The sequence below is a fragment of the Choloepus didactylus genome, chromosome 5, assembly GCF_015220235.1.
Source record: "Choloepus didactylus isolate mChoDid1 chromosome 5, mChoDid1.pri, whole genome shotgun sequence".
Classification (NCBI taxonomy): Eukaryota; Metazoa; Chordata; class Mammalia; order Pilosa; family Megalonychidae; genus Choloepus; species Choloepus didactylus.
Window position 1 is genome coordinate 61745122 of NC_051311.1, and position 144179 is coordinate 61889300.

At 41.9% G+C, this 144179-nt stretch overlaps 3 protein-coding genes and 1 pseudogene across 4 annotated transcripts; 1 reads left to right on the top strand and 3 right to left on the bottom strand.

Moving 5' to 3' along the window:
• Window positions 1-2273: 2273 nt before the first annotated feature.
• LOC119535314 lies at window positions 2274-16783 on the bottom strand (annotated as a pseudogene).
• A 149-nt stretch (window positions 16784-16932) lies between these two features.
• Window positions 16933-77015, top strand: CEP41 (centrosomal protein 41). Its single transcript, XM_037836149.1, has 11 exons — window positions 16933-17008; window positions 39436-39499; window positions 60484-60531; window positions 64612-64673; window positions 65670-65739; window positions 69510-69654; window positions 71316-71467; window positions 71847-71914; window positions 72974-73088; window positions 73540-73755; window positions 74470-77015. The coding sequence occupies exons 1-11, from the start codon at window positions 16976-16978 to the stop codon at window positions 74634-74636; spliced, it is 1140 nt and encodes a 379-aa protein (XP_037692077.1). The 5' UTR covers window positions 16933-16975; the 3' UTR covers window positions 74637-77015.
• A 6950-nt stretch (window positions 77016-83965) lies between these two features.
• On the bottom strand, window positions 83966-89837 carry CPA1 (carboxypeptidase A1). Its single transcript, XM_037837434.1, has 10 exons — window positions 89773-89837; window positions 89104-89185; window positions 88471-88704; window positions 88156-88257; window positions 87481-87582; window positions 87175-87285; window positions 86343-86433; window positions 85639-85838; window positions 85048-85132; window positions 83966-84223 (listed from the first exon to the last, which is right to left on the bottom strand). Exons 1-10 carry the CDS (start codon window positions 89835-89837, stop codon window positions 84036-84038), a joined length of 1260 nt encoding a protein of 419 aa, XP_037693362.1. The 3' UTR covers window positions 83966-84035.
• A 22115-nt stretch (window positions 89838-111952) lies between these two features.
• CPA5 (carboxypeptidase A5) lies at window positions 111953-132984 on the bottom strand. Of its 2 annotated transcripts, XM_037836150.1 has the most exons (11): window positions 132825-132984; window positions 132028-132109; window positions 130840-130974; window positions 121909-122007; window positions 120612-120713; window positions 118453-118554; window positions 117980-118090; window positions 117420-117510; window positions 113950-114149; window positions 113538-113622; window positions 111953-113128 (listed from the first exon to the last, which is right to left on the bottom strand). In XM_037836150.1, exons 1-11 carry the CDS (start codon window positions 132914-132916, stop codon window positions 112731-112733), a joined length of 1497 nt encoding a protein of 498 aa, XP_037692078.1. In that variant the 5' UTR covers window positions 132917-132984; the 3' UTR covers window positions 111953-112730. The 2 variants fall into 2 exon arrangements, with proteins under 2 accessions (XP_037692078.1, XP_037692080.1); XM_037836152.1 differs by lacking the exon at window positions 113538-113622.
• Between the last annotated feature and the right edge of the window lie 11195 nt (window positions 132985-144179).

Genomic DNA, 144179 nt, shown 5'->3' on the forward strand with positions numbered 1-144179 from the left:
AATTATCTAATACAAGTTTTAAGCAGGACAATTAACCCTTTACAAACATTTACAATTTAGGTTGTCATTGACTAATGTGGAAAAAGAAAGTATAATGACAGAAAGCCTACACACTCAATTCAAAATTTAATTTTTTCCTTCCTCAAATAACATATACTTAATTGTCATGAGGCGGCTATTCTGTTTTCAGTAACCACATTTAGGGAATACATTCATAGGACTGATTAGATAGTCCAGGCAAAATGGCTACAGAAACAGAACTAGCATCTTCTCAGAAAACTCATTTACATATGAAAATCTATTTAGAAATCTGGAAGCTTACAAAAAGAGTGAATTCTTCAAACGAATGCCTTCTATAACTCAAGCACTCTTCTCTCAGCAAGAGCAAGCTGAAGCTTATCCATTAAAGGTACTTAATGTGAAACCTTTCTTCTAAGCTTACATTTGGACTGCTTAAGAAATTGATGCTTAAGAAACAGTATGGTCTTTCTAGATTTTTACTATCTTAAAATTGGAACTCTATATATTCATTCATCAACTGCCTTCCTTTTCTGTATTATTCTTGGCACTCAATAAGACTGTTTAAGTGAATTATATTTTCATATTCTCAGATTAGAATTTAAGATTATAAAATGTGCATAAACATTTTGTAGGTAGCACATGTGGAGAGATGAGGCTTTCATACCAGAATTTTACATAAGAGGACAAATATTATGAGTCAACCTTCCTTTTAAAGTCAAACGACAAAAAACTCAAGTCCTGGGCACTATTTTAAAATCTAATGAGACATGTAATGGCCATCAGTATTGGCAATCCAAAAATTTTAAATATTGGAGATTTTAGGTGTTTTCTCTATGGGACTATAGGAGGAAAACATGAAAATTTCAGATGTTTCCCATATTACAAAAGTCGATCTACCAATCAAAGTCACTTGCCTACATGCCAGAAAATATTCTGGCATAAATTAGTTCTTTCAGTAGAGGAGGTCACAATAACGTGCATTATTAACACTCTAGACTTCTACTTTTCTAATCATAGAAGAAATATGTTTAACAATTCCACTCTTCCCTAAATCCTTAAACTCAACATTGTCAGCAAAGAGTGTAATCAAATCTGAGATGTTCACCAACAGATAAGCAATAGCACAGCTATGTTGTCAATAATATTGCCTAGATATTCATTCCTATATAATCAAATAGTCAGTGGTCACAGATTTAGCAGCCTGCATCAACTGACATTAAATGCATTCTGTGTACAACAAGTCCGCCTAAACTTCCTGTTAAGTATTTTTTAATATATCCAAGAGAAAACACCTGCTTCAGGTTTCATTAGGGGCCTTGACCTAAAAGGACATAAATTCCATTTTTAACAATGTTGACTAAAACTACTGCTGGGTTTATTGGGGGAAAAGGACAGGAGAAAAAATGTAAATCACAACAAACCTCCTTAGGTCAGTTAAAGGCCATATCTCTAGCTGGGATATTAAAATAACTTAATCACACCAGCCCACACTCTAAAAATTAAGGCCACTAGTAACCAATCAACAATAGGAAAAATAAAACTGCTAACAACCAGCCCACTCATTAGCAAAAAAACAGCTTAACTCAAATACTGAGACTGAAGTATAAACACTACCTAACCAAACTGCCCCATCCATCCTCAACCACCAGCAAGGAAAAGAGGAAAAGATTGCTTTTAAAAACAACATAAGCTTAAGTATTTCTTACAAGGGTAATAATGGTCCAATTCCTGAGACAGTGCTCAAAAAGACTAAAGGTGGAGTGGAGGCAATGTTTAGGGATTAGTATCCCACAAATAGTCTTTAAAAACCCAAAGTACCACAAACATACTAATTTTATGAATTAAAGAATGAGATACTGCTGCTGCTTTTTTTTTTTTTTTTTTAAGGGTCTGCCCTTGAATGCAAAAGCAGGACATTTACAAAAATTATCTACAAAATTTGAAATTATTTGACACCCCAGTTTTTGGGCCATTTGTCATAATCGTGAAACTAAACATACCTATACTTTCTCATTATTTCAATGAAACCACCTCAGGAAAGTCAGAAAACTAAAACAACCCAAACATGATTAATGTTTAATGTCCTTGAAAGTGTTAAAACTTTTACAGGAAAAGGAAGGAAGGATAGAAAAAAAAAAAGAGAAACAAGAATAAGGAGGTGGGGGAGCTTTAAAAGAAATAATGGGGAAAATCAATGGGCCTCTCTTTTATTTGGCAACAAGCAAGTGCAAGAAAGTTCATTTGTAATTTGTTCAGTTGTCTGTTTGTTGCACATCTGCATGCTGGCCAAAAGGGACTTTGAGGTTTTTCTAGAGCACATAAGTATCTGCAGGCTCTATCTTCTTATAATAGTTTTCTTTGTCTCAATAATCTCAAAGCCAAACACTGTAGAAGTCAATTGCCTACTCATTGCTGATCTGCACATGCAGATAGCTGTTGTCAAAAGTGCCATCTTTTCCACAGATGTTTAACACATTTTACTTCCTATTCCTAGCCTTTCATAATGTGCCAGACATCCTAGTGTCATGATTTCAAGTCTCTTCTTATTCTGTGAATGATTTATCCACAGCATACACACCTACTGCAATATCATTGAAAAAGGTAAGTTTTGCTAGCTCACTGATCTCCAGTACACCCTTGTAGAGCTTGTCATTGTAGCTGACTGGAAAGATGACTCGGTTTGATTTCTTCAACTGTGGTGGTGTCACATCTCCCAGCTCTATCCAGCCTTTCACCTCCCCCACCTGCTGAGGCCATCCTTACCACCAATATCAATGTCTTGGTCACAGCTGATGCCCTGAGCTCTCCTCAGCTATGGCCACTCAACCCACAAACCAGTCTCCTCACCTGGGACAGGTAGCTGAGTGGGTAACAGAGGATTCGAGAGTGAATCGAGGCTCTGTGTCTCCCACTACTGCGTTGGTGCCCCAGCTTCTGCACACATGCACGAGGGACGCTGGGCTCCAGCACGCCGCACCACTGCCAGCTAGACCCTCCCGGTCACAGTGACCTCTCACCCCATGCCCTCTACCCACCTGAAGGACCTCCTCTTGTTGTGCCTGTACCAGTGTGCTTTGATTACTGTGGTTTTGTATTAAGTTTTAAGATCTAGAAGTGTGACTTCTCCAACTTAATCTTTCTTTTTCAAGATGACTTTAGCTATCCTGGGGCCCTTGCTCTTCCATGTAAATTTGATGATTGGTTTTTCCATTTCTGGATTAAATCCATAAATTGCTTTGGGTAGGATTGACAGCTTAACAATTTTTAGTCTTCCAATCTGTGAACATGGAATGTCTTTCCATTTATTTAGGTCTTCTTTGATTTCTTTAAACAATGTTTTATAGTTTTCTTTAAGTCCTTTGCATCCTTGGTTAGATTTTTTCCTAGATATTTTTTTCTTGATTTCTTCTTCTGATTCCTAATTGCCTGTATATGGAAACACTACTGATTTTGTGGTGTTGATCTTGTACCCTGACACTTTGCTGAATTCATTTATTAGTTCTCAGGGCTTTGTTGTGGATTTTTCAGGATATTCTGTATAAAGGATCATATCATCTGCAATTTGGGAATTACAACAGCAGATTTCAAGAGGCATACAACAGCAGATTTCAAGAAGCAGAAGAAAATATTCATGAACTTGAGGACAGGACATCTGAAATCCTACACACAAAAGAACAGATAGGGAAAAGAAAGGGAAAATATGAGCAGTGTCTTAGGGAATTGAATGACAACATGAAGTGCAAGAATGGACATGTCATAGGTATCCTAGAAGGAGAAGAGAAGGAAAAGGGGGCAGAAAGAATAATGGAGGAAATAATCACTGAAAATTTCCCATCTTTTATGAAAGATATAAAATTACAGATCCAAGAAGTACAGTATACCCCAAACAGAATAGATCTGAATAGACCTATGCCAGGACACTTATAATCAGATTATCAAATGTCAAAGACAAAGAATTCTGAAAGCAGTAAGAGAAAAGCAATCCATCCCATACAGGGGAAGCTCAATAAGACTATGTGTGGATTTGTCAGTAGAAATCATGGAAGCAAGAAGGCAGTGGTATGATATATTAAGATACTGAAAGAGAAAAACTGCCAACCAAGAATTCTATATCTGGCAAAACTGTCCTTCAAAAATGAGGGAGAGTTTAAAATATTCTTAGACAAACAGACACTGGGAGAGTTTGTGAACAAAATACCTGCTCTACAGAAAATACTAAAGGGAGCACTACCAACAGAGAGGAGAAGACCAAAGAGAGGGGTGTAAATTTCCCTGGCAATGTGGGACATGCCTCATGGAGATGAGCTTGGCCCTGGCATTATGGAATTGAAAAGCCTTGTTGGACCAAAAGGGGGAAGAGAAATGAAACAAATAAAGTTTCAGTGGCTGAAAGATCTTAAATACAGTTGAGAGGTCATTCTGGAGGTTATTCTTATGCATTATATAGATATCCTTTTTTAGTTTTTAGTGTATTGGAATAGCTAGAAGAAAATACCTGAAAATGCTGAACTGCAACCCAATGGCCTTTATTCTTGAAGACAATTGTATAACTATATAATTTACACTGTGTGACCATGTGATTGTGAATACTTTATGGCCCCCACTCCTTTTATACAGTGTATGGACAGATGAATAGAAAAATGAGGACAAAAAGCAAATGAATAATAGGAAGGGATGGGGGATGTTCCAGTTTGCTAATGCTGCTATTATGCAAAATACCAGAAATGGTTTGGTTTTTATAAAGGGAGTTTATTTACAAAGTTACAGTCTTAAGGCCATAAGTGTCCAAGCTAAGGCAGCAACAATAGGGTTCTTTCACAGAAGAATGGCCAATGGTGTCTGGAACACCTCTGGTATCTGGGAAGGCATGTGGCTGGCATCTTCTTCCTTTGCTCCCAGGTTGTGTTTCAAAATGGCTTTCTCCCAGGATGTTTCTCTCTAGGCATCTGGGGGTATTCTCTTAGTTTCTCCCAGGCAAACTCTGGAGTAGCAAAAGTCTACTTTCAATGGCCGTCTTCAAAATGTCTCTCTTGGCTGCAGCAGTGAACTCCTTCTGTCTGTGAACCCTTTTATAGGACACTAGTTGATTTAATTAAGACCCACACTGAATGGGCAGGGCCACACCTCCATAGAAATAATCCAATCAGAGTTATAAGCTACAGTTGTGTGGGTCACATATCCATGGAAACAACTTAATCCAAATATTCCAACCTAATCAACACTAATATGTCTGCCCCTACAAGATTGTATCAAAGAACATGGCATTTTGGGGGACATGATACACCCAAACCGGCACAGAGGGTATGGGATGTTTTTGGTATTCTTTTTTATTTAACTTTTATTCTTATTCTTTTGTGTGTGTGGTAATGAAAATGTTCAAAAACTGATTGTGGTGATGGAAGCACAACTATATAAACGATACTGTGAACAATTGATTGTACACCATGGATGATTGTATGGTATGTGAATATATCTCAATAAAATTGAATTAAAAAAACCTCTTAGAGAATGAGAATTGAAAAACATTTCCATAATTTTATTTTTAAGAAGTATTTATTATAAACTAATAGTAAAAATAATTTGCATTCTTGTAGTTTTCTTTCCTTTTATTGTCTTTGTCTAGTTTTCACACAAGGTTATATTACCCATTAAAATAAAATTAAAACTCTTTCAATCCATTTTTTTACAACATAGTTTTTTCTTCACAATTCCTATGCTGTATCTTTTAATTTTCATTCTAGTAACATATATACAACTAAAATTACTCTTTTAAACACATTCACATATATAATTCAGTGTTGATAATTACCCTCATGATAATGTGCTACCATCACCACCATCCATATCCAAGACTTTACAACTGATATAAACAGAAATTCTGTATCTAATGTTTCTTTTGAGCATTCAGTAATGGCCCATGGAGAAGACCTTGCAAGTAAATTCCCCTTGTGTCTGGGGCTCCCACTTATTCTAAACTGATTCACTAGCCCACACTAAGGCTCTAGTAATTAGCGAAAATTTTAGCTTATTTCTTCTTAAGCATTTCTATGGCAGGTACCTTTCTTTCAGTGCTCTGCCACATGTGAAGCAGTTTGTGTGTCCTTTCTCTCCTCAGTGGGGCTTGTCACTTTTTGAAATTCAGGTTGCTTGCCTTGTGACCTAAGTTCTCTGAAGGATTCAAGAAAACTTACGATTTTGTAAATATTTTCACTTTTTTCTTATCGTTGGGATAAGAGTGATGTTCCCTTTAGTGGAAGCATAACTCCCACCAATTTTTTTTCCCAGCATGGGTATGATCTTAGTTATTAAAAACCATGAAGAACAGGAATTATTTTCACAGAGTGCAGTGGTTGAAAGTTAATGGCCCATAGGTTTCAGATGAGTATCTAGGCTTCTAGATTATAGACAATTGTGAACATCTGACACACTTGCTCCACATTACTGGTCTTTTCTGGGGCATGGGCTTTCTTTTCCATTGCCCATTATGCCCAGAATGATGCAGGCACCTTCCAACACTGATTCCTCCATCACCTTGAGGCAGACCATCCTGAGACCCAAGTCAGCCCCTGAGAGTTTTCTTGGAACTGGAACTGTGCCAGAACATTGTTCTTCTATGCAAATCCCAAGCAACAAGCCAGAAGGTGACACACGAAAAGTCAACTGCTCTGGGCTCCATCATAGGTGGTAAAGGAGGCTTGGATTTCCCTATGAGGACACATCATACATTCCCTGGACCAGAGCTAGGAGTCCCATATGGTTCTCAGAAGTGGCTGCAGAATTGCATGTGAGGAATGGCTTCCCCATCAGATAAACAAGGATGCCAATTTCTTAGGCTTTCCAGAAAACCATATAGCCTATGGAGGTACCCCACCACCACCACCAAATCCTGGAAGTTAGATGTTACTCCCCTGGGAGGAGATGCAGGGATTGTCAAACAGTAAGGGTTGGGCCTTGGGCCATGGGCAAGTGCTTCAACTTTGGCCGAAATCAAGGCACACAGGGTTCAGCCGTCCACTCAGAGAATGGTGTGTTCCTCCCCTGGGCCCATTCCACCATCTTTAGAATGACACCAAATTGTTACCAGAATTGCAAGGACTGTATCATAGGGTGGGGCCTGCAGATCTGTGGGTTCACTGCCTCAGGGTGTAGTTCCATTTCTGGGGGCAAGGGAAAGGACCTCAGTACTAAACTGGATTGGACAGAATTTTTTCCTTAAGGATCTGGAAGTGCATGCAATTCAAAGAATGAGGGCCAGTGAAAGCAAGGAAAGGAGCCAAGGCCCACATGGGAGAAGCAACTCCATGAGACATCTAAGGGGAGGATGCATGACTCTGATTAGGAAACATGACTTGAGGCTTAAGGGTGAGGGAATTGAGAGCTGACTGGGGGCTGTGAGGCAGAACTAGAAAAAGGATTCAGAATGAAAAGGGTTCAGAAAGTTTTAGGCTCAAGAGAAGGTCTGCCTGCCTGCCATGGAAATACCCTTTAGTTCCCAAGGGGAAATTGCCCAAGCACGTGAGCACCTAAAATTCAAAACAACCCTAAGCCAGTCACATTAACTACCTGGGGCTCCCACCAACTCTGCAGACAACTAAAAGATATTTTGAACATGTTCCAGGTTAAAAAGAAGACATCAAACAAATGAAGTTCATAAGAGCACTTCTAAGTTCATGAAAAATAAGATTAATCAGTCGAAGTAGGAACTTTTTAAAGAAAAGAATCAGAACTTCTTCTCTTACAAACAAAGCTTGAACCTCTTAGCAATCATGACTCTGATTGCAAAGATCTTGCTCAAGTGTCTAGAGAGTCTTTTGCTGCCAAGGAATGGGAGAGTAGCAGCACTTCAGAGAGAGAAATTGCACAGAATTTAGCTCCAGTCTAAACCAGCCCAGACAAAGGCCATAGACAGTTTTCAGGCTGAAGTCAACATCAGGGTCCCCCCACCCCCACCCTTAGGAAAAAAATGTTATTTTTAAAGTGTAAAATTAATTCATAGTCATTGAGAAAAGTCTGCAAAATACACAAAAGTATAAAGAATAAAACAAATCCATATCCCACAATCCAGAGATGGTTTACACTCTAATGTTTTTTTCAGTTTTTTTTTTCTATGAATAGATACCTATATTTTTCTCCCTACAAATAAGTATTACATTGTATAAAAAGTTGTTTCCTTTTCTTTTCATTTACTATATCATGAGCAGTTTTTCACTGACTTAATTATTCCTTGAAACATACTTTATAATAGTTCGATAATATTCCCTTTTATGGCTATGCCATAATTTATTTCAATCATTTTTAATTGATGATCAATTATGTTGTTTCAATTTCTCATTATTATAACTCAGATTCCAATAAACATCTGTGGACATAATCTTTAGACATCTCTCTGATCATTTCTTTATGAGGCCATCTTAGAGTAGTAAGATTTGAGGGCTTCTCGGTACTCTTAAGGTATTCCCCAAAATGGCCATGTTTGTTTATATTTATATCAACAATGTATGACCATGCCTGGTTCATGAATCATTAGCCAAAACTGAGCATTACCATTAAAAAAAAGGAATCTAGCTGTTTTGTTTGATAAACAAAGACCAGTAATGTGGAGCAAGTGTGTCAGATGTTCACAATTGTCTATAATCTAGAAGCCTAGATACTCATCTGAAACCTATGGGCCATTAACTTTCAACCACTGCACTCTGTGAAAATAATTCCTGTTCTTCATGGTTTTTAATAACTAAGATCATACCCATGCTGGGAAAAAAAATTGGTGGGAGTTATGCTTCCACTAAAGGGAACATCACTCTTATCCCAACGATAAGATTATTACATTTCTTGCAAGTTTTTTTTCTGTGAATTATCATTTTGTGCTATTTACATATTTTTCATACTGGGGGTAAGCGTTTTGCTTTAATTTTTTTTTTGTTGCTGTTACCATTTTACCTTTTTATTAAAAAAGCATGAAGTTTTATGAGATATCATTTATAAAGTTCAAAGCTTCTTAGTATTTCAATTTGGGCCTAAGTAGAATGATCTGGGAAAAACATCTTAGGTTAATACCATTTGAAAATACAAAGCAAAGATTCAGGGCGAAAAAAAGATCTTCTGTGTTTAACTTCTGAGAGGGTGCGGTCGCAGCTAGGAGCGGGCACCCACAGAACCCTCTGCGCTCAGCGTTGCTAGAGGGGTGCCCGCGGCAGCTCTTCCCGGAGGCGAGGGTGAGGCGGGTGACTTGGCCGAGTCCCCGGCGGAGGCGTGCAAGGTGTGGAGGGCGGCGAGAGAGAGACGCGAGACACTCTCTTTTCAGGGGGGTAGAACAGAAGGCCTTTATTCAGGGGTGAGCACAAGTTATATAGGGTGGCATAGAGGGCGGGGTAGGCGTTAGGGGTGTGGGGCCCTTACATGGCAATGCTGAGGGGATGAAGGCTAGGATTGGTTCTGAGAGGGCGCGGAGGTCGTTTGAAAAGGGCGGGAGTTGCTCTGGCAACGGGGAGTGTGCGGGTAAGATAAGGGGGGGCGGTTTTCTCTGGCAAGCTTCCTCTAACGGTTGTATTTTGGGTGGGGGAGATGGGGCCTGTAGCCGGCTCCACTTTCTCAGGCCCGGGGGGCTGTGGAGGATATTACTGCCCATGCCCACTACCCTCTCCAGGGGCTGGCCAGATTCCCTGGGGGGGGGGCTGTGGAGGGCGCTACTGCCCATGCCCATCGCCTCCCCCAGGGGCTGACCAGGTTCCCTGGCCCCGGCCCGCCAAGTTGGAACTCAGCACCAGCAACCCACAAGAGGGGAGTCAAGAAAATAACATCTTCTAAAAATTATATTGAAAGCTAAGCCATTATGTGTTTCACATCATTCTGTTATTCTGAACCTTCTGCAAAGTAACTTCTACTGACTCTATTCCACTGATGTGGGTCTCTTGGAATTTACCAATTACTTCTTCACAGGAACCAAACATACCCACCTGGTGCTTTCTTGTCTCTGTACCTTTTCTTTGGGTGTTTTCCCTTCCCAACCCCTCCTCTTAGCAAAATCCTACTCATCATTCAAGGTTCAGCTCAAATATTACTTTTACTGTGGAAAATTTCCAGGGCCCCAAGTCAGAAATCAGTCATTCTGCACTGGATTCTTCCTGTCCTTATACTGTGCTATGGTGCATGTCCTTGCATAATCCAAACAAGAGGCATCAGTGGTAAAATAGCAGGTCTGGGGGAGGAGTGTTTAGTAGCCATACCTCAAAGAGCTTGATTCTGTGCAAATGGGTAGATCAGATTTCAGATCCATTTCTAAGGAGAGAGTCACAGATCTTGCTAAGGATGTTTTTATTTTTTATTACTTTTTTAAAATTCATTTTTATTGAGATATATTCACATACCATGCAGTCATACAAAACAAAGCATACATTCAATTGTTTACAGTACCATTATATAGTTGTGGATTCATCACCAAAATTAATTGTTGACATTTTCATTACCACACACACAAAAACAATAAGAACAAAAACCAAAGTGAAAAAGAACCACCAAAGTAAAAAAGAACACTGGGTGCCTTCCTTCCCCCCCCTCCCATTTTTCTACTCCTCCATCCATAAACTGGACAAAGGGGAGTGTGGTCCATATGGCTTTACCAAACACATTGTCACCCCTCATATACTACATTTTTATACAATCATCTACAAGATTCATTGGGTCTGGGTTGTCATTCGATAGTTTCAGGTATTTACTGCTAGCTATTCCAATTCATTAGAACCTAAAAAGGGTTGTCTATATTGTGCGTAAAAGTGCCCACCAGAGTGACCTTGGCTCCTTTTGGAATCTCTCTGCCACTGAAGCTTATTTCATTTCCTTTCACATCCCCCTTTTGGCCAAGAAGATGTTCTCCATCCCACGATGCCGGGTCTATGCTCCTCCCTGAGGGTCATATTCCACGTTGCCAGGGAGATTCACTCCCCTGAGTGTCAGATCCCACATAGAAGGGGTGGGGGGGGCAGTGATTTCACCTGCCAAGTTGGCTTAGCTAGAGAGAGAGGGTCACATCTGAGCAACAAAGAGCATTCAGGAGGAAGCTCTTAGGCACAATTATAGGCAGGCCTAGCCTCTCCTTTGTAGCAACAGTCTTCCCAAGGGCAAGTCCCGTGGTAGAGGGCTCAGCCCATCAAACCATCAGTCCCCTATGTCTGTGAGCACATCTGTAACCATCGAGGTGGGGAAGCCCAATACCCCTGCATTCTCCACCAGCTCCTCAAGGGAGCTCTGTGTATTTTTTTCTTTTTTTTTTTAATTAACTCTTTTTTTAAAAAAATTAACTATATCAAAAAAAATTTTTTTAAAAGATATACAATAAAAAACATTTCAAACAAACCATAACAAAGGAGTAAGAAAAAGACAACTAACCTAAAATAACTGCTTTACTTCCAACATGTTCCTACTCTACCCTAAGAAAATAACCTAATATAGCAACATTTCTGTGAACTTGTTCCTACCATACCCATCAGAAATTAACAAACCATACTCATTCCTGGGCATTCCCAGAACGTTAAATTTGCCCACGATAGCTTATCTGTTCTTATTGGGTTATCATTCCCCCTCATTAATTGCTCTCTATAGCTAGTTCCCCTACATTCTACATTATAAACCACTTATTTTAGGAGTGTGTTGTTTAACCTCCAGGTGTTTGTGAATTTTCTAAGTCTCTGATGGTTATTGACTTCTAATTGCATTCCATTGTGGTCAGAGAATGTGCTCTGAATAATTTCAATTTTCTTAAATTTATTGAGGCTTGTTTTATGTCCCAGCATATGGTCTATTCTGGAGAAAGTTCCATGATCACTAGGGAAGAATGTGTACCCTGGTGATTTGGGATGTAATGTTCTACATATGTCTGTTAAATCAAATTCATTTATCAGATTGTTTAGGTTTTCAGTTTCCTTATTGGTCTTCTGTCTGGTTAATCTATCTACAGGAGAGAGTGATGTGTTGAAGTCTCCCACAGTTATTGTGGAAACATCCATTGCTTCCTTTAGTTTTGCCAGTGTTTGTCTCATATATTTTGTGGCACCATGATTGGGTGCATAAACATTTATGGTTGTTATTTCTTCTTGTTCAATTGCCCCTTTTATTAGTATGTAGTGGCCTTCTTTGTCTCCCATAACATCCTTGCATTTAAAGTCTATTTTATTTGAGATTAATATTGCTACTCCCGCTTTCTTTTGGCTGTAGCTTGCGTGAAATATTTTTTCCCATTCTTTCACTTTCAATTTCTTTGTGTCCCTGTGTCTAAGATGAGTCTCTTGCATGCAACATATTGATGGTTTATAGTTTTTGATCCATTCTGCCAATCTATATCTTTTAATCGGGGAGTTTAATCCATTTACATACAACGTTATTACTGTGAAGGCATTTCTTGAATCAGCCATCCTATCCTTTGGTTTATGTTTCTCAGATATATTTTTTCCATCTCTCTCTTATTGTCCTTTAATGAACCAATATGTAATCTTTTTAGTACTGAACCTTTCTCTCTCTCTCTCCTTTCTTTGTTTCTCTGTTGGTAGGGCTCCCTTTAGTATCTGAAGTAGGGCAGGTCTTTTATTAGCAAAATCTCTCAGCATTTGTCTGTGAAAAATTTAATCGCTCCCCAAATTTAAAGGAGAGCTTTGCTGGATAAAGTATTCTTGGTTGGAAATTTTTCTCTCTCAGAATTTTAAATATGTCATGCTACTGCCTTCTCACCTCCATGGTGGCCGCTGAGTAGTCACTACCTAGTCTTATGTTGTTTCCTTTGTATGTGGTGAATTGCTTTTCTCTTGCTGCTTTCAGAACTTGCTCCTTCTCTTCAGTATTTGACAGTCTGATCAGAATATGTCTTGGAGTGGGTTTATATGGATTTATTCTATTTGGAGTTCACTGGGCATTTATGCTTTGTGTATTTATATTGTGTAGAAGGTTGGGGAAGTTTTCCCCAACAATTTCTTTGAATACTCTTTCTAGACCTTTACCTTTCTCTTCCCCTCTGGGACACCAATGAGTCTTACATTTGGATGTTTTATTTTATCTATCATATCCCTGAGATCCATTTTGATTTTTTCAATTTTTTCCCCATTCTTTCTTTTGTTCTTTCATTTTCTGTTCTGTGGTCCTTGAGGTCACTGATTCATTGCTCAGCTTCCTCTAGTCTTGTACTATGAGTATCCAGAATCTTTTTAATTTGGTCAACAGTTTCTTTTATTTCCATAAGATCATCCATTTTTTTATTTACTCTTGCAATTTCTTCTTTATGCTCTTCTAGGGCCTTCTTCATGTCCTTTATATCCTGTGCCATGCTCTCATTGCTTGTCTTTAGTTCTTTGATTAATTGCTCCAAGCACTGTGTCTCCTCTGATCTTTTGATTTGGGTGTTTGGGTTTGGATTATCCATATCGTCTGTTTTTTTCATATGCTTTAAAATTTTCTATTGTTTTTGGCCTCTTGGCATTTGCTTTACTTGATACGGTGCTTTTAGGATATGCAGTTTTATTCAAAGACTAATCTCTGATTTGTCAGATCTACAGCTTGGTGGTGTATACTTTCTCTAACTAACCCGCAGATGGCATCGGTGAGTCACCTATTCCCCTCAAATCAGTTCTCCCCAGCTTTGTCTATGTGGTGTGTGGGGATCTGATTCTTGTGTGGTTCAATTGGTGCATCAAGTTTGGGTGTGGTATTGGTGCTGTCCACCCTGAATGTGGGGCATGTGTCTGAGCGGTTAGGGAGGGAGGGCAGCTTTAATAATCAAACCTCCCAGGTGTTCCTGGAGATTTAAGGCTACTGCAAGAGTCTAAACCTTCATTTCAGTCTCGCCACAGATTGTCTCTGTCACTGACCTACAAGTCCTTGGTATTGGTTTATGGTTCCTGGGATTTCCTAGTGGGTCCCTCTTCCAAGCCGTGCCCTTCTAGGGCCTCTGCTGAGGGAAGGTTGTGCTATGTCACAAGTGCGTGCCATCCCTCAAGGGAAGTTCTGGGCCGCCAGGCCGGGTAGGTGCGTTCCCAGCCTGCTGTAAGGATGGCTGTATGGGGCATGTTAATTTCCCTCTTTCTGCACAGCTCTGCCTTCCCAGCTCTGGGACAATTAGCTGTGGGTGCGCAAAAGGCTATTGTCCACACCCGATATTGTGGCATGTGCACATGTTGCTGGAAACACTTCCTGTCACACTGGGTTTTTTGGTGTGGCTCTGGGCTGTGGCACCGGCGCCAGGCAGAAGCGTTCCCAGCCTGCCGGGAAGATGGCTGCAAGGGGCGTGGTTATTTTCCCCTTTTGGCTAGCCTCTTCCTTCCTCCTTCTGAGACAATTAGCAGCAGGTGTGCGAAATGCTATCTTCCATGCCAGATATCAAGGCGTTCGCACAGCCCATTCCTGCCGCGCGTCACTGTGCGGTTCTCACTCCCATATCTGCAGCTGCTTTTGGGTTTTTTAAAAAAGAACTAGTCCGCCTCCAAATGCTAACCCATGGTTTCCCCACACCGCAGTGTGGCTGCCAGATATTCAGCAGGCTTACTCACTCGTTTCAGAACACAGACTCCCGGTTTCACCAAGTGCACAGTCCCTGTGGATTTAGCAGAGCTTGTCCAGCTGGTGCATCGCTGGAACTGGTGTTCTGGGTCACTTTCTGGCTTTTATCTGGTATTTTTCATGGAGGTGTTTTTTTGCCCTGTCTCTCCTAGCTGCCATCTTAGGTTCTCCTCTGCTTTAATTTTGATGCAGTATTGGTATAATAGGACCCAAAAGAATCCTAAAGAGGAACTTATAATGTTAAAAGCCTTTTGGTTTATAGCTTTAAGCTTTCCAAGCTACCCAAGGATTCATTTGAAGGAAAATGTGAAGGGAAGGGCTAGTTCTCTAGAGTAGAGTGTTTCAAAGTGTGGACTCCCTGCATTAGAATCGAGGGGAAGGGCATGTATTTAAACAACAAATTCCTAAACCCCTTCCTCAGAAACAAGGAATTGGCATTTCTGACAGCTGGATCCAAGAATCCACATTTCTAATAATCTCTCTAGAGGCTTCATATGCAGCTCGAATTTGACAACCACAATGACTACTGAGGAAAACAAGCCTGATATTCCCTATGCTCTAGAACACAAGGGAGACATCCAGACAAAGAAATGAGCCAAGATATTGAAGAACAGAAACTGAATGAGACCTTAGGTACTTACTGTTCTCTTGTCTTCTTGACTCCCGTTGTTCTTTAACTTGATTAATGCATTATTGCCCATATTCCTTTTAATGGATATGCTTAATCTCCCAAGTTAGAAAAATTATAGCCATCCTCCTATAACTTGCTTCTGTATGCAAAATATGTATTAACTGCTTCTTTATACAAAATATGTATTAGCTGCTACACATAATATAATGTATATAACTGTTAATTTTATCTATAAAATTTCCTTAAATCTCTCCTTTCCTCTCTATTCCCACCACCTCATAGTTCATCCCCTTATCTCCCTCTCTTCTTTCATTTCTCCCATTTATTCTCCTGCTACTCTCTATCTTCACCCCCTCCCCAAGCTACACCAAGATGGCATACTTTCCAAATAATAATGTCTCTGGAAGCTTCTGCTTGCTCTGCAAATGTTTCTAGATAAATATCCTCTTCACTACTCCTATTCCAATTTTTTGCAGCCCCTAAATTCTTTCTAGCAGAAGGGTGAGAAACTGGCAGTTTTAGAGGGATTAAAGGACTGGAGACCACTAAAGAAGTTGACAAAGATCTGTAGGCATAACAGAATGAATGAAGTGCAAGAAACAGCTGTACCCAGAATTCAAGATCCTGGAGGTCAAACAGCTCTGGATGACATTATTCAAAGTGTGGCCCTGGGTGGGATGCTGAAGTGTCTGAGAGGTCAAGGACATGTAAGACTAGGTTGTGGAATGGGTCTCCTGCACAGACCCCGAGGTAACTCAGATGTATGCTATTATTCACAAGTAGAAAGCCAGCCAGTATGAACGGCTCAGTGTAACCTTTCTTCATTCCAGGTAAAACAATGTAGAGCAAAGGACAAAGGTTACTGTTTTGTTCCTCCCAAGAAGAAGGAAATGATTTTGATGGATTTGGTGGGACATTTAGGAGCCAAGTCAAACTGTGTGTGTAATTGTTTTGTAAAGGTGCTAGGACATAATTTTCAGATCTGGAATAAGAACAGGTGGTGGCTGGTGGCACAAGTCACAGTGGTTTCCATGACAACGGGATTGGGTCTTAGTCATCCTTCCATCCTCCACAAAACCTACTGCAGCTTTTCTTATAAGGTGCTTATTAAGTATTTGTTAAATGAATGATGACACAAAGAATGGTATGTGTGCGTTACAATTAAAGTTGCTGTTTTTTAGCTAGCCTAAAAGCTTTTCAAGCAACAATTACTTTATTTACACATATTTTGTATAATTTGCATATTAACTTAGCCTGAAAATAATAAGCTACATACTCCCATTTCTGCTGAATAAACCTGTCGGGTATCCTATTCTCTATGGTAGAAGAAGTAGCCCACATGTTTGGTTAAAACGGCCTTAATGGGAGGGGGTGGAAGTACTGGGATGCATGTGAGCCTCTGTTAGCTAGAAACCTTGTTGTCTGCTCTCGAGCCTCTCCCCGCCCCCTTCTTGAGCTCTGCGCAGTCTCTCACGCGCAGGCGCCAGCCTCCCCTCCTCCCGGCGCCTCTCTTCCCGCGCAGAGGCTGGAGCCGCGGCGGGGCGGGGGCCACAGAGGGCTGGGTAGCTGGCGTTCCCCGTTGCCCTTGGTAACCATTGAGTTGAGTCTCGCTATCCCTCGACCCTGGAATCACATAGTAAACAGGGTCTCCATTGGCCTGCCGGAGAAGCCAGACCAATCGGAGAAGAGGTTATAGGGAGGCGGGTGAGAGAGGTTGTAGGGGTAGGCAGATAGGGTTAGAGACAGCCGGTGAGGGTAGAACCCCGAGCGTGGTCGGTTGGAGAAAATATGTCTGTCCGGAGGCACATTGGGAATCCTGAGGTGAGGGTCAGGTCCGGACCGGAGAGCCGGAGGGGGCGGACGGACCGGAAAAGGCTCCACGTGGGCAGGGAAGAGCAGCCAGCGACTTCCGCCTCCGGGAAGGCGGGAAGTGGCCGGAGTGAGGAGCGGTCTAGAGGGGAGGGATGGAGGCCGGGCGGACCTGTGAGAGGGGCTGCCAAGTTAATTCTTCTGCTGTGAGAATCGTTTATTCGCGAATGTTTATTGTTCGCCAGTATTTGGGGCTGCGAGGAGCGAAGTACATAAAGACATTGTCCCTTCCCTCAAAGAGCTTACAGTCCATGAATGGCTGTAAAGACAAAGGAAGTTCAGAACACTAATGGAAATGAAGGGAAGCCATCAGTTCTGATTGTGGGATGTAGGAAAAAAACAGACCAAGACTTTTAAAAATTGGGCAACATGTGATATTAGTTTTACCCTTTTTTTTCTTCATTTATTTCACCCCTCTGCCCTGCTGCATTTGTGGAAATTTGATTTCAACAAATATTTATTGAATTCCCATCATGCCTTAGGGGCTGGAAATACAAAGAGAATAAGACAAGGCCTCTCCCCGTTAATTAGTTCAGTCTAATGACAGAGACTTGTAAACAGAATTTGAGTATCATGTGGTTAGGGAGCAAGATAATAGAGTACAGAGGAAAGATGGAGCTCAAATGAGGGGGTAAGAGAAGGCTCCTAGGGATCACCTGAAATGGCATGGCTATTAGTCGGATGAAGAAGCATCCCGGGTAGAGAGAACAGTGGGAGGAAGTGTGAAACATTGAGGGAGTGCTGAAATCTAAACAGTGCCTTTCAGTGCCTACAGAGGCAGGAGTAAAGATTTGAAGGGCGTTCTGTGCTGTGCTAATGTTCTATAGTTCTTGTACTGAACAGGAGTTGCAAATTGTTACATCCATGGTGGATTCCTGGAGTGCTCTGTTGAGAACGCGTGTAAGGCTGAGTCTAAGCTCTGCAGGAGAGTGTCGTGATGAATCAGTAATGTCTGCCTTGGGGCGTGGGGAAGCGTGCACGGTAACAGTTTGACTGCCGCATAACTATCTTGCCTGCTGGTCAGAATTGGAGATTCTTTTGAAGAGTTTTTAGTAAGGGAGACTCATGGTCAGATTTGCATTTTAGGTGGAAGGCTCTAGCCATACGGTGAAGGATGCTTTTAAGGAAGCCAGAACAGGAGACAGGAAGATTGGTGCTTATTATGATACGGACCTAAACTAAGGTCGTGGAAGTAGGCACAACATTGAGGAAAAATAAATATTTGGGGAGTAAAATCATCAAGACTTGATGATTAGATTTTGAGAGACGAGAACATGATGGATGATTTAGGTTTCCGGCTTGGCCTAGTCACTGTTTCTGGAGCCATTCATGAAATCAAGAATATGGGAGAAAGAGAAGGAAGAATAGTTTTAGGGGGGAAAGGAGCAGGGAAGCCCTGTGTGATTATACATTTGTGCTCTAGAAAGAGATGCTTAGCTTACTCTGGATGGAGTACAACTTTCTAACTTCTTGAGAAAAGAGTGCAGAGGAAATAAATGTTTTTTATTTATGTCTAAAATGTTAGACATGTCTAAAAATGTTTTATTCTACCTTCATTTATTTGCTTGACAGTTTAGCTGAGTATAGAATTCTTGGTTGGAAATCATCCACGTATTGAAAACACTACTTCATGGTCTGCTAGCATCCAGTGTTGCTGTGGAAAACTTCAAAACCATTCTGTTCCTTTGCACATGACTTGAGTTTTCCTCTCTGGAAGCTTGTAGAATCTTCTCTGTGTTCTTGGTGTTATGACATTTCACAAAGATATGCCTCACTATGGGTCTGTTTTCATTCCTTTTGCTGGGCACTTGGTGGGCACCAGAAACTCATGTCTTTGCATTCTGGAAAATTTTCTTGAATTATTTTGTTGTTATTTTCTCCCTTTCATTTTCTCCATCCTCTGTTGCTTGAACTTGTTATTTTGATGTTGTGCCTATATGATCAACCCTCTAATTTTCTTTTATCTCCAATTTTCAACATCTTTGTCTTTTTTTTCTACCTTCTGGGAGATTTCTTCAACTTTATCTTCCATTCCTTCTATTGAATTTTTAATTTCTGCCATCATGTTTTAATTTTTAGGTGATTTATTATGTATTTTGATGTCCTTTTCAAAAACTTAATATTTTGAGATGATAATAGATTCACAGAAAGTTGCAAAAATAGTACAGAGATTCCATGTGCTCTTTACCCAGTTTCTACCAATGATTATATCTTATATAACTATAGTACAATATCAAAGCCAGAACACTATCATTTATATGATGTGTGTGTATAGTTGTAGGCCATTTTATCACACGTGTAGATTTGTATAACCACCATGGCAACCAAGATGCAGAACTAATACATCACCACAAACGTCTTTGTCACACTACCCATTTCTAGTTACATCACTTCCCTCCCCCTCATCAACCCTAACCTTGGAAACCACTAATATTTTCTTCATCACTATAATTTTATCATTTTAAGAATGAGTAAATGGAATCATACAGTATGTGACCCTTTGAGATTGGCCTTTCTCATTCAACATTAGACCCTTGAGATGCATCCAAGTTGTTACGTGTATCAGTAATTCATTCCTTTTTATTGCTGATTTGTATTCTTTGGAATGGATGTAGGGCAGTTTGTTTAACCATTCAACTATTAAAGGACATTTTAGTTGTTTCCGGTTTGGACAGTTATAAAGGTATGAACATTTGTGTACAAGTCTTTGGGTGTACATAAATTTTCATTTCTCTTGGAAACATGCCCAAAAGTGCAAGTACTGGGTTGTATGGTGAGTGTATGTTTAGTGTTTTTAGTTAGACACTGTCAAACTATTTCCATAGTGGCTGTAACGTTTTACATTCCTACCAGCAGTGTATGAGAGATCCAGTTTTCCCACATGCTTGGCAGCATTTGGTATTGTCAATAATTTTTATTTTAGCTATTCTAATAGGTGTGTAGTGACATCTCATTGTGGTCTTCATTTGCAGTTCCCTAATGGATAGAAAGCTTGCACGTCTTTTATTGTACTTTTTTGCCATCCCTTAGCCTCTTCGGTAAAATTTCTCCTCATGTCTTTTACCTGTTTTCTACTTGAATTATTTGGTTTTTATTATAGTTGAGTTTTGATAGCTTGTTATATATTTCAGATATGAGTCTTCTCTGTCACAAAAGTAGTTTGCAAACATTTTCTCCAGTCTGTAACTTGTCTTTTCATCTTCTTAATAAAATCTTTTGTAGAGCAAAAGTGTTTTAATTAAAACAAAAATTTTTTGACAGTTTTGTTGAGATATAATTCACATACCATAAATGCACCCATTTAAAGTATACATACCATTCTGTGGATTTTAGTATATTCAGAGTTGTACAACCATTACTACAGTCAATTTTAGAATATTTTAAAGCACTGTACCCTTTAGCTATCTGCCCCTCACTCTGCCTGTCTACCCCCTGGCAGCCAATACTCTACTTTCTGTCTTTATAGATTTGCCCATTCTGTACATTTCATATAAATGGAATCATGCAATATATGGACTTTTGCCACTTTCTTCTTTTACTTAGCATAATGTTTTCAAGGTTTTTCCCTAGTCAAATCTCAGCACTAGTATGCATCATTCACTTAATAACTCCTATTATCGGTAATGATATCCTGGCCCTCTACTATGACTGGTGACCTTTCATTCCAGAAACCCCTTCCAGGAAATAAATATCTGCCCAGGTTGGGGAGCGGCAATCACTCAGTGGCACAGAGAGGAGAATGGGTTTGGAGACGCAACTACAGAAGTCACACAGTCTTCAACCAGTTCTGATTTCAGCTACTTCCTTCACCACCTCCCCCTCCCCTCTGCTTCCACCCCTCCTCCCCCACTCTGTACCCCCCACTTCTGGTGGCACCTGGGGCTGTCAATTCTAAGCCTTTTTAGATGTCCTCTGTAATTATTCTATTAACTTGTTTGTTTTCTGGCATTCATACAATAACATAAAGTTGGACCTTGACTGCATTGTCCCACTGCCTGATAGTCGTTCCATAAACACTTGTTGAATGAGTAAATGAGGATGTCAGAAGCTCAGAGGAGAAGTCAAGGCTAGAGTTCACTATTTGGAAGACAGAAGCATGTAAGTAGAGATAAACCTAAGTGCCTGGCCCACAGAGAATTTATGGACTGAGAAGACAGAATCCTGGGGAACACAGCATTTAAGTATATGATGTACAAATGATCTATATGTCATTGGAGAATCAGGGGAGAGAGAAGCCAAGGGAATCTATTCCCTGAAGCCAAGGGAATAGAAATTGAAAAAGATGGGGATATAAAACAGTGTCAAATGGTACAAAGTATGATCAACTAAGCTAAGGACTGAAAAGTTTCCGTTTTATTTGGCAGTTAGGGATCTCTGGTATTATTAGCTGCCACAGGAACTGCAGTAGAATGGTGGAGACAGTAGCCATATTGCAATAGAATGAGGAGTAAGGTGCAGATACCCAGTGTAGATTTTTTTCCCCAGGGAGATTAGTTAGAGAAGAAAAAGAATGTGGTGGAATTCCGATTACATATTGGTTTGTAATAAATCATCCCCTAATTTAGTGGCTAAAAACAATAGTCATTTTTATTATCTCTCGTGGTTCTGGAGGATAACTGGGCTCAGGTAGGGGTTCTCACTTGGGGGTCTCATATTTTGCAGACAGCTAGTAGCTGGGCTAGAGTTATATTGAAAGTTCCTTCATTCACATATGTGGCCATTAATGTGGCTGGAACCTCAGCTGGGGCTGCCAGCCATACCACCTGCACATGGCTTTTTCCACATGGATTTCCTCATTGTATGGTGGCTTGGTTGCAAGTGTCCCAAAAAATCAGGCAGAAGCTGTATTGGCTTTTATGATCTAGCCTCATAAGTCATATAGCATCACTTCTGTCATAGACTCAGTCTCACCCTGATGCAAGGGGAGGGAACATAGGACCCATCCTTCAATAGGAGAAGTATGAAAATTAGTGTAGATGGGATGGGAAATCTTGTAGCTATCTTGAAAAATACTGTCTGCCACAGATGGTAGCTGCTGGGGGCTGCTACACATGCAAACATGGATCGAGGTTGGTGTTTGAGATCAGTATAACTGAACCGGATAAAAATTCCCATTTTTAGAGAATGTTCACCGTTAAAAGACCTATTTGTTTATTAGAGAAATTGTAGGTTTATAGAAAATTCATGCAGAAAATAGAGTTCCACACTCGCGACCCCCCCCAACACACACTGTTTTACCTATTATTAACACTTTGCATTAGTGTGGTACCTTTGTTACAATTGATGAAACAATGTTACTATATTTATACTATTACCAATAATCTGTAGTTTACATTAGGGTTCACTGTTTTTGTTTTTCAGTCCTATGGTTTTTGTAAAAAAAATTTAATTCTTGTAGTATATCTACAACCTGAAATTTCCCCTTTAAACCACATTCAAATATACAATTCGGTCATGTTAGTCATGTTAATTTACATTCACAAGGTTTTGCTACCTTTACCACCAATCATTACTCAGACTTTTCCGTCATCCCAAATGGAAACTCTGTACCAATTAAACATTAATTCCCCATTCCCTACACTCCACCCTACCCCGACCTCTGATAACCTGTATTCTGGTTTCTGACTCTATGAATTTGTTTATTCTGATTATTTCATATCAGGGATATCATACCATATATGTCTTGTATCTCATTTTACTCAACATGATGTCTTCAAGTTTCATCCATGTTGTTGTTTTTATCAGAACTTTATTCCTTTTTATGACTGAGTAATATTCCATTGAATGTATGTTACCACATTTTATGTTGATGGACACTTGAGTTGCTTTCATCACATGGCAATTGTGAATAATGCTATTATGAACATCGGTGTGCAAATTTCTGTTCGAGTACCTGCTTTCATTTCTTTGGGGTATATACCTAGAAGTCGGATTGCCGTGCCATATGGTAATTCTATGCCTAACTTTCTGAGGAACCACCAAACTGTTTTCCATAGCAGCTGCACCATTTCACATTTCTACCAACCACAAGCAAGTGTTCCTATTTCTCCACAGTCTCTCCAACACATTCTGTTTTTTGAATAGTAGCCATTCTAGTAGGTGTGAATGGTATCTCATTGCGGTTTGATCTGCATTTCCCTAATGGTTAATATTGTTGAGCATCTTCTCATCTGCTTTTGGCCATTTGTATATTTTGTTTGGAGAAATGTCTATTCTAGTCTTTTACCCATTTTGGGGGGAAGGGGGGGTTGTCATTTTGTTGTTGAGTAATAGGATTTCTTCGTGTATTCTGTATATTAAACCCCTATAAGATACGAAGTTTCAAATATTTTTTCATTCTATAGTCTTTTTACTTTCCTGATGCAGTTAATTGATGAACAAAAATTTTTGATTTTGATGAGGTCCCATTTATTTTTTCTTTTGTTGCTCATGCTTTTAGTGTAGAGTCTAAGGAGCTATTGCCTAAAACAAGGTCCTAAGATAATGTTTTCTTCAAGGAGTTTTATAGTTTTGGTTCTTATACTTAGGACTCTGATCTACTTTGAGGTAAGTTTTTTACATAATACGAGGTAGGGGTCCATCTTCATTCTTTTGCATATGGATATCCTGTTTTCCCAGCACCACTTGTTCAAGAAAATATTCTTTACTTGTTACATGGACTTGACACTTAATTGACACATCAATTGGCCTTAGATGTGAGAGCTTATTTTTGAACTCTCAATTTGATTTCTTTGGTCTATATGTCTGTCTTTGTGCCAGTACCATGATGTTTTGATTACTGTAGCTTTGTAATAATCTTTAAAACTGGAAAGTGTGAGTCTTCCAACATTGTTCTTTTTCAAGATAGTTTTGGCTATTTGGGGCCAGTTACTCTTCCATATAAATTTGAGGGCTAGCTTTTCTATTTCTGCAAAGAAGGCTGTTGGAATTTTTATTGACATTGCATTGAATCTGTAAATTACTTTGGGTAGAATTGAAACCTTAACAATATGTAGTCTTCCATGATCACAGAATGTTCTTCCATTTTTTAGGACTTTGATTTTTTTAGCCATGTTTTATAGTTTTCTGCATGCAAGTCTTTTACATGTGTTTTAGTTTCTTTGGCTGCTCAAGCAAATACCTTGCAATGGGTTGGCTTAAATAATGGGAATTTATTAGCTCATGGTTTTAAGGTTAGGAAAAAGTCCAAATCAAGATGTCATCAAAGTGATGCTTTTTTCCCAGAGACTTGCATTCCAGGTCTGGCTGCTAGTAATCCTTGGTTCTGGGCACCTCTGTCACATGGCAATACACATGGTGTCCTCTCCTGGCCTCTCCCTTTTCTTGTGGGTTCCACTGACCTTCATCTCCTTGTTTCTCAGGGCTTTGTCTCCCTCGGTGTCTGAATTTCATTCTGCTTATATGGGACTACATTAATAGGATTAAAATCCATCCTGATTGAATTGGGCCTCACCTTAACTGAAGTAATCTCATCAAGAGGTCCTACTTATAATGGAATGGATTAGTTTAAGAACATGTTTTTCTAGGGTACATGCTCCAAACCACTGCAACATCCCTGGTTACATTTATTCTATATTTACTTGTAATTGTAAATGGAATTTTTTCCTTGATTTCTTCCTTGTTCATTACTAATATATAGAAACACTACTGATTTTTTGCATGTTGTTCTTGTCTCCTGCCACTTTGCTTAATTTATTTGCTCTAGTATCTTTGTTATGAACTTTTCAGGATTTTCTATGTATAGGATCATGTCATTTGTGAACAGGGAAAGTTTTATTTCTTCCTTTCCAGTTTATTTCTTTTTCTTGTCTAATTGCTCTGGCTAGAACTTCCAGAACAATGTTGAAGAACAATGATTACAGTAAGCATCCTTGTCTTGTTCCTGATCCTAGAGGGAAAGCATTTAGTCTTTCACCACTGGGTATGATGTTAGTGGAGTGTTTTTCATATATGCCCTTTATCATGTTGAGAAATTTTCCTTTTATTCCTAGTTTTTAGGGTATTTTTATCAAGAAAGGGTGCTGGAGTTTGTCAAATGTCTTTTCTGCATCAATTGAGCTGATCATATGTTTTTTTTCCCCTTTGTTCTATTCATGTAGTGTATTATATTAATCAATTTTCTTATGTTGATCCACCCTTTCACACCTGGGGTAAATCCCACTTAATCGTGATATATAATTCTTTTAATGTGGTGTTGGATTTGGTTTGCTTGTATTTTGTTGAGGACTTTTCTATAGATATATATTCATGAGGGATATTGGTCTCTAATACTCTTTTTTTATGATATCTTTATATGGCTTTGGTATTAGGGTAATTTTGGCCTCATAGAATGAGTTAGGAAGTTTTCCTTCCTCTTCAATTTTTAGGAAGACTTAGAGCAGAATTGGCATTAATTCTTTTTGGAACATTTGGTAGAATTCTTCGGTGACGCCATCTGGTCCTAGACTTTTCTATGTTGGAAAGTTTTTATTATTGATTCAATCTCTTCACTTGGTTCTGCTGAGATTTTCTATTTCCCCTTGAGTCAGTTTAGGTAGTTTGTGTGTTTCTAGGAATTTGTCTATTTCTTCTAGTTTATCTAATTTGTTGCCTTACAGTTGTTCATAGTATCTTCTCATAATCCTTTTTATTTCTGTGGGGTCAGTAGTAATTTCCCCCTTTCCTGTCTCATTTGAGTTCTTTTCATCCTTTCTTGTTTCTTTGTCAGTCTAGCTAAAGGTTTGTTGATTTTATTGATTTTTTCCAATAACCAGCTTTTGGTTATTGATTCTATTGTTTGTTTATTCTGCCTTTCATGTGTCTTCACTCTGATCTTAGCTATTTCCTTTTTTCTGCACACTTTTGATTTCGCTTGCTCTCCTTTTTCTTAGATCTATAGTTGTAAAGTTAGGTGTCTGATTTGAGATTTTTCTTCTTTTTTTAAGCATTTAGATCTGTAACTTTCCCTCTTAGCACTGTGTTGGCTGCATTCCGTAAGTTTTTGTTAGTTGTGTTTTTGTTTCCATTTGCCTCAAGACATTTCCCTTGTGATTTCCTCTTTGATCCATTAGTTGTGTAAGAATGCATTGTTTAATTTCTACATATTTGTGAATTTTTCATTTCTCCCTCTGTTATTGATTTCTAGCTTGCATCCCACTGTAGTTGGGAAGATACATTGTATGATTTCAATATTTTTTAATTTATTCAGACTTTGTGCCTTACCATATGACCTATCCTGGAGAGTGACCCATGGGCACTAGAGAAAAATGTGTACTCTGCTGCTGGTTGGGTAAAGTGTTCCAAATCTGTCTGTTATGTCTAGTTAGTTTATAGTATCATTCAAGTCTTCTATTTCCTTATTGATATTCTGTTTAAAATGTTCTGTTATTGGAAGTGGTATATTGAAGTCTCCTACCATTGATGTAGATTAATCTATTTCTCCCTTCAAATCTGTCAATATTTCCTTGGTACATTTTTGGGCTCTGCCATTAGTTACATATATAGTTATCATTGTTATGTCTTCTTATTGAATTGACCCCTTTATCAGTATATAATAACTGTCTTTGTCCCTCATAACAGTTTTTTACTTAAAGTCTATTTTATTTGATATTAGTATAACCCCAGCTCTCTTTTGGTTACTATTTTCATGGCATATTTTTTCCTGTCCTTTCACTTTCAACCTACTTGTGTCTCTGAATTTAAGGTGAATCTCTTGTAAACAGTATGTAGTGGGGTCTTGCTTTTTTATCCATTCTGCCCATCTCTGCCTTTTGACTGGAAGTTTAATCCATTTATATTTAAATAACTACTGATAATATAGGACTTTCGTCTGCCATTTTGTTGTTTGGTCTTTGTAAGTCTTACACCAAGACTAATAAGTCTGATTAGTAAGTCTAATGCCTACTTTCATATTCATTTCATATTTTGTAGTGTACCATTTTGAGTCCTTTCTCACTTCCTTTAGTGTATATTTTTCAGGTATTTTCAGATGTTTTCCTTGGGACTTAAATTTAACACCCTAAATCTTTAACAATCATGTTTGAATTGATACAAACTTTAGCTTCAAGAGTATACACCAATACTGTTCCTATACCCCTCCATCCCCCACCATTTGTTGTATTTGTTACATATTATATCTTTATACATTTTATGGATTTACTGTTACTCTTTATGCATTTGCATTTTTGGACCTGTAAGATATAAAAAGTGCAGTTACTATCCCCTCTCTTACACTGAACCTGCTGTTTTGCTTCTGCCCTAATCAGTCCACTATAACCACTTTTACCAGGGTTGCCAACAACGTACTGGTTTGCTAAATCCAAATTCACATTTCTGAATTTGCTGACCTGTTGGCAGCATTGGCCATTGTTGACCATTCCCTTCTTCTTGAAACTCTCATTTTTCATTTGAATGACCCACTTTCTTATGGCTTCTTATGAGTCTCATCTGTGGCTTCTCTTCTGCACCTGACTTTACTGGGTTGTGTTTTCTTTCTTTCTTTCTTTCTTTTTTTTTCTCTCATTCTCTATACTCTCCTAGGATGATTTTGTCAATTCCCATGGTTTCACCTACTGCCTATATGCTGACAACTCCCAAATCTAATTTTTTCTAGCTCAGATCCCTTTTTTGGCCTCCAGACTCAAATAGCCAACTGGGCACTTCCATTTTGGATAACTGACAGATACCCATACTTAATGTGTCCACAACTGAACACAGCATGTTTCTGATTTATGCTTTCTCTTGAAGTCCCTTTTTAGAGGGGGATGGTGTCACTGTCCTCCCCTTGTTACACCAGTTTTAAATCATATTGATTTTATATCTCAAAGATTTCTTGAAATTGTCTCTTCCTCTTTATTTCCACTGCCCCTTCCTTTGGGCTGTAGATCCTCTTGCCACAACAGCCTCCTAACTGATTTTCCAGCCTCGGTTCTTGACTGCAATCCTATTAGTTCTCCAGATTGCTGCTAGAGTGGTCTTTCTAAAGCAGAAATATAATCCCATCATTTTTCCTTAAACCTTCTTCCAGGACTCTTATCATCTACACCAAAGTTTCTCAACTTCAACACAATTGACATTTTGGGCCAGCTAATTCTTTGTTGTGGAGGAGCTGTCCTACATTGTGGGATGTTAAGCAGCCATCCCTGGCCTCTACCAACTAGATGCTTTAGTTGCACCCTCCCAACCCCCTGCCCCCAGCCCAGTTGTGACAACCAAAAATGTCTCCACGCAGTCTTTGCCAAATGTCCTCTGAAGGAGATGGGGCAAAATGGACTCTGGTTGAAAACCACTGATGTACAGCATAATAAGTTTTTTAGCATGGACACAAAGCCCTTTATACTCTGCCCTTGCCTGCCTCTCCAGCCTTATTTTCACCCCTTTTGGCCTCATACCCCTATCTTCCAAGCTTACTGGTTACTTTTAGGTTTCTTGAAACTATCCATACTCTCTAGTCTCCATGCTTTGCCCATATTTTTCCCTCTGCTAGGAACCCTACAGCTCCCACCCACCATTCCTTTAGCTTGACTGACTCCCTCATCCCTCAGAATTCAGTTTAGAGCTCACCCCTCAGGAAACAATTTTTACTCTTTGAGTGTGGATTAGGTGCCAATTTTACATGCTTCTGTTCACCCCCAGCTTCCCTCTCCTTGTTCACCATGCAGTATGGCATCTGTTTCTTCACTCATCTTTCTTCCCAGCATTCAGGGCTGGATGGCAAGGACTATGTTTTGTTTTGGTTTGGTTTTCTTTTACATCTGTCTCCGCAGCACAGTGGCTTACTCCTAGTAGGCACTCAGTAAATGTCGACAGAATGAGCAGTTGGTGCTCAATAAGTCTTTGTTGAATGAATGAATAGTCCTCCTTGAAACAGCTTCTTTTCTCAGCTCTTTCACTTTCCACCATTCCATCCTGTTTATGTAATTGAAAGAAAGCCAGTTGGTTAGTAGGTCAAGGAACAGTCACCCCAAAAGCAAGGATTTTAAAGAAAAAAAAAGATGGCATTTCCATAAAATCTATAGTGCATGGATTACAGTGGAGCAAAATGGTTTTATGTTGTGGTTGTGCTAGAAAACCAGGAACAAGAAATTGGACTGAAATAGGAACATGGAAAAGAAAGAGTACATTTTTCTACTGCAGCATATGGATTTCTCATCAGTCTTGTGTAAGGGAAAAACGGGGGTGGGGTGGGGCTCAGCGGCTGCAGCTGTCCACACTCTCTCCCCTCATCATTCTGCTGCCACCACACCTGGTCTCCAGAGACACCCTCACTTCTCAGCTATTTTGGCTTATGGACAAATCCCCTTGGTTCAGCAGAGACTAGCCTGGAATTTCTCAAAAGAAGCTTTGCTAGGAAACTAGTGGGAAAAACAAAACAAAAGTAAAAACAGGAAATAGAGTATAGAACTGATACAAATTCAGAGTGCAAAAGAAAAAAAAAATTCCTTGGCCTAAGATAAATGTAGCCTCATAGTAGCTTTACTTAATTCAATTTACCAGGCACATGGTTTTCCTGGTTTTGTTTGCTTTTCTAATTTGTTTTGTTTCACCATTATGTTTCAGTAGGAATATTTTCCATCTTGCACTTCAGGATCTTTTCCATCTTCTTCCAGGGAAAGAGTTGGAATTGGAGTCATAGTCACTTTCTCTTATAGATAGCAGGTTACTGATAGATGGAGAACGGAGCTTTCCAATCTTCCTCTAAGGATGAAATAGCTCAGCGATCCCAAACACACATCTGAGAACCAATGCTAAGCATTCATGATGAAGTTTTCACTTACCTGGGTGAAGTAAAAAGTACTAACAATATCAGGAGTTGTTTATTTTTTTGTTTAAATAACACTAAATTTATTCAATAAAAAGGATTGTCCTTCTGTGCTGTTTTTATTCTTTTTTACTTTTTTGGTATTAGAATAATAGGTGGCAGTTGTGAGATTTTGTTTTTGTTTTTTATGTCCTTACTTGGCAAAATCAACAGTTAATAACTCTTTGTAAGTGCCCCCAGTTTTAAAAAATTCTTCATGGTCTCTGAAATCCAAAACTCTGGCCAAAAGATATTTTATAAGGCACTGAAGTACCCTATATAATTTTCATACTTTGAGGGTCATTTGCAAAGGTTTTTTATATATAAACGATGTTTTAATCCTTCCAAAGCCATACTGTAGTTGTGTTTTCAAGGGCAAGTGATATAGCTGAAGTTCAATGTTCTTCTCTAAGGAACTAGGTAGTTACAATAATAAGATAATCAGTCTATATATTCATATATGGATTGTATACTTAAAAGTACATACCCTGTGCTAGGTCCTGGGATAATACAAATCTGAGTGAGTTATTGTCCTGCCTTCAAAGAGATCCTAGACTCGAGAGTAAGACAGAGGTGTAAACAATTGTAGAGGGTGTCAGTACTCTGGGAGTCGAGGGAACAAAGTGCCTAATTCGACCTAGGACAGCTTTCCAGAGGAAGTAAAGTTTTGCCCAAGGACAACTTGGGGAAAGGCATTCAAGGCAGACATTTGCCAGGACTGGAGACCTGAATGAGTGTGGCACATCAGGGGACAATCCTGGGGGCTTTCACAAGGAAGCGTGTGGGAGAGTAGTAGAAGATGATGCTGGAAGATTTTACCCAGTTATAATTTCTTTTTTTTTTTTTTTTTTTTTTTTTTTTTTTTTTTTTTTTTTAATCATCATTTTATTGAGATATATTCACATACCACACAGTCATACAAAACAAATTGTACTTTCGATTGTTTACAGTACCATTACATAGTTGTACATTCATCACCTAAATCAATCCCTGACACCTTCATTAGCACACACACAAAAATAACAAGAATAATAATTAGAGTGAAAAAGAGCAATTGAAGCAAAAAAGAACACTAGGTACCTTTGTCTGTTTGTTTGCTTCCCCTACTTTTCTACACATTGATCCATAAACTAGACAAAGTGGAGTTTGGTCCTTATGGCATTCCCAATCCCACTGTCACCCCCCATAAGCTATATTTTTATACAACTGTCTTCGAGATTCATGGGTTCTGGGTTGTAGTTTAATAGTTTCAGGTATCCACCACCAGCTACCCCAATTCTTTAGAACCTAAAAAAGGTTGTCTAAAGTGTGCGTAAGAGTGCCCACCAGAGTGATCTCTCGGCTCGTTTTGGAATCTCTCTGCCACTGAAGCTTATTTCATTTCCTTTCACATCCCCCTTTTGGTCAAGAAGATGTTCTCCATCCCACGATGCCGGGTCTACATTCCTCCCCGGGAGTCATATTCCACGTTGCCAGGGAGATTCACTTCCCTGGGTGTCTGATCCCACGTAGGGGGGAGGGCAGTGATTTCACCTTTCAAGTTGGCTTAGCCAGAGAGAGAGGGCCACATCTGAGCAACAAAGAGGCATTCAGGAGGAGACTCTTAGGCACAAATACAGGGAGGCCTAGCCTCTCCTTTGCAGCAACCGTCTTCCCAAGGGTAAAACTTATGGTAGAGGGCTCAACCCATCAAACCACCAGTCCCCTATGTCTGTGGTCATGTTAGCAACCATGGAGGTGGGGTAGGCGAATACCCCTGCATTCTCCACAGGCTCCTCAAGGGGGCACTACATCTTTTTTTTTTTTTTTTTTCCTTGTTTGTCTTTTTTCTTTCTTTCTTTTTTTTTTTTTAACTTTCCCTTCTTTTTTCAAATCAACTGTATGAAAAAAAAAGTTAAAAAGAAAACAAACATACAATAAAAGAACATTTCAAAGAGACCATAGCAAGGGAGTAAGAAAAAGACAACTAACCTAAGATAACTGCTTAACTTCCAACATGTTCCTACTTTACCCCAAGAAAGTTATATAATATAGCAACATTTCAGTGAACTTGTTCCTACTACATCCATCAGAAATTAACAGACCATAGTCATTTCTGGGCATCCCCAGAACGTTAAATAGCTTATCTGTTCTTCTTGGATTATTGTTCCCCCTTCCTTAATTGCTCTCTACTGCTAGTTCCCCTACATTCTACATTATAAACCATTTGTTTTACATTTTTCAAAGTTCACATTAGTGGTAGCATATAATATTTCTCTTTTTGTGCCTGGCTTATTTCGCTCAGCATTATGTCTTCAAGGTTCATCCATGTTGTCATATGTTTCACCAGATTGTTCCTTCTTACTGCCGCGTAGTATTCCATCGTGTGTATATACCACATTTTATTTATCCACTCGTCTGTTGAAGGACATTTGGGTTGTTTCCATCTCTTGGCAATTGTGAATAATGCTGCTATGAACATTGGCGTGCAGATATCTGTTCGTGTCACTGCTTTCCGATCTTCCGGGTATATCCCGAGAAGTGCAATCGCTGGATCGAATGGTAGCTCTATCTCTAGTTTTCTAAGGAACTGCCAGACTGACTTCCAGAGTGGCTGAACCATTATACAGTCCCACCAACAATGAATAAGAGTTCCAATTTCTCCACATCCCCTCCAGCATTTGTAGTTTCCTGTTTGTTTAATGGCAGCCATTCTAACCGGTGTTAGATGGTATCTCATTGTGGTCTTAATTTGCATCTCTCTAATAGCTAGTGAAGCTGAACATTTTTTCATGTGTTTCTTGGCCATTTGTATTTCCTCTTCAGAGAACTGTCTTTTCATATCTTTTGCCCATTTTATAATTGGGCTGTCTGTACTATTGTCATTGAGTTGTAGGATTTCTTTGTATATGCAAGATATCAGTCTTTTGTCAGATACATGGTTTCCAAAAATTTTTTCCCATTGAGTTGGCTGCCTCTTTACCTTTTTGAGAAATTCCTTTGAGGTGCAGAAACTTCTAAGCTTGAGGAGTTCCCATTTATCTATTTTCTCTTTTGTTGCTTGTGCTTTGGGTGTAAAGTCTAGGAAGTGGCCTCCTAATACAAGGTCTTGAAGATGTTTTCCTACATTATCTTCTAGGAGTTTTATGGTACTTTCTTTTATATTGAGATCTTTGGTCCATTTTGAGTTAATTTTTGTGTAGGGGGTGAGGTAGGGGTCCTCTTTCATTCTTTTGGATATGGATATCCAACTCTCCCAGCCCCATTTGTTGAAAAGACCATTATGGCTCAGTTCGGTGACTTTGGGGGCCTTATCAAAGATCAGTCGGCCATAGATCTGAGGGTCTATCTCTGAATTCTCAATTCGATTCCATTGATCTATATGTCTATCTTTGTGCCAGTACCATGCTGTTTTGGCAACTGTGGCTTTATAATAAGCTTCAAAGTCAGGGAGTGTAAGTCCTCCCACTTCGTTTTTCTTTTTTAGAGTGTCTTTAGCAATTCGAGGCATCTTCCCTTTCCAAATAAATTTGATAACTAGCTTTTCCAAGTCTGCAAAGTAGGTTGTTGGAATTTTGATTGGGATTGCATTGAATCTGTAGATGAGTTTGGGTAGAATTGACATCTTAATGACATTTAGCCTTCCTATCCATGAACATGGAATATTTTTCCATCTTTTAAGGTCCCCTTCTATTTCTTTTAGTAGAGTTATGTAGTTTTCTTTGTATAGGTCTTTTACATCTTTGGTTAAGTTGATTCCTAGGTACTTGATTTTTTTAGTTGCTATTGAAAATGGTATCTTTTTCTTGAGTGTCTCTTCAGTTTGTTCATTTCTAGCATATAGAAACATTACTGACTTATGTGCATTAATCTTGTATCCCGCTACTTTGCTAAATTTGTTTATTAGCTCTAGTAGGTGTATCGTTGATTTCTCAGGGTTTTCTAGATATAAGATCATATCATCTGCAAACAATGACAGTTTTACTTCTTCTTTTCCAATTTGGATGCCTTTTATTTCTTTGTCTTGCCGGATTGCCCTGGCTAGCACTTCCAGCACAATGTTGAATAACAGTGGTGACAGCGGGCATCCTTGTCTTGTTCCTGATCTTAGAGGGAAGGCTTTCAGTCTCTCACCATTGAGTACTATGCTGGCTGTGGGTTTTTCATATATGCTCTTTATCATGTTGAGGAAGTTTCCTTCAATTCCTACCTTTTGAAGTGTTTTTATCAAAAACGGATGTTGGATTTTGTCAAATGCTTTTTCAGCATCTATTGAGATGATCAATTGATTTTTCCCTTTCGAGTTTTTAATGTGTTGTAATACATTGATTGTTTTTCTTATGTTGAACCATCCTTGCATGCCTGGAATGAACCCCACTTGGTCATGGTGTATGATTTTTTTAATGTGTCTTTGGATTCGAATTGCAAGTATTTTGTTGAGGATTTTTGCATCTATATTCATTAGGGAGATTGGCCGGTAGTTTTCCTTTTTTGTAGCATCTTTGCCTGGTTTTGGTATTAGATTGATGTTAGGTTCATAAAATGAGTTAGGTAGTGTTCCATTTTTTTCAATGTTTTGAAAGAGTTTGAGTAAGATTGGTGTCAGTTCTTTCTGGAAAGTTTGGTAGAATTCCCCTGTGAAGCCATCTGGCCCTGGGCATTTATTTGTGGGAAGATTTTTGATGACTGATTGGATCTCTTTGCTTGTGATGGGTTGGTTGAGGTCTTCTATTTCTTCTCTGGTCAGTCTAGGTTGTTCATATGTTTCCAGGAAATTGTCCATTTCTTCTACATTATCCAGTTTGTTGCCATACAGTTGTTCATAATATCCTCTTATAATTTTTTTAATTTCTTCAGGATCTGCAGTTATGTCACCTTTTTCATTCATTATTTTGTTTATATGGGTCTTCTCTCTTTTTGATTTTGTCAGTCTAGCTAGGGGCTTGTCAATCTTGTTGATCTTCTCAAAGAACCAACTTTTGGTGATATTTATCCTTTCTATTGTTTTTTTGTTCTCTATGTCATTTATTTCTGCTTTAATCCTTGTTATTTCTTTTCTTCTACTTGGTTTAGGATTGGTTTGCTGTTCATTTTCTAGCTTCTTCAGTTGATCCATTAGTTCTTTGATTTTGGCTCTTTCTTCCTTTTTAATATATGCGTTTAGTGCTATAAATTTCCCCCTTAGCACTGCTTTTGCTGCATCCCATAGGTTTTGGTATGTTGTGTTCTCATTTTCATTCGTCTCTATATATTTAGCAATTTCTCTTGCTATTTCTTCTTTAACCCACTGATTGTTTAGGAGTGTGTTGTTTAACCTCCAGGTATTTGTGAATTTTCTAAGTCTCTGATGGTTATTGACTTCTAATTGTATTCCATTGTGGTCAGAGAATGTGCTTTGAATAATTTCAATCTTTTTAAATTTATTGAGGTTTGTTTTATGTCCCAGCATATGATCTATTCTGGAGAAAGTTCCGTGAGCACTAGAAAAGTATGTGTATCCTGGTGATTTGGGATGTAATGTCCTGTAGATGTCTGTTAAATCTAATTCATTTATCAGATTGTTTAGGTTTTCAATTTCCTTATTGGTCTTCTGTCTGGTTGATCTATCTATAGGAGAGAGTGATGTGTTGAAGTCTCCCACAATTATTGTGGAAACATCAATTGCTTCCTTTAGTTTTGCCAATGTTTCTCTCATGTATTTTGTGGCACCTTGATTGGGTGCATAGACATTTACGATTGTTATTTCTTCTTGCTGAATTGCCCCTTTTATTAGTATGTAGTGGCCTTCTTTGTCTCTCAAAACATCCCTGCATTTGAAGTCTATTTTATCTGAGATTAATATTGCTACACCTGCTTTCTTTTGGCTGTAGCTTGCATGAAATATTTTTTTCCATCCTTTCACTTTCAGTTTCTTTGTGTCCCTGTGTCTAAGATGAGTCTCTTGTATGCAACATATTGATGGTTCATTTTTTTTGATCCATTCTGCGAATCTATATCTTTTAATTGGGGAGTTTAATCCATTTACATTCAACGTTAAAACCGTGAAGGCATTTCTTGAATCGGCCATCTTATCCTTTGGATTATGTTTGCCATATTTTTCCCTCTCTCTATTAATATCCTTTATTGTACCCGTACCGAATCTCTTTAGTACTGAACCTTTCTCCAAGTCTCTCTGTCCTGTCTTTGTTTCTCTGTCTGTAGGGCTCCCTTTAGTATCTCTAGTAGGGCAGGTCTCTTGTTAGCAAATTCTCTCAGCATTTCTTTGTCTGTGAAAAATTTAAGCTCTCCCTCAAATTTGAAGGAGAGCTTTGCTGGATAAAGTATTCTTGGCTGGAAATTCCTCTCACTCAGAATTTTAAATATATCGTGCCACTGCCTTCTCGCCTCCATGGTGGCTGCTGAGTAGTCACTACTTAGTCTTATGCTGTTTCCTTTGTATGTGGTGAATTGCTTTTCTCTTGCTGCTTTCAGAACTTGCTCCTTCTCTTCTATGTTTGACAGTGTGATCAGTATATGTCTCGGAGTGGGTTTTTTTGGATTTATTCTATTTGGAGTTCGCTGAGCATTTATGATTTGTGTATTTATGTTGTTTAGAAGATTTGGGAAGTTTTCCCCAACAATTTCTTTGAATACTCTTCCTAGACCTTTACCCTTTTCTTCCCCTTCTGGGACACCAATGAGTCTTATATTCGGACGTTTCATATTATCTATCATATCCCTGAGGTCCATTTCGAGTTTTTCAATTTTTTTCCCCATTCTTTCTTTTATGCTTTCATTTTCCATTCTGTCATCTTCCAGGTCACTGATTCGTTGTTCAACTTCCTCTAGTCTTGTGCTATGAGTGTCCAGAATCTTTTTAATTTGGTCAACAGTTTCTTTAATTTCCATAAGATCATCCATTTTTTTATTTAGTCTTGCAATGTCTTCTTTATGCTCTTCTAGGGTCTTCTTGATTTCCTTCATATCCCGTACTAGGGTCTCATTGTTCATCTTTAGTTCTTTGAGTAGCTGCTCTAGGTGTGTCTCTTCTGGTCTTTTGATTTGGGTGCTTGGGCTTGGGTTATCCATATTGTCTGGTTTTTTCATATGCTTTATAATTTTCTGTTGTTTTTGGCCTCGTGGCATTTGCTGACCTTGATAGGGTTCTTTTAGGGTTTGTAGACCAGTTGAAGTCCTTATCTCTAATTTATCAGATCTACAGCTTCGTGGAGTACACTTTCTCTAACTAACCAGCAGGTGGCGTCCACGAGCCACCTGTTCTCCACAAGCCAGATCTCCCCTGCTTAGCCTTTTTGGTGAGTGGGGGAGTGAGTCTTGTGGGGCCCAATTGGTGTCCCAAGCTTGCGTGTGTAGTTGGTGTTGCCTGCCCTGTATGTGGGGCGTGTTTCTGGGCAGTCGGGGAGGGGGGGTGGCCCTAGCAATCAAATCTCCCTGATGATCCTAGAGTTTTAAAGCTACTGCAATAGTCTAATCCTTCAGTTCAGTCCTGCCACAGTTTGTCTCTGCCACTGACCCACAAGTCTTTGGTATTGGCGTATGGCTCCTGAGACTTGCAAGTGGGCCCCTCTTCCAGGCTGTGCACCCCGGGTCCTCTGTTGAGGGATGACTGTGCTATGTCACAGGTGAGTGCCGTCCCCCCAGGGCAGTTCTGGGCTGCTGGGCTGTGTTGGGAGGCTCCCAGTCTGCTCAAATGATGGCTGAATGGGGCTCTGTTAATTCACACTGCTCCCCCTTCCCAGCTCTGGGACATTCAGCTGAGGTTGCAGGGAAGGCTAATGTCCACGCCCAGTTTTGTGGTGTGTGCCTGTTATTTGAAGCACTTCCGTCACACTGGGTTGTCTGGGGCAGCTCTGGGCTATGGGGCTGGCGATGGGCAGGAGTGTTTCCTGTCCACCAGGATGGTGGCTGTGAGCGGACACCCCCCTTTTCTTGGGAAGTTGTGTTGTTTAGTGAATTTTCTCAGCCACTGGATTATTGCCTTTTGTCTCAGAGCTCTCTTAGTTCTGCTCTTGACTTGACGTGCCCAAATTTCAATTCTTTGAAGCTTTCTGTATTGAGCTTCTTAGAGTAATTGTTTTAGAAAAAGCAAAAAGGATTTAAAAAAAAAAAAAAAAAAACGGCCCTCCTCAGAGATCTAATGGGTTATTGAAATGCTAATAGACAAAGCAACCAGGGCCATTAAGGAAAGGTGCCCAGGGCAGAGAGATCAGCCTTGCTTCGGGATTTGCATATGCGCCTCAAGGCCTGATCTCCGCCCTTCCCCTTTCTGTGTTCACCAGAACTCCAAAAATCCTCTGCTTTTATTTTGGAGTTTTTCGTGTTGTTTTTTTTCTATGCCTGTCTCCTCTCTGCTGGGCTGGCTGCTCTCAGAGTCCCTGGTGTCTGGCCTCAGTCTATCTATGGTTGGAGTTTGAATCAGTAGAATGAGTTTCTGATATGAGCAGCCACTGCAATTCTCCCTTCTCCTTCCTGGAGCTGACAGCCCCTCCTCCCCCGGGACTGAGCCTGGCAGGGAGGGGCGCGGGTCCCCTGGCCGCAAAAACTTACAGATTTCGCTGATCTCAGCAGTTCCACGTTTTCATGAGTGTTGTATGAAGTATGCCCAAAGACAGATTGCTCTGTGGTGTCCAGTCCACGCAGTTCCTGGCTTTTTACCTACTTTCCTGGAGGAGTAACTAAAACATACAGCTCACCAGTCTGCCATCTTGCCCCGCCTCCCAGTTATAATTTCTTATTCCACAGCTACCCATTCCTGAACATACAATCTTCATACCTGTAGGCTGGAAAAAAGCCTGAGCAAAAAAGTCTGTTTTATTTTGTAATGTCTTTGTTCATTGGTCTCCCCTCACTTAATGGCTTTTGCAGATGCCTCTGAAACTTAGTTTGTGTAAATGTCTTGTGCTTGGATTCAAAGAGTTACCTAGCAGAGGACAGGACAGGGTAGACCTGGCATAGGCTTGCTCCCTGACCGTAAACTTACCCCGAGCCCACGATGACCCTAAGCAGACCTGAGAGCAGACGCCTTCTCAGTGGCTCCCGGGAGCCGCAGCATCCGGGGCAGCGGGAGAGGCCTGCCGGGGCAGCATCTGGAGCGCTGGGTTGAGGTCTGCATTTCGCAGGCCATTTTCCGGGGGAGAGGCTGACAAAATAACCTAACGGTCATGGTCGTCCAAAGGAGATTGCCTAGAAACCATCATACAAACAGTAAAGTTTAAAAGAGGGACAAAATAGCTGCAGACTAGTTTAACGAATTTCTTAAGGAAGTGGGGGGGTGATTTATTCTGCATTAGGACAGTGGACTGGATGAAAGCTACAGGGACACTGTGGCTCAATGTAAGAAAAAAATTTTTAAGACCCTTTTTCAGTTATCACAATGCTATGAAAATATTTTGCCAAAATACAGAAGTTTTTTGACAGTGACAGGATTACCACCTTTACCTGTAGATATGTTACAGGGAAGAGCCTATGTTAAAGGGCTCGTTAGACCACTAAAGCTCCTTCCATCTGTATATTCTATGAAATTGTAGCATTTGTTCTATTTTTTAAGTATCTGGCTCTTACCCAAATTTGCCACCCTTATGCTTACATTACCCCATTAAGTGTGAATTTTCTTATTTTTTAGTATCTCACCAAAAGGATACCACAGAACCCAAGATATCAGCATGTCAAGTCAAGACTGGACACTGGTGAGTAAAGATTAGAAACTTGGACCTCTTTTTTTTTTTAATTTAGTAGCCAACTATTAACAAGGCAGCCTGCCATACTTGGTATAAATCACATCTAAAAGTTTCTCACTATCTTGCCTGATGTCTTTCTGGACTTAAGACTTCTCTTTTAAAGCTGTTTTTCAGACTATCAGTAAAACTTTGGGTTCACATAATTTAGATTATTCCTTGCCACAAATAAGGAATTTGTGGAATATGAAGGGTAAGAAATAATATAAATTGAAAACTTTGTTCAGTAATATGCAGGATGGAGGCTAAATTAGTGTCAGGAGACCAACCTCTGCTTTGGAACATATTAAATATATTCCTTTGAACTAGCAGTTACGGATTATATATGTGCACGTTTGTTCAATTTAATATTTGCATAGTGCCAACTACAGGGAAAATTATGGACTGTGGAAGGTATAAAGATGAGTGTGAATCTTGGTTCTTGCAATCAAAGACCTTAGATTCAAGTGGAGGGAGATGGACTTGCGTGAGGAACTAAAATACGAGACAAAATTAAATTAGTGCTGTATTTCAGGTAAAATGACATTTAAAGGTGCATTACTGCTTTTTTCCGTGCTCTAAACATTTTTCAGTGTCACCCAATAAAGATAACTTCCCTGACCTTCCTCGATATCCAGACTTGTGAGGTTTGGTTGTTTATTTAGTTTTTTCAACCTTTTAAAGTATGCTGTGGAAACCCATGTGATTTAAATGGTTTTGCTAGTGGATTATGGTACTGTAACCCTTAACCATACTGAATTTTCACCAGTAGCTTCAATACAAGACAACTAAGAAAGTAAACCTGGATATTGACTTCTCATTCATTTTGTTCCCCTTTCTCCATCCGTCCTTCAAAATCATTATCTTCCAGTATGCACATTTCCTCATACAAAATAGACTTAAACTAATGGTTTTTAATGAACCACATTAGCAGATGCTATTTCTTGGTACATTTTCTTCAAACACTTCCATGCCATACAGATATTTATCCCCGAAAATACCCTTTTGACGGGCAGGTGAAAAATATTATCCCAGTTTTAGAAAAGGAGGAAATTATGGCACAGAGATTATGTGATTTACTTGAAGTTCAATAAAGGAGCTGGAACTAGGGTTTGTATGCAGATGAGGAAGCCAGTGCTAGAGCTCTGGTGCCAATCCAGTATACAGTCTCTGAGGCCTGGCTGCCCCTGTGTTTCCCCCCAGCCTTATTTCTTCTACCACAAATACCTCAACTTCTCCATCTCTACATGTCTTGCCCCGAATTGCAACTGTGATCCACCCTTCTGGAATAAGCTATTCTGTGAGGTAAGCACCTACATGAAAAATGCCATCTTTTCTCTGAGGACTCCAGAGATCATTTTAACGAGTACTGGAAAGGATGAAATTTCTTTTGGAACCTTCATACCTTCTTAAAATTAAAATTTGTTTTATTTTAAAAGCTTAGGCTTATTTCAGATATATAGTTTTGTCTGTACCTTAATAGTTTGTTTGTTTTCCCTCCTGGAAATTGGATTGGGATTTGAGAACGAAAATCCTTTCTTTCTCTTCAGATCTTCATTTCATAACCAAAATTTGACTCAATTATAGTGCCTGTAAATAATTTCAATTTTTTTTTTAATTGAAAACTTATATCTGTTTTTTGGAATACATAGTAAATACCAATATCCTATTTTATCTTGAGATTTTTAAACTAGTTTTTTTGATTGTGAGTTAAACTTTTTATTTCGAGGTAATTGTAGAGTCACATGCAATTGTAGGAAATTATAGATTCCATGTACTCTTTACCCAGTTTCCCCCAATGGTAACATCTAAAACTGTACTGCAGTATCACAACCAGGATATTGACACTGACACATTCAAGATATAGGACATTTCCATTCACACAAGAATGTTCCCCTTTTATAGCCACCCCCACTTCCCATCCTCACCCCCTCCTTGACCCTTGGCAATCACTAATCTATTCTACATTTCTATAATTTTGTCATTTCACAAATGCTTATATAAATGGAATTATACTGTATGAAACCTTTTGGATTGGATTTTTTCACTCAGCAGAATTGTCTGGAGATTCAACCAGGTTGTAGCATGCATCAGTATTTCTTTCTATTGCTGAGCAATATTCCATGCTATGGATGTAGCATGGTTTGTTTAACCATTCACTCCTTGGAGGACACCTGGGTTATTTCAGTGTGAGGCTATTATGAATAAAGCTGTGGTAAACATTTGTATACTGGTTTTTGTGTGAGCATAAGTTTTTGCTTCTCTGGGATAAATGCCTAGGAGTGCAATGCTGTAAATGGTAGTTCTATATGTAGGTTTTCAAGAAACCCCTGAACTATTTTCCAGAGTGGCTGTAACATTTTATATTCCCCTAGCAGTGTGTGTTTCCCCACACCTTTGCCAGTATTTTGTGTTGTCAGTTTTTTTAATCTTAGCCATTCTGGTAGATGTTCAGTGGTTTATCATTATAGTTTTAATTTGCATTTCACTAATGGCTAATGATATTAAACATCTTTTCATGTGCTTTTTTGCCATTTGTCTATCTTCTTTGGTGAAATGTCCACTCATGTCTTTTGCCTGTGTTATAATTGACTTGTTTGTGTGTCTACTGTTGAGTTTTGAGAGTTCTTTCTATATTCTAGATACTAGTCCTTTGTTGGTTATGTGGTTTGCAAATATTTTCTCCCAGTCTGTAGCTTGGCTTTTTTAAAAATTATCTAAACAGGCTCATTTGAAGAAAAACAGTTTTAAATTTTGATGAAGTCCAGTTTAGCAGTTTTTCCTTTTATGGATCATGCCTTTATTATCAAGTCTAAGAACTCTTTGCCTAGCTGTAGATCTCAAAGATTTTCTACTTCTTATGAAAGTTTTATATTTTTGCATTTTACAATTAAGTCCATGAAATGTTTTGAGGTAATTTTTGTATAAGGTGTGAGACTTAGGTCAAGATGATGATGATGATGATTATTATTTTTTTTTTTTTTTTTTGCATATGGCTGTCCAATAGTTCCAGCACCATCTCTTAAAAAGGTTGAGTTAATAATTCCACTGAATTGTGTTGGTGCCTTTAAAAAAAATCAATTGGTCATATTTGTGTGAGTCTGTTTCTAGGTTCTATATTCTGTTCCATGGATCTATATGTCTCTCTCAATACCATACGTTAGCTATATGGTAAATCAGTATTTGAAATCGGGGAGATTGATTCCTCCCAGTTTATTTTTTTTCAAAATTGTTTTAGCTATTATAGTGCCTTTGCCTTTCCAAGTAACTTTTAGAATAATTTTTTTTCTATTTACGAAAAATTATTGCTGGGATTTTGATAGGAGTTGTATTAAATCTAACCCCTGACAACTTTACTATGTTGTGTCTCCCAATCCGTGAATGTGGTGTGTTTCTCCTTTTATTTAGTTCTCTGATTTCTTTCATCAGCATTGGGTAGTTTTCAGCATGCACATTCCTATATGTATTTTTGTTAGATTTATACCTTTTCATTTTTTTTTAGCAATTTTAAATGGCATTGTATTTTTCATTTTGGTGTTCATGTATTCATTGCTAGTACAAAGAAATACAATTTTTTTTTTACGTTCATCTTGTATCCTATCATCTTTCTTAACTCATTTATTGGGTACAGGAGTTTTTTGGTAGATTATCTTTTAGATTTTCTATATAGACAGTCATGTCATGCAGACACAGGAAAAATTTTATTTCCTCCTTTCCAATTGGTATGCCTTTTATTTTCTTGTATTGCCTTGTTGGACTGACTAGAACTCTCAGCGCTATGTCAAGTAAGAAGGGAGGGTAGACATCCTTGCTTTGTTCCCAATCTTAGGGGGAAAGTGGTCAGTCTTTCACCATTAAGTATAATGATAGCCTGATATTCATTATCAGGTTGAGGAAGTTACCTTCTGTTACTATTCTTCTGAGAGTTTCTGTCCTGAATGCCTGTTGAATTCTGTTAAATGCTTTTTCTTAATCAATTAATATGATCATGTGGTTTTTTCCTCCCTTATTCTGTTAATATGGTGGATTGCATTGATTGATTCATAATTATTGAATCAGTTTTGCATCTCTGGAATAAATCCTACTTCGTTGTGGCCTTTTTAGAGGTTGTGAATTATATTTGATTACATTTTGTTAAGGAATTTGCATTATGAAGAATATACCCTGTAATTTTTTTTTGTACTGTCTTGTCTAGTATCAAAGTAATACTAGCTTCATGAAAAGAGGTGGGAAATGATCTCTCCTCTTCTATTTTCTGTATAGAATTGGTATAAATTCTTTAAACGTTGGCTAGAATACTATTCCAGTGAAACCATCTGAGCCAGGAAATTTCTGAGTTTTTAAATTTTGAATTCAATTTTCTCTATAGTTATAGGGCAACTCAAATGATCTGCTTCATATTGGGGGATTTGTTGTAGTTTATGTATTTTGAAGAATTGGCATGGTTATTCTAAGTTGTCAAATTCCTGTGTGTACTGGTGTTTTTAGTGTTCTCTTACTGTCCTTCTGATGACTATAGGGTCTGTAGCGACATCCCCAGTTTTATTTCTGATTTTGGTAGTGTCTTCTCTTTTTGTCTGTCAGACTTGTTAGAAGTTTGTCAGTTTTATTGTTTATTGTTTATCTTTTCCAAGAGCCAGCACTTGGTTTTATCAATTTTCTCTATTGTTTTTCTGTTTTCAATTTCAGTAATTTCTGCTCCTATCATTATTATTTCCTTCCCTCTGCTTGCTTCGGGTTTATTTTGCCCTTCTCTTTCTGGGTTCTTGAGGTAGAAGCTTAGATTATTGATTTGAGATTTTTTTTCTTTTTAAATGTGTACGGATAGTGCTGTACATTTCTCTCTTGGCACTGTGTTAGCTGTATCCCACAAATTTTGATATGTTGTATTTTTCATTTTCATTCAATTCAATGTATTTTTTTTTAATTTCCCTTGAGACTTCCTCTTTGACTTATGGATTATTTAGGAGTGTGTTGTTTAGTTTCTAAGCATTTAGAGATTTTTTTGGTATTTTTTTGTTATTGCATTTGTTTCCATTGTAACTAGAGAATGCACTGTATGATTTCAATTTTTAAAAATTTGTTGAGGTTTGTGTTATTGCCCAGGATATGATCTACCTTGGTATATTTTCCACAAGCACTTGAAAAGAATTATATTCTGTTGTTGCTGAGTAGAGCATTCTATAAATGTTGATGAATTCCAGTTTAGTTGATAATGATATTGAGTTTGTCTATAGCCTTGCTAATTTTTCTATTTAGTTTTTCTGTCAATTCTTGAGAGGGGGGTGTTATTGTCTCCAATTATAATTATGTATTTGGCTATTTCTCCTTTCAGTTCTATCAGTTTTTGCTTCACATATTTTACAGCTCTGTTGTTTGATGCATACACATTTAGGATTGCTGTCTACTTGGTGAATTGACCCTTTTATCATTATGTAATGTTCAGCTCTGACTTGTAATTTCCTTTGCACTGAAGTCTATCTGGTATTGATATAGCCGCTCCAGCTTTCCTTTGATTAATGCTTGCATGCTATTCCTTTTTTCATCCTTTTATTTTCAACCTCAGTTTATAATTATGTTTAAGGTTCTTGTAGATGGCATACATTTGGGTCAGGTTTTTAAATCCAATGTGTCAATCTCTGCCTTCTAATTGGTATATTTAAACCATTTGTATTTATTTAATGTAGTTATTGATATGCTAAGCCTTAAGTCTGACATTTTATTTTTTGTTTCTCTTCTGTCTGTTTTCATTTCTGTCTTCTTTTGCCTGCCTTCCTATGGGTTACTAGAACTATTTTTAGAATTCCATTTTGATTTATTTATAGTGCTTTTGAGTGTTTCTCTTTGTATGGCTTTTTCAGTGGTTGCTCTAGGTACAACAGTATATACATATAATTTATTACAGTCAACCGGTGTTATCATTTCACCAGATCAAGTAAAGTATAGCTACCTTACTGCCCTCTCTGTTCCTTTGCTTTCCCCTATTTATAATATAATTATCTTAAATATTTTCTCTACATACATTTAAAACCACATCAGTTTTATAACTTCTCCCTCAACTATCAAACATAATTTAGAAAACTAAAGAGGAGAAAGAAGGTGTATTGTATTTACCCATACTTTTGTTTACGGTGGTGTTTCTTTCTTGGTGTTTTGTTCACATCCTTTTCAACCTGTTTGCAAGGGAAGGAGTCCCACCCTAGGATTTGGGGATGGCCAAACATACAACACCCAACTCTGAACAGTTGATTTTAGCAGCAGTCTATTTGTCGTGTATACTAAAGCCCAGGAAAGGAGAATACCACCTGTCATGTAGGTCCAGGTGGGGGTTACACTTGGGAGCAGAGTGAACAGCAAGGGCTGTGGGAAGCAGGCTTTGTAGCAACAAGAAGATGAGGTTCTTGCTAGTTTCCATAGGAGGATTTGATTGGCTTGTTTGAATAATTCTGTGGACTGGCAGGGAGGTGAAAGCCATCAGGTTGAGAGAAGGGTGGAGTGCAGCTGGTCCAACTGAAAGGGGAACTAGCTGGATGAAGATCCTTTCCTACTGGGTGGGGGGGGCATATCTGGCAAGAACAGGGGAACTCACAGTTAGGCTTTTGGGACCCTATGAGGTTCAAAGATGTCAAGGCAGCACAAGAAATTTTAGGCCTTAACAATACACAAGGTTCTTTCTTTTATCATTTCCTTTCTGATTAGAGAACTTCTTTGAGGCATTCTTTTGGGGTAGGTCTATTGGAGACCAGTTCTCTTAGTTTTCCTTCATCTCTGAATGTCTTAATTTCCCTTCATTATTGAAAGATATTTTCTCTAGGTATGGGATTCCAGGTTGACAATTCTTTACTCTCAGCACTTGAAAAATATGTGTCATTCCCTTCTGGCCTCCATGATTTTTGATGAGAAATCTATCATTTGAATGATTTTGCCCCTATAGACAAGGCATCATTTTTCTCTGTCTTTTTTCAAGATTTTTTTGTCTTTACTTTTCAGAAGTTTAAATATGAAGTGTTTTGGTGTGGATTTCTTTAAGTTTATCATATTTGGAGTTCACATGGGTTCTAGAATCTGTAGATTTATGTCTCATGCCACATTTGGGAAGTTGTCAGCATTATTTCTTTGAGCACTTTTTCAGTCCCACCATATTTCTTCCCTTGGACTTTGATGACATGAATATTAGATCTTCTGTTCAAGTCCCACAGGTTCCTGAGGCTCTGTCCATTTTTTTTTTTTTTTCAGTCTATTTTCAATGTATTTTCTCTTATTGGATAATTTCTATTGTTCTACCTTACAATTTACTGATTCTATCCTCTGTCCTATCCGTTCTATTGTTGAACATATCCACTGAGCTTTTTATTAGGTTAATGTAATTTTCAGTTATAAAATTTCCATTTGATTCTTCTTTATATCTTCTATTTGCTGACACTTTTTAGTTCTTTGCTGAGGTTTTCTGTGTGTGTGTGTGTTTAATTTATTTCAAGTATGTTTGTAACTGCTTGTTGAAGCATTTTTATGATGCCTGCTTTAAAATCTCTTTCAGGTAATTCTAATATTTTTATCATCTCAGTATTAACACCAATTAATTATCTTTTTTCATTTAGTTTAAGATAGTCCTCATTCTTGAAACGATGAGTGATTGAAGTCTGGCTGTTTTCATAGTTTGTTATGAGACTCTGGGCCTTATTTAGACTTCTGTTTTAGCTGGCTTCCTATGACACCACTCTGGTAGGGAGAGGAGGCAGGAGTGCCACCTTGTTACTGCCAGGTGGAGATACAAGTCCGTGGCCTTTATTGCAGACTTTGGGGAGGGGGGTTGTCTCCTCATTACTGCTAGGCAGAGTGGAAGTTCTGGCTTCACACGTGATCTGCACTAATACTGCAGAGGTGTGGCACCATTACCAGACAGCAGGGATGAAAATCCTGGCTCTCCACTAGGCCTTCGGTGAAACCACCCCTGGAGAGGGGATTGAGGTACCTCATCACAGCCTCATGAGGGTAGAAGTGTAGGCTCCAACTGTCTTGCTAGGCTGCCGCTTTCCTGGTCCTTTGATGAGAGAGTGCAAGCTTTTGTGAAGGCTTTTTTGTTTGCACCTGTTGATGCTTCTAGGTTGTCTACATATTTTTATTGTTGAGTTGTATATATTCTGGATACTAGACCCATATCAGAAATATGATTTGCACATATTTTCTCCCATTCTGTGATTGTCCAGGGTTTTTAGTTGTACTTAGCTGGAGAAACAGGGAAAGTATGCATACTCAATCCTTGTGGAAGTGGAAGTCCCCCAAACTAGTTTTATACTAGCTTTTGGAAAGACCAAGGTGTACTTCATTGCTTAAAATTCAAAGTGTTTAAAAGTCAATGTGGGGAGGCGGGGCAAGATGGCGGACTGGTGAGCTGTATGTTTTAGTTACTCCTCCAGGAAAGTAGGTAGAAAGCCAGGAACTGCATGGACTGGACACCACAGAGGAATCTGACTTTGGGCATACTTCATACAACACTCATGAAAATGTCGAACTGCTGAGATCAGCGAAATCTGTAAGTTTTTGCGGCCAGGGGACCCGCGCCCCTCCCTGCCAGGCTCAGTCCCGTGGGAGGAGGGGCTGTCAGCTCCGGGAAGGAGAAGGGAGAACTGCAGTGGCAGCCCTTATCGGAAACTCATTCTACTGATCCAAACTCCAACCATAGATAGACTGAGACCAGACACCAGAGAATCTGAGAGCAGCCAGCCCAGCAGAGAGGAGACAGGCATAGAAAAAAAAAACACAAAAAACTCCAAAATAAAAGCGGAGGATTTTTGGAGTTTTGGTGAACATACAAAGGGGAAGGGCAGAGCTCAGGCCCTGAGGCGCATATGCAAATCCCAAAGAAAAGCTGATCTCTCTGCCCTGTGGACCTTTCCTTAATGGCCCTGGTTGCTTTGTCTCTTAGCATTTCAATAACCCATTAGATCTCTGAGGAGGGCCCTTTTTTTTTTTTTTAATCCTTTTTTCTTTTTCTAAAACAATTACTCTAAGAAGCCCAATACAGAAAGCTTCAAAGACTTGCAATTTGGGCAGGTCAAGTCAAGAGCAGAACTAAGAGAGCTCTGAGACAAAATGCAATAATCCAGTGGCTGAGAAAATTCACTAAACACCACAACTTCCCAAGAAAAGGGGGGTGTCCGCTCACAGCCACCATCCTGGTGGACAGGAAACACTCCTGCCCATCGCCAGCCCCATAGCCCAGAGCTGCCCCAGACAACCCAGTGTGACGGAAGTGCTTCAAATAACAGGCACACACCACAAAACTGGGCGTGAACATTAGCCTTCCCTACAACCTCAGCTGATTGTCCCAGAGTTGGGAAGGTGGATCAGTGTGAATTAACAAAGCCCCATTCAGCCATCATTTGAACAGACTGGGAGCCTCCCTACACAGCACAGCAGCCCAGAACTGCCCTGGGGGAACGGCACTCACCTGTGACATAGCACAGTCATCCCTCAACAGAGGACCCGGGGTGCACAGCCTGGAAGAGGGGCCCACTTGCAAGTCTCAGGAGCCATACGTCAATACCAATGACTTGTGGGTCAGTGGCAGAGACAAACTGTGGCAGGACTGAACTGAAGGATTAGACTATTGCAGCAGCTTTAAAACTCTAGGATCACCAGGGAGATTTGATTGTTAGGGCCACCCCCCCTCCCTGACTGCCCAGAAACACGCCCCATATACAGGGCAGGCAACACCAACTACACACGCAAGCTTGGTACACCGATTGGACCCCACAAGACTCACTCCCCCACTCACCAAAAAGGCTAAGCAGGGGAGAACTGGCTTGTGGAGAACAGGTGGCTCGTGGACGCCACCTGCTGGTTAGTTAGAGAAAGTGTACTCCACGAAGCTGTAGATCTGATAAATTAGAGATAAGGACTTCAATTGGTCTACAAATCCTAAAAGAACCCTATCAAGTTCAACAAATGCCACGAGGCCAAAAACAACAGAAAATTATAAAGCATATGAAAAAACCAGACGATATGGATAACCCAAGCCCAAGCACCCAAATTAAAAGATCAGAAGAGACACAGCACCTAGAGCAGCTACTCAAAGAACTAAAGATGAACAATGAGACCATAGTACGGGATACAAAGGAAATCAAGAAGAGCATAAAGAAGACATTGCAAGACTAAATAAAAAAATGGATGATCTTATGGAAATTAAAGAAACTGTTGACCAAATTAAAAAGATTCTGGACACTCATAGTACAATACTAGAGGAAGTTGAACAGCGAATCAGTGACCTGGAAGATGACAGAATGGAAAATGAAAGCATAAAAGAAAGAATGGGGAAAAAAATTGAAAAAATCAAAATGGACCTCAGGGATATGATAGATAATATGAAACGTCCGAATATAAGACTCATTGGTGTCCCAGAAGGGGAAGAAAAGGGTAAAGGTCTAGGAAGAGTATTCAAAGAAATTGTTGGGGAAAACTTCCCAAATCTTCTAAACAATATAAATACACAAATCATAAATGCTCAGCGAACTCCAAATAGAATAAATCCAAATAAACCCACTCCGAGACATATACTGATCACACTGTCAAACACAGAAGAGAAGGAGCAAGTTCTGAAAGCAGCAAGAGAAAAGCACTTCACCACATACAAAGGAAACAGCATAAGACTAAGTAGTGACTACTCAGCAGCCACCATGGAGGCGAGAAGGCAGTGGCACGATATATTTAAAATTCTGAGTGAGAAAAATTTCCAGCCAAGAATACTTTATCCAGCAAAGCTCTCCTTCAGATTTGAGGGAGAGCTTAAATTTTTCACAGACAAACAAATGCTGAGAGAATTTGCTAACAAGAGACCTGCCCTACTGGAGATACTCAAGGGAGCCCTACAGACAGAGAAACAAAGAAAGGACAGAGAGACTTGGAGAAAGGTTCAGTACTAAAGAGATTTGGTATGGGTACAATAAAGGATATTAATAGACAGAGGGGAAAAATATGACAAACATAAACCAAAGGATAAGATGGCTGATTCAAGAAATGCCTTCACGGTTATAACGTTGAATGTAAATGGATTAAACTCCCCAATTAAAAGATATAGATTCGCAGAATGGATCAAAAAAAATGAACCATCAATATGTTGCATACAAGAGACTCATCTTAGACACAGGGACACAAAGAAACTGAAAGTGAAAGGATGGAAAAAAATATTTCATGCAAGCTACAGCCAAAAGAAAGCAGGTGTAGCAATATTAATCTCAGATAAAATAGACTTCAAATGCAGGGATGTTTTGAGAGACAAAGAAGGCCACTACATACTAATAAAAGGGGCAATTCAGCAAGAAGAAATAACAATCGTAAATGTCTATGCACCCAATCAAGGTGCCACAAAATACATGAGAGAAACTTTGGCAAAACTAAAGGAAGCAATTGATGTTTCCACAATAATTGTGGGAGACTTCAACACATCACTCTCTCCTATAGATAGATCAACCAGACAGAAGACCAATAAGGAAATTGAAAACCTAAACAATCTGATAAATGAATTAGATTTAACAGACATCTACAGGACATTACATCCCAAATCACCAGGATACACATACTTTTCTAGTGCTCACGGAACTTTCTCCAGAATAGATCATATGCTGGGACATAAAACAAGCCTCAATAAATTTAAAAAGATTGAAATTATTCAAAGCACATTCTCTGACCACAATGGAATACAATTAGAATTCAATAACCATCAGAGACTTAGAAAATTCACAAATACTTGGAGGTTAAACAACACACTCCTAAACAATCAGTGGGTTAAAGAAGAAATAGCAAGAGAAATTGCTAAATATATAGAGACGAATGAAAATGAGAACACAACATACCAAAACCTATGGGATGCAGCAAAAGCAGTGCTGAGGGGGAAATTTATAGCACTAAACGCATATATTAAAAAGGAAGAAAGAGCCAAAATCAAAGAACTAATGGATCAACTGAAGAAGCTAGAAAATGAACAGCAAACCAATCCTAAACCAAGTAGAAGAAAAGAAATAACAAGGATTAAAGCAGAAATAAATGACATAGAGAACAAAAAAAACAATAGAGAGGATAAATATCACCAAAAGTTGGTTCTTTGAGAAGATCAACAAGATTGACAAGCCCCTAGCTACACTGACAAAATCAAAAAGAGAGAAGACCCATATAAACAAAATAATGAATGAAAAAGGTGACATAACTGCGGATCCTGAAGAAATTAAAAAAATTATAAGAGGATATTATGAACAACTGTATGGCAACAAACTGGATAATGTAGCAGAAATGGACAATTTCCTGGAAATATATGAACAACCTAGACTGACCAGAGAAGAAATAGAAGACCTCAACCAACCCATCACAAGCAAAGAGATCCAATGAGTCATCAAAAATCTTCCCACAAATAAATGCCCAGGGCCAGATGGCTTCACAGGGGAATTCTACCAAACTTTCCAGAAAGAACTGACACCAGTCTTACTCAAACTCTTTCAAAACATTGAAGAAAATGGAACACTACCTAACTCATTTTATGAAGCTAACATCAATCTAATACCAAAACCAGGCAAAGATGCTACAAAAAAGGAAAACTGCCGGCCAATCTCCCTAATGAATATAGATGCAAAAATCCTCAACAAAATACTTGCAAATCGAATCCAAAGACACATTAAAAAAATCATACACCATGACCAAGTGGGGTTCATTCCAGGCATGCAAGGATGGTTCAACATAAGAAAATCAATCAATGTATTACAACACATTAACAAGTCAAAAGGGAAAAAATCAATTGATCATCTCAATAGATGCTGAAAAAGCATTTGACAAAATCCAACATCCGTTTTTGATAAAAACACTTCAAAAGGTAGGAATTGAAGGAAACTTCCTCAACATGATAAAGAGCATATATGAAAAACCCACAGCCAGCATAGTACTCAACGGTGAGAGACTGAAAGCCTTCCCTCTAAGATCAGGAACAAGACAAGGATGCCCGCTGTCATCACTGTTATTCAACATTGTGCTGGAAGTGCTAGCCAGGGCAATCCGGCAAGACAAAGAAAAGGCATCCAAATTGGAAAAGAAGAAGTAAAACTATCATTGTTTGCAGATGATATGATCTTATATCTAGAAAACCCTGAGAAATCGACGATACAGCTACTAGAGCTAATAAACAAATTTAGCAAAGTAGCGGGATACAAGATTAATGCACGTAAGTCAGTAATGTTCTATATGCTAGGAATGAACTAACTGAAGAGACACTCAAGAAAAAGATACCATTTTCAATAGCAACTAAAAAAATCAAGTACCTAGGAAAAAACTTAACCAAAGATGTAAAAGACCTATACAAAGAAAACTACATAACTCTACTAAAAGAAATAGAAGGGGACCTTAAAAGATGGAAAAATATTCCATGTTCATGGATAGGAAGACTAAATGTCATTAAGATGTCAATTCTACCCAAACTCATCTACAGATTCAATGCAATCCCAATCAAAATTCCAACAACCTACTTTGCAGACTTGGAAAAGCTAGTTATCAAATTTATTTGGAAAGGGAAGATGCCTCGAATTGCTAAAGACACTCTAAAAAAGAAAAACGAAGTGGGAGGACTTACACTCCCTGACTTTGAAGCTTATTATAAAGCCACAGTTGCCAAAACAGCATGGTACTGGCACAAAGATAGACATATAGATCAATGGAATCGAATTGAGAATTCAGAGATAGACCCTCAGATCTATGGCCGACTGATCTTTGATAAGGCCCCCAAAGTCACTGAACTGAGTCATAATGGTCTTTTCAACAAATGGGGCCAGGAGAGCTGGATATCCATATCCAAAAGAATGAAAGAGGACCCCTACCTCACCCCCTACACAAAAATTAACTCAAAATGGACCAAAGATCTCAATATAAAAGAAAGTACCATAAAACTCCTAGAAGATAATGTAGGAAAACATCTTCAAGACCTTGTATTAGGCGGCCACTTCCTAGACTTTACACCCAAAGCACAAGCAACAAAAGAAAAAATAGATAAATGGGAACTCCTCAAGCTTAGAAGTTTCTGCACCTCAAAGGAATTTCTCAAAAAGGTAAAGAGGCAGCCAACTCAATGGGAAAAAATGTTTGGAAACCATGTATCTGACAAAAGACTGATATCTTGCATATATAAAGAAATCCTACAACTCAATGACAATAGTACAGACAGCCCAATTATAAAATGGGCAAAAGATATGAAAAGACAGTTCTCTGAAGAGGAAATACAAATGGCCAAGAAACACATAAAAAAATGTTCAGCTTCACTAGCTATTAGAGAGATGCAAATTAAGACCGCAATGAGATACCATCTAACACCGGTTAGAATGGCTGCCATTAAACAAACAGGAAACTACAAATGCTGGAGGGGATGTGGAGAAATTGGAACTCTTATTCATTGTTGGTGGGACTGTATAATGGTTCAGCCACTCTGGAAGTCAGTCTGGCAGATCCTTAGAAAACTAGATATAGAGTTACCATTCGATCCAGCGATTGCACTTCTTGGTATATACCCGGAAGATCGGAAAGCAGTGACACGAACATATATCTGCACGCCAATGTTCATAACAGCATTATTCACAATTGCCAAGAGATGGAAACAACCCAAATGTCCTTCAACAGATGAGTGGATAAATAAAATGTGGTATATACACACGATGGAATACTACGCGGCAGTAAGAAGGAACGATCTCGTGAAACATATGACAACATGGATGAACCTTGAAGACATAATGCTGAGCGAAATAAGCCAGGCACAAAAAGAGAAATATTATATGCTACCACTAATGTGAACTTTGAAAAATGTAAAACAAATGGTTTATAATGTAGAATGTAGGGGAACTAGCAATAGAGAGCAATTAAGGAAGGGGGAACAATAATCCAAGAAGAACAGATAAGCTATTTAACGTTCTGGGGATGCCCAGGAATGACTATGGTCTGTTAATTTCTGATGGATATAGTAGGAACAAGTTCACAGAAATGTTGCTATATTATGTAACTTTCTTGGGGTAAAGTAGGAATATGTTGGAAGTTAAGCAGTTATCTTAGGTTAGTTGTCTTTTTCTTACTCCCTTGTTACGGTCTCTTTGAAATGTTCTTTTATTGTATGTTTGTTTTCTTTTTAACTTTTTTTTCATACAGTTGATTTAAAAAAGAAGGGAAAGTTAAAAAAAAATAAAAGAAAAACAAGGAAAAAAAAAAGATGTAGTGCCCCCTTGAGGAGCCTGTGGAGAATGCAGGGGTATTGGCCTACCCCACCTCGATGGTTGCTAACATGACCACAGACATAGGGGACTGGTGGTTTGATGGGTTGAGCCCTCTACCATAGGTTTTACCCTTGGGAAGACGGTTGCTACAAAGGAGAGGCTAGGCCTCCCTATGGTTGTGCCTAAGAGCCTCCTCCCGAATGCCTCTTTGTTGCTCAGATGTGGCCCTCTCTCTCTGGCTAAGCCAACTTGAAAGGTGAAATCACTGCCCTCCCCCCTACGTGGGATCAGACACCCAGGGGAGTGAATCTCCCTGGCAACGTGGAATATGACTCCTGGGGAGGAATGTAGACCTGGCATCGTGGGACGGAGAACATCTTCTTGACCAAAAGGGGGATGTGAAAGGAAATGAAATAAGCTTCAGTGGCAGAGAGATTCCAAAAGGAGCCGAGAGGTCACTCTGGTGGGCACTCTTACGCACACTTTAGACAACCCTTTTTAGATTCTAAAGAATTGGGGTAGCTGGTGGTGGATACCTGAAACTATCAAACTACAACCCAGAACCCATGAATCTCGAAGACAGTTGTATAAAAATGTAGCTTATGAGGGGTGACAATGGGATTGGGAAAGCCATAAGGACCACACTCCACTTTGTCTAGTTTATGGATGGATGAGTAGAAAAATAGGGGAAGGAAACAAACAGACAAAGGTACCCAGTGTTCTTTTTTTACTTCAATTGCTCTTTTTCACTCTAATTATTATTCTTGTTATTTTTGTGTGTGTGCTAATGAAGGTGTCAGGGATTGATTTGGGTGATGAATGTACAGCTATGTAATGGTACTGTAAACAATCGAAAGTACGATTTGTTTTGTATGACTGCGTGGTATGTGAATATATCTCAATAAAATGAAGATAAAAAAAAAAGTCAATGTGGGAGAGAAATCTCATTCGACGTTTGATTTTGTTGTTATTATTTAAAATTTAAAAAATATTTTAAAGTCAATTTAGGGGATAGTTTTTATTTTAATGCATGTTTTTCTATGCATTTTGTGCCTTCCCTCCTTGTATGTTGGGACAAAGCTTCCTACCCGAAATGTCCCTTCAGCCTTCTGGGTTGCATCAGAGCCTGGGGCAACGCAAACCCCAACATTTTGTATAAATGGTATCATTTACTTGTATACTATGAAGTAAAAAGAATTGTAGAGTCCTGATTAAGAAAGTACAAGAGTGACCTTACAGCACAAGTAAGACTAAGGGTAAGGTATGATTTTAAGCTCTGCGGTCAGAGCTGTGGAAATAGACAGAGGAATGAGTGAGCATTTCTCATTTCTTGGCTAAAGAGATGGATCTTTAATCTTTTCTTACCAAACAACAAGCAATTTAGAGTTAATCACAAGAAGTCAAGAATTTCGTGATGTCTCCTGTCTTCACCCTAGTCACTTTACACTGAGTTCTTCAAAGACTGATATCTTCTTCCTGGGTAAAAATTAATTTTTGTTCTTGTACTTCTGGCTCTGCTTCTCTTATAAACTCAAACCCTGATATATAACCATGGCTAGAAATCTCAGAATTATTGTGAACCTCAAATATTTCTTTTTTCCATAGGTGCCCGAGTATATGTATATTACCAGCTCCCCAGCCTTGCCAGACTGTGCCATGAATGGATTATGCTTCTGATGAAATCCCTGACAGCATTTTGTTCAGTCGGCACCACAGGGTTCTCATGTATTCTCAGCACTCCTCTGGGTTCCTACTCGGCAGCACCACAGGCTGATTAGGGACACTTTCCACACCACAGGGCTGTCCCTTTATTAGTCCCCTACAATCTCTCATTGCCTGTATTAGCCCCTCATTTCAATCTAACTTCATTTTCTTTAGCTTTCCAAAATTCTGTATAATTTCTCCACTTAGTCTTTTCTAGCCTTAGTTTTTATTTTTTAATTCTTTTTTTTTTGTTACCTCCGCATGAACCAGTCATTTCCTTTTTTCTTCTTTAGTCTTTACTGTTCCTGAATATTTGCTAATTGCCTTGATCTTAAAGCACTCAAACTCATTACTTACTAGTTACTCTGTTCATTTTTCTTTGGTATTGAATTAATTCTGTTTCTTATGTCAAATGAAGAAATATATGTGAAAGCCTTTTACAAACCAAAAATCATTATACACACATTTATAACTTATTGAGATTAACAAAGGACCACTGTGCCTCTTTTCACTCTTTCTGCCCCTTCTGAGCCAAAAGAACTTCTCTTCAGAGAAGGGAGATATTGAAGAAAAATAAAGCAATGGAATTGTCTCTTAGCAATTGAGTTCATGCCTTATAAGTCCTACCCATTTTAGATGACTGCTCCTTAAAATAACTTGCTTTTTTTATTGGCATGGTACAAATAATGTTATTAAATTGTAGGAAAGCAATGGAAAAGATCTAATGAATAAGTCACTCAATTCATTGATTGTGCTCTATCTTTGCATAGCACTATTGATGCAATTAGGTTGTGTCACTCTCGGTTCTAATTATAAAACTTTTGTTATACATCTTTTGTAGCAACTTAAATTGTAAGTTAAGTAGAAGCTAAATGCCACCTTATATATTTCTAGGTCACCTGAGGCCTGAAATAGTATCGGTCATATATGTGGCACATAACATATATTTTATATAAATCACATTCTGCATGGTTTTAAAAATCAGTTGTACAAAAATTCAAACCAAATGTGGTGTGATTATTTGTATTATAAAATAATTCATTATAAGCATTCTTCAAATCGTAGATCTTCATAATATATTTCATTTAGCAAATATTTTTGAGTGCTTCCTATGCTAGACAATGGAAGGGACACTTTGTGTGTGTGTGTGTGTGTGTGTGTGTGTGTGTGTGTGTCTGTGTGCATGTGTGCGGATGAGTGTATAAATAGTTTTGGACTTTCGGTATAGTAAGTTAGATAAGATGTGCACACAAATAAGGCAGTACAATGATAAATGTCTTGGGAGAAGTAAACTGAATGCTGTAGAAGGTTAGAGGACAAAAGACCACTTCCTGCTGGTTGAGCTATTATGATTACTTAGACAGGGTGACATGTTAGAGAACTGGAAAGATTAGCAGAGAGGTTGTCAGGTTTAGTAATTAAGGCAAGATTGAAGAGGCAGGTAGATTGGAGGGGCTTTCAGTGTCAAAACAATGAGTTTAAACTTTGTTCAGTAAGCACTGGGGAGCCACTGACATTTTTAATCAAAGTCTTATCTAGGAAAATTTGTTGGCAGTCATTTGTAATTTCAATTTTTTTTTAAAATTGTTTGCTGTTAGTCTTTTAGTCACCTTACTTTTGTAAAAAACAAAGATGTGTTTATAAATAAATGAATTTTAAAATTGATTCATTTCTAGTGTTTCTAAAATGGTGCTCAATAAGTTATTTTCAGATGTAATTAGAATTCAGTAGGAAAAGCTGCTTAGTTAAGATATCAGCAGTATATGAAATGGGATAAAATGCCACTTTTCATGCTTTCTAAAATCACTTTTAGGGATTTTATGTCTCATTTCTCCAAATGAAACAATGCAGTTCTACCTGGATAGAATGAATGTCTATAATGAAAAGAGCTTTATATCAACAGTCCTTTTAGATTTTGTTCTTAATTTTGCCAAATATTTGTATAACTTTGCAAAAAACTCTATTTCTCTGCCTTCTTCTGTAGTAGAGAAAAAACAAAACTAACCAGTAGGAGTGACAGCCTACCTCACAGGGTTGTTGTGAGGCTCTTCCAATTCCAATATGAAGTGCTATGTAAATATTCTGGAAATGTTGAGTACACAGCAATGGATTTTTTTACTCTTTGTTAGTAGAAACTGCTATAGACTAGAAATGCAACTTTTTAAATAATAAAGACTATATATAATAAGGTTGGCTATTGTTTTCCATGCGTAGTATGCCTTAGGGAATTTAGAGCATAAAATGGTTCCCACCTGCTAGTATTAATGAAGTACAATATTTACCTCACGGTGAAATCATGGTTTTAAAACGGCACAACTAGAGAAGCAGTGTGTTCTTCTGAGCCATATGAGAAACCAGGAGGTTGGGAACACTAATTCTGGCATAATTACTAACTGTGTCACTAGGCAGGTCAGTAATCCTTTTTGTACCTCCATTTTCTGACTAGACTGCCCAAAGCTTACCTAGCCAAAAGTAAGGAACTGCAGCATTCCACAACATGAAAATATGGGAGACTAACCAAACGCTACTGCATAAATATTTTAAGAATAAGATTGTGAGAACATGAACAACATACTGCTCTGAGTTGTGATTGAGGGGTGGGGGGGAGTAGAATATGTGTCTAGGAAGAATTTGTGGTTTCCTTTCTGGAGATCTGGTCACATCTCAGGTCGTTTGCTGTCTGAAGAACCTACAAAAGATCATATTTGGTTCTAATCCTTGTTTTTGGTGATATTTCAGCCTCTTCTGAGATGTACTCAGCATCTCTTAAGGAGGGTTAGCCTTCTGAGCAGCCCTGACGGCCTTCATCTCTCTCCGAGGTTTTGGAAGGATATAGTCTGAGTCTAGGACTATAGAGACTTTTCCTTTCTCGTCCTGATTCAGAGACTGTGTGTCTTAGGAAAAAAAAAAATACTCAATGGAATTTTATTCCATGATCAATTTGTTGTAAAGGTTTAATAATAATAAATATAAGCAAGTTGTTTTTCTTGTGAATGCATTTTGGGGTTCAGAGCAAGGATTTCCTTTCTCTGCTTTTGACTCAAATGTGAAGGAAGATTCAGAATAGTCTTAAAAATATCAGTTTATATCATTAATTAGAAGCATTTCTTTTATCAGAAGTTGGGGCTGAATCTGACTAGATCCTTTCAGGGCTTAAAAAGTTATGAGCACAATTTCACAAATGAGAAATTACTTTGAATGCTTTCCCTTTTTTCTATACTTTTTATATGCCAGAGAGAGCTTGCTGTGTTGAATTGAATCAAATCAAAGCATGCCTAGTAAAAAAATAATAGCCCCTGACTTGAGAGCTAGAATTTAGTTCATTTGGAAACCAGAAGATCCTGGCTCAGTTTTAATGTATGAAAACTCTCCAAACCACCTTGGCTAGAACCTCATATTATAGAACCAGACTATAAAACATGAGGACCAAGGACTCTCCACAGTGGTGAGATCTGCTGTTATTTCTCAGCAAACCAATCCAAGGTGAATTGTAGTCTACGGACTGTGTGGTCTAGTTCAGGCTGCAACATCAGCATGAAACACCAGCATGAATGGTGGAAGACCAAATTCAGGAAAGAGGGAAACCACAAAGACAGCCGAGAGGAAGGAGTTGCTTGAGTAGTCACCAGGGCACATTTTAGACATTCAAACATTCCTCTCCATGTCTTCTCCACAAAAAGATCACAGAGGGATCAAAGGAAGGGGGAAACTTTGACTCAAAAAGAAAAAAAAATTAATATAAAATGATCATCCATACTGCCTGGGACTTCTAAAATGTTTAATGGGTATGTACACCAGCTTAAACACATTTGACCAAAACATTTCCCTCATATCTTTGTCTTTTAATGATACTATATAATCCAAAAGACTATTTACTCCCTCTGGCCCATTTGCCTACTGTCTAGAATCCCATAGGAACAGGATAGGAAGGCTTAGAGAGTTCTTGTTCTCCAATCAGCTTTCATGGTGCTACTTGTTTACTTCCATTTAAAGTATATCTAAAAATCTTTATTCTCTTTTTAGGTAACAGTATGACTAAATACACTGAGAAACTAGAAGAGATCAAAAAAAGTGAGTAAATGCGATTGCTGGTTTGGGAAAATGGAATTCTATAGTTCTAAAATCTGGGTATTTTATTAGGAACCCTAACTATACACTATAGCTAACGCACTCGCTAGCTGTGGGGCCCGAGACCTGAAACCATGGCAGAGAGTTCTGGGAGTCACATGAGCCCAGAAGGATGTGGGAAACACTGTGTATCATCCTGGCAAGCTCTTAAGATTGTGGCTTGTGGTTCTGAGTTCTTCCCGACATACGTCCAGTGGGAGATGTGAACACTGGAGTGTGGAGGGAGGTCCGCTGGAATGAGCTCTAGCTAAGCAGTCAGACCCCAAGCTTCTAGTTTCATTGCACTACAGCTTTCAAGGCCTTTCTCAAGGTACTTAATCTTTTCTTTCTATTTTCTAATACCTGAGATGTTACTTTATATCATCCTATGAATGTAAATTAGGGAATATTCAGGAAAGACATTGGGGTGTTAGAAAGAGCTTTTTCTCAAAGAAGTATTATGCATTATCAATTCACTGCAATGTGGTTTTCTTTTAATTAAAAATCATATTTCATGCACATCCTTTTTTAATTAATCTTATGCAGAGATATGCTCCTAGTCATTGAGTGCATTGCCCTTGCACAAAATCAAAATTTTTCAATCTGCTTTCAAAAGAGAAATAAAATGTAAACATCAAAGCCAGAATTAAAGAAGTAGAAACATCTGTTTTCTAAAGACAAATTTGTTCATATCCTAAGTAGGAGACCCAATACTAGGAGGGTATTTAGCAGATGGTAGTAAAGAGGTACTCTGATAGCAGTTCAGGACTTGGCTCTGATAATAGACTTTCTCTTGGAAGAGAAAACCACAAGTCCAGAATATGCCCAAACTTTTTCGTATACAGCAGACTTTTTCATCTAAAATGATACTGTTTCTGTTCTTTTTGAATTACTGCTGTATTGGGAAACTCCAGACAATAGATGTGGACTGAGGAGCAGCTTTAAGCTGACTCTGTTTTTATTTGCCACTTTCAGTCCATAAGGGCTAATCCTATAGACATTTTTAAAAATGCAGAATGTCCCAATATCTTTCTCTTTTCATCTTATACATTTTATAATATATGTAAATATATATAATATATACTACATTTTTTAACTGTGTAAAAAATCTTGTTTACTCACTTCTGTTTTATTGTTGTCGTTCTTAATTAATCCTAGGCAGACAAAATTCAGCTGGCTGCTTCTATTATGGTTTGTAGTCGCTTTCAGCTCCCATCCATTTGTAGCTGAGTGTGAGCTCCATTACACGCACCAGAACCTTGCCTCATAAAAATGTCCTGTTCCATCCAGATTGCCAAAACCCTGTTTAAAACATTTCTTAAAATTACAATGTGGTTTCTTTAATATCTAAACTTAAAAGGGAAATTATCTTCCCAAAGAAATACCTTTGGAATAAAGTCTTTGAAAATGCTCACTTCACATTGCCTTTTTAGAAGTTACGGTCTTTCTTTTAGTAAGACAGGAGGTCCCTGTCTCCTTATTTCACATACTTTGTGCTGATTCCCTGACTAGAATTACTTCACACTCTGGTTTGGGGTCTACATTTTAGAAGATATTTCCCTCTCACTTCCCGCTTTCTGTTCTAAGTGTTCTTTTGGGTAGAAAGGGAAGAGAATATTGTCTTGTTTCACGACACCCTAGACCCATCATTGAACTCAGATTACCTTAGGTGCTATGTCTGTCTGTGAAATCACAAACATTGTTCTGTTACCTCCTTTGATTTGTCTTCCACTGGGAGCCCAACTTCCCTTTGCTAATAACGTGTTTTAGCAGAACTCTGAAAACACAGAAAAACTCTGTAATCTGAATATTCTTTCAACTCTGCCTGGGGAAAATAGACACTGCATCCATTGACTGCTCACAAAGCCTATTCTTGATTTCTGGTGGTTAGGTGACACTAGTTGGACACAGTATGAAACATCCTAGATAGTCAGGTCTCTGTCCTTACAGTAACTCGAGAGAGACAGACTTAGACCCCGGATTTACTGGAGAAGCAAAACTTGATAACATATCTTAAACTAGGATTGTCTTCAACACAGAGTTTGGGAGAAGCTACGGTAGCAGAAGCCACATTCTTAAAGCTCTGTGCACTCTTGCAAGGACACACAGACAGAGCTTTCCAAGTTGTCCTTTTTATAAAATTTAAAACTTACTGTAAAACGTTTAGTTTGATCTTTTATCTCTGAGTAATAATGTCAGAAAGTCCTAATGATGGCTGTCCTAAACCAGAACCAGGTATGTAGAGTTCAGGCTTAAATGTGCAGTGAAATTTCTAGTGTTGGTGCAGAGGACCTTAGACATGCCAATTATTAGAAAATAGCAAAGGCTGCTTTTTGTTGTTGTTGTTTGTTTGTTTGTTTTTTTGTTTTTACGGTAATCTCTATTTAGTTAATGGGGATTTTAACATGTACGTTTTGTTCTTAGTATGTGAAGAATTGGAGAAGAAGGATTTCAAACTATATATACATACCAAAAGAATATCACTGGATAAATGTCGTAGTACAACTGCTTAAAAGCATAAAGGCATTTATGTTGGCTTTTCATTAGTTGATGTTTAGCCATTTTTGTTTACATAAATGCCTTTTGGTAGGCAAGTTGGTGTCAGTTGAGTGGAAGACAAGTTATTCAGTTGCGCTTTTTAAAACTCTGCTCAGCCTATTTGGATTTGCTTCCTGGCAGGCTTTAGAAGCCTTGTTGTGTGCAGAAGAAGTTGCTCTAAGAATTTTCTAGAAATTTTCTGGTCAGCTATTGGCCAAACTGTTCTCTTTAAGATATTTTAGAACAGAGAATCCTTGATTCTCTGTAAAAAAGAACCTTGATATATTTACAGGAGGCTGATTTTTAAGGTAATATAATTTCCTGAATCTGAGTTTTAGGGTATTTGGTAAACCAAGCTAAAATTATCCTACAAAGAAGCCATCCAGTCTATGCTGATTTTTTTTTTTTTTTTTTGGAAAATTCATGGAAATGATTAGTTATACCAGATAAATAATCTTAAATACCTTTAATCCTTTGCTTTGTTGCCAGGAGTCTTGATTTATGAGTTATTTATACTATAAAGGCCATAGCAGTTGTCCAGCCAACCTTCAGTAATTCTGAAATAATGAGGCAGTATTTAAGGAGTCATGGTCACCAATATAAAACGTAGAAGAGGAGTTGAGGGTTGAAGGGTGGGACAGAGTTCAGCACTAAAAACTCTTCAGAATTGGCAGTCATCTTCAGAAAAGTTATAAGGAAGCTAACCCTCAACATGCAGCGATGGGACAGATACTAGATAAAGTGAGATTGGTTCCATTTTTTTAAACTGTTTAACATGGTAGGAAGAATTATTAACACAAACGAGTGCAGAAGTACCTCATTTCAGTTATGTCTCAGAAGTATAAAGGTAGCACTGAATAAATACAGGTTGATTTTTACTGAAGTGGAGCTGAAGAGAAACTGATAGGAAGAGGTTATCAGGACCGAAGTAACTTATAGTTTTATAGCCCTCGAAAAAACTGTTGTCCTGTGTAACTAGCATGGTTTGTCATTTCAGGAATATTATTGCTCTCTTTTCAGGCTGGAATCAGAACAGTAGGGTGTAAAGATCTTGCCAGCTGTGTGACCTGGGGCAATTCAGCTTCTTTGGGTTTCTGTCCTCACTCGTAAAATGCAAACATTTATTCCCTGCTTTGTTTCGGAAAGGATTCTAGGCATTTACAAACATGCATGCAATGTAATATGGTAAAAGTGGAGATAACGTAGTAAAAGGGAAATGTTAGACTGATAAAATGCAGGTTGAGGGATAAAGTCGCTATATGCGAAAATGTGGCTTACAAATTCAACTTTAAGCTTCTGAATGGCCAAAACAAGGGGAAAAAATGAAGAGCTGATAATAATACCTGCCACATCAAATCTTGAGGGTATCATGAAGATCAAATGAGATAATATACATAAAATCATATAAATAACTGAAAAATATATAACTCGATGACTAAAAAGAATTAATAGCTCTAAGAAAGTCAAATAAACCTAGAAAAGTATTTGTCCTATCCTGTTTTTCAGACTATAGATACAAAAAAGATGAACTTTTCAAGAGACTAAAAGTTACAACTTTTGCCCAGCTGGTAAGTTTAATGATCTTCCACTGGAGGAAAGAATTTCTAATTTGTGTTGCTTCTTGTGAGTATTTCTAAATTTGATTCTAGATAATGTTTGCAAAGGGGTTTCTTCTCATTCTTTGTATTTCACCTATGGAAAGATTAATTGGTTTGTGGTATGTGTTCACACTAGGGCGGTACAAAGATTTTTTCTTTTCTTTGGTAAGAATTCTGTAAAGTAAAATATTATGCATTCTACTTATAATTCATCAAATTTGTGGTTTAGATGTCATTTTTTCCTAGTACCTTTAATTAAATATTTAGAATCTAGAATTCCAGGTTCTGGATTGTTTGGACATTTTTTTCTTTGTGAAAACCAAGGGATCTCCCTTCTTCTATAAATTAGCTCTTTTCCAGGTCATTCTACCTTGGGATATTTTCTTACTTTGGGCAAATCACATTATTCCTTCATTTAAAACTGTGGACTTTCTAGCCCCCAAACAAGAGTTACATTGGTATAACTCCACGTGGATCCTGAGTCTTGGGAGTTAAGCTGTGCAAAGTGCTTTAAAAATAAAAACTGTGTGTAGATATAAATAATGCTGTAATCAGTATATTGGTAATTACATTTATTTCTTCATCGCATGAAGAATTGCTGATGCAATTCTGTGTTATTACTGTAAGTCAGGATTGCATTTTCAAGAAATGATGTGTTGTGTTGGGACCAGAATACATACAGATGTACTTTTAAACTCTTATTCATGTTCTCCTAAATTATCCTTTTGATTTTTTAAGTTTGTTTGTGAAGCTTTTAAATTAATCTTTTCTTCTGTAATGATCATCTGCAGTGTAATTACCACCACCAAAGTAAGGGGGCCTGAGATTCAGCCTACAATTGAGGACACCAACAGCCCTTTAAAACAGGAGGATCTTTGATGCTTGTTGTTTCCTCATCTTTTACAAAGGACAAAACTGCCTCTATCAAAAAACAAACATGTACACATTTCATCCTTTTTCTATCAGGTCATCCAAGTTGCTTCCCTATCCGATCAAACACTGGAAGTGACAGCTGAGGAGATTCAAAGACTAGAAGGTAATGAGAATGGTTATTGAGGATGTGGGGAAAATAACAGATTAACCATTTGAGAAAGGACACGCAGTTCACATTTGCTGTTTTGTTCACAGGGGCTTGGGACTTTGATGTGCCTGTTTGTAATTATATTGCTACTCTCAGAGAAATGTTATCTGGTACTTCAATTGTTAAGTCTTATTTCTTTACAACAGCCATCCGGTTTTCTGGCTCTAAAGTTTGTAATTTTGAATGTTTTAGATGTTTCACTTACTGATCACTTTTTTCCAGCAAACATTTTTAATACCTTCCGTGTAAGTACAAGTCACAGTATTTGGTGCTATGATGCTACATAGATAAAAACAAAAAAAACAAAAAAAAACACAGCTCTTCTCACATGGAGGTTGTAGTCGTATGTGTACATGCACACATGTGTGGAGGGGTGGGGTGGGTGTGGGTGTTGGGTGAGGAGAGTGATGACAGGAACATGAAATTACATGGTATGGGATTTAATAATGGAGGTATGGAAGGGAACTGTCATTTGTTGACTATATTGCTAGATACTTCACATAGGTTTTCTTATTCAACCTTCTCAAAAACTCTAGTAGGAAGATGTTAATTAATTAACAAATTAATTAACAAATAATTACTTGCTCAAGGTGGTACAGCTAATAAGTGATGGACTTGGAATACAAATCCAAGTGTCTCCGGTAGCAAAATCCAGTGTCTTCTCACTACCTACTTTGCCTCCCTAAGGGATTCTGGAAAGTGCCTTTAGAGAGATGCTGGGTGCTGTGGGAGTTCCGAGGAAGGAGAAGGTACTTTCCAGTTAGGAAGCTGAGGTAGACTTCCTCAAGGAGAGCGCTTTTGACTTGGCCTTGAAGCGGGAGTAGAATTCAATAGGTGCAAGTTAAGGGTGAGGCCCTTGCAGGGTGAGGCCCTTGCAGGCTGAGGAGCAGCCGCGCAAAGACATCAAGATGAAGGCGTGCCGAGCAAGTTTGGAGAATCACGTAGTCCAAGCTGGCTGTGGTCCAAGGCAGGAGTAGGTATTGGGGAGGAGATAAGGCTCAATAGATAGGTAGGCTCCAGATTCCCTTGCTTAAATACCGAGTTGAAAATAAAACCTCTTCGTTGTACTCTCATGAAAAGGATACACAGAATTAAGGTCTTTATTTAATCCTCAAGTACCCGACAATCAACGTGTGGCTGTGTATTGAAGGGGAATGTGTTGTGTGAGGGTTGATGTAGGCCAGGAATTTGACTTCTGATTTCAAGACAAGTTTCTCAGGAAGTTTGAACACTGGGTTTATGCAACTCAACTGTCATTTCCCTGGGCTGGTTTTTGTTAGGGAAGATAAAGAGAATCTGGAAAAGACAGGAATTTATCTTTGACAGATGCCTCTCACCTGGCAGAGAAATAAGGGCTCTTTGTAACAGAGATAATTGAGTCTCCTCATACAATTTTAGCCCAGTTATATAAGAACCTGGATTTGGGCTTTTAATTCATTGTTGAGATTTGCAAGCAGCAGAACATATGGGCACATGCAATTTTCTCTTCTGAGATAAATGTGCACAGCAAAATAGGCTCTTTTAAAGTAGGACACCATAATGTGTGAGTAATATTAGTGTTTTTCTAGTGCCCTACGCAGAATAATAACTCACTCAGGAATGGCCTGTAGAACATATTGTTGTCTGTATGCATTTTGACTATCTTTGAAGGAATAAAAATTATTTTTATAATGTTTATTGTGGAGTTTTTTCCTGATTTAACAGTATGTTTATAGAAAATTTTAAAATGCAAAAAAAATATGATAAAGAAAATTGAGCTAACTAATAACAGTCCTCTTTCCCCCATCCAACTCCCCACCCCAATCAAATCCATACTCTTTATATATTTTTTCACTAACGTTTTATCATGCCTACTTTCCTAGGTTATTAAAACAGATTTCAAAAGCATATCGTAAAGTTTGTATTGTCTTGCAATGTCTATCCTTTGGATATATCATATTTTAAAAAATTATTCTATGGGTGAGCGTTACTGTTTTTTCTGGTTGTTCACTTTTATAAAATAATGCTTCAGTGTATAGACAAAGTTTTGTGTGATTCTGGTTATTCCTTGAAGATCGATTGCTGCAGATGGTCAGAGCCGGTAACCCTGGTAAGACCCTGGATGCTTATTGCCACAGTAACCCCCAGCATGGTGACACCTGTCACACGCCTGCACAGAGTGGGTGAGAATGCCTGTCTCCCCACCCCCAGCCAACAAGGAATAATCACCATGGTTGTCAATATTTGCCAAGTTGATAGCTGAAATATGGCATCTCCTCGTTTTGATTCGGATTTTTTTGATAAGGAGGCTAAGCCTTTCGATTTGTCAAAGCTCTGTATTATTAGGGTACATTTATACAATGGAAACCAACACAGCCTTGAAAATGAGTGAGATAAATCTTCTCTGGCTGATTTGGAACAATTTCCAAGCTATATTATTGATAACAAATAAATAAATAAATTTGTCTTGTAAAACAAAACAAACAAAACACCAAAGTATAGAGCAGCATGCATGGGATGCTCCTGTATAGGTGAAGGGGGTGGGGGGGTCGGGCAGTAAAATATATGCAGAAATATATTGTTGTATTTTTGGAAGGAAGAATAACTGTGTGACGGTGGTTCCCTTGAGGAGGAAGCCTGAGGGCCTGTGGGTCTGGAAGGGGAAGAAGACTTCCTTTCTGTATTGACAATTTTATCTTGATTGCATGTTTCCCTTGTGCACATGGCCCTTTTTCAATTAAAGAGCTAGTTAATTAAAAAACTCTTTGTAAATTAAATATCCTAACCTTTTCTCATTCATATATGTTACAGATAATTTTCCTTATTTGTTAGTCACCTTTTAATTTTCTTTGTGTTGGTTTTTGACATATATACGATTTTTTCATTTTTACATGATGAAATCTATTAGCCTTTACTGTTGTATTTTTCATATTGTTTTAACCTCAGAAAATTCAAAGTAAGATAAATTACTCTGCTGTATTTTCTTGTATTGGTTGCTTTTGTTTTATTTGTCTTATTTTGTTTTACATTTAATCCATGTTTTCCTTGAAATGATGGGGTCACTTAGTTCATTTTTGAGAAAATGTCTGTCAGATACCAAAATCTAAGTAACCATAGTTTTTCCTATCAGTGTTTCTTCCAAGTAGAAAGGATGGTCACAGAAAAGTCATTAGTTCAGTTCGCAATTCAACTCTCACACTTGTGCTTTTCCTTGAGAGACATACCAGGTCCTTTTGTGTGCAGCAAACTTGCTTTATGTGTACTTCCCATTTCTTCACACAGAATATTAAAATGACAGGAACTTAAGGATGGGATTTAATAAAATTATGAATTTTTACTGCTTCATCCAGGGCATTTTTTTAGTGAGACTGGCATATTGTTACGGTGAGTGTGTGCATGATGGTGAGAAATACAGGGCTTACCTTTTAATACCATTTGGTGCCACTGCCAATTCTTGCTGAGGCACCAGCCGTTTTATCCACCATTTCTTTTGCACCAGCACAAGTATCAACACTTGTGTTGATTCTTACTGTGAAAATAGTTTTCACATTGTGGACCCCCAGAAAGGATCTTGGGGGCTTCCTGGGGACCCACACACTACATTTTGAGAACTTATGCATTAGAATTTCTAGAACAATTTAATAACAGTGCTAGAATTTCCTTTTCTTGACCTAATTTCAATGGAAATGCCTAATAAGAGAATAAAAATCCTGAGATCAAATTATTCATTCGTTTGCCAATTTTAGACAATGATTCTACAACTTCAGACCCTGATGCTGAACTCACTGCCAGGACCAATGGGAAGGGGAGCCCTGGTGAGGAGCCGCCTAGTCCTGTCCAGTTCATAAACAGGGCAGGAGCCGGGGACTCCAGTCGCTCAACGCTTCAGAGGTACTCTAGTCCGACTCGTGTGTTCACTAACATTTTACCTTCATGATCATCTAGAGCCCAATGTCAGTGATTTAATAACCTTAGAAATAGAACTGGCAGTAGTGAAGTTCCACATTTTAATCCCAGCCTTTCTACTTTGTCTTTATATAAATGCCACCTCCTGAGTTTTTTCACGGCATTCTTAATCAGTTAATGTAAAAATATATTAATAGGAGAATATTCATTTTCACTCCTCAGTTCCATTGTTCTCAGCCTTCTGACATGCAAGTTTGCTATAAGGGTTTTGCTTTACAACTACTATCTTTTGACTCAAAGAGTATGAATTTTTCTTTTTCCCTTTTCTGTGCCGCAGCTTGTAATTACCCTGTCTAGAATCAGAAAAATACTTCCACTGTCGCACACGGTGCTCTGCTATTGAATAGGTGCAAAGGAGAGTGAAAGCAGCCCTCTGCTTCTGCCCTTGGTGTTGATTGTAAGACCACAGTGACTGGCCCTTCTTATCCCGTGGACTAGGATGCAGCATTTTCTCACAAATATTACCTATTGATTATAAGACAATGCTGACTTTCAGCACATGCTAGAAAAAGAATTGCTATCATCAGTTCCACTATTATTATTTTTATAGCTTTCTTTGTGAACTCTAAAATTACATTCAAGAAGAGGTAAGTCAACAGGACTTCCACTGAGGATACAGCTTCCTATCTAATGGATTTCCTTCTCCTTTGGTTCAACAACATATGCACTACACAGCATGTAGTTATCACGTTTATCAGATTTACATGCAGAAGTTGATTTGCCGTGATGGGCATGGAACTGTGCTACCTATTAATCTGTGGTTTGGCATATGTGTCTTAATATTTGTCTAGGAAAGTAAAATCATTTTCTCATTCCAATACAGATACTCCATTACTTGGCCTTTTGTTCATGACACCATTTCTTTGATTCACTTTTTTACCACATTTTGCATAAAATACTAATATGGTGACCATATCACAACAAAATCTTATAAACAAAAGTGGCAGTTGCAAAACCCCACATTTTAATTCCATCTCTTTCCATGAATGCCACCAAATCTAAAAGCCTCTCCAAGCCTCAACTTTTTAACCTATAAAATGCAAGTAAATTAGTACAAATAACATTTAAGGTTCACTGTCCATATTGGATAGATCACTATATAAGTATACGGAATATATTAAAATGTTTTTGTTATTTTATATTACATATAATGTACGTATAAACACCTTTCATTTTTCCTGTCCTAGCAACCTTATTCTTTCCCCCTTTGCTCTACTTTCTTATACGTCTCTAAATCCCCTTGGATTAGCTGTTCCCCTCTTTCTTTCTCCGGATGCTTCTCCGGATGCTGGACGCAGCATGTGCTCTTACGGTTTCTTACGGTTTCTAGCTTCTCAACCATGCTGATGACCTAGCATGCCTTCTCTGAAGAGTAAGTGTGGACATGTGGGTTCCACTTTGAGGTCCAGTGTGATTGAATAGGAATCTACAGGATCCTGCATTCAGAGCCAGAACCGAAACACTATCCATTTCTCCTTTTCTCTTCAAAAGACATTGAGCACTCATCTCACTATTCTGAAGAAACATTTGCCGTTTAAGCCACCAACCCCTGACTGGTTTCTACTGACCTACTTTTTCATTTGCAGCGTCATCAGTGGTGTTGGAGAGCTGGATCTAGACAAAGGGCTAGTGAAGAAAGCAGAGCCCAACACCAAAGACAGACCTTATCCTGACTGCCCCTTCCTGCTGCTAGATGTACGAGACAGAGATTCTTACCAGCAGTGCCACATTGTTGGAGGTAAGAGAGAGAAGGTTTAATAATGTCTTGCTCCCAAGACATTGAGTCCAGGGGTACTTGAAATACATCCCCTGGTTAACAGTTAAGGAAACCATACATTAGCTGGATCCATTATGGCTCTACTATAAGGCTCTAAGAGAGGCCGGAGATGTTCTCAGATGGCTCAGGGGCCCAGTGCTAAAACTCAGAACAGTGAAGCGAAGCTTCATATTTTGTTCATAATGTCCTCTTTCTTTTCTTCACAAAACTGTTTAAGTTTGTGGCATGTCAGTTTTGAAGATGTATTTCTTTAGCTCTTAGATCTTAAACCAGCTGGGAATTGGAGCCAAATTGTACTAATGGAACTATAGACTTCATAAGTTTTTTCTTCTCTTTGCAGCTTACAGTTATCCAATTGCAACTCTATCTAGAACAATGAACCCTTATTCAAATGATATTCTGGAATATGTATCCTTTGTTGCATTTTAAGGAGTTGGGTGGTATGAGGATTGTGAGAATCAAACTTACCATGCATCATGTTCCTGTAAGAAAACTCTGTGAAGGACCTTTCATATTAATCAGCTTCACATATTTTAGAATTTGCTGAGAATCCTGATTCTATTAAGGCAGATGCTTCCAGACCATACTACTTTGGGCAGAAAACATTAGGTTAACGGTTATGATTCACTGAAAGTTAGTCGTAAGACTTTTTTTTTCCAGAAAGCTTTCCCAGGTAAAACTTAAGAAGTAAACCATTTTCCTTCTATTTAAAATTTTTTTCTTCTTGAAATTTTAATTTGTTCTGCTCATAAAAATCACACAAGTAGAAAATTCAAATACTGAAAAATATAAAAAGGAAAATCGGAATCTCTTATAATCTCACAATTGAGAAGCAACTCCTATTACATTTTTGGTATGTTTTATTCCAGACTGTCTTCCATGTGTTTTGTTAAACAAAGTTGAGATCATCCTATAAATAAATATAATTTAGTGTCTTGCTTTTTTCTACTTCATATTAGCGTGTGTTTCCCCATGGTAACACAAGCTCTTTATAAACTTCATTTTTGATGCTGGATCATATCTCATCTTCAGATTTACTGTAATTTATTAAGCCATTCCTCTGTATTGGATTTTAGGTCATTTCCATTTTTTTACTATTATAAATAAGGCTGCAGTTGGGCACATTGAATACCAAAGTTTTTCTGTTTCCTCGTCTGTAAAATGGGGATTGTAACAGTTACTTTCTAGGGCTGTAAGGATAAACGAGCTAAATGGTGTAAAGCATCTAACTAGTGCTGTCTAGGACCATAGTAATATTTGTTTGAAGAAGAAGAGAATACCAGCTTGAGTGGTTTCCATGACAAGAAAAAAATCCAATAACTGCTAGCGTAATGTGTAAAGGGGGCTATTCGCCATTCCTCCGAACTGAGAAAGGTGAACTTGACAGTGCCTTCTTCCTTGGGGATCTCTTATAGTCTAGAATCGTTAGCTCAGTGCTGTCAAACCTTAACTAATATGACTCTTTAGAAAAATGCCCATGGCAAGATCATCATTCTGTACGACGATGACGAAAGACTGGCCAGCCAGGCCGCCACCACCATGTGTGAGCGGGGATTTGAGAACCTCTTCATGCTCTCTGGAGGTGAGCAGGCTTTCATTCTTCCTAGAACTGAAAAAAGATATTTGGACTCACAGCTTTTCAATCCCAGTTCCATCACCTTCTTCCTTTCAGTGCTCAGAATTTAGTATTCTAGAAAGAGAGAAAACCATGCTGGCTGATAGGAGTCAGGAGTTAGGAGAAACTTCCATTAGCTCCATCAGCACATGTTTTTAATTCCTGAAATAATGATGTTGCTTTAGGACTCTATAAGAAATCCTTGATGTTAAATACTTGAGCAAAAGGATTTTTGGAAAAGCTGGTATCTTCTGGTGTAATTTGCTTAATGATGGAGCAGTTAAGAAAAATTTTAGGTCCTTATAATTTTGGCCTCTACTTGGTGACCATAGATTAGAAGTAGTACTGGCTTCTTTCTGGGTTTTGGCTTGGCCCCACCGTTTTAATGTGTCTTTTTCTGATGATCTTCTATACCTAGGTCTAAAAGTCTTAGCTCAGAAGTTCCCAGAAGGACTGATCACTGGTTCCCTGCCAGCCTCTTGTCAGCAGGCCCTTCCTCCTGGTTCTGCTCGGAAGCGATCCAGCCCCAGAGTGCCACCCTCACCAGCTGAGACTAAATGGAGATTTACCCCAGAAGACTTAAAAAAGATAGAATATTACCTGCAAGAGGATCAGGGTCCTGCAGAAAATCCTAGTAAGAGATTTTGACCCTTAGAGATGTTTTCTGTGGAACCTGAGATTTTAAGCTTTGAACATCACTGCATCATATGAGAAGCTTGATCTCTTATAATATCTTCAGATTCTTAAAATATTTGGGGCCTGTGCATGTGGTACAAATGCTGTGTGGGTGGAGGTGATGCCAAATAGTGGCAAGAATTAGGTGTTGAGCACAGACATAGAAAGAGAAGAGCGTTTTGTCAATCAAATTAAGTGTTTATCTCAGGCATAGTTGAGGAATGAAGCATAAGACATTTGGATTCCTTCTTGAAAGGTTTTTGTGCCCTGCTGCTGCTTCTGAGTGCATTTAAAGAAAGCCCTCATGGTTTCTCTTCCCCCCTTATCTTTGACCCACTACTTTATATTCCCTGTCCTCTAATCTGTGCTCACCCTACACCCCTCTCTACCAAAGAAGGAATGAAAGACAGGCTAGGTTGGTTGGGGATGATGGAGAAGGGAAAAAAAAAGGCTATCTCGGTTTCCTTCTTCTATCTCCACTCCCTTCCCCACCTTCAAGCTGATGTCAAGGATGAGGAGTAGGTCATCATTAGCCTAAAGGAGATGCTGGATAGGACTTCACTAGCTGAAAAGTGGTTGCAGAATAAGCCTTCATTAGCTTAAAAGTGTTCTCGGCAGGCTGTCCCTGGAAGCGTCCTTGCCGCTCTGCTCCCTGCTCTCTTGCTCTCTTCAGGTCGACTGAACCAAGCTAACTCCTCTGGAAGAGACTCCAAGGGTGGAAGAGACTCAAAGGTTCCTGGTGCCCGCGGCGGGCAGAGCATGCCCGCTGGGGGTCCCGCCAGCCACCCGAACCCCCGCTCACACAGCAGTGGCCACCTGCAAGGCAAACCCTGGAAGTAAAGACTTTGTCTCTGTTAGGCAAATAAATATTTCCTCTCCTTTCGGAACCCCTGAGCAGCTCCCAAGTTGGTCATTTTCAGAAACTGCTGCAGAGGAAAGACCACAACATGCGGGCTAGGCCCTCTTCCCTCTTCCTGCCTCCCGCCCCCTCCCCACATCCGAGTCAAGAAGGATTTTGAGAAGTAACCATGGAAAACAGAGCTGTGGCAGGCTCCAATATCCTCCCTATTGTTTACAGAATATTTAAGTCTTTGAAACTGAATAAGGGGAAAAAGGTCTGATTTTTTTAGGTTTTTATTACTTTTTTTTTTAATACAGTCCAGCTTGTTTGTTCTCTCTCCTATGTTGTTTTGTAAATACTTCAGTCACATCTGCTGGTGTGTTCTTCCCAAGCAGTTCTTTTTTGTTCACTGTTCTTGGTTTTTACGAAGGATTCTCCAAGCAGGCTTTCCAGATGATTGCCTCAGAAGCTGTCCCCGAGGGTGTCGATGATTTTTAGGTTTCAGCCAGCCAGCAGGCCCCACACCAGACGCAGGCTGGCTTACCGAGGAGCTATCTTCCCAGCGCACACTGCAGGCTCTGTTGTGCATGTGGAGGCCAGCAGCTGAGAGCATTGCTCAATTTTAAGATTTAGTTGAGTAACTCTCACGCTTGCTGATCCTCCATCTCCCTCAATGTTTTCTTGGAGCCAGCAGAGGTGATGGTGTGTGCTCCGCTGTCTTAAGGCAGGGAACAAGGGGCTGGAACCGGAAAGCCCTGTCCATTATATCAAGGGCTGTGTTGAGGGCCGTTTGAAGCCCACCGGAGCTGACCCTCCTCTGCGGTTGGTTTACCAGCTGTAAATTTACATTGCTCAGCTCCGGTTCATACATGTTCTATGGGTAGAAATTATGGCCACTTGAAAACATCAGCTTTGGTTGGGCAACTGCAGGCACACAAGATGCAAAGGACTACACAGTTCTTTGTCAGAGCTGACAACCCCTTAAGCCCTTGCTTTAAAATACAGTATTAGTCTAATTGAGTAATTAGTGCAATTTCCTGCCTACTTTTCATTCTCATGACCCAGCTGTGATTAGGAGATTGTGATTATAGATTCTGGTTTTGGCCGGAATTTTGAATCAGCATTAATTGACTTGCCTAGATGACTGACATTCATCTCATTTAATTGGGGGAACAAAAGACCTCAGGTAAGGATGAGGAACTCTGAAATTGTAAGGAAAAGGAAAAGAGCCTTGTTAATTTTTATGGTCTGTGATCTGTAGCTGTGATGACGGACTAAGGAATAAATTGTGCTCTTTGTCATGGCAACCAGCTTCTGAAAAACCAACTGAAAATTGCCTATCCTTAGGTGGTTACCGCTGCTGGGTAAGATTTGCCTTAACGGTACTATTTTCTCGCCACCAAAAAAAAAACAAAAAGCGCCACAGTATTTCTAGCATGAGGGGCTGTATTTATAAGAGAAATAAAGGTAATAAATAGCTCCTAGAGACATATGGAAAACTAACTTTCTGATTCAGCCTAGCTCTGTTTTAGGGTATGTTTATTCTTCTCCTCTACTTGATTTCCAAAGTGCAACATTTTCCGATGCTTTAGAAATCAAACAAACCAGGGACATTGTTCAGATGTCAAGCCGTGCCCAATTTTCCACAAGATTCAAGAATCTTGTATAAAATTCAGCCAATGTACACATAGCATTAATGAGGAGCCTGTCATGTTTCCCCATAAATTTATTGCCTGAGAACTTAGTTCAGCCTTTTGCTAGTGCCAGAGTGCTGTGGCCTTTTATTTTTCTTTAGAGCATAGGTTAAAAAATGCACGTTTTTCCACACTCAACTTTCCTCTAGCATAGACAAGATTTTCAGCCATTTTGGACACATGAACCTTTTTAAGAAAAATTCTTTTTTCTCTGTAACAAAATTCTGATTTTGCCATTTTAAAGTTTACTAATCAGGAGTTTAGCTTCCCCACCAGATTCTATTCTGAAAATAAATGGTAGTCCCCCTTCGTTCCTATTCTCTGTGTTCACATCACAAAACAACATGAGTGTTAGAGACTCTCGTATATACGTGGAAGTCAGTTTAGCCAAACTGTTGACTAGAATTGCGGTGTATTTACCTGAGAGGTTCGGCAGGTGGAATATATTTATGTGTATTTCTCCATAGTGGTTAGCCCTGTTAGTAAGGGTTTTAAATAGCCACTCCTCAAAAGACTTGTTCTCATTCTGCACTTTGTTAACTATGACATTCAGACATTTTTTTTACTGCTTTTATTGTTCTACTTTCCAAAATCCTTCATTAGACTATTTGGCATGTATTATTTAAATGATCAGCGATTCTTTGTGCAATTATGAATGTTGAAGATTAAACTTACAGTCCTTTATTTGTTGTTCGCTATGAATATGCTGAACTCTGCCAAGCTCTTCCTTCCTCTCTGTGGAGATGATTTGGGGAAGCTGCATGAGAATGGTGTGATTTGAAAGAGAGCCTCTTTTGCTGCATCTCCCAGTAAGGGATATACGCTTGGTATAAATGAATGAGGAAATAATTCCAGTTAGGGGAAGGGAGCTTAGCTTTCTAGTCAGAAGTCCCTGTTTCTTTTCGTGCTCTGGCAGGGACCGACTGCCACCTCACACAAATGGCACCGTGGGTTTCTGTCAGTGTTTCAGGGGTTGACAGGCTGCCTTTGCCTGGGAACTTGATGGAAGGTGCTTTATCCATGTACAACTACAGCTGCATCTCAGCATAGCGAGGGTCAAATTTTAATTAATAAGTTAAATGCTTTAAAGGGGTATGTAATTAAGAAAGGAGGGAAGGAAGGGAGGGAGAAAAAGAAAGGTGAAGAGAAGTAGGAAGGGAGGGAGAGAGAAAGAAGCTACATTACTCATTCAAATATAAAAAGAACATCCTGGGCTGTAATAATGAAAGGTTTAACCTACTGAAAGGTACAGAATGATTCAAAGGCCTAAAGGTAATTTTATTTTTTACCTTTGATAGAAAATCTAAATTGATACAATCATATCGGACTTGGTATAAATCAGAATTTAAAGAGAACAAATAATGTTCGTTAATTGCTCAGGATTTAATCCATAGTACTATTTAGATATACAAAAATTCTTAAGAATTTGGACTACTCATCAGGAAAACAGAACAAAACAAAAAACTACTTTTCTCTAATCCAAGTCCTGGACTAAGAAGAAACATGTAGGTAATTTCTCTTGTGCTGGTTTTGGTTTCTTTCATGTTACATATTGGTAATAGAGTCTGCCTTTTATGTTACCTTTTTTGGGAGGGAAAATTAATTTTCTCCACCCGGACTTAGAGCCATGACCACCCTCTTGCTCTAGTCTGAAATAGTCATTAAGAACCTTCCTTTCTCCAGTTCCAAAATATTCTCAGTGTCTTTAGTGCATCTTGCTTCACAATTCTTTCAAAGACGTAACTCCCATACTACTTTTTTTTTCACAAAAAATCAAAATATTTGGATTATAATTCATCAGTTTAATTGCATGGGCATGTTGAGTGCTTATATGAAGTCAATGAATTTTTTAATTAACAAACTTATTTTTCATATAAAAGCAATAAGTAAGACATGCTGTGCCTCCAGAGTATTCAGAATACATTTGAGTAGTAATACTTTTCCAGAATTGTAGTAATTATTTGAAATTATTATAGTGTCCTTAAAGTGGTACACACGTCAGTTACAGCATAAAATATGTCAGGGTGGACATTTGTCAGCTTCGAATTCTGACAGAACAGGACACAGTGCGTAATTTTATATTTACAAAACTGTGTTTGTCATCCTGAGATCCCCTTATGGTCTCACTTGCTGATGCCAATCCTCTTTGTCCTGAATGCAGACGCAAATTCTCTTTGCCTGTGGGACATCCTGTGGCACCTGGTAAAATGTTCAGCAAATAGAGGTCACTTATTAAATGCTGTTGACTGACAGATGGACTACATTTTTTCAAGGATGTAAATATGTCTTCTATTTGAGATTATTTTGACTATAAGCTCCCAGAGGGTGTAAGTCACAACTACATTACAGGGGCCCTTAATAAGTATCTGCGAATAAATGAATCGAAGTCCAGATGTAATGCCCGTTGTGGTGACCACTTAGTAGCGTACCTGGACACCAGGAAAGCTCATCGTCGTCTGTCACCTGGTATGTTCTGCTTTTGTAGGAGAGGCAATTACAACCCTGAGGTTTATAGATCACTCTCCACAGGAGGTGCCTGGGGAGTTGTTAGGGACATTATTATTACCCTGGCCGTTGGCAGTCCCTCCAGCCTATTTTCACAGTTTCTTTGGGCTGGAAATGGCCTTCGGGATTCATGAAATACAGGTTACCCACCATCCCCATCAGAGAGTGGGTTATTTTTCTCTTTCGTTTCAAATCTTTGAAGCTTTCCAGATAATAATCGTAGCGAACATTTACAGGGAGCTTACCATGCACCCAGAATGGTTTCTAGATTCTTTATTACACAAGTTGACCAATCTGAGTCTCACAACAAGCCTTCATCTTCAGATGCGGAAATTGATGTTCCTGTGGGAACTAAGTGCCTTGCCTTGAGCCAGGAGGTTGAAGAGCCAGATTCCAGCCCAAGAGTTGTGGCTTCACAGCACGTTTTTTAGCTGCTCTGCTCTGTGCTCCCCACTCTGGGCAGGCACAACCCTGTTCTCCCTTGACAGTGCCTCCACTTTATTAACAAAAATATAACTTTCCCTTGCTGTTAGCTTCACTTCCCTCCTCTTCACCTGAATTCCACTTAGAGCTTTCCTCTTCTGCTGGCCCAACAGGCAGCATGGACTCAGTGATTGAAACACCTATTCCTGGAAATGCATGTCTCCCTACTCCGTTGTCTGTGTGCAGTGTTCGGTCTTGAAAACAAGGTGCTCCAGGATCTCTGAGTTGTGTTTTATTAATGGATACCTAATCAGATAGGACTTCAGGAATGAGAGTTACAAACCTATAATTAGATTGTAGGGGAAAAAAAGGAAACTGTTTTCTTGATAGGTTGAGCTATTCATTCACTAAACCATGCTGATGTGTGTGTCTGATCTTTTATTTCCTGTGTGGTGATGTATCTGATTTACACCCAAGCATAAACTGTGTGAGTTGGCTGACGGCCGCAGACCTGGGTCTCACAGGCTGGGTCAGAGGCAAACCTCTGTGCCGGTCCCTGTCAGCAGAGCTCCGATTCCATGGCACTCGTCAAAAGGTTTGCTCAACACCATTTCTCCGCTTAAGCAGAAGACTTTTAATTTTCTGCTTTTCACTTAGCAGCAAACATTTTGGCAGTCTCAGTCTCTAGGGTTGTTAGATGATGCTCAAGGTTTGAATTGCCAGATTAAGGTGGCTCCTGAAAGATTTGGGGAGAATTCATTACCTGTTGACAGTTTTTCAGATGTGAAGGGGCTCAGTGCTTTTCACAGAGCTCCTCCTTGATCTGGCCAGTTTCAATGTTCTGGTCGGTCATAGTTTCCTCTAAGTAGCATCTAGGTCTCTGTGTGTCACAGAGTATTTCTGTAGTCCTTAGAGCACCAGTCCCCGTGCACCTTCAAATTCACCTTGTCCCCTGCCCTGGCAGAACAATTGCCGGGATGATGAGTAGTCATTCATCATCTGTCTGAGGTACCAGTGAAGTCATATCTGGATTGTTTTCGATGACATTTCGATCTTAACTTCAGGCCAAAGACAAAAAAGCGAGGCAAGCATATCTGAATGTTAATTTAAAGACCACCAGAAGGATTCTCTCATGGACCACCAGTGGCCCACAGGCCACATTGGGAATCATATGTAATGGTCTAAGAGAAAAACAAAATGAGTTCATTTTAAAATAAAGGTTTTTGAATGGCCCTGGAGAACAGGCATTAGCATAATCAATTCCCAAGATTGCTATGGAAACAATGTGAACAGAAAGAGCTCAGGATTTTCACCTGTGCTACCACAGGGTGCTTAGGGGGTGGCTCCCACTGGGGGTCCTGAGCAAGCCCTTCCCGTGCTATTAACACCGCTGCTTCCAGCTCTGTCTGGAGTGCTAGTGTTTTCTGAAGATTAAAACAAACTCCTGTGTTCTGGGAGGAGATGATGAAATATAATGCCAGGGTGGAAGAAATGAGTTTAGGCAAATTATACAAAAGTATCTGGGCAAAAATTAAACTGGTCATTTAGATGTTTGATGATGATAATATGTTGATATTAGGTAGTTAAACATAGGTTGTCTGGTGTGTTTGAAATAGCATTACTGTTGGGTTTTTGTTTTGGTTTGGTTTGATTTGTTTTTTGTTTTTGTGTTTTTGTTTGTTTTTTGTTTGTTTTGTTTGTAATGAGCAATATATGCTCATTACAAGAAATTCAGAAAAGTTATAAAGAGGAAAACTACCACCACCACTACCTAGGGTAACCACAACTATAATTTGGGTATATATTCTTATATTCTTAAAGGCATAGTATGTGTGTGTATATATGTGTGTGTGTGTGTGTGTGTGTGTGTGTGTGTGTGTGACAAAAATGGAATTCATACACAACATACTGTTTTGTAGCCAGCTTCTTTTTTTGTTTTAAATAACTGTTATTGAGGTATAAGTCACATACCATAAAATTCACCCATTTTAAGTGCACAGTGACTTTTAGTAAACTTGAAGAGTTGTGCAGCCATCACCACAATCCAATTTCCATCATGTAGCCAGCTTCTTTCACTTAGTATATTGTGAAAAATTTTCCTTATCAACACAGACCTTAATAGCTTCATAATATTCCATTGCGTGAATGTGTCATAATTTATTTTAACCACCTCAATACTGATATTTATTTAGGTGGTTTCTTTTTTTTTCTATTACAATTTTATTCATACATATTTTTAAACTTGTCCAAATATTTTTATAAAATAAGTTGTTGCAAGTGAATTTTCTGTATCAAAGAGGCAATACATTTAAAATTTTGATTTATATTGCCAAATAGCCCTCCAGAAAGGTGGTGCAAATTTATACTGTCAGCAAGTATATGCCAGTGCTTATTTCTTTAAACCTTTGATAACAGAGTTATCAGTCTTTTTATTTTTTGCCAATCTGATGAGAGAAAAATGTTATATTTTTCCTTAGTATACGAAAAATCATATGGAAGATCAGTACTTTTTCGTATGTTTATTGGTTCTTTGTTTTCCTCTTTTGGGGATTGCCAGTTTTGCTTTTGAAATGTTAATCATTTTTTAACCACTTTTATATTTAAGAGCAGTTTTCCCCCTCAAAGTTGTTAATACTTTTTCATATATGTTGCAATATTTCCCAAACTATTTTTTGTCTTTTAGCTTTGAGTATTTATCTATACATTAAATTTTTTTTGCCTCATAGATTTGTAAAATTATGTAGCTAAAAAGAAAATGTAAAGCCCATCTTATACTTGGAAATACCAATGACAGCAACACAAAATATTAACAACTTCCATGTGTCCATTTAACAAGTTTTTATTAAGTACCTACTCGATGCCAAGCACTTGGCCAAGCAGTGGGCATTAAGCGATGAGCAATACAGCACAATCCCTGCCCTCCTGGAATTTGTATTCTCGTGCTTTGTTCTTTCACTTTTCAGCTTTCTTAAGACTTACTTGCTCAGGGCCTTACTTTCTAAACTTCACCTCTGGGAATTCAAAATAACTTGCATGGGTATTTTCAGCAAGCCTACAATATAAGGATTATAAAATTTAAAATTCATTTTAAAAAGTAGAGGACATTCAAAAAATATTTACTGGGCATCTACATGTCAAATACTGTTGATGGTTTTGGAGATTGAATGCCAAACGAGGTGGTCCCTCCTATCAGGGAACACAGTTTATTTTAAATTAAGCAATTTAATATCGAGGTCTAGGCAACCCAATTTTGTAAAATTCTGTGTTGCCTTACTTACTTAGTATCTTTCTCTTGTCAGTCTTTATTAAACAAAAGATAAAATGATCAGCTCCTACTTACCAAAACTGAACAGTTAACATGGGTTCCAGCTTATCTACAATCTCTTGTTACATGGGTTGAAGGAAAATGTTTTGCAAAAGGGAGTGTTATCAAATCTTCAGATCATCTTTCTGTACTTAGAGACTGGAACACCATTTGATCTCATAAACTTATTACATATGTGTGAGTCAATGTGTACTATATATATAGTAAATCTCATTTTTTTAGAATGTTCGGTAGCAAAAATAATATTAATATAAAATAAAATTCCAAGATGAAAATTCCCCACTGTCTCTGAAAAAAAAAAAGAAGGCATTCTGATCTGAAGGCTATTTTATATAGAAAAGATAAGAGTCTTCCATCAATGGAGCTGGATGCATCATGAATCCCGACTTGGCTGATACAGGGACAGGCAGCCATCCTCACCCCCAACATCCCTGTGTGGGGAGCTACCAATCCCCACACCCACTTCCCCAGTGACTACTACTGAGGGAATAACCCCCTACCACACATTCACATTCTAAGAGATTTGGAAGAAATGAAAGGTGGATTCTGCTTTGAAAAAAACTGGGAGCACTTATGTATGGCCATGCTCATCACTAAGTATATCACAGCCATCAGAATCACCAAGCAAAGGAGGGAAAACAAATGCTAGGAGCTGTGGAGGGTGTTAGCCAGAGAGCCTTACATGTGAGACCTTTTGGGAATGGTGAGGAGCAGTGGTAGGGGGAACAGAAGAGGGAACTGAGACATGCACAGAAGATACTAGGAAGGGATGTGGCGAGTGAAATGTGAACTACGTCTATCCCCAAAGGCAAAGTCTTAGTGATATGCTACAATTAATAGAATGTCCTGGGATTGGCATTTGTTCTTCATCTTCAGTAAGTTATTTAATTTAACCCAATTGTTTTCCTCCAATTTAATTCAGGAGTGGGAGACCATATTTTGCTTTACAGAAATTTGCTTTACTTGGCTGAAACATTTCTTTTGAATTGCAGTGGCCACCAAGATTATTCTATTTCATACTCTAGGTTATTGCTTTTATAAATGAATGACTGCAACTAGCTAGACTATTGTGCAAGCTGAATTCCTTGCCGCCATGGGCTGCCTGGCATTTGGTTAGCAGCTGTGGCTGCTGCTTGCTGCTAAGGTATGAGCAAATCACTCCACTGGAGAGCTGGGCTCAGGGTGGTCTAATTAAAACAGATGCCACTTGGATACAACTTCACAGGACCTTGGAATGCAGGGAAATTTAGGGGTCATCTAGTCCCACCACCCACACATTTCCAGCGAGGCCTGCAAGAACTAAATCACCTCTGCCCCAACTTGAAAAGGCAGGCACACCACACTCATTCCCACACATAAGCCCTCAGATTCTGTTCGGCATACAAGCAAACTTTATTTGGTTTCCTAGGTGGAGTCAGAGAGGAGGAAGAGGTGGGTGCTGATGGGCCAGCTCAGTAGGGGTTCTTGTGAGCATGCTCCATAATGGTCAGCAGTGCCAGCCACGTCTCTTGGGCCGTGGGGATGATCTGGGCGGCCGGCAGGAGGAAACCGTAGCGCCCGGTGTCCCGGAGCTCAAAGGTGAAGGAGTACTTGATGCCCTGGCTGTAGGTCCAGTCAACGGTGTTTCCACTCGCTTGGTCTGGGGCAGGGACAAAAACAGGGAAGAACAGCAGTCAATCACTTTGGAAACATTTACATGGGCAGGTTAGTGCTCAAAAGCAGCAGAGCCTTGTGTGGTGCTGAGCAGGGAGTGAAGGTCTGCAGGGTCTACTTTTGACTGGGTGGCTTGACTACCCTGCAGGACACTCCTGCTGAAGGGTCTAAACCCAAGGAATCCAGAGAGGCTGACCAGCAGTGGTTCTCCTATCCATTAGGAGTTGTGAGCAAGTTTCTGCAAATGCTAAAGCCCCACTGAAAACCGCCTCCATCCACTAGCCACTCCAGTTAAGCCTCTTAATAAATCAGAATTGCACCCTTGATGAAAACCTGGATTTGCTCCTCTGTGGCTCTCATTTGCAGGAGAAAGTGCAAATCCCCTTATCTTTCTAAAGGAGGAGACTTTGCCCAGATTTGCAGTAAATAGTAGGTATTGAAGGGCATTGGAGAAGGAGTATTTTTTAAGTTGAACTTCCTGGGGACCTACAAATTCCAACAGGGCTACCCAACCCATCCATGCATGAAAACAGGACTTCACTCCCAAACAAGGGGAAAGAGTTCTCAAAAGAACTCATATATCTGTATAAAGTATCAAAGGCAGTGTCCCTGCCAGGAAAAGGCACTGCCTACCCCTCCCAACAGCTGGAGCCCACTACTGTGAGGCTCCATCAGTGCCAGTCTCATCAATCATGTTTCCAGAGCTGGGAACCCAAGGCTATTTCCTTCCAGGAGGGTTTCTCTCTTGAGCAGGAAAAGGCAGCTGAGGTTCTTCCCAGGGCCACCAGGACAGACTGTGCAGCCACTTACAAATTGTGTCAATGATGCTCCCATACTTGAACTCGGTCCCATATAGAGAAGCCAGGGCAGTCACAGCAGACTTGGCCAGCTGATCCTGGAGAAAATGCCAAGCAAGACCACTTGTCATGACCAGTGACACCAGGCCCCCAGGGCCAGGGGAGACTGGGACTGGCAGAGTGACCCAGCAACATGCACCAGGGAGAAGACTGGCCTGGAAGGGAGTGGGTGGGCTTGCTCGGCCCTGCAGTGTCAGACCCCAGAGCGCAACAGTCCCCCACCCCCAATCTTCTGACAGTGCAGGCACTCTTTTGCCAGCTCTTCTGCAGCCCCCAGTGTGATACCACTTCAAAGTCTAATCACCCACCCACCTTGCTCTGTGGTATGACAGCAGTGACTCAACCACATTGTGCCTCAGTTTCCCAGATAGAAAATGAGGCTAGCCTGCCATGCCATTCTCCCAAGTCATCAGGGGTCCATGGGAGAATGGGGGTGCTAAGCAGTCTGGAGGCACGCATGCCTCAAGAAGGCCTACCAGTGAGAACCAGGCCTGCCCAAAGCTGCTCCGGGGGTACGTGGGCAAGTAGTGGGGTCAGCACATACCAGCTCTGCTTGATCAGGAGCTGCTTCTTGTTTGTAGCCATAAGGATAGAGGAGGAGCTGGGAATAGCTGTGGATGGAAATGAATGCCCTGATCTTCCCATGGGCCTTCACAAAGTCCACGATGGCTTTGACTTCTGTTTCAGAATTGGCAGACTTGCCGTGATAAGTCTCTGCGCAGGGGTTGCTGCTGGCTCCAGGCACTGTGGGCGGAGAGGCAGTAGTTGCATTCCCTACACGCCAGCCACGGGGCTTCCACAGCTTGAGTCTTTGCATGGAGTTGGGGGGGCGGGGAGGGCACACCCTCTTTCCCCCTATTAAGGAAAAGCCAGAGGGCAACCTCCATGGCCAGTTTGGGGCAGAGCTAATGGACGTGCCCAGGGAGGTAAGATAGACTCCTCAGTCGAGGCTAGTCCTCGCAGTGATAGTGGGCAAGGAGGGAGAGAGTTGAGGTTAAGTTAGAAAACTGCTAGCTAGGCTTTCAGACCTTAGTTCCATTTTGGAGGAACTTCCTTTTTAAGGATAAGTGACAACGAACCTCACAGTACAGCCTCCATCCCCGAGAGCCCTTGAGGGTGGATCTGACATTCCCCCAACCTCCTCTCCCTGCTGGCGCCAGGAAGAGGGCGAAAGTGATGGGTCAGGGAGGATAAGAAGCCATTAGGGGTTGTCCCATCCTTGCTCCCCGCATTCACACTGGGCCTTACACCCAAAGCCAGCGTCCCAGTTCCTGTTGGCATCCACCCCGACACAGGCAGAGCCTGACATGAGGGATCGGGTCTTGCGCCACAAGCGATTCTGTGGAAGAAAACATGATGAGCCAGCCCACGGTGTTAGTTGAGCCCAGTGCCAGCCTGGAGTTCAGAGCCTGTAGAGCAGTGTGGGCTGGGAGAGGCCAGGAGGCACCCTGGAGGAGGCCACAATCAACACAAGATGCCTTAATTCTAGAGCCGCGGTATGGGCACAGAGTGGGATCAAAAACCACTTTCAACTGGTTGTCAGGAGGATTCACAAAGCGGGCTCTCAGATGAAGGTCAGTGGAGAAGACAGTGGGATGGCATTTGGCCAGTGGGTTTCTAGTGTGGAAAGTGAAGAAGACATGAGGTGCACCGCCCCCGCCTCCCTTCCCTGTTTGATTGGTAGGATGCCGTAGTCACAGTAATAAGTAGGACCCGGAAGGTCAAGTCTGGGGCAATGGTTCTCACTGGGGACAATTTTGCCCCCACCCAGGGGACATTTAACAATGGCTGAAGACATTTTTTAGTTGTCACAGCTGGGATGGGGGTGCATCTAGTGGGTAGAAGGTCAGGAATCTGCTAAATATCCTACAAGGCACAGAACATCCCCCACCCCAGCCCCCAACAAAGAATTATCCAGCCCAAAGTATCAATAGTGCTGAGGTTGAGATTCCCTGGTCTAAAGAGACAGGCCTGTTTGCCCCTCCCCTAACTTCTAGGAGTTGAGATTAGAGGTAGACAGCTTGTGGGGCTCAGGTAGGATCCCAGCCTGTTTTCCCCAACACCAGGAGCAGGCCTTTACCTGGCTGTGTGTGAAGTAAAAACCATCAGGGTTGGTGACAATCTCCAGGAAGATGTCCATGCTATTAAGAATGGCAGTGAGAACTACATCCTGGCCAAAGTCCTGTACAATCTGGTGGGGGGATTTGAGAGGCAGGGGGTCAGAATGGGCTAGGCCAAGTGCCTGCCAAGCTAGGGCAATGGACACCTTCCCTTGGCTGCCCTCTGCGGTCACAGTCTCTGGATGGGAAGGAGCAGCCAGGGCTTCTGCGGGCTTGAACACCAATGCCCCACCAGGTGAGAGCCCTCCTCACCTCCCCAGGCTCACCTTCTTTGCAAACCAGACCCCACTGGCCTGGGTGATCCACTCCCGGGAATGGATGCCCGTGTCGATCCAGATGGCTGGACGGCTGCTTCCCCCAGTGCTGAACTGGAGGAGGAGAAGCAGGGCAGTGAACCAGAGGCACCTACTCCACAGCGGGGGTCTCACCTCGCCTCCCTGACGGGAAACCAACCCCGAGGCAGAGGCCACCTGCTCTCTGTGCATCTCAGGTAGGGACTGCAGTTTGTGGGGCCATCACGGAGGTGGGATGTGGGGGCTGAGGGCTGGACAGGGCTCCTGCAGAACTTGGTCTCCTGCCCTCAATCCAAGCTGGGGCAAATATGACTCAACCAGACTTCCAGGCCAGGCGCCTGTCCCACTGACCATACATAGTGGGAGGCCACAAACAGAACATTCTATCTGGACTACCCAGGCTCCGCAATAGTTTCCAAAATATGACACTTGATTGGAAACACTTGGGTCACCTAAGCGTTTACATCATGTGTGAGTTGTATGTGTGTGCACGCAGATGCATGCACACAGACTAGCATGGAAATCCAAACCCTCCCAGATGTCTGCCTGGGGGACACAGTCCTGGGCTGCCACCCATCTATGGGTGCACACGTGTGAGCTGATTCTTGCATAGATGCCCGTGTCTGCCCACACGCAGGCGCCCGTTACCTTCAGCACGTAAATGGGGCGGCCTTCATAGGTATTGCCTATTTCGATCTTGCTGACAAACTGTGGGTTCTCAGCCACCAGCAAGTCCAGGAAGTCATAGATCTGAGAAGGGAGAGGAGGAAGGAAAGCCCTCAGGGCTCCCAGGCACCCAGACCCTCCCCTAACAGCTCCATCCCCCAGGCCTTGCCCACCCAGCCAACATGGACACAGGGATGGGCCAACCCCAGCCAGGCTGGCCCTGCTCAAGCCCACGCCGTGCCAGCCATGATGAAGAGCGTGACGCTGGTGGGGGGCAGCTGCCAGGGGTGCCCTTACCTCGTCCAGGGTGTGGTAGGTGGCGTAGTTGAAGGTGTCCGTGGAGCGGGCACGGGCCTGGAAGGCGAACATCTGCTCCTGCTCCCGGTCCAGCAGCGACTGCACATCCTCGATCATAATTGTGTAGCTGATATCGTGGGCCTCCAAGAAGATTTTCACAGCCTGGACGCTGGGGAAGGGCACTCGGATGTCGATGGGGGATCCGGGCCGGGCGGGGCCCCGCCAGAAGTCCAGCTGAGGAAGACAAGGGCAGACCCTGTCACAGCAGGGCTGGAGGCACCAACCGGAGAGCCAGCTGGGAGAGGGCCCACCTGGGAGGGGATGTCGGCACCAGACTTTCCCATATAATTAGAGATGGGCCCCTGGTGTTAGGGGCAGAGAAAGAAGGGGAAACTGGGGACAGGATAAAGTCAAATGTGCTTAGGGCAATGGCCCAGGAAGTAGAGTGGAGAGACTTTGAGTAAGGGAGAGAGACGTACTGGGAAGGGGTGCTGGGGGTTTCCTAACAGGGGTCCCATGTATTCTTTCTTGGAAGCTGGGGAGAGAGAGCCCAGGCACCCATCGGCCTCAGCAAGTATGGGGATCAGTGGTGCACCCAGTTGGGCTGTGCTGGGGGGTTACCCTTCCCCTGACCTGCAGGTGCTCCAGCTCCTCCAGCTCCTTCACCTTCTGTACCTGGGCTTCATCAGCTGCAGAGATTCGGAGCACCTGGTGCCTGGGCAGAGCAGGAGGGGAGACTGAGTCCCTTGGGAGGCCCCAGGCCTGGCCACACACACTGCCAAAGTGGGGAGAGGGCAGCGGCAGCCTGGAGACCAGGCCTCAGCTTGGCAAGCAGAGAATCGGGCAGGGACTCCAGGCCTCCAGGAGCCCATCTTACCTCCCTGGGCATGTCCATTGGCCCTAGGCTGAGCCAGGGGATGTACAAGGGGTCCTAGCAGTGGGAGGCCTAGGCTCCTTCAGCCCTTCTGTTCCCTTCCTTGGAACCTCTAGGACACTGCTGTCCCCATCCCAGTTGAGACTCTATTTCTCTCTCTCCAAAGCCAACCCAGGTCTCCTCCCTCCACATCTCCCAAAAATTCCTCCTCAAAGTTTGAGATTTTTCCAGGGCTCGAGAGACCATCCTTGGAGACCTGACCTCTTCTCAGCCCTGGTCCCCCAGTCTACCCCTCCAGGGTGGTGAGACTGCTTCTCTCTGGCCCCTGGTGTACCATGCGTCTGTCTGTCTGCCTCCTCCAGACTCTGGCTGGGGTCCAAGTCCTCCCCATCTCCCATCTGAGCACTCACTCCTCCCCGCACCCCTACCCCACAAAGTCCTCTTTGCCAAAGACAACCACCAGCAGCACACTCAAAATCAGCAGCCCCCGCATGATGCAGCCAGTTGGGAAGGTCAGCTTGAGACTGAGAGAAGCTCCTGGAACTTTTTAAACCCTCCAGGACTGAGACCTCCTGGCTGTGCCCAAGTTTTGTTTTCCACATGCACCTGTGCCCTGTCCCACGGGGAAGGAAGGGTAGGAGTTCTCAACTCTGATAACTTCTCACCCTCCTTGATAAGGCTACAGGGAACTGGGCAGCTGGAGAGATAAGCTGGGTCCCAACCCCAGGCCATGAGGGGCCAGCCCGGGTGGGAGGGTCAGCAGGGACCTGAGGCCAATCAGCTGGGATCCTGCCTGCCCACAGCCCTTGGCACCCACAGCCACTTGCTGGCCGAGCATTGTGGAAGGAGCCAATCATCTGGGGTCTCATGTGGGGCGCCCCCTTCTCCCACGTCCCTGAGCTCCAGCTCTTTTGTTCCCATGACAGAGTGACCTGGGGCCCTCCACCCCCGCTCAGCTCCTGCACCTGCCCGGCTCCTCACCACGCCGGATTTTCTACCATGCTGCCCCTACCCTGTGCGTGATCGATCCTTCTCTGGAATATGGGCCACTGGAAGGGACTTCACAGCCCCACACCTTCCTGGCCTTGGCAGCCTGGTGGGAGTCAGGCCTCTCCCGCCACTCCCACGGCCCATCGGCCAGTTGTTTATGCTGTCGGTTTCCGGGATCAGGGTTGTCCTTGATGGAAATTGTAACCAGATTTCATGTGAATGGAAAGGGTGGTGGTGGGAACCAGGTCCAGACTCCTGCTGGGCTGCACAGTGTAGAGAAGAAACTGGAACTCACAAAGGGGAATTCATTCCAGCTCGGGATGCTGATCTCATTGCAGAGACATCTAACACAAATCCCTCCTAATCCTCAGGGGCCCCCAGGGGCTTCCCGGCACCATCTGGGGGACCTGCACTGTGTCAGAGCCTCAGGCTTGGGCACCAGTGACAGGCAGGGGGTCCCGTTCTGGTTTATATCTGTTCCCTCTGCCTTCCGCCCACCACCACCACCACCTGGTCAGCCCTCCCATGCCATGGCCAACCAACCCTATTATATTTACCATCAACTCTCTCCTGAGTCTAACTGTAGGAAAATGATAAAAACCCTCAAACAACACTGAACCTCCAGGAAGTCTCCTCCTCTCCTCTCCAGGCAGCTCTGCCTGCCCTCCAGACCCAGGACAAGGCTTCCTTCCCTCCCTTAAGCGTCCTCTGGCTGTGCCCTCTCTATCACTTGTGTTCCCCTTCTCTGAATGCTTGTCCCTTTGTCATTCACGTAACCAACAGTCATTCTTCTGGGCCAGGTACCGTGCTCCACACTGGGACCAAGTCCAAGACAGAGTTGTCCCTGATCTCAGGGAGCTCAGGGTCTAGTGGGAAAGATGGCAGTAACCAACTAACTGGTGTCCATTGAGGTTCTCCAAGAAGCTGTCACCAACACAGGATTAGATGGGCAAGAGAGTTATTGGGAGAAACACCTATGAAGAATAAAGGGAGAGGAGCAGGAGAAGGCAGAAGAGGCTCCAAAGCACAGCACAGGCTGGACACCTGTAAAGGGAGAGGGGGAAACCAGGGGGATAGGGTGGGAAGAGCTCGGACTGCATCCGGGTCTGAAAGTCTGGGCTGGGCTGATGCAGAATCTTTCAGCCAAAGTTGCAAGGTGGAGGCGTCCTGCATCTGGCAGGAATGGCCAGCCCCAGGGCCCCTACTGTGCTCAGACACAGCCCATGGCGAGTGTGGCCCTGGCAGTGGTGCAGAGGGGCAGCAATGTCCCGTTACAGAAAACCTGAGCAGCACATTATCCATCACATGGAGCAAAAAAGTGCCACTATGGAGCCAGCACTGTGGGCACATAAAGGCAGGTCCGGAGAAGACTTTACCAAGAAGGTGACTTTGAGCTGAGTTTAAAGATAGGATTTTGCCAGGCAGCGCAGGAAAGGGGCATTTAGCACACTAGGTAGCACTTGAACACAAATGCATATTTATTTCTCCTTAATTGTGTGTGGAGTGCTATCTCTGTCCCCCCAGTGAGAGTATAAATTTGCTTGGGTCAAGAACTATCTCACATATTCCTCATCTTCTCCCTGAAGTCTTAGTGCCCTGCAGTGTTCCTGAGCTTCTGTAATCTCTTCCCTACCAGGAAAGAAGATTTTGCCAAGTTTACTTTCTTCTGTTTGCATTATGAAAACAGTATGTGTATATATATATATATACACATACTTTTTTTTCTATTTCTGAATATAAAGCTGCCCTACAATTTGAATATGTTTCACTCACACTACACATGTCGGGGGTGTTGGATAGTTTTTGGGCCTCTGCAAATTCCTTCAAAGAAAAACAAGCCCATTGGAAAGAAGGGGGTGGGGAGGATGGTTGTGGGAAAGGAACACACCCTCACCCAAGGAGCCTCTTTCTACCCCAGTCAGCCTTCTAAGATGTAGAAGAATCATGTAACCTATTTTCTTGCAAGGTTAGAAAAGATGAATTCAACACTGCAAGCTGAAATTAGGACCAGCACTGGCAGGAAGGTGGAAAGCAAGAGGAATTTGGGTCTCAGGTGGAGGCTGAGCCTAATCCCTGAAAGGTGAAAACTACCTCTTTGTAAAGAGCCAAAATGTAACCCTGGGCAGGGGCTGCAGTTCTGCTTTCCCACCCCATGTGATTTTTTCACATTGGTCCCAAGCAAGGGCAGATATGTAGGCCAATCAGCTAAAGGCTGGGGGAATAGGAAGAGAATCAAGATCTGTTAACCACAAAAAAGAAACCACCAGGCTGGGATCAAGATTCAAGGACCTGAAGTGCCTGATTGCAAATAGCCAGGAGGCCTGCTGTGGCCACACTGAATATTGTCCACATATAAAGTTGCCTATCAGAGCCTTTATATGAAATGGAGAAAGGCCCCCTCGAGCCCTTCTTGACAGACATAATCCCTCACCTTCTTGGCAGGATGCCTTTGTGCAGTGCACAAACTGGACAACTATCCATGGCAGCCCTGATGCCAGAAAACCTCCAAGCATGGTAAACAGAAGCTCTAAGGCAATGCTTAGAGACACCCAAATCAAAACCCAGAAAATGGGAAGAGCAGGGCCCGTCAGCAGCCTCCTTCAGTGCTGTTTCTAACCAAGTGCCCAGTGGAGCCTGTCTGTTGTTGGTTTGCTTGCTTGCTTTGAAGCTGCAGTTCTGTCATTTTAAAGCGACTAGTGGTGTTCGTCTTCAAAAGTGAAGGCAGAAATTTTCTTTACAGGAAGTTGCCTGAAGAGAGACGCACTCCAGTGGGACTTTAGGAAATGTCAAGTTAGAACCCAAATCCTGGAAAAGAGGCCTTTGGAAGAATGAGGAGCTAAGCAGGAATGTACCATAATGTAAAGGGGGAAAGGGGGAGGGGCTTCTTGTGAGCCTGAGAGGAGTTGGGGAGCATTCGGAGGGCACTGCCGTGGGGGCAATGGGCTGACCCCTGCAATGTGGGAGCAGACAGAGAGCCAAGAAGAGCAGAGGCCTGTATGGTCTAGCAGCGATATCTAGCATCGGTTTATATTATTTTATTTTCTACATTCTATTTCCCTTCAGTGTTCCCCTGTCTTCAATGCAATTTTGTGTACTGTTACTCCCTGGTCTTAGCTATGAGGTTGGGAATGGAGGGAGGTGAGGCAAGGGCCCAGAGGGGTGGATGGAGAGCCGCAGAGCTTGGCGAAGCTGCTTGGGAGACGGCAACAGGCCAATGGCAGACCCTAGGGCAGGAGGCTTGCAAGGGACAAGCCACACAGAATGGCCTTGTGGGACATGTTATTATTCCCAAGGATTGTCCAAAAGTCTCAGAGAACTGCTGAGGCTCAACAGGCAACCTGGAGGTGTCCTTCAGGACACCCCTTCAGAAGAAAATTATTTGGCCCCCCAAACTCAAAATGTGAGGCAGGCCACGTAGGGGGAAGGGCGTGGAGGCTAGCAGAGCAGCCACTGTGTCAGGGAGCCCACGTGAGTGGGGCCCATGACTGCATCCCAGGAAACGGCCTTCTTGCCAGGATACACCGTTCAGAGACCACCCCAGCATGCACCAGGGATGGACTGTCTCCTACATGCCCCTGCCCTGGCAGCAGGGGCCAGGCCCTCAAAATCAACAAAGTGACAACAGACAGCATCAACGTACAGCTGTGATCAGTTTGCAAAGCTCTGTGAGCCCACTGCTCGCTGGATTCTCTTGCATCCTCATACTAAATAGCTGTCTGGGCCTTCTCATTTTTCAAAAAGAATTTTTTTTTTTTTTTTTTTTTTGGTGAAGCCATTTTCTCTCTGGCCCTATCTCTCTTTGGAGTGGTCAGAGGGGCAGCTGGGAGGAGGGTGAGGGAACTTAAACGGCACCTAGTCCAACCCCCTGGATCCCAGCCATTAGCCTGAGTCCCAGACGCTGCATGCAAGCCCATCACCAGCAGCCTCTGCCCACCACCCTGCCTGCACACAGAAGTCTTTCACATTCCAAACGGCCTGCCTGGTTTGTTTTTTTAAGAAAGCAATAACCGCAGTACATTCACTGTGGTTCTTTATGGCTTTCCATATGTATAATCGCTCTTTCTTCAGTTTTTCCAATGTTTTTTCTTTTAAATAAATGCTCATAAATTTTACTGGTGAAAAGGATGAAAAAACATACCTAAAAAGAGCAGTTTGTTGGAAAAGGGAAAAAAAATAACCAAGCAGATGTAGAAAAACTGAGCTCTCTATTTAGTATTTTATACCTAAGAAAATGAAAAAAACAAAGTTCAGGCTTTTTTGAAAAATAAATTATTCTGTACATGTCTAAGTCTTGAACATTTATTTGATAAACTTAAGCCTCCATCTATCCCGCTGGGCTTCCTGGGGATACCTGGTCAGGTGGCCCCTCCATCCTGGGGAGGAGCCACAGTGAGCTGGCAACAGATCAGACACCTGGCTTTAGTCTTCTCTCAGCTGTAAGGTTCATATGGGGACTTGCACGTGATCCAGAGGCCCCCAGTCTTTATAACTGCAAAATGAGGGGTCAGACTAGAAGCTTTTAAAAGATCCTTTCATCTGGAAAGTTCTATGACTTTATGATTAAGTCAGTTACTTGATAAACTAGAGCAAGGAAACCGATTCAAAAGATACTTCAGATTTCCCCACCCCACCCCATCCCAACACCCCAAGAAATTCTAGTGGTTTCTGTCTCCCATCCAACTCTATTGGAGTTCCAACAGAACCCTGATTTTATCTGGGGCAGTGTTGTGCCAAGCTCTAAAGCAATTTCCCAGCCTCTCTTGCAGCTAGGCATAGCCATGTGATAGTTCCAACCAACAAGATACACACTGAAGTCCATGAATGGGGATTCTGAAGATGCTCCATGAGTGGCTGATATTTTTCCTCCTTGCCCTTCCTGCATGGAAACCAGTCATATATTGGAGATAGAGCAGCCATCTTGCAATTAGAGATCAAAATGATGGCTGAGTGGCAGAACAGAACAGGTCAGAGGGGTCTGCAACCTGGTACATTAAGGGATCACTGAACTAGTCCTGGACAGTCCACCTCAGGACTCCTGTTACAAGACAAAAATAAAAACCCTATCTGGTGAGTTTCTGTTACATACAGGTAACCAATAGGTACTAGCTGAGAAGACACAGTCCTTCAACAAATGTTGAGTACCTACTGTGTGCCTATTGGCAGAGCCCCAAAATATATGAAGCAAATATTGACAGATTTCAATGGGGAAATAGATGGTTCTGCATTAATAGTAGATTTCAATATATCATTTCAATAATGGATAGAACATCTAGACAGAAGGTCAATAAGGAAATAGAAGACTTAAATGATACTTTAAACCAATTAGACATAACAAACATATACAGAAAATTCACCCAACAGCAGCAGAATACCCATTCTTCTCTAGTGCATATGGGTCATTCTCCAAGATAGACCATATGTTAGGTCATAAAACAAGTCTCAACAAATTCAAAAATATTGAAATCATACAATATACTTCCTCCAACCATAATAGAATGAAGCTAGAAATCAATAACAGGGAGAATGGAAAATTCACAAATATTTGGAAATTAAACAACCAATGAGTCGGGAAATTAGGAAATATCTTGAGGTGAATGAAAACAAAAACTGACTGGATGCTGCAAAGGCAGTGCTTTCTTTTTGAGAAGAAATATCTCAAATCAGTGACCTATCTTCACATCTGGAGGACCCTGAAAGAGAAAAGCAAACTAAACCCGAAGTGGGCAAAAGAAAGGAAATAACAAAGATTAGATCAGAGATAAATGGAATATAGAATTTTTAAAAAAGAGAGAGTTAACAAAACCAAAATTGGTTCTTTGAAAAGATCAATAAAATCAACAAGCCTTTAACTACACTGACAAAGAAAAAAAAGAGAGAGAACACAAATAAATAAATCAGAAATGAATGGGGGGGGAACATTACTGATTACTCCATAGCAATAAAAAGGACTATAAGAGGGTAATATGAACATCTGTTGTGCTGGTTTGAATCTATTATGCTCCCCACAACAGCCATGCACTTTAATGCAATCTTGTGGGGACAGACTTGTTAGTCTTTTGATTAGGGTGGAATCTTTTGGTTAGGTTCTTTCCATGGAGATGTGACCCACTCAACTTTAGGTGAGAATTTTTTATTAGATCATTTCCATGGAGGTGTGGACACTGCCCATTCAGAGTGGGTCTTAATTAGATCACTGGAGTCCTTTAAGAGAGTCAAGGAGAGGAGAAGTTCAGAGAAGCTGAGAGAGACGTTTTGGAGAGAAGCTAAAATATCCAGAGTTTGCCCTGGGAGAACAAGCAAAGATGCACAAGAGCTAAGAGGTAAAGCCCAGGGTTTTCCCTGGAGAAGCTAAAAGAGGACTCCCAGATGCTTAGAGAGAAATGTCCCAGGAGTACCAAGCAGAGAGCTGAGAAAAGCTAAGAGAAACAGGAGCCTAGAGACTTGGAGAAAGCCATTTTGAGACACAACCCAAGAGCAAAGGCACAGCAGACACCAGCCACATGCCTTCCCAGCTGACAGAGGTGTCCTGGATGCCATCAGCCTTCCTTCAGTGAAGGTATCCTCTTGTTGATGCCTTAGTTTGGACACTTGTATGGCCTTGGAACTGTAAACTTGTAGCCTAATAAATCCCCTTTATAAAAGCCTATACATTTCTGGTATTTTACATAATGGTAGCTCTAGCAAACCAGAACACCTGTATACCAATGAATTAGATAACCTATATGAAATGGACAAATTTCTAAAAGCCCACAAACTACCTACACTGACTCAAGAAGAAATAGAAGCTCTCAATGGACCAATGACAAGTAAAAAGATGGAATTAGTTCATCAAAAAACTCCCAACAAAGAAAAGCTCAGGACCATATGGCTTCACTGGTCAGATTTACCAACCCATTCCAAAAAGAATTAACACCAATCCTGCTTAAACTCCTCAAAAAAACTGAAGAGGAGGGAACACTCACTAACTCATTCTGTAAGACCAATATCACCCTAATACCAAAGACATATAAAGATACCAAAGGAAAAGAAAATTACAGGCTGATATCCTTTACGAATATAGATGCACAATCCTCAACAAAATACTTACCAGACCAAATGCAACAGCACATTAAAAGAATTAGACACCATGATCAAGTGGAATTTACCCCAGGTATGCAAGAGTGGTTCAACATAAGCAAATCAATTAATGTAATACACCACATTTAACATAATGAAAGAGAAAAAACCACATGATCATCTCAATTGACATTAAAAAGGCATTTGACATTATCCAGCACCCTTCTTGATAAAAACACTTAGAAAACTAGGATTAGAAGGAAACACTCTCAACGTGACAAAGGGCATATATGGAAACCCACCACTAACACCATACTCAGGATCAAGACAAGGATGCCCTCTGTCAACTTTGTTATTCAAGATTGCACTGAAGTTCTAGCCAGAGCAGTTAGGCAAGAAAAAGGAATAAAGGGCATCCAAATTGGAAAGGAAGGTGTAAAATTTTCCCTACTTGCAGATAGCATAATTCTATATATAAAAATCCCAAAAAGTCTACAACAAAACTACTAGCATAACTAAACAAATTTGGCAAAGTGGCAGAGTACAAGATCAACACACAAAAATCCATAGCATTTCTATACACTAGTAAAAACAATCTGAAGAGGAAATCAAGGAAAAATTCCATTTAAAATAGCAATAAAAAGAATCAAATATCTAGGAATAAATTTAATCAAGGATGTAAAAGCCTTGTACACAGAAAACTAGAAACACTGCTAAAAGAAATCAAAGAAGACCTAAATAAACAAACAAATGGAAGGACATTCCATGTTCATGGATAGGAAGACTAAATATTGTTAAGATGTCCACTCTACCAAAAGGATTTACAGATTCACTGCAATCCCAATCAAATTTCCAATAGCCTTTTTACAGCAATGGAACAGCCATCATCAAATTTATATGGAAGGCAAAAGAGGGACCCAAAACCAGAATAGCCAAAACTATCCTGAAAAAGAAGAACAGAGTTGGAGGATTCATGCGTACTGATTTCAAAACTTATTACCAAACTTTAATAATCGAAATAGCATTGTACTGGCACAAAGACAGACATACAGACCAATGGAATCAGATTGAGACTTCAGAAATAAACCCTCATATCTACGGACAATTGATTTTTGACAACACTGCCACATCCATTCCATGGGGAAAGAATAGTCCTTTCAACAAAAGGTACTGGGAAAACTGGATTTCCATATGCAAAATAATGAAGGTGGACCCCTACCTCATGCCATATGTGAAAATTAACTCAAAATGAAACAAAGACATAAATATAAGAAACAAAACTATAAAGCTCCTAGAAGAAAATGTAGGGAAGCATCTTCAAGACCTTCTGTTAGGCAATGGTTTCTTAGACTTTACGCTAAAAAGCATGAATGAAAGAAAAAATAAATAAATGGGACTTCTTCAAAATTAAAAAAATTTGTGCATCAGAAGACTTCATCATGAAAGTAAAAAGAAAACCTACAGAATGGGAGAAAATATTTGGAAACCATATATCCAATAAGGATTTAAAATCCAGAATACATAAAGAAATCCTGCAACTCTGCAACCAAAATATGAACACTCAATCAAAAAATGGGCAAAGGATTTCAATAGGCATTTCTCCAAAGAAGATATTCAAATGGCCAACAAGTGCATGAAAAGATGCTCAACATCATTAGCCATCATGGAAATGCAAATCAAACCACAAAGAGACTGCTTCACACTCTACTAGGATGGCTATTATTTAAAAAACAGAATGCGGAAAAACATTCTGAATGTGAAAAAAAATTCAGAACATGAAGAAACAGGATGTGGAAAGATAAGAACATTTGTTCATTGTTGATAGGGATGTAAAGTGGTACAGATGCTGTGGAAAACATTTTGGCAATTCCTCAGAAAATTAAGTATAGAATTACCATATGAACCTGGAATACTACTTCTCAGTATATACCCAAAAGAATTGAAAGCAGGGACTCAAACAAACATTTACACACTGATGTTCATTGTGGCAATATTCATGACTGTCAAAAGATGGAAGCAACCGTAGGTCCATGAACAGATTAATGGATAAACAAATGCGGCATATACATACAATGGAAAATTATTTGGCTGTAATAATGGAATGACATGAGTCAGGGCCAGGTGGCAGCATAGGGAGGTGTGGCATTTAGTTAGTCCTCTGGAACAACTAGCATATAGCCAGGAACATCTGGTAAATAGTCTGGAACATCTGTTGGGGGATATCTGTGACCAAACACACATCATATACCAGTCTGAAATGGGTGGAATGGCTGAGATTGTAGCATAAGAACTGTAAATAAAGCTCCCCAAACTGTGGAGCTGGCACCCCTCCCCACCAGCATGGCAGGGTAAGCTAAACACTTCCCTATGGGAAAAAGAAGTCTACTAGGAGGGAGGGTAGGTAGCTCAACCAAGCTCCAACTGCAATTTTAGTTAATGAATTTGGACTACGGAATACAGGCTACAAGCATAAATAAACCAGGAGCAAACAGGAAAGGAATCTGAAGGTTTCTCCCAGCAGAGAGGAGGCAGGGCTGATGGGGAAAAAAAATACAAAAATAAATTAAAACAGGCTTTAGGAGTTGGCTGATCTCAGATTACTGAAAAAGGGCTGTGTGCCAAGAAAAGGGGCACAGAGAACCAGGCACCAACTCTGGTTCTTCACTGGTAACTAGGGGGTTGGAGACTGGCTCTGAAAAGGAGATTTCTTTCTTTTTTCCTATTTTTTCCCTCATTCTAAGTAGCTCATTAGAGAAAGCCTCAGGCATTTTCAATTGTCAGCACTTACCCAGGCAAGGGTGGAGTTAAGACAGAGAAACAAAGGAAGAAGTCAAATGTAGGAGATAAATCCCTAAAGGGCTTATCTTCTCTAAGAAAAGGGGAAGGCAGGGCCCAGCTCAAGTGGCTGTCCTCCCTTAGAGAACTCAGACTGTAGGGCCTGTGGGAGGGGGGAAGAAACAGCTTAAGATTGGCTTCTCATACTCTCAGCCCCTGACAGCGATAGGGTCTACTGAGAATTAAAGGTGATGCACCTCTTTATGCTGTTGGAGAGCTGTGGGCTGACAAGCACCATCTGCTGGACAGATAGGAAAAGCACAGAGTTGAAAGGCATCACAGGAAAGTCTAACTTTCTGGGTCTCATCCTCAGGGAAACTTGATACTGAATACACCTGTGCCAGTTTGAATGTATTATGTCCCCCCAAATGCCATTATCTTTGATGTAATCTTGTGTGGGCAGACCTATCGTGTTAATTAGATTGTAATTCTTTGAGTGTTTCCATGGAGATGCACCCCACCCAACTGTGGGTGATGACTCTGATTGGATAATTTCCATGGAGGTGTTGGCTCACCCATTCAGAGTGGGTCTGAATTAAATTACTGGAGCACTGTATAAGATCAGACAGAAGGAGCAAGCTGCTACAGCCAAGAGGGACACTTTGAAGAATGCACAGAAACTGAGAGAGTAGCTGCAGATGAGAGACAGTTTGAAGATGGCTGTTCAAAGCAGACTTTTGCTCCGGAGAAGCTAAGAAAGGACAAATGCCCCAAAAGCAACTGAGAGTGACATTTTTTGAGGAACTGCAGCCTAGAGAGGAACATCCTGCAAGAAAACTACTTTGAAACCGGAACTTTTGGAGCAGATGCCAGCCACGTGCCTTCCCAGCTAACAGAGGTCTTCCGGACACCATTGGCCATCCTCCAGTGAAGGTACCTGATTGTTGATGTGTTACCTTGGACACTTTATGGCCTTAAGACTGTAACTGTGTAACCAAATAAACCCCCTTTATAAAAGCCAATCCATTTCTGGTGTTTTACATTCCAGCAGCATTAGCAAACTAGAACACCACCCTCTTCCTGAGACCTGGGCCTGTCTAGTCTGGGAATATCTGATTGGGGTAATGAAGGAAACCAGATGCCTAGGCAACAAAAAAATTATGATTCAGACTAGAAAAAAACAAAGATATGGCCCAGTCAAAGGAACAAACTTACACTTCAAATGAGATACAGGAGTTGAAACTAATTAAAGATCTTCAAACAAATATGCTAAATCAATTAAAAAATAAAATCAATGAGTTGAGGGAAGATATGGCAAAAGAGATGAAGGATATAAAGAAGACATTGGGAAAACATAAGGAAGAACTTGTAAGTTTGAAAAAACAATTGGCAGAACTTAAGGGAATGAAAGGCAAAATAGAAGGGATGAAAAACACAGTGGAGACATCAACAGCAGACCTGAAGAGATAGAAGAAAGAATTCAGGAACTAGAGGACAAGGTATCTAAAATCATATGCAAAAAAGAATAGATAAATAAAAGAATGGAAAAATTAGAGCAGGGTCTCAGGGATTGAATGACAACATAAAGCACATGAATATACATACCATGGTGTCCCAGAAGGAGAAGAGAAAGGAAAAGGGGCAGAAATGATGACAGAGGAAATAATCACTGAAAATTTCCCATCTCTTATGAAAAACATAAAGTTGCAGATCCAAGAAGCACAGCAAAGCCCAAATAGAATAGACCCAAATGGACCTATTCCAAGACACTTAATAATCAGATTATCAAATGTGAAAATCAAAAAGAGAATTCTGAAAGCAGCAAGAGAAAAGTTATCCATCACATACAAAGGAAGCTCAGTAAGACTACTGCATATTTCTCAGTAGAAACCATGGAGGCAAGAAGACAGTGGCATGATATATTTAAGATACTGAAAGAGAAAAACTGCCAACTGAGAATTCTATATCTGGCAAAACTGTCCTTCAAAAACGAGGGAGAGTTTAAAATATTTTCAGACAGACACAGAGAGTTGTGAACAAGAGACGCGCTCTGCAAGAAATAGTAAAGGGAGCACTACAAGCAGACAGGGAAAGACAGGAGAGGTTTTGAGAAGAGAGTAGGAATGAAGACCATCAGTGAGAGTAAAAAGAGAGACAAAGAGAGAGAGGGAAAATAAAATAAAATAAATAAGATATGACATATAAATTCCAAAAGTCAAAATGGTAGACAGTAGATGAATGAAATTAGCCAGAAACAAAAGGACGGGTACTCTATGGACTCACTAATATGAGCTAACATTGATGAGCAAAACTTGAGAGTTAAAGTTGAGAACAGTCGAGATAGAGAGAGGTTAGAAATTGCGCATTTGATGCTGAAGGAGTACATAAGGGTAAACAGGATTGATTGTACAGATCCAGAAATGGATATCATAATACTGTGTGATGGTAGCACAATATTGTAAGTACTCTGAACAAAAATGAGTGTGATTACAGTTGAAAGAAGAAAGCTAGGGGCATGTATGACACCAAAAGGAAAGATAGAAGATAAAGACTGGGATTGTATAACTTAGTGAAACCCAGAGTGACCAATGATGGTGATTAAATGTACAAATACATGATTGTTTTTAAAAGAGGGGAACAAATGAATGTCAACATTGCAAGGTGTTGAAAATTGGATGGTACAAGAGAAAAAATACAATCAATGCAAACTAGAGTCTATAGTTAATGTTTAATATTATGAGGTGCTTCCATTCATTGTAACAAAAGGCAGTATACCAAAGCTAAATGTCTTTAAGAGGGAGTTTTAAGGAGCGATATGGGATTCTTGGTGGTGGTGGGGTTTTCTGACCTTTTCATTGAATTTTATTTTATTTTTATTTTTCTTCTATCTTTCATATTTTTATTCTTCATTTTTTTTCTTCTTCTTTTCCTCTTTCTTTGCAGAAGAAATGGAAATGTCCTCATATAGGTTGTGGAGGTGAATACATATCTATGTGACTATACTGGGAATCACTGAATGTTTACTTAGAATGGATTGTATGGTGTGTGAATAAAACTGCTTAAAAAATAAACATAGGGATAAAAGTACCGGAGAAAATGTGGAGAGAGAGATGTACCTATTAACTGTTGGTAGGGAAGTAGAATGGTGCAGCCCATCTGGAAGGCAGTGTGGTGGTTCCACAGGAAGCTAACTATGGAGTTGCCATATAGTCCTGCGACCCCATTATTGAGTATATAGTTGGAAAAACTGAGAGCAGGGACATGAATGGACATTGCACACTGGTGTTTATGGTGGCAGTATTCACAATTTGCAACGGATGAAAGTGACCTAAGGTACATCGACTAATGAACAGAATAATGAACTGTGGGGTATACATTCAATGGAAATTGAACAGCGTCAAGAAGAAATGAAGTTGTGAGGTATGCAACGAGATGAATGGACCTTGAGGACAGTATGTTGAGTGAAATAAGCCAGAATTGAAAAGATAAACAATATAACACCTTACTAATATGGACTAACTATAATGTGCAAACTCTGAGAATTGAATCTGAGAGCATAGGTTATCAGGAAAAGGCTTATGGTAAAGGTTCCTAGATTATAAGCTCCTACAGCAGTCACATCTATTCATGAGTTGCAGTGGTTATTTCTAAATTCTGAGATGATGAGCTGTTTGTGTGTAACCCTGGTCAGTCACTGGAAATTCGGGTATCTGTGTGATACCTGAGACTCAAAGCCAGGGCTCGGTAGCTATGAGTGTCAGCATTACCCCATACAGCAAATGTTAAAGAAGCTGAAAAAGAGATCAGACTTCAATTAGAGATATGAACAAAATGGACTTGGTTAGGACTAAGGTAAACCAGACTAAAGGGAAAAGGATGATAGACTGTTTTAAAACTTCAACGTCTATATGAGACCAAAAGAAGAGATGTTTATTTGGTGGAAAATCTTTATTTTCTGCAGCATGCTATTTAATTTAACTCATATGGTCAGTTTATTCAAGCACCATAATCACATGGAATGTTAAATAGGGGTTGAGGTCTAGTTGGTTTGTACAGGTTAGCATGAAACCCCTATACATTCCAGAGTAATTTTAGCAGAGAAAAAAATACATGTTTGCAAAGCCCCCTTGAGGGACTAGGGAAAAACTGGATATATTAAACTCCCCCCGCCCCGGGTAATTCCTGATATTCTTGCAAGCACTGGGAATTACCATTGTAGTAGCCCAAGCCCTCGATCTTGGGGCTTGCCCTTATGAAGCTTGTTACTGCGAAGGAGAAGCTAAGCCTACTTATAATTGTGCCTAAGAGTCACCCCCAGAGAATCTCTTTTGTTGTTCAGATGTGGCCTCTCTCTAAGCCAACACTGCAGGTAAACTCACTGCCTCCCCCACTATGTAGGACATGACTCCCAGGGGTGTAAATCTCCCTGGAAATGTGGGACATGACTCCCAGGGATGAGCCTGGACCTGGCATCATGGTATTTAGAAAGCCTTCTTGACTGAAAGGGAGAAGAGAAATGAAATAAAATAAAGTTTCAGTGTCTGAGAGATCTCAAATAGAGTCAAGAGGTCATTCTGCAGGTTATTCTCATGCATTATATAGATATCCCTTTTTAGTTTTTAGTGTATTAGAATAGCTAGAAGGAAATACCTGAAACTGTTGAACTACCATCCAGTAACATTGATTCTTGAAGATGATTATGTAACTATATAGCTTATACAGTGTGACTGTGTGATTGTGAAAACATTGTGGCTCACACTCCCTTTATCCAGTGTATGGACAGATGAGTAGGAAAAAGGAAAAAAGTAAATGAATAATAGGTGGGGAAAAGGAGTAGGAGATGTTTTGGGTGTTTTTTTGCATTGTTATTTTTATTCTTATTTTCATTTTTATTTCTTGGAGTATTGAAAATGTTCAAAAAATTGATTTTGGTGATGAATGCACAACTATGTGATGATATTGTGAACAACTGATTGTAGACTTTGGATGATTGTATGGCATGTGACTATATCTCAATAAAATTGTATTTAAAAAAAAGGAAAGACATCTGATGCATGCTACAACATGGATGAACCTTGAAGACATCATGCTGAGTGTAGTAAGCCAGGCACAAAAGGACGAATATTTTATGATCTCATCAGTATGAAATAATTAAAATATGTGATTCACAGAGTCAGAAACTAAAATACAGTTCACCAGGAGCCAGGATGGGTGTAGGGAGTGGGGAGTTAATGCTTAAGTGGTACAGAGTTTCTGTTTGGGGAAATGGATAATTTTGGTAAAGGGTGGTGGTGATCATAGCACAACATTGTGAATATAATTAACAGCACTGAATTATATATTTAAATGTGCTTAAAAGGGGAAATTTTAAGTCATATAAATGTCATTAGAATAAAAATTTAAAAAACAAATATGAGACTGTACAATACAGTGTGCCCTGTTGTAAACTATGGACAATAGTTAATATTATAATTCTAACAATGTTTGCGGTCGCAGTTGATTCGTCTGGGGGGGGGGGAGGTGGCGGCCGGTTACCAAATCCTAGGCTCTCAGGATTGCCCGGAGGGTACCGGCGGCGGGGGCTCTTTCCCGGAGGCGAGGGCGAGGCGGGGGACTGGGCCCGGTCCCCGGCGTAGGTGTGCAAAGTATGGAGGGCGGCGAGAAAGGAACAGGCGGGACACGGTTCTTTTAGGGTGAAGAAGCCAAGAGAGAGTTTATTAGGGGAGAGTACAAGCTTATATTGGGCGTTTAGAGGGCGGGGTAGCTGTAGAGGTTAAAGGCTTGGATTGGTTCTGAGAGGGCGCGGAGGTTGATTGAAAAGGGGCGAGAGTTGCTCCGGTAACGGTGTCTGGCAACAATGTATGCGCACTGGTGGTGATGGGAGTTGCACTGGCAACGGGGAGTGTCCGGGCAAGATAAGGGGGTGGGGAAAAGGCGGTTCCCTCCGGCAAGCCTCCCCTAACAGTGGTATTTTGGGTGAGGAAATGGGGCCTGCCTCCGGCCTCACTTTCCCAGGCCCGGGGGGCTGTGGAGGGTGCTGTCGCCCGTGCCCACCACCCTCCCCAGGGGCTGATCAGGTCCCCCAGCCCAGGCCCGCCAAGTTGAAGCACGTAATCAGTGTCCCGCATTTCCCCCTTCTTTTCTAATTAAAGGAAGAAGCTTACCGGAGAGGCCCGCTAAGGGATGAGGGAAGGGGGAGGCCGGGGAGGGGAAAAAGGGGTTGACGGTGGCTCAGCGAGGCTGGAGCTCGGCGTTGGTGTGGCGCCCGGGCGCTCGACAGGGGCCTTGCTGCTTGTGTGATGGATGAGGGTGGGGGGTTTAAAGTTGGAGGTTCAGAGAAGCTGGAGCTCGAGGTTGGTGCGATGTTCAGGCGATCGAGAAGGGCCTCGCGGTCGGCGGGTTGACCGGTGGCGGTGAGGTCGCGGAGGGTTGGTTGTCATCTCGGAGTAGGGAGTGTCAGAGGTGGCGAGTCGCTGGTACTGGACTTGCACGAACGAGGAGAAAATAGCATTCGTTTGTTTCCTTACAAGCTGGACAATTCTTTCGAGCGCAGGTTTCTTCGACTCTGGAGACAAAGGTGGCGAAAGGCTCGCTCGGCTCCTGGAAGAGCTTGGTGAATTTATTAGGCCGACAGGCGGAGCAGTTGGCAAAAGCTCGCAAGGCGATTACCTGAAGGATAGGCCAAAAGGTGGCAGGTACATTAGTATAAGCAGATGCATTTATAAACGCTCCCGTGCCCAAGTAAGCTTCGGGGTGATGATAGACTCCAGTGGCTGCGTCTTGCTCGCTTTGCCTAGCTGCTTCTGCCTGGAAGTGGGCACGCCAATCAACAAACTGGCCGGGGTTAAGAATGGAACGGGCAAGCGAGGCCCAGTCTTGGGGGATGCAAAAGTCCATGCCGAGATCCTGCAGTATTTGGGAAGCGTATGGGCTACCTAACCCGTCCTCCTTGACGGCCCTGCGAAGCTGCTTGATAGTATCAGAGTTAATGGGATACCAGTTATACGGTTTCTGTGGTGTGGGGGTAAGGTTAAGAGGAAAGCAGCGAAAAGCACGAGAGAAAGGAGGACGCGCCTGCAGAGGGCTTGGCGCGGGAGTGGGGGTAGGGGGAGCGTTGCCCCAAGGGTTGCCTTGAGGTGTAGAAGGCAGCCAGGGGTTGTTAGTCGGCAGGGTGGGAGGAGCGGCGGCAGCTGCCGGTAGCGGCTCCGAGGGGGAGCTCGCCGGAGGGGGAGGCGGAAGTGGGAGGCCCCAAGCGTCGCAAGACGGCGGCGCGGTGGGAGTGGCTAAGGCATAAGATGGTGGACCAGCTCCGCCCTGTGAAAGGGCGGGGTAAAGCGCTTGCGGTTTCCGGCCCAGCTTAGGGCTGACGTCATCGCCGGAGCACTTCCTCCCCTCGATGGAAGAAGATGGAGGAGGAGGAAGTTCGCCATCTTGACGAGGCTCAGTGTTATTTTGTTTTTTGGGAGTCACTTCGAGCGCGTTGTTAATCTGCTCGACTAAGGACTCTGTGTCCGAATCGTGGTTTACATTAGTATCGCTGTCTGAATTTGTTGACTGGGTTGATAGGGCCTTCTTGGATTTAATGGGGCCTCGATCAGGGGGGAGGGAGCCTTGAAGGCAGGAGCGGACGGTTATTAAGGTGGGGAGCAAGCCGGGAGGGAAGCGCTTGCTTTCATGTTCCATGGCGTTGGTGACTCGATTAATAAGGCGATTATAAGTAACAGGGTCCCAAAGATGGCAAGTGGTGAGCCATGGGTTAAAGGGCAGCAGGAGGTCTCAGTATACTTGCAGCTGCCGGACAGACACCTTACAGCGATGTGTGTCTAGGAGACCAGCCAGAGCACGAACTTGGGGTGCTTGGCGTGCAGATAGACGATTACCCATAGCGGAGTGAGAAAAGAAAAAAGGGGGGTTGATTATTGAGTAAAGAAAATGAGGTAAACCGAGGAAACGGTGAGAATAGAAGGCAGGAGCCTCTAGTAGCGAGAGCAGTTTGGGGGGGGGCGGTCGCAAAGAGGCACACCACGCGAAACAAAGAAACAAAGACACAAAGGACCACAGCAAAGTAATGGAGAGGAAGAGGGAAAGCTACTGGAGGAAGAGTGTTAGGAGGAATGGGGGGACATAGGAAGAGAAGACGAAAGGTAGTCGGGGGTAAGAGTTAGGTTAACGTGGGAAAGGAAGAGCGGCCCGGGCGCGGAGCGGCGTGGGAGAGGCGGCTCCGGACGTGGAGCGGCGAGGGAGAGGCGGCTCCGCGGGGCGGCGAGGGAGAGGCGGCCCTTACTTTGCAGGCGAGGAGAAGGGGAGCTGGAGAGGCGTCCGGGCGAGCGGGTGGTTTTACTGGACCGCTGCGTGGAGAGGACTTTTAATTCCAGGGGCCCCACGTTGGGCGCCAGTTGCGGTCGCAGTTGATTCGTCTGGGGGGGGGGAGGTGGCGGCCGGTTACCAAATCCTAGGCTCTCAGGATTGCCCGGAGGGTACCGGCGGCGGGGGCTCTTTTCCGGAGGCGAGGGCGAGGCGGGGGACTGGGCCCGGTCCCCGGCGTAGGTGTGCAAAGTATGGAGGGCGGCGAGAAAGGAACAGGCGGGACACGGTTCTTTTAGGGTGAAGAAGCCAAGAGAGAGTTTATTAGGGGAGAGTACAAGCTTATATTGGGCGTTTAGAGGGCGGGGTAGCTGTAGAGGTTAAAGGCTTGGATTGGTTCTGAGAGGGCGCGGAGGTTGATTGAAAAGGGGCGAGAGTTGCTCCGGTAACGGTGTCTGGCAACAATGTATGCGCACTGGTGGTGATGGGAGTTGCACTGGCAACGGGGAGTGTCCGGGCAAGATAAGGGGGTGGGGAAAAGGCGGTTCCCTCCGGCAAGCCTCCCCTAACAGTGGTATTTTGGGTGAGGAAATGGGGCCTGCCTCCGGCCTCACTTTCCCAGGCCCGGGGGGCTGCGGAGGGTGCTGTCGCCCGTGCCCACCACCCTCCCCAGGGGCTGATCAGGTCCCCCAGCCCAGGCCCGCCAAGTTGAAGCACGTAATCAGTGTCCCGCAAATGTTGTTTCATCGATTGTAACAAAGGCACTCCACTACTGGAAGGTGTTAATAAAAGGGAAAAATATTGTGAGAGGGTATATGGGAACTCTGCATTTTCTACATGATCTTTCTGTGTTCCGGTTTGCTAATGCTGCCATTTTGCAAAACACCAGAAATGGATTGGCTTTTATAAAGGGGGTTTATTTGGTTACAAAGTTACAGTCTTAAGGCCATAAAGTGTCCAAGGTAAGGCATCAACAATAGGGTACCTTCACTGAAGGATGGCCATGGGCGTCTGGAAAACCTCTGTTAGCTGGGAAGACACATGGTTGGCATTTGCTTACTCCCAGGGTGTATTTCAAAATGGTGTTCCCCAAAATGTTTTTCATGGGGTGTTTTGTCCTCTCTTAGCTGCAGCTCCACTTCAAAATGTCACTCTCAGTTGCTCTCGAGTCCTTCTGTCTGTGAACATCTTTTTGACTCCAGTGACCCAATTAACACCCACCCTGAATGGGCAGGGTAACGCCTCCATGGAAATTATCCAAACATTTCACTCACAGTTGATTGAGTCACATCTCCATGGAAACAGTCAATCAAAGAATTCCAATCTAGTCAACACTAATATATCTGCCTCCACAAGATTGCATCAAAGATAATGGCATTTTGGGGGGACATAATACATCCAAACCAGCACATTCTGTAAACCCACAACTTCTCCAATAAAATATTTTTTTTAATTTTTTAATTTAAAAAAAAAAAAAAGAATGTTCCATACTGAAGGAGCAGCACATGCAAAGGCCAGCAGTAGTCTGGAAGGAGTTTTAGCATGCAAGGAACTGAATGGAATCCAGTTAGGCTAGAGCTAGTGAGCAAGGGGGTGAAAGATATGAAACAAGGTGGGAGGTGGGCAGGGCCTTTGAGCTGGATTTTAAGAGCAAGGAAAAGCCTTTGAAGGGTTTTAAGAAGAAAACTGCCTTTAAGGAAGACCCCTATCCAGGAAGCAGTTTCAGTCTCAGCCTTTGCGAGCCTGTTGGCTACACGGACATCTTGTCAACCTGGCTAGGAGAACAAATTGCTCGTTTCTGGTCCTGAGAGGCAGTGGATGTGGCTTGGAAGACAATTGTGTGAATGCCAGCCCCAGCCCTTGATTTAGTGACTGTGTGCCCTGTAGCTACTATCGTCTCTGAGCTTGAGCATCCTTATCTGAAAATATGGACAGTAACAGTTCCTACATCTTCTTGCCGTAACAGTATCTATTGACCTCTTACCTAGAGCTGCAGAATATGTTGAATTATGCAATGCCCTTGGAACAGTGCCTGGCACCTAGTAAATGGTATAAAAGAGTTTATTACCTTTGCTGTCACTGGCAAGCCCATCAGAGTCCAAATACTCCCGTCTCTAGGCCATTGCTTCTCAAATTTGGCATCAGAATCACCTGGATCCACCCCCAGAGATTCTGACTCAGTAGGTCTGGATGGCTCAGGAACTTGCATTAGTCACCAGCTCCCAGGTGATGCTCATGCCTCTGGTCTGCAGCCCACACAGCTTTAGGCTGGGGTCAAGGCAGCCCCTGGGAAATACTTTGGAGAACCATGACTGGCCTCTCTGCTTTGGAGCTGCCTCTAGCCCTAATTGACAATGACGGAGGGCAGGAGAACCAGAGCGTCAGCTCCCCCAGGAAGATTTAAATGCATTCTTTCTGGAGGCAGGAAAGCAGGGATCAGTGGTTCTCAATTTTTAAGTTGCCTCACAACTCCTTGGATGGATGGTAAAAATGCAGATTTTGGTGGCCCATCCCCAGAGATATTTGGGACCCAAATATCTTTCTGTTAAACACTGGCCCGTGTGATTCCACTGCAGATGGGCCACAGGCCACACTTGGACAAATGGTGACACAGTGGTTTTGGAGTTAGACAAACTCAAGTTCAAATCTCCCTCAACAACTTTCTATGTGGCCTTGTATGGCCTTGAAGACTTCTCTAAGTCTTGCTTTCTTTATCTGAAAAGTGAGCTTATTAATACAAATTACACCTTCCCCATGAGGATTAAATTAAAATATTTGTGTAGAGGGCATAAAAGTTACAATCAGTCTCCAATGTGCAAAGGTACAACTTGCTTTATTTATCTATAGCTTATATTAACTTAGCCCGTGACTTCTTATTTCCACTAATAGCCAAAAATTTGAGCTTGGAAATTCTAGCTAACACAGACCACTTCCAGCTAAAAAAAAAAAACAAAAAAAAAACAAAAAAAAAGCGCAGCTCTTTTGGAAAACTGTTCAGCCAGAATTGGGATTCTCTTCTCCTCTGTTGCTGGCTCTTGCTCTGGAGATGAACGGGTTTTTCAGGAGCCAATTACCCTGACTTCCTCAGGGCTGACACACAGGGCAGCTGGTCCTGGGCATTCCCAGCTGATGCTATTGTGTGGTGGTGGCTGCTGGTTGCATGTACCAGCTTGGCCTTCTTGCCTGTACCCTAGGTCTCCTCACCTGCCAGCCCCTCATTTCTTTGCTCAGAGCTCTCAAAGGTTGCACCACTGAGGTGCCTCTAATCACCTGTCCAGACCTCTTCCTCAGCCACTGCTAATCTCCTGCTCGGATACAGGGTTTACCTGGGGTTTTGAGCACCTCCTCCCAACCTGGAATTTTGATCACTTCTTATTCCCTGCTTCCAGCAACTGGCTGAACCTCTAACTCCTTTGTCAGGTTGGGTGGAATGGGGGGCTCTGTTCTTACTTCACCTTGCTTTCTTCCCTGTCTGTGATTTGTATTAAAACCCTGTCCTCCAGAGGCCGGCTCACTGGTACCCACAATTTTTTTCTCTCTCAACAAAGCTGACTCTTACAAATCAAAGACTTGCTCTCCAGACTACTGTTGCTGCCTCAGACTTACACAAACCCATTCAGCAATTCAGTTGACTTCCTGCTTCTAGAATGTGCCTCGCCTGAGTGCAGGGCATACACACCCACTGTTCCTGCTCTCCAGTGATGCCGAAGGCACCTCGTTAGTATCTTAAAATATTACAGTTTTATCTCTCTTAGATAAAGTGCTTACTTAGTGCACAGTCTGGCCTGGAGTAACTGTTCCATAGATGACAACCATGGCAACTACAATGAAGAGGAGGAAGAGAGAATTTCTTCTTCCTAGATATGTGATGCTTTGCTGTCCCAGCTCTGACTGGCTGTGCTCCCAAGACCAAGGGAGGCTATGGTCCAAGGAGCAGGTCCCAAAACAGCGACGAGTTTACTTTAGGTGACTGGGCACCTCTGACGCTCCCCAGCATGGCACACGTGGAAGCTGCATCCACTTCTTTAGATTAAACATCATCCCCTCCAGGGTCACTGGAAAATGTAAATAGCCCTGGGACAATGTGTGTGTGGATAGCTCCCGGGGGTGAGTTCATCTGTTCTGGGCCCTGAGAGCACTGCAGAGAATAGGTGGGGCCCATTAGGCCCCTCATTTTCCTGAAGGTAGATGCGGAGTGAAGAGGATTCCCCAGGTATTTCAAGCTGCCTCTCAGGGGTGAAGGGCATGATCCCCCTCAATGTTAGGTGCACCCACCCCGCAATGCTGAGCCCAAAGGGCTGACAGCCAGCACCTGAGCCAGTGAAGAATTGTTCAAACTCATTTTCATTTTCTGAGGGTTCAGGGCAGGGGTGTGACGAGAGGGACGCAGAGTTTGGGTTTGAGGAGAAGTCCCACCCCTGGCCTTGGTGGAGGAGACAAAATCCTTCTGCTCTGCGCCGGGATTGTGTTGCTCATAGGGGTTCTTGTAAGTGTGCTCCATGATGGTCTGAATCGCCATCCACGTCTCCTCGGCCGTGGGGATGATCTGGGCGGCCGGCAGGAGGAAGCCGTAGTGCCCGGTATCCCGGAGCTCAAAGCTGAAGGCATACTTGATGCCACTGTCGTAGGCCCAGTCAACAGTGATCCCACTGGCCAAGTCTGGAAACAAACAGACCAAAGCATGCCCCCGAAAGCAAGGAGGGGGTGTGGCCGCAGGGGGCAGAGGCATCCTGAGTGAAGAGTGGGTCCTGGGGTCAAACTCCCACCCATCTTCCCTCCTCCACCTGGGCCACACCCCACCCTCACAGTCCACTCTCCACCTCTGCAAAAAGAAAACTCCTTGAGGGCACCAGACTTAGGATCTTTTCTTAGTACTGGGAGCTGGCTATTTAAAGTCGCAAAGAAACAGCTATCTGGGGTAACACCCTTCACCCATCTACCCGGATGTGGGAAACAGTATAGGCCCAGCCTGCGGCAGACCAGGCCTGCCTGTTATCTCAGAGCCTGCACCTGCCCAGCCTGAGGTGGGTGTGAGGCCTGAAGCAGAGGCGAGGGAGGGCTCACTCACAGAGGGTGGTGCTGATGCTGCCATAAATGTATTCGATCCCGTGGACCTCGTACAGGGCCTTCACTGCATCCTTGGCAAGTCTGAACTGTAAGATCACATCCGGAGGGTAAGAGGCTGGGCCTCAAAGTGGACCCCCACACACCCGACCCTCACCAGCCAGTGAGAAGCATGAATTTAGGAGTCCCGGAAGTTGAAAGTCCAAATGTCTCCTGTGAGGAGGGAGCACAGCGCCTCTGGCTTTGAACTTGATCACATGTGAGAATGACAGAAACCACCCACACACACAGACACACATACACCCATCCTTCCTGCCATGGAGTCCATGGGTCTAGACCCTGGTTTTCAGAGTGGGAGTCTGCCCTGGGGAGAGGCCTCCTTTCTTCTCCTTTAAACCCTCAGCAGCCAATCTCACCAACTCCTCATTGTTTGAAACAGGCTCCAGGGTGTGGCCGTATGGGTACATGAGCATCTGGGAGTAGCTGTGAATGGAAATCAGGGCCTTGATGTTCCCATGGTCTCTGATGAAGTTCACAATAGCGGCCACCTCTGGCTCTGACTGAGGAGCAGGCCCGTGATAAGTCTCTGAGCAGGGGTTGCTGTTAGAACCATTGCCTGGAAGTAAAATTAAACCACTTAAAGGGTTAGAATTCCCAAGCAGAGCAGAGACCCTTAGTGCTCACAAAATATCCATGTGTCCTGTGCCTTTTTTTCCCAGCCTCCTTTGCAGTTTTGTCAAAGCCAAGTGACCAGGTCTGACCAAGTCAAATGTGAGCAGAAATGATGAGCTGCTTCTGGTTTGAGGCTGTTAAGAGGAAGTGTAAGTTTTCCACTGAATTCTGTGTGGCTGGAAGTGAAGGACTCTCAAGAGAGGAGTTACAAGACAGAAGCATCCTGAATCCCTCTGCCACCATTGGAAGAGAGCTGCCAAGGAGATTCAACTACCCACTCTGGACTGTATGTGCATGAAAAATAAACCCTTATTGTATTAAGCCACTGAGATTCGGGTACTACTGTTCCTGTTGCATGCCCTAATCTAATACAACAGAGGAGGATAGCTATGCCATGAGTTAGCAATTCTGCAGCCAGGCAGGCAGCTCCCTCGGCTTCTCCTTTGGTTAAGTCCTGACCATGGTTCCATTAGAAAAGCAGAACTGCTTCAGAAGTTGCATCCAGAGGAAACTCTAGGTCTCTGTCCCAACCCCAGTTCCTGTTACTCAGCAGGGACCCCTTTGGGCTGAACTTTCTGCTGCTGACCCTCCACTGCCAAGAGGAAGACTTGGTTTCACTACTGGTTGAAGCTCTCCTTCATGTCTGCTCAAACTTTGCCATGGCTGTGGCTTCAGGAGTTCCAAGGACTCGGGGACAGGAAAAGAGAGAAATGATCCCCATAAATGTGCAAGGCTCGTCTGAGAACCACAGATGCAAAGAGGTCTTTGAAAATTCTTTTGGGGGAGCTAAGTTGGGCAAAGAGGAGCTATGCTTCTATTTATTTCACAAGTTTAACTTGCTCTAATCTCCTCCTAGATTTTTTGTTCCCTATCTCTTTTCTTTCTCTTTCCTCCCTCTTCTGTTTCCCTCCCTCTCTCCAAGAGCCATGTCTTGGAGACTGGGCTGGGCTGGTCAAGATTCGTGGGTTAGGGACACATTTGGAAAGTGTCATTCCAGCTCCTCCTCTGGCTCCTCCACCCTGAAATGACAGCACACAAGCCTGGTCCAGAGGCCAAGGGATCACCCCAACTTCTGAAGCCAGAGCACCAGCGCTGACTCCTGGGGCAATAGGCTGGCCAACGGACCAGTTCAGATGGTGCTCTAGGGCTGCAGCAAACCAGTCCTCCCCAAGAGTGAAGGGAGGGCGGCACGGATGGTAGGGATGAGATACAGATTACCCATTACACGGCAAATCAATTAAGGCAATAATAAAACCATAAACAAAATCTCCCTGCCTGAGTCACCAGCCCAGACCCAGGCTATTTCTGGTCACAGCAGGCACAGAAGCAGCCCTGTCGTCAGGGAGCACATCCCCTCTTGGTTTGTGGGTCCTCACTGGGGGAGGGAGCCTTGCTCAGAAGGGGGTGCACCTGCAGGGAGCGAGGGGGTGAGGAGTAGGCCCACAGGCTGGAGTCTGCCCGGCTCACAGGGGCCCTGTTTGTTGTGTCTGCTGGGAGCTTCTGCACCTGCTACACTTGATGAATGACAAATAGCAACAGATGAGCAGAGCAGGGGCGGCTGAGAGCTTTGTCTGCGTTTGCAGCCCACGCACAGAAAGCCGTTCCCCTGCCAACGACCAGGTGGCTTTGCCCAAATATGGAGAAACACTTCAAGCCGTTAATTCTGGTTTGAGCTAAACAGAATGAACTAATCTTTCCCTGACCAAATGGGAATTAGCTGCCTGCTTCTCTTTGACGTTTGCAGTCAAGGTCCTCTGAGCCTGCATGTTTCACAAGTACCTGCTAATAGATTCATTAGCTATTTATTTTTCCTTTCCTAAAAATGTAATTTGTAGCAAGGGGATAGCTCTGGAAGGAGATGGTAAATTATTAAAAGCAGTAATCTTTGGTAGTGGGATTATAGGAGCTTCCCCCACTCCCCGGGTTATTTTGTTTGTTTGTTTTCCACAATTTTGTTTTACATTGTGGATATACTGATATTTTTTTCCTATGGAGAAACCCACAAAAGTTATTTTCTTTAAGAGGTAATTATTTGTCTTTCTACCAGTCAGGCTATCTTGGGGTTCAGGGCACTCACTTCAGGCAGTTGTGGGGGACCCACATAGACATCCAGTTGGGTCGAGCCTCTGGTCATCGGGAGATGAGATCCCTATTTTTGTGTGGTCATGTTCCCTTACACAAGCCTTTAGGTACCAGCCCCCAATCCTTGGGCAACCCCTGCATTGTGAGCCAGGGGCCTTGCTCTGGATATTTCAGAGACATCTTCATTTTACAATGAGTTCAGACTCAAAGAGGCCAAATTTTCAAAGCGAGGGGCATCCAGATCGAGAATGCTCTATCTCCTTGGTTTGGTCACCAGCCTGTGGATTTGCTTTTCAACAGCAATGCCATTGCCCTCTGTGGAGACAGACGACACCAAGCCTGGGGATCGAGGGTTCTCTAGGTGACCCCTGGCTCTGAAACATCCCATACATCAAATTGTGCTCTCCTGTGTCCCAATCTCTGGGAATTCCAGATGCCGCAGTTTCCCCATCTAGTCATTGTTTCCCTGGCATGGAAGGGAGACAATTTCAGGGAAGAAACCAAGATGCTCAGGAGAAAACTACCCACCCTGTCACTGGTATCGTGCAGCTGTGCAGATAGGTACCAGCCCATCATCCCAGGGTTATAAAGTAATCAGGTCAAAAATTAAAACTGGGCTTGGGCAAGTCAGCTTGATGAGGAAGAAGGGGTTTATTTTACATTTGAGCTATTTCTCTGGTTTCTGCAAAGGGGAAGTTTCAGGTCACAGTTCTCAGGAAACGAATTGAGAGGCATTTGCTTGTGGTGTGCTCCCTTTGAGAAAGGGCAAGGGATACTTGGGAGATACCATAAATGCTAGGTTTTGAACAACCAGTAAGCTACCTTGTACCTCCTTGAGCCTTTCTCTGCCATATTTAGGATTTGACCCTTGCAGTTAGCTCCCATTTCAGGAGCTGGTGGTTCCCCTGAATGTCTTCCAAGAAGGCTCAGCATGTATATATTTAACATACATGTGCAACCTCTCCCCGCATCCCATGGCCAATCCCTGTTCTTGGCCCTTGCTCACTCATATTTTATGAGGCCCCATGCCTCCCAAGTTATGAATCAATGTCATCTGACTGTGTGGGACAACCTGCCAAGGACCAACAATTCCTTCTCCAGCCCTGCCCCCAGGTCCAGCAGGTTGCCATACCTCCAAAACCTGACTTCCAGTTCCTGTTGAGATCCACGCCAATGCAGAAGATTCCAGGTCTGGTGGACTTGTTCTTCCGCCATAAGCGGTTCTGAGAAAGCCCAAGTCAGGTGACCTCATTATCTGGGCCCATTCACAGGAGTGGAAGCCTCTTCCTGACAGCCTGACCTATGAAGGGGGTCTGGTGGGGCAGGGAGGAGCCAAGGGAAGGAATCCCTAGAAAAGGATGTGGCTGACATGGGACTGGGCCAAGGCTGCAGTCAGGTACTTTATGGGTAAAGTTTGGGTACAGGGAGAGGCCTGAGCTGAGACTGCATACAGTGGCCTTCCCTGAGCAGCAACAAAGAGGTCAGAGGGCAAGAACCACAGCTGCCGTATTTGAGCAGTCCTGGCTTTCAGTGATGCTCTCTGCAAGGAGCTCCTGAAGAGGTCAGCTTCCAAGGAACCTGGCCTCTCTCGCTCACTCAGGCCACAGTGACCTTTCCTCCCCACACCCTCCCCCCCAAATCCACAAGCTGACCCCTCATGCTCTTCCCCTAGCCATCCCCAGGTGCCCTCACCATACTGTGTGTAAAAGCAAACCCATCAGGGTTGGTGACAATCTCCAAGAAGATGTCCATGTCATTCAGTATATCTGTCAGGATGCGGTCTTTGCCGTATTTACTGACAATCTGCAAGAAAGAAGGGAGTAGGTGCAGGGTGAGAGATGGGTAGCCCTATTGTGCTCTGCTCAGAAGTGGAGCAGGGCATGTGCACAGCCAGTGGCTGCAGGGAAGGGTGTCATCAGGCCATGAAGTAAACCCCTTGTGCAGAACCAAAGACTTAGATTTTAGACAACTATAAGGCAGAGGATACATATGAGCCAGAGCATGTGGTAACTGTTCCAAAGGGCAGGAAGGCATACGGCACCCTGAATTTAAATGAGCCAAGTATAATTTTTCAACTGAAGGTGCCCTTAAATAGTGAAACAGCCCCCAACCCACCTATCCCCGCCCCATGGCTACCCCTTAGCTATATATAGGTCTGTGCTGACCTCCCTGGCCATCCAAATGCCAGTGGCATGGGTGATCCACTCCCGGGCGTGAATTCCAGTGTCAATCCAGATGGCTGGGAGCTGAAAACCTCCAGTGCTGAACTGAGAAAAAGAACCAGGCACCAAGCAGCAGGTCACCGAGATAGCTACAGTGCTATCCCTGGGCTGCCTGGAAGAATGCCCCAGACACATCCTTACTGCCTGGGGCAGCTCCAGGTCCAAGTGTGCTTTGCCCAAGAGATGGCATGTGTATGCAGGTCCCTGTGCGTGTGCCAATGAGAGTGCATGTGAGTGGGCCCTGGTGATATGGTGGCACTCCTGGAAAACAACGTGGTCCAGTCAGAAACACAGAATTTCCCAGGCTCGACAGTATCTGAGACCAGTGCTTCCCGAACTTTAATGCACACACAAATCACCCAGAGATAGTACTAAGATGCAGATTCTGGTTCAGTGCATCTGGGGAGGGGTCTGAGATCTGCATTTCTAACAAGCTCCCAGATGAGGCTGCTGACACAAGGATCACCCTATGAGTAGTGAGGTCTTAGAAAGTGAAGAGAGAAGATGGGAAGCCCCTGGGGGAGAGGCAAGAAGGTAAACTCAAGTCCCAGATTAGGTAAGACCACTTGACTATTTGGAAGAGCCTACAAGGACTTTAGAGCAGCCATGCCTGTCTTTCCTGTCAGCTCGATGTCCAATGCCCTACATCATCCATGCTATGAGTGCCCTTTAAGGCCCTGTCTTGGTTTCCCAGCTGATAAAACAAATATCATACACTGGGCTGGCTTAGCAACAGGAATCTATTGGCTCATGGTTTTGAGGCTAGGAGAAGTCCAGAATTGAGGTGTCAGCAAGGCAATACTTGCTCCCCAAAGACTGTAGTGTTCTGCGGCTGACTGTTGGTGATCCTTGGTCCTTGGCTTTTCTGTCACATGGCAGTGCATATGGTGGTGTCATCTCCTCTCTCTTCCGTGTTCCTTTGACTTTCAGCTGCTGGCTGCTCCCTGTGGCTTCCTCCTTCTGTGTTCAATTTCCTTTGCTTATAAGGACTTATCAGAGGGCAAGAACCACAGCTGCAGTGTGGAGCAGTCCTCTGGGCCTTCAGTGACGCTGTCTGCAAGGACCACCTAAAGAGGGCAGCCTCTGATATGGTAGGCTAGCTTAGCAACAGGAATTTATTGGCTCACAGTTTCAAAGCCAGGAGAAGTCCAAAATTGAGTCAGTGGAAAGGCGATGCTTTCTCCCCAAGACTGTGGTGTCCTGGGGCTGTCTGTCTGCAATCCTTGGTACTTTTTGTCACATGGGAATGAACATGGTGGCATCTTCTCCTTTTTCTTCAGGATTCCATTGACTTCCAGCTTCTGGATGCTCCCTCTGGCTTTTTTCCCATATCCAATTTCCTTTGCTTATAGGGACTTCAGCCACACAGGATTAAGGCCCACCCTCATTCAGTTTGGGCACATTAACTAATAACATCATCAAAGGTCCTATTTACAAATGGGTTCACACTCACAGGACCAGGGGTTGGGACCTGAACGTGCCTTTGGTCGGGGACAGGATTCAGTCCCCAACAGGCATGTATTAAGAATTGTTTTCCAGTGTTGGGTAGACATGTGAGCTCCACAGTCACCTATCATGCCTCCTTCATGACCAAAGGCACAATAGTTCCCAAGTTTGCTAAGACTATGTTTCCAGTGGCCCTTGTGAAAGTCTGGGAGGTCTCGTGCATAGACCCAGGTGTCTCTACGGGGCTACCTGAGCCTGACAACCTTAGTCATTTGCAAATGAGGCTTCTGTGTGTCTCTCTTCCCATTTAGCAGATGAAGTATCTGAGGTAACAGGAAGAATTCTGGCTCACCCAAACCCACACCTCAAGTCCAGGGTGATGACTGCCATGCCACAGCTCCATCTCCTTAGCAACCCTCCCACCTACTTCCTGACCAAGGACATGCCAGGTCACTGCACTGTCACCTGTCCACATCTACAAGGGTTGGATGGATCCCTGAACTCCACAGTCCCAAAACTTATGGGTCACCTCAGGACAGGGTTATATACATCCTCCCTCTCCCCTAAAACTCCCACCCAGCCATTACCCCATATGAGCTCCATCTTAAGTCAGAAGCTCTCACCATAGTCTACCAGTTAACACTGTGAGCTCTTACCTTCAGGACAAGAATGGACCGATTTTCAAAGCTGTAGCCAATCTGAATTTTTGAGACAATATCCGAATGTTCAGCTACAAAGCTGTCCATCCAGCTATAAATCTGGACGGAATGACATTTATCAGACTGGCAGTTAAATAAGGAGAGGGGCAAAACCTAGGACTTCTCAGAATGTTCTCCTTCCCCTATCACACCCTCCCCATTGCTTTCCTACCTCCCTTGCAGGGCTGAGGACAATGAATGTGGCCTGCCTGGATTCCCAGGCTTCTCTGCAGAGCTAAGCCTTGGCCTGAAGAACATGTTCTAAGCCCACTCAAATCTCCAAGGTCTGCTCATTCTGGTTGGAAACTCTCTCTTACCTCCATTCTTTGGGCCTGTTCAATCCATGACAGACCTCATAGACCTTGTAATGTTGTTTTTGGTCTTATGGCCAAAAGGGAAGAATTGTTAGACTCTAAACCCCTGGAAGTCAGGATTCATGTTTTATTTATCTCCAGCATCAATAGTGACTATATTAATCCATTTTCTTATTCTTTCAATACATATAATTGAATTAACAAAGATATGAAAGAAAAATGGATCCTCTGTTATAAGCCTTGTGAAGTGACAATAATAATAGAATGGACAGTATCAATGTTATGTACTTTTTATGTGAAATGGGACCTGTGCCTTGCATTTGTTTCTGGGGTGGGCATCCCTGTGCCCTCTTTGCATATTTCCTTTATAAACAAATCACACCAGTCATGCCTGCCTTAGCTGGCTATAACTGTGATCATGAAATTTTCAATATGTGAAGCTAACTCGGTTTTGTTCTACAAACATGACTCTCCAATATGATTGGTTTCTTAGCTCTGCCAACCTCTAGTACCCACAGCTGGGGCTGCTTAATTCCAGGACTTGTTTGGAGAAGTCAAGACCACTGGATCCCTAGCCAGAGGAATGGATATGAAGGCAGCTTCCTATCTGCCCTGTTCTGGCCAGTAACTGGTCCCTGACTTAATGTTGTGCCTAACAAACCCCTTACTTGGGTCACTGGTCCTGCCTTGCCCCTGTACCTTTCTAGGACTGTGTTATGGAACTGAAGTTCCCTCCATCCAAATTCTGGGTTCTGGACCTGTTTGAAGCTGACTGTCTACCTAACAGACCTTCACCTAATGTCTGCTCTGCACACCTCAAGTGTCAATCATAGTCTCTTGTAGACCCTAGAGACCATCACTAGTCTCTGACTGAGGGTGAAGACAAACCCCAAGGGGCCCAAAGGGACAACAAAGCCCAGAATTTGACCAGGCAGTCCTACCTCCTCCAGGGTGTGGTAAGAGGAATAACTGAAGCTACTGGTGCTACGCTCCCGCCGGCGGGATTTTGCCATGGCTTCTCTCTCCTCATCTAGCAGCACCTACAAGATAGTAACACATGTTGGAAGGGAAGGGGAGGGCAGGTCAGCCACGTGCCTCAGCTGGCTGTACACAAACACAGCATCACCACAGGAGCATGAACCACCATGAGTGTGAGTTGCACAGCAGAAGGAGGTTCTGGATTGCTGGGTGATTTTGCTGCTTGGCAGCTGGCATTCATGCTGCCATCTCCTGAATGAGAACAGGGCAAGGAGTTTGCACAGCTGATTTCTGCCTCTGCCATTAATTTGCTGTATAAACTTGGCTTTAGTTTCCTGTACTTGAAAATTGGGACAATACTTGTCTTGCCCATCTCATAGGATAAAATGTAATAATGGATATTAAAGTGTTTTGGAAAAGATGCTCATGGTCTATAGCCAACATTGCATTTGCCCTCTATAAATATTCCATTGAGACAGGGCCCAAGCTGAACCATGTACATTGACAAACTGGGGTGAGCAGAGGGCTCCTCTAACCCCAGAAAGTAGCCTAGGCAACTGGTGTCCAAGCCATTCAGAAAGCCAGGTATGAACAAACCCGGTCTGAACTATTATTACTGACATGCCAACACACTTTGGCTCAAAAAGTTAACTGCCTCCTAAACACAAGTATAGGTGAGCTAAAAGCAGTGTCCTGGGACATTGGAGTTGGCACCCATTTCTCACATGGTACTTCCCAAGGACCATAGAGAGGGCAATATAGTGCCTGGGTTGGGTTGAACACTCACTGCTCAGACCTCCCACATTTCCTGGGATATTTTTCCCCAGCATGGGTCACAGTGAGGTGGGCAGGTGACTTCACCCCAACCTCATACCTTTACATTGGCACCCAGGGGCAGAGGAAGCCTAGATCCGGTATCAACTGCCCAGCATGGGGAGTGCCTGGGCCCTTCTGCCAAAGAGGACGCTGGGAAAGCAGAGGACCTCAACCCAAAGTTGCCCCTTGTGTGCAGCTCTGAGTCACATGTAAGTCTTACGATGCTTTGCTTTTGGCCAGAGGCTTTTAGTTTACCAAGTATCTTTATCCTCAGTATCTCATCTGATCTTGTCAGATGACCAGTTGACAAGGCAGGCATTAAGTATTCCTGTTTTATAGATAAGGCAGTTAGGAGAGGTGAAGGGACTTAACGGCAAAGCTAAGGAGTGGCAGAGGATAGGTAAGAACCCAGATAGCCTAGTTCATAGCCTTGGCTTCTTAAGATGGGTATCAAAACTAAAGGCTAAACTTGGCAGGTGAAATCACTGCCCTCCCCCCTATGTAGGATCTGACACCCAGGGGTGTAAACCTCCCTGGCAACGTGGAATATGACTCCCAGGGAGGAATACAGACCCGGCATCGTGGGATGGAGAAAATCTTCTTGACCAAAAGGGGGATGTGAAATGAAATGAAATAAGTTTCAGTGGCTGAGAGATTCCAAAAGTTGCTGAGGGGTCACTCTGGTGGGCACTCTTACGCACAACATAGACAACCCTCTTTAGGTTCTAATGACTTGGAATAGCTAGCAGTAAATACCTGAAACTATCAAATTACAACCCAGAACCCTTGAATCTTGAAGACAATTGTATAACAATGTAGCTTACGAGGGGTGACAATGTGATTGGGAAAGCCATGTGGACCACACTCCCCTTTGTCCAGTGTATGGATGGATGAGTAGAAAAACGGGGGCAAAAAAAAAAAAAAAAAAGCACCCAGTGTTCTTTTTTACTGTAACTGTTCTTTTTCACTTTAATTTTAATTCTTATTACTTTTGTGTGTGTGGTAATGAAAATGTTCAAAAATTAATTTTGGTGATGAATGCACAAGTATATAATGGTACTGTGAACAGTTGATTGCACACTTTGTATGACTGCATGGTATGTGAATATATCTCAATAAAATTGAATTATTTAAAAAAAGATCCTAAAAAAAAAACCTAAAGGCTAACAGTAAATATATATACATATCTATCTCAAGCTAAAGAGAGTGGATGTGAAAATGTTAGCTGAAAAGGTCATCATACTTTGCTTGCAATTAAAAAATTTTTTAAAATAATGAAAAAGCAAATATCCCCCTCTAAGCATAGGAAAAAAGGACACTGAAATGCAAAAATATATATCAAAACAGTAATTATGCCTGTTAGAATAGAAAGATGATGATTTTGAGAAGTTTTTTCCTTTCTCTATTTTTACATTTTTGTGATGTGTTTACACTATTTCAGTAAGAACTTTTAAATGAATAAATAATACCAAAAACAAACAAACCAACCCCAACCTAATGACTAAAATGAAGTAGCAGCCACAGAGTCTGCAAATACCAGAGCCAAAGAGAGGCCCCACCTGCCGGCTGCAGAGAAGCCACTGGCCAGCAACTCACTCCTTCCCCATGACGAAAGTCAGCTTGTTCATAACCCTCAAGTTCATAGATTTAAAAATGGGACTGGAAATAGATGTTTGAGGCTCGTTTTCTTTTATTTTTGAGTGCTGACTACATGCTAGGCCATTGGAATTGCAAAGTTTTCTGGCTGAACTGGCTGGGTTGGGGATTCACACCAGGGCAAAGCTGGGATGGTCCTTTAAATTAGATATGGCCGAGGGAGTCCTGATCCCTGTGGGCACAATCACCACCCCCGGAGGCTCCAATAAAAGGAAATTGTCTTCTCCCCAGGAAATCAACCCAAATCTCAACAGTCCACCATGACAGATGTACAGATGTGTGCCCATTGCTGAGGGGCAGGTGCTGCCAGCTGTTATGAGCAGCTGCTGAGGAAGGGAGCAGGCCTAAGTCAAGGAGTCAGAGCTGGTGGAGGGCCTGAGGGTGAACGAGGGATACAGGGGTACAGGGAAGAGATACTGGACAGCAAGGATGGGGGGAGAGCTAATTCTTTCCACGCAGCCTAGGAACACAGGCAAGAGACACACTGTGCTCCCCTGAGGCTGTCCTTTGTTCCACCAAACAGCTTGGAGGCACATGGGAAGTGGGCACCAAACTGTAAATAACTTTCCAAACACCTCACAGCTGGTGAATTAGGACACCCTCTTACAAATTGGGAATGCTCGGCCCTCATAGCTGGGCCCCAATTCCAGGAACACTGATCTACCCAGGCCTGAAAACTGCACAGATGTTTGCTTCCTTCACAGGACTGCGGGTGAACTAAGGAATGCAGTCTTGCCTGCAGCTCAGAAATGCCTAATTACAGACCTGTCAGGCTTCTCAGGGGAAAAAAAAAACCTCTGAAGTAAGCCATTTGCCTCCCTGGAAGCTGTACCTGACAGGGAAAGTAATACCTTGGTGTGAATTAATTTATGACAGGGGTAAGGAAGGATGGAGGCGTGAAGCAAAGAACAGCATCTCCAGGATGGGGGAGGGGAAGTGCCCGAAATGGGTGACGTTGAGGCCTGAAGGGAGCTGGGCCTCTTGACTGGTAGCTGAACTCCAACCGCAGAAGAAAAACGGAGCAGCTGATGGAAGAGCACGGAGCCAGAGACTGGCTCTGACCCCAGCTCTGAGATGACCGTGGTCCGCTCTCTGGGTGCACCCTCTCTTCCAGGTCTAACATTTGTAATAGCAGCTATGTGTCTGTGGACAGCAACAGTCCATGCCCACGTGGAGTGGCCTCAGATCTGAAGCTGTTAGAATGGTCACCCCCCACCAGAGGTCAAGGGTGAACCTGGCTTCACTGAGTGAAAAGCAAAGTGAAAACACCACACAAACCACAGTGGTGACCACAGGTGAGGCCGATGGCACCACCGCAGACTGCAGGTTCTGGAGCCAGCCTGTCTCAGATTAAATCCTGACTCTGTCACTTACTTAGGTACATTACTAACTTCTGTGTGCCTCAGTTTCCCCCAACACAAAATGGGGATCACATTAGCACATACTTTAAAAGGTTCTTGTGAGGATTAAAAAATCAGTACAAGTAAAGTGCTTAGAACATTGTCTGGCATGCAGTAAATGCTAATAAATGATAGTTATGATGATGATGATGATGATGACAATGAAGACAAGGACAATAATAACCCTTGGGGTGACTTTGGGTTCTGTGATGGAACATTCATTACCAGACACGACCAGGAAATCCATATTCCTCCAGAGGGAATATGGCATTGTAGGACTTGGACAGCAGACTGCCTCCATTAAAGGTCACGTGGCTGAGTCAGACAGAGCCTGCCCCTCATGCAGACTGGGAGAGGGGCCTGCTCATTCTTCCATCTCCAACGGCTTGGTGCAGCCAGACTCTGCCTCTCCCCCAGGGCCTTGCCCAGCATTGCTCCTTTCTTCCCCTGCCTTCTCCCACACTCCTCCCTACCTGTCCTCCTCTCCTCTTTAGGGCTGCCACCCACAACCACCCCAGCCAACCGTGCTTCCACTTTTAAAACTCTTCTACTCAGCAAACAAGCATTTGTTGAGGACACACTATGTGCTGGGTACTAAAGATATGGCAGCCAACCAAACAAAACTTCCTGCCCCCATGGAGCTTACACTCTAGTAGGAGAGACAGACAATAAACAAGATAAAGAAATTATATAGTCTATTAGAAGGCATAGGTGCCAAGGAGAAAAGTGAAGCAGGGAAGGGAGGAAGGGAGTTGGGGAGAAGAAGGGAACATTTAAAATAAGGTGAAAAGAAGATCTTTGAATAAGATTTTGAAAGCAGTAAGCCACAGAAATAGCTTCAGGAAGAACATTCCAGATATAGAGAGTAGCAAGTGCAAAGGCCCTGAGGTGTGGATCAAGTCAAAGGCCCTGAGGCAGGAATGGATCAGACAAATTTGAGGAACATCAAGGAGGGCCATGTGGCTGGAGCAGAGTGAGCCAGGGGACAGTAGTCTGTGATGGGGGTGGGGGATAGATCATGTGAAGCCTTATAGATATTTTAAGGACTTTGGCTTTTATTTTGAGTGAGCTGGAAAGCCCCTGGAGGGTTTAAAGCAGAGGAGGGACAGGATCTGATTTGCATATTTTTAAAGGATCCCTCTGGCTTCTGTTTTGAGAATGGGCAGGAAGGAGAAAAAGGTGGAATCAGGAAGAGCAGTTAGAAAGCTACTAGAATGACCCAGATGAGGGCTAATGGCACATTGGCCCCCGCTGGTAGTGTGGGATGTAATAAGACATATTTTGAATGGACAGCCAAAGGGATTTGCTGATGGATTGGATGTGGGGAGTGAGTTAAAGAGAGGAGTCAAGGATGACTGCAAGTCTCTTGTCTGAGGGACTGGAAGGACGGCGTTGCCATTTGCTGAGATGGGGAGGTTGTGGAGGGACAGGTGGAAGAGATGGCGGAGCTCAGTTTGGACCTGTGAAGTGTGGGGTCCGTTAGACACACGGGTGGAAATGCTGAGTGGCAGTCAGATACACAATTCTGGAGTCCAGCAAAAAGGTGCTGGTTGGAGATTAAAGGTGGGAGTCATCAGGAGATAGAAGGTGTTTAACGCCATGATCCTGGATGAGGGTATCAAAGAGAGGTCCAAGGACTGAGCTAGGAAACAGGAAAACAGCATGCAAAAATCAGCCAGCGTGGTGGGAAGACCTGAGAGAGTGTAGTGTCCTGGAAGTCAAGTGAAAAGACATGTTTTAGGGAGGAGAGAATGACCAGTTGTGCTGACGAAAGATGAAAGAAAGATGTGCAGTGAGAATTGACCATCAAGTTTGACCTAGTTGCTGCTGGTGACATCGTCAAGGGCAATTTTGGTGAAACAAGGGACAGAAAGTCTATGGGAGGACAGGGATTAGAGATGGCAAATATAGGACAGTATTTCCAGAAGTTTTGCTATATGGGAAATGGAGAAATGGGGTGATAGCTGGAGAGTGGGTAAGCAATCAAGAGAAAAGTATTTAGGAAGAAATAACTATATATTTATATGCTGATGGGAATGATCCAGTAGAGAAGGGGAAAGTTGGTGAAGCAATATTTATACTAAATGGTATTTCTCTCTAGCTTGTCGGAGCATGGGTGATTTTTGTTTTCTTCTTTGTGCTTTACCCTATTTTCCAAATATCAAACATGAATATTTATTAATTTTGTAATCAGAAAAAAGCTATTAAAATCCACAGAGCTGACTGCTCAAGTGAAGCTTTTCCATGGTGACTCATCCTAGAAAAAAAAAACCAAAGGGCTGAAAAGAATGAGGAGGTGAAGGAAAATTAAATGCAAATAGAGCTCACTCAGAATCAGATAATTTCTTGCCTGGCCCACTGCAATTTCCTCACCACCCTTCTGCCTGTCAGTCTCTCCCTGCCCCTGTCCCCTCCTCAGCACAGTCACGATGCAGTCGTCAAAGTGATTTTTCTCAAATGCAAATCTGATCATGTCAAAATCCTTTGATGGCTCCCCATGGTTTTCAGGATAAAATCCAAACCCTTCAAATGGTAGAAGATGCCCTTTGTGATCTGGTCCAGCCCCATCTCCAATCAGGCCCCCCCTTCCCGCTCCCTGGCCCCCTCTTTGCCTGCTCTTCAGCCGCACCGCCCTGTAATTACCACCTTCACAGAGCCCAGGAGCAGTGCCTCTTGTATTCGCTCCCATAGCAACCTGCTCTCACTCCATCACAGCACTCATCCACTCCATTGTAATCACTGATTTACTCCTCTGCTCCCCCATCCCACCCCCACCCCCACCATGACCCTCCAACTGCCCTGGATATGGGAATGAGATTATTTAACTTTCTCTTTCCAGCATGTTTCCCCCTACCTAGCACACAGTAGGTACCTCTGTATCAGTTGGGGGAATTATGGAGCCCACTGCATCTTTCTCTAGCATCCCTCTGATTACAGGGACTGAGCCCTTCCGTTCCTCAAAAATCTCTGGTGCCTTTGGTCAAAACAAAAACCAGTATTAAGGTTTTTCTGTTTCTCTCTCAGCCTGGGCCAAGAGAGCAAACACAGCCTCTCCTCTTTCCTCTCCTTCTCATGCCTATTAACCTGACCAGCATTTATTAAGCCCAGACTAAGTGACAGGTCCATCGTAGGTACTGGGGTAAAGATGACAGGTATGATCCTGGGCCTTGAGGGGCTGAACGAGGGGGTTCAGGAGACAAAGATAGATGTTCCAATAGGGGCTCTCTCTGGACATGCTCATCCTGGACCTGCCAACAGGTAAATTCATTCAGCAGACAACTGTCCAAGGCCCGGCATGCAGAAGACACTATACCAAGCACTGGGGCTAAGAAGGTTCATAGGACGGGGTGAATTCACGTATGTGCATCGATTACTAAAACAGGTGACTGGGTGCCAGCTGGCTGAGTGGTTGAAGCCCTTCTGTTTCTCTTTGTGCCTCTGAGTTTTCCTCCTCCTGGACACTTTCCCCATCATCACCACAAGTCAACACAACACAAGAGCCTCTTCCTGCGCCCAGTTCCCTCTAACCAAAATTCAGTCTCAAGGATGAGAATCCGAGCTTGATGCATTGCAGACAGGGTGAGTGGGTGGTGAAAATTCTGCCTGGCTGGGTTAGGGCTGAGAGTTCAGGGCATTTTACTGAGAGGGAGTGCTAAGCCAGAGGGAGGAATTTGGGAATGGAGACATCAGGAGAGGACAGGCTGAGGAGAATGCAGCCAACCAACTCCAGATGAGCCATGAGGAAGGTTCAGAGGAGAATTTGGGGCCATTCCTAATGTACAGCAATCAACAGAAAAGGTTTTAGAGACCTAGCAAGTATCTGTTTGACAAATGTTGCAGGGTTCCCAGGGCAAAGCAAAAGCAGGGAAATGCAAACTTCAAATTAGAGGTATGGGCTAAAAATGAGAATGAAGTTTGACTTCTTTTGATGTGGTGGCCTCTCTTGTCTGTACAAGTTTCCCCAATTTTGTTCGAGGGAATTTAATAAGAGAAACGTCCCACCCCCACATGTTGAGTGGGGAAACAGATGTGCCTGATGAGGGGATAAAGGCCTTTGAATGGACTGAAGTACCACAGCCCTGTGCTTGCATGGGAAAGGAATGCCATCTAATGCGTTTACCCCCTTGGCATGCCGTGTCAAGTGTGTGCGCTCCAGGCAACTGTGTTCCCACACTCAGAAACCTTAGAGATTAGCTGACGCACATGTTTGGGAATGAATTCATGTGGATACAATTCTACAGGTACACAGCTACACAGAGCAACCACAGAAAGGTGCAGCCAGAGAGGCCTAACGGATGAGGGGTGCCCAGAGAAACTGTTTTAGGAGAGAGGCTATGCTGTCAGCAACTTTCAGAGGCAACTTGGGATATCCTTGAAGACAGAACAATTGAAGTAAAATCTGATGTTCAAAAAAGAGAAGACTGAATGTATATACATAAATTAGAAAGGTATAGCATCAAGTTGGGGGGGGGGGTGGTACCCAGGATGTAGGCTCCCTTCACCCTACTCAAGGGATGAGTCTGCAGCCACTTTTCCCAAGGCTGTTCCTGTGGGATAACCATTCCTGGGAGAAATACCCGGTATGGACAGCTCTGCAGTGGAGGTGATGGGAGGCTCCTTTCACCTCTTGCAGCTCCTTGGGAGTGAAAGAATTCCACCTGAGATTAAATGGTGAAGACACAAAAGGGACAGGAGGATGCAGTTGGAAAAGCAAAGGAAGCTATCCAGAGCTGCCTACTTACTGCAAATTCCTCCCTAAAAGGACTTGTCCACGAGCAGCCCTGCCATCACCACTCCCTGAGTGCCCTTCCCCCTATGAATGTCAGCCTGTATTTAAGTTTTCTCTAAGAACTGTGAGGTTCAATTCCTTCCCCACTATGTTCACAAAAAGGCAAATAGAGCTCCAGAAACAAGGCTGTCCACTCTACTACTAGCCCTAGATGTTTTCCTCCATGTTGGGCAAAAATCAGAAAAGTATGCAGAAGGTGAGAGCCAAGTTACGGCAGTGGGGCGGGACCTTACCTGGATGTCTTTTATCATGACACTGTAGGCAAGCCCATGAGACTCCAAATAAGCTTTGACATTTTTCAGTTCAGAGAAAGGAATTCTCATGTCCACAGGGAGGCTAGGCCTGGCTGGGCTGCGCCAGAAGTCCACCTTGTTGACAAAGGAAAGAAAAATGGGTAGGTTCAGTGCATATCGTTACACGCAATCCCACAGGGCCCCTAGAGAGTCAAACGATCTTCTTCCCAAAATAGGTAAGAGGGCCCTAGTTCCATAATGAAAACTCTAAGGCAGGGAAGAAAGACTGGGACCAAAAACAAAACAAAACAAAACAAAACAAAAAACCCTAAGTCACTGAATCTCTCTCCCTAATATCAACACCTGTCTTTCTCAGCCTCACACACACATTGCACCTTCTCCAAGACCCAAAGGCCAAAGAGCCCTAAACAGTTCCAAGGGTGGGCCCAGGCACCAACTAGGACATTAGAATGGACAAGGCCCCTGGTCAGAAGAAGGAAACCTCATTGCCCTGACCCCTGGAGAAGTAGGAGAGGTATGATCTGTGTCCCCACATCATCTTAATGCTAAGTCTACTTTTCAGCTTGTAAAATGGAGAGAATTATTATAAAGAATTAGGAGTCCTGGTGCACTGGGACACTCACAGAAATAGGGATGAGGGCTTCAGGCCCCAGTAGTATGTGGTTGTTTCCGCAGCCCTCAAACAAACCCCTTCTATTATAATGGTTGAAGAAAAGGTTTTCTGTCGTGAAAACTCATGGTGGGCAAATGCTATTGTTGGAAACAACTGCTCAGGCTGACAGAGGTGAACCCAAATAACACACTGGTCTGCCAAACTAAGCCATTTCCATTGCAAAACAGATGTGTGCAGTCGGCGTGCTACATGGCATCCACCCAGAGACATAGGTACCACCCATGAGGCTTTAGGAAATGCCAGCTGTTTTCAGAGCGGCCTCCCTGATGGGGCCTGCTCAGCAGCCTGGGACAGAGGGGAAAGCCCAAGGAGCCACAGCCTAAGAAGTGCCACCTGATCTTCTGGGCAAGGGGTCCCAACCCTTTCCTGAAGAGGAGCCCTATTTGATTTTTCCACCATTTTGTGATCTTTGGCAGAGCAGGGAGGTCACGGAGGGTGTGAGCCGCCAGGAGGGAGGGGGACCGCAGGCACCCCAAGCCCTGAGGAGTCCTCACCTTCTGGGGCTTCAGGCCCTCCAGGTCCCTGAGAAGGGAGAGCTGCCTCTCGTCTTTGGCCAGGACTCGAAGAACCTGGTCTCTGGAAAAACACAAGGAAGGGCCAAGGGAGCTACTGAGAGAGGGGTTCCTGGAAGGCTGTGTGGCTTGGAAAAGACCCAGGGGAGGACAGACTGGGCAGAGGAAACCTGGCAGAAAGGCCGGGAGACGCCATGTGACCGGGACCCAGCATGTGACGGGGTGGCTGAAGGAGCCTGAGCAGGAGGGACCTGCAGTCTGGGAAGCACACAGGCATTCAGCCTGGGGTCAGCAGTCTCTCCAGCCCTGAGATGAAACTGCCAAGGGGCTAAACAACTGCCAAGGGCTTGTCAACACTGCAGACAAACCAAAAGCCAAGACAGGGAAAGAAGGATGGGAAAGGAATTGGGGGATGGGGGTAAGGGCTAATTTATTTACGAATCTGAGGTAAGCCTATGGACCCTTCTTCCAGAAAAATATACAGACACACACATTTTTACATATGACTTCAGGGGATTTGGAGGGCCCTGCAAGATTGCCCATTGAGCCCGGATTAAGAACTCTGGATTTGGAAAGGGACAATAAACAGCTGAAGGGCCTGGTCTTGAGCCTGAGAGTGAGGTTATGGCTGGAAGTGGGTTCAGGATGGGAATAGAAGTCCTGACTCCCACTCCCTTAATTAGATCCCACAGTCAGCCCCTGCCCCACCTTGGGACTCCCAAACCCCTACCCACCCACCCCTACCAGTCCCCACTTCCTGCTGCAGGGCAGCCACTCACCCTGTGAAATTCATCTGGCCCAAAGCTGCTGCCAGGATAAAGCTGCAGACCAGGAGAGTCCGCACATCCACAGGGGACAGCCCGGGACCCATCCCTCCTCCGGGATGCCCTGCAGGCTTCTTCCTCCAGGCGAGCTTCAAAGGCTTTCCTCTCACTCAGGCATGGCTGGGGCCTCAGGACAGGGCAGCACCTAAAGGCCGGCAGGCCCGGCCTGAAAATGGGCGTTAGCTCCTCTCTGGGGAGGTCCAGCGTGTGACTCACAAGCAGGGCCTTGGGAGAGCTTGGCCACCCCTCCCCACCTCTAGACAAAATCCCTTGTGGGAAGGGGAAAGGGAGGACAAGAGGCCGGAAGCAGAAGACAAGGTCCTTAGCTTCTCTTTCCTCCCTAGAAGTTGGCTGGGTCAAATCCCCCATCTCCAGAGAAAGATGAAGAGCAGCTAGTGGCCCTAGGAAACCATTCCTTTCCTCCTTCTCCTGTTAAATCTTTTCTTTGGCTCGTTTCCCTCCCAATCCACTCACACTTTCCCTGAGCCATACCCTCCTTACACATAAAGGTGTGGACACCACTGAAAGAGCACTGGGCTTAGAGACAGAAAACCGGGTGCTCACTTCCTATCTAAAAGACCTGAGGCAATTTACCTTCTCTCCCTAAACCTCAGTTTACTCATCAGTGATGTGGGGTTAGTAATCTCTTCCCTCCCTACCTCACAAGATTTTGGGGGGATACTAGATGAGACAACTGGGGTGAATGGGCTTGGCAAATCATACAAGCCTGCAAAGTGCAATGTATTATTATTTCAAAGGCATCAACTCAGTCACAGCTGCATTTAGGTCAGTTCTCCAGTTGCCAGGGGAGGAGAAGAGAATGGAGAGGGTTACAAAGGAAGAGAAATATATATTGTAGGAGAAAGAGTTCAGTGAAGATTCCCTTTTCTCTAGCTCCAGGTAGTCACCACAATGCTGTGACAGGTAGTGCATTTTCTGCTAGACATGAGGTCTCTGCAGTCATTATTATAGCTCTCAAGGGCTTCAATACAGCAGCACCATTTTTTCTGACCCTGTTGAAGCCCCACATGGTCCTCTTTATAGTCTGAAATAGTAGGAATAAAGCCAAGGCCAGCACACAAAGCAGGCATATTGGAAGGATAAAGTGAAAGATGATGCCTGAATGGTAAATGATGAATCTAACAGAAAAGCCACAGGAGGTGGGGGGGAAAGCAGAGGACGTCAACAAAAGGCCACTTAACTGTCACCGCCGTTTTCTCCGAAGGCCCCCTCCTCATCCATACCTTCCCAGAATGGCCAATTAACTGGCTATGTGTGCAGAGAGGGGAGCTCTTTTATTGTCAGAATGCCCTGCTCCCCCACCCTGCCTGCCCTATTCCATTATTTCATGGTTCAGCTGTTCAGACATGCCAAACTCTCCTAGAACCCTGGCTTTGGGAACTTTCAGACAATAATATTAGCAAAGGGTTTAAGGACCTAGAAAAGAAAGCAATTATGCTTTCAGCCCAAGTAACATTCAGCGTTAGTAGCAATGGGAATAAAAGAGTGTACTGGTAGACAATAGCTCAGAAGGTTAATAGAAAAAAAGTGGGGATGGGGCTAGTCACTAAAAGTACCCAGCATCTTGTTGCTCAAAAGCAACATTTTTATGTCACTAATGAGACAACTGTCTCTGTATTTGGTTTAGGGATGAGGAGAGAGAGAAAGCAAGAGTGAGAGCAAAAGTGAGACAGAAAAAGAGAGAGGGGAGCAGTTAGGTATTCTCAAGAATTCTATGGCAGCACTTCCAATAGAACTTTCTGTGATAATGGAAATGTTCTATGTCTATCCTGTCCAATCCGGTAGCCACTAGCCACTTGAAATGTGGCCAGTACAAATGAGGAACTGAATTTTTAATTTTATTTCATTTTAATTAATTTAAATAATTTAAATAGCCACATGTGACTAACGGCTACTGTGTTGGACAGCACAGTTCTACGGGAATTCTCTGACCTCAAAAGCACCATCTCTAATGGCTGAATTTGAAGCGGACACCCACAAATATGCCTGACCTAATACCTAATATTGGCTTCTCACTCAAAATTAATTATTAATTATTCATCTAATCATTTACTCAATAAATATCAATTATTCAATAGATACTTAATACCTCTTATGTGCTAGGTAGGCACTGTGCTAAGTTAGGTCTGGGGATAAAGTAGAGAGTGACCTTAGACCTGGCCTATCTACTTCTAATGGGATTGGTAGACAATGAATTCAAAGATCATACATATCTTTAAATATAAAAATGTGGCTGGTAAATGTGTTTTGAGAATATACTGTGCCATGAGAACAGGTAACAGGGGCTCCATGTATACTGAAGAGAAAGGGAGGGTTTCCCTAAAGAAGTTTTGCTGGAGGACTTTTGTTTCCTGGAGGTGGGTGGATTAGATACCTAAACAATCATACCCAAATGAAACAACTAAAATGCTATATGAAATATTTTCATAATAACTTTTTAAACGTACCACTGGATTGGCATGAAATTATCCACAGAGCCCTGAAAGAAGTAAAAGCAAGACACCTAAGAGGTAAGCAAACTTTCCCCACGAGGATTTCTCTGAACCCTGGAGTTCTTATACTTCCTCCCAGAAGTATGTGAGGGACTTGGCAGGGGGGTAGGGGGGATGGCAAGAAATAAAGCCTAGAGCACATCCAAGGAGGAGAATTTCATGGGAAACCCTGCATAAAGGCACAATCCTAATGGAATATATTCAGTCTTAAGTAAACAAGGAAATAAAAACATGTGGAAAAGCAAACAAGAAGGAATCTTGCCTATTTCAATCTTGGTATTGAATGATGCAGGGAAAAATATCCCCAGAGAATTCATAACCACAAGTAAGTCCCCACATGGGTTTATGGTCTAAATTTATGCTATCTGTGCAGCCCCCCCAAAAAAATCTCAAACAAATAATTTTAGGGTAGCCTCAGGTCATTAGTGCAGAAGTAAATGCAAATCCTCTCCAGAGGAACTCAACTTCAACCCAGGCCTCAAAAGACTTGAAATAATGTTCCAAGGAAAATGGTGGGCTCACAGACAAACAGAACAAGAAAATAATACACCATGAGTGAGAAACAGCAGAAACAATAAGCAGCAGAAATAGATTTACAAAGTCTTTGGGTATTGTAATTACCTGACACAGAATATAAAAGGACCTTTAGAAGTTTAAAGAAACAAACAAGAAGTTTTAAAATAGATAAGAAATTCAATTCATTTGGGCTTTAGAAAGAACCAAGTAGAACTAAAAATGAAAAACAAATAGCATATTTTATTGACAATAAAACACCATTGATTAAAAGATGTATCATAATTTTATATGCCATAATTTTTTGTACCACCAAACACTGGTAATTATAATTGCAAAATGCCATTGATTATAAGATGCATCCTGATTTCAGATGTGTTAAAACGTGAAAAAAATGTTTCAAAATCAATGCACTTAAATTTAAAATTTAGCAGATTAAATTGTAGATTAAACTCAGCTGAAGAGAGAATCTGTTAACTAGGATAATGAAACAAACAATTGATACAATAAATTACCCAGAATGTAGCCCAGAAACAATAAGTAGAAAATATAACAGAATGGTTAAGAGTCTTGCAGGATAGAATAAGAAATCCTAACATATATCCAATCAAAGTTCTAGAAGAAGGCAAAAGAATGAAAAAAAGAAACAATGTTTAAAAAGGTAATGTTTGAGGAAATTTTTAAATAGCAGAAAGACAGCAATCCCCAGATACGGAAATCCAAATGAATCCCAAGCAGGATAATCTAAAGAAATCTATGTCTAGACACACTATGGTATACTGAAGATTACATGATGATAAAACTGCAGAATATCAAAGGCAAAGAGAATATCTTCAAATCATCCAGAGATGAAAAGAGATCATCTACTAAAGAATAGTAAATAGACGGGTTACCTTTCAACAGCAAAAATGAGAGCCAGAAGACTGTGCCTAGAATTTTATACCCAGTAAAACTTTCTTTCAGAGGCGGGGCAAGATGGCAGACTGATGAGCTGTATGTTTTAGTTACTCCTCCAGGAAAGTAGGTAGAAAGCCAGAAACTGCGTGGACTGGACACCACAGAGCAATCTGACTTTGGCATACTTCATACAACACTCATGAAAACGTGGAACTGCTGAGATCAGCGAAATCTGTAAGTTTTTGCGGCCAGGGGACCCGCGCCCCTCCCTGCCAGGCTCAGTCCCGTGGGAGGAGGGGCTGTCAGCTCCGGGAAGGAGAAGGGAGAACTACAGTGGCAGCCCTTATCGGAAACTCATTCTACTGATTCAAACTCCAACCATAGATAGACTGAGACCAGACACCAGAGAATCTGAGAGCAGCCAGACCAGCAGAGAGGAGACAGGCATAGAAAAAAAAACAATACGAAAACTCCAAAATAAAAGCGGAGGATTTTTGGAGTTCTGGTGAACATAGAAAGGGGAAGGGCCCTGAGGCGCATATGCAAATCCCGAAGAAAAGCTGATCTCTCTGCCCTGTGGACCTTCCCTTAATGGCCCTGGTTGCTTTGTCTCTTAGCATTTCAATAACCCATTAGATCTCTGAGGAGGGCCCGTTTTTTTTTGTTTTGTTTTGTTTTTTTTAAATCCTTTTTTCTTTTTTCTAAAACAATTACTCTAAGAAGCCCAATACAGAAAGCTTCAAAGACTTGCTATTTGGGCAGGTCAAGTCAAGAGCAGAACTAGGAGAGCTCTGAGACAAAACGCAATAATCCATTGGCTGAGAAAATTCACTAAACACCACAACTTCCCAAGAAAAGGGGGGTGTCCGCTCACAGCCATCATCCTGGTGGACAGGAAACACTCCTGCCCATCGCCAGCCCCATAGCCCAGAACTGCCCCAGACAACCCAGTGTGACGGAAGTGCTTCAAATAACAGGCACACACCACAAAACTGGGCGGGGACATTAGCCTTCCCTGCAACCTCAGCTGATTGTCCCAGAGTGGGAAGGTTAGTAGAGCAGTGTGAATTAACAAAGCCCCATTCAGCCATCATTTCAGCAGACTGGGAGCCTCCCTACACAGCCCAGCAGCCCAGAACTGCCCTGGGGGGACGGCACTCACCTGTGACATAGCACAGTCATCCCTCAACAGAGGACCCAGGGTGCACGGCCTGGAAGAGAGGCCCACTTGCAAGTCTCAGGAGCCATACGCCAATCCCAAGGACTTGTGGGTCAGTGGCAGAGACAAACTGTGGCAGGACTGAACTGAAGGATTAGACTATTGCAGCAGCTTTAAAACTCTAAGGATCACCAGGGAGATTTGATTGTTAGAGCCACCCCCCCCCTCCCTGACTGCCCAGAAACACGCCCCATATACAGGGCAGGCAACACCAACTACACACACAAGCTTGGTACACCAATTGGACCCCACAAGACTCACTCCCCCACTCACCAAAAAGGCTAAGCAGGGGAGAACTGGCTTGTGGAGAACAGGTGGCTCGTGGACGCCACCTGCTGGTTATTTAGAGAAAGTGTACTCCATGAAGCTGTAGATCTGATAAATTAGAGATAAGGACTTCAATTGGTCTACAAATCCTAAAAGAACCCTATCAAGTTCAGCAAATGCCATGAGGCCAAAAACAACAGAAAATTATAAAGCATATGAAAAAACCAGATGATATGGATAACCCCAAGCCCAAGCACCCCAAATCAAAAGACCAGAAGAGACACAGCACCTAGAGCAGCTACTCAAAAGAACTAAAGATGAACAATGAGACATAGTACGGGAGATAAAGGAAATCAAGAAGACCCTAGAAGAGCATAAAGAAGACATTGCAAGACTAAATAAAAAAATGGATGATCTTATGGAAATTAAAGAAACTGTTGACCAAATTAAAAAGATTCTGGACACACATAGTACAAGACTAGAGGAAGTTGAACAACGAATCAGTGACCTGGAAGATGACAGAATGGAAAATAAAAGCATCAAAGAAAGAATGGGGAAAAAAATTGAAAAAATCGAAATGGACCTCAGGGATATGATAGATAATATGAAATGTCCAAATATAAGACTCATTGGTGTCCCAGAAGGGGAAGAAAAGGGGAAAGGTCTAGGAAGAGTATTCAAAGAAATTGTTGGGGAAAACTTCCCAAATCTTCTAAACAATATAAATACACAAATCATAAATGCTCAGCGAACTCCAAATAGAATAAATCCAAATAAACCCACTCCGAGACATATACTGATCACACTATCAAACACAGAAGAGAAGGAGCAAGTTCTGAAAGCAGCAAGAGAAAAGCAATTCACCACATACAAAGGAAACAGCATAAGACTAAGTAGTGACTACTCAGCAGCCACCATGGAGGCAAGAAGGCAGTGGGACGATATATTTAAAATTCTGAGTGAGAAAAATTTCCAGCCAAGAATACTTTATCCAGCAAAGCTCTCCTTCAAATTGGAGGGAGAGCTTAAATTTTTCACAGACAAACAAATGCTGAGAGAATTTGCTAACAAGAGACCTGCCCTACTGGAGATACTCAAGGGAGCCCTACAGACAGAGAAACAAAGAAAGGACAGAGAGACTTGGAGAAAGGTTCAGTACTAAAGAGATTCAGTACGGGTACAATAAAGGATATTAATAGACAGAGGGGAAAAATATGACAAACATAAACCAAAGGATAAGATGGCCGATTCAAGAAATGCCTTCACGGTTATAACGTTGAATGTAAATGGATTAATAACTCCCCAATTAAAAGATATAGATTCACAGAATGGATAAAAAAAAATGAACCATCAATATGTTGCATACAAGAGACTCATCTTAGACACAGGGACACAAAGAAACTGAAAGTGAAAGGATGGAAAAAAATATTTCATGCAAAGCTACAGCCAAAAGAAAGCAGGTATGTGTGTAGCAATATTAATCTCAGATAAAATAGACTTCAAATGCAGGGATGTTTTGAGAGACAAAGAAGGCCACTACGTACTAATAAAAGGGGCAATTCAGCAAGAAGAAATAACAATCGTAATGCCTATGCAACCCAACCAAGGTGCCACAAAATACATAAGAGAAACACTGGCAAAACTAAAGGAAGCAATTGATGTTTCCACAATAATTGTGGGAGACTTCAACACATCACTCTCTCCTATAGATAGATCAACCAGACAGAAGACCAATAAGGAAATTGAAAACCTAAACAATCTGATAAATGAATTAGATTTAACAGACATATACAGGACATTACATCCCAAATCACCAGGATACACATACTTTTCTAGTGCTCCACGGAACTTTCTCCAGAATAGATCATATGCTGGGACATAAAACAAGCCTCAATAAATTTAAAAAGATTGAAATTATTCAAAGCACATTCTCTGACCACAATGGAATACAATTAGAAGTCAATAACCATCAGAGACTTAGAAAATTCACAAATACCTGGAGGTTAAACAACACACTCCTAAACAATCAGTGGGTTAAAGAAGAAATAGCAAGAGAAATTGCTAAATATATAGAGACGAATGAAAATGAGAACACAACATACCAAAACCTATGGGATGCAGCAAAAGCAGTGCTAAGGGGGAAATTTATAGCACTAAACGCATATATTAAAAAGGAAGAAAGAGCCAAAATCAAAGAACTAATGGATCAACTGAAGAAGCTAGAAAATGAACAGCAAACCAATCCTAAACCAAGTACAAGAAAAGAAATAACAAGGATTAAAGCAGAAGTAAATGACATAGAGAACAAAAAAACATAGAGAGGATAAATATCACCAAAGTTGGTTCTTTGAGAAGATCAACAAGATTGACAAGCCCCTAGCTATGACTGACAAAATCAAAAAGAGAGAAGACCCATATAAACAAAATAATGGATGAAAAAGGTGACATAACTGCAGATCCTGAAGAAATTAAAAAAATTAAAGATGATACTATGAACAACTGTAGTGCAACAAACTGGATAATGTAGAAAGGAAATGGACAATTTCCTGGAAACATATGAACAACCTAGACTGACCAGAGAAGAAATAGAAGACCTCAACCAACCCATCACAAGCAAAGAGATCCAAGCAGTCATCAAAAATCTTCCCACAAATAAATGCCCAGGGCCAGATGGATTCACAGGGGAATTCTTACCAAACTTTCCAGAAAGAACTGACACCAATCTTACTCAAACTCTTCAAAACATTGAAGAAAATGGAACACTACCTAACTCAATTTATGAAGCTAACATCAATCTAATACCAAAACCAGGCAAAGATGTTACAAAAAAGGAAAACTACTACCGGCCAATCTCCCTAATGAATATAGATGCAAAAATCCTCAACAAAATACTTGCAAATCGAATCCAAAGACACATTAAAAAAATCATACACCATGACCAAGTGGGGTTATTCCAGGCATGCAAGGATGGTTCACCATAAGAAAATCAATCAATGTATTTACAACACATTAACAAATCAAAAGGGAAAACTCAATTGATCATCTCAATAGATGCTGAAAAAGCATTTGACAAAATCCAACATCCCTTTTTGATAAAAACACTTCAAAGGTAGGAATTGAAGGAAACTTCCTCAACATGATAAAGAGCATATATGAAAAACCCACAGCCAGCATAGTACTCAATGGAGAGAGACTGAAAGCCTTCCCTCTAAGATCAGGAACAAGACAAGGATGCCCGCTATCACCACTGTTATTCACATTGTGCTGGAAGTGCTAGCCAGGGCAATCCAGCAAGACAAAGAAAATAAAAGGCATCCAAATTGGAAAAGAAGAAGTAAAACTGTCATTGTTTGCAGATGATATGATCTTATATCTAGAAAACCCTGAGAAAATCGACAATACAGCTACTAGAGCTAATAAACAAATTTAGCAAAGTAGCGGGATACAAGGTTAATGCACATAAGTCAGTAATGTTTCTATATGCTAGAAATGAACAAACTGAAGAGACACTCAAGAAAAGATACCATTTTCAATAGCAACTAAAAAAATCAAGTACCTAGGAATAAACTTAACCAAAGATGTAAAAGACCTATACAAAGAAAACTACATAACTCTACTAAAAAGAAATAGAAGGGGACCTTAAAAGATGGAAAAATATTCCATGTTCATGGATAGGAAGACTAAATGTCATTAAGATGTCAATTCTACCCAAACTCATCTACAGATTCAATTGCAATCCCAATCAAAATTCCAACAACCTACTTTGCAGACTTGGAAAAGCTAGTTATCAAATTTATTTGGAAAGGGAAGATGCCTCGAATTGCTAAAGACACTCTAAAAAAGAAAAACGAAGTGGGAGGACTTACACTCCCTGACTTTGAAGCTTATTATAAAGCCACAGTTGCCAAACAGCATGGTACTGGCACAAAGATAGACATATAGATCAATGGAATCGAATTGAGAATTCAGAGATAGACCCTCAGATCTATGGCCCGACTGATCTTTGATAAGGCCCCCAAAGTCACTGAACTGATCTCATAATGGTCTTTTCAACAAATGGGGCTGGGAGAGTTGGATATCCATATCCAAAAGAATGAAAGAGGACCCCTACCTCACCCCCTACACAAAAATTAACTCAAAATGGACCAAAGATCTCAATATAAAAGAAAGTACCATAAAACTCCTAGAAAGATAATGTAGGAAATCATCTTCAAAGACCTTGTATTAGGCGGCCACTTCCTAGACTTTACACACCCAAAGCACAAGCAACAAAAGAGAAAATAGATAAATGGGAACTCCTCAAGCTTAGAAGTTTTCTGCACCTCAAAGGAATTTCTCAAAAAGGTAAAGAGGCAGCCAACTCAATGGGAAAAAATTTTTGGAAACCATGTATCTGACAAAAGACTGATATCTTGCATATATAAAGAAATCCTACAACTCATGACAATAGTACAGTCGGCCCAATTATAAAATGGGCAAAAGATATGAAAAGACAGTTCTCTGAAGAGGAAATACAAATGGCCAAGAAACACATTGAAAAAATGTTCAGCTTCACTAGCTATTAGAGAGGTGCAAATTAAGACCACAATGAGATAACCATCTAACATCGGTTAGAATGGCTGCCATTAAACAAACAGGAAACTACAAATGCTGGAGGGGATGTGGAGAAATTGGAACTCTTATTCACTGTTGGTGGGACTGTTTCAGCCACTCTTGGAAAGTCAGTCTGGCAGTTCCTTAGAAAACTAGATATAGAGTTTACCATTCGACCCAGCGATTGCACTTTCTCGGTATATACCCGGAAGATCGGAAAGCAGTGACACGAAACGATATCTGCACGCCAATGTTCATAGCAGCATTATTCACAATTGCCAAAAGATGGAAACAACCCAAATGTCCTTCAACAGATGAGTGGATAAATAAAATGTGGTTATATACCACACGATGGAATACCGACGCGGCAGTAAAAAGGAACGATCTCGTCAAACATATGACAACATGGATGAACCTTGAAGACATAATGCTGAGCGAAATAAGCCAGGCACCAAAAGAGAAATATTATATGCTACCAACTAATAGTGACACTTTGAAAAATATAAAACAAATGGCTTTATAATGTAGAATGTAGGGGAACTAGCAATAGAGAGCAATTAAGGAAGGGGGAACAATAATCCAAGAAGAACAGATAAGCTATTTAACGTTCTGGGGATGCCCAGGAATGACTATGGTCTGTTAATTTCTGATGGATATAGTAGGAGCAAGTTCACAGAAATGTTGCTATATTAGGTAACTTTCTTGGGGTAAAGTAGGAACATGTTGGAAGTTAAGCAGTTATCTTAGGTTAGTTGTCTTTTTCTTACTCCCTTGTTATGGTCTCTTTAAATGTTCTTTTATTGTATGTTTGTTTTATTTTTAAATTTTTTTTTCATACAGTTGATTTAAAAAAAGAAGGGAAGTTAAAAAAAAAAAAAAAAAAAAAAAAAAAAAACAAGGGAAAATAAAACAGTGCAGTGCTCCCTTGAGGAGCCTGTTGGAGGAATGCCAGGGGTATTCGCCTACCCCACCTCCATGGTTGCTAACATGACCACAGACATAGGGGACTGGTGGTTTGACGGGTTGAGCCCTCTACACAGGTTTTTACCCTTGGGAAGACGGTTGCTGCAAAGGAGAGGCTAGGCCTCCTATGGTTGTGCCTAAGAGCCTCCTCCCGAATGCCTCTTTGTTGCTCAGAGTGGCCCTGTCTCTCTAGCTAAGCCAACTTGAAAGGTGAAATCACTGCCCTCTCCCCTACGTGGGGTCAGACACCCAGGGGAGTGAATCTCCCTGGCAACGTGGAATATGACTCCCGGGGAGGAATGTAGACCTGGCATCGTGGGACGGAGAACATCTTCTTGACCAAAG

Excerpts from the sequence above, each read along its gene's own strand:
- CEP41 (XM_037836149.1), top strand. The coding sequence starts at position 16,976 with ATGTCTGTCCGGAGGCACATTGGGAATCCTGAG. Across the intron at positions 65,740-69,509 it reads GGAGATTCAAAGACTAGAAG|ACAATGATTCTACAACTTCA; the intron begins GTAATGAGAATG and ends TGCCAATTTTAG. Across the intron at positions 73,756-74,469 it reads GGGTCCTGCAGAAAATCCTA|GTCGACTGAACCAAGCTAAC; the intron begins GTAAGAGATTTT and ends TGCTCTCTTCAG.
- CPA1 (XM_037837434.1), bottom strand. The coding sequence starts at position 89,837 with ATGCGGGGGCTGCTGATTTTGAGTGTGCTGCTGGTGGTTGTCTTTGGC. Across the intron at positions 89,186-89,772 it reads GGCAAAGAGGACTTTGTGGG|GCACCAGGTGCTCCGAATCT; the intron begins GTAGGGGTGCGG and ends TGCTCTGCCCAG. Across the intron at positions 85,133-85,638 it reads CTCCTGATCAAGCAGAGCTG|GATCAGCTGGCCAAGTCTGC; the intron begins GTATGTGCTGAC and ends CATTTTCTCCAG.
- CPA5 (XM_037836150.1), bottom strand. The coding sequence starts at position 132,916 with ATGGGTCCCGGGCTGTCCCCTGTGGATGTGCGGACTCTCCTGGTCTGC. Across the intron at positions 132,110-132,824 it reads GGCCAGATGAATTTCACAGG|AGACCAGGTTCTTCGAGTCC; the intron begins GTGAGTGGCTGC and ends GTGTTTTTCCAG. Across the intron at positions 118,091-118,452 it reads GCATTTGGATGGCCAGGGAG|ATTGTCAGTAAATACGGCAA; the intron begins GTCAGCACAGAC and ends TCTTTCTTGCAG.